Source organism: Euleptes europaea, chromosome 7 (genome assembly GCF_029931775.1).
Source record: "Euleptes europaea isolate rEulEur1 chromosome 7, rEulEur1.hap1, whole genome shotgun sequence".
NCBI lineage: Eukaryota > Metazoa > Chordata > Lepidosauria > Squamata > Sphaerodactylidae > Euleptes > Euleptes europaea.
This window is the reverse complement of record NC_079318.1, coordinates 79,809,114-79,912,883: the sequence shown is the minus strand read 5'-3', so window position 1 is coordinate 79,912,883 and position 103,770 is coordinate 79,809,114. Positions and strand designations below refer to the sequence as shown.

The window sequence follows — 103,770 nt, the reverse complement described above, 5'->3', positions numbered from 1 at the left end:
AAGGCAGACAATAGGGAAGCAAATCCTACATTGTTCGGCTCCAGTGACTGGTGTGAGTTCTTTTTGTTGGATGTATCTCTCTCTCTCTCTCTCTCTTTCAAAAAGCTGGGGAACCAGCAGGACCCATTTTCCCTTCCCACTAATTTCCTTCCTGCTTTCCCTGCACAAGAAGCACAAAGCCCTTTCTGCCTACGCAGCCACTTCCTTCAGGCTGGGGCTGGAGTGGAGAGGGATGGAAATTTGAAATCCTGGGTTCTCTTGGAGGGTCACAGTAGGGGAAAGGGGTTGGGTTAGTCAAGATCTCAAACAGCGGTTAATTTCTGGGAGGGAGAGGTGCAGCAGCTCAAGCTTGCTTAGATGTCATCTTCCAGTTTTGGACATCTTTTCCCCATCTAGTTAATTAAATATCTTTGTGTTGCCTTACCCACCAACTACAGCAGGGGAGGGGTGTATGATTCAAATCTCGGGAAAAGCACTCTGCCTGTTTGCAAATCATTTTGTTTAATTTTCAGCTCACATGTTTCAGGGTTGAGCTCTGACTTTGCAAATAGGTTCTGTGATGCCCAGCTTATCATTCCCATTTTACAGACTGGAGGAGAGCAACTAAGGCCAAGAGAGGGACACGCTTGAGGGCCTGGCATGTCTGTGGGGAAAATGGGCATGAAAACTTACCCTCTCAGATACAGAAGAGATTAGGATAGAGCCTGTGGCTAATTTGAGGCAAGGCTTAGCCCCAGAACCCGTTTTGAAGCCCTGTGCTCCAGGGAGAGCGACTAAGGCCAAGAGAGGGACATGCTTGAGTGCCTGGCATGTCTGTGGGGAAAATGGGCATGAAAACGTACCCCCTCAGATACAGAAGAGATTAGGATAGAGCCTGAGGCTAATTTGAGCCAAGGCATTAGCCCCAGAACCTGTTTTGAAGCCCTGTGCTCCAGAATAGGATGTCTTTTATTGACTCTTTCTCTTTCCTTGTAGTAATCAAGTGCTTGAAACTAAAGGGCAAGAATTCCAGGTCAGGGAAAGTAACTTCCAAGGAACCTTAAGCCCCAGCACCTCTTCCCTTGTCTTTTTTTTTTTTTTTTTTAAAGAACGAACCTCTGGATAGATCCCAGAAACTGCAGACCCCATCCCCATCTGAAGAGAGAATCCAGGTGTTCCAGCACTCTGTTGCCATTGCTCTTACCCATTAGACATTACTCTCTTTCCTGGAGCTGGACCTGGAACCCAGGCATCCTGAGCCCTATTCAGCAATAGCCTTGGCTAACCCCCAATGCTGAGATTTGCTTGTTTCAGACTGTTGCACAGTGTGTGTGTGTGTGTGCGTGTATTTGTTTGTGGGCAGGCTGCCCAGCCCTCCCTCTCCCATGCGTAGTTGGGCTAAGGGCATTGCTGCGCGCGCACTCTCTTACCTTTCAGAGCAGCCCAACCTGTTTTTATGTAAATTGCCCAGGCCCTCCCTCCTTCCCTCCCTTGCCTGGGAGGGGGCAGTAAACTCCCTTGAAACACTCACGCCAAGGTGCTGAAGATTTCCTTCCTGCTACCTGGGCCCAGCTGTAGCTGGGGGAGGGGGGAGCCTGCAGTGGTCACCCAGTGGAGGGGTGCCCTAAGCCCCAAGGATGTACCAGTCTGAACCAGAACTGATGGAGGACAGCCAGAGCCCTCCTTCAACGCCTCAAGAGCTGTCCCCAGCAGCCTTCATCAACGCAATACAATACGCCAATGTGTTGGAGGGCAGGTTCAAGCAGCTTCAAGGTAGGAGGTGATAAAGGGGGGTGAGGCTGGGTGGAGACATGGGGGCAAGTTGGCAGTGAGGTATGCTCCCCTTGCCCATCGTCCTGGTCACTATGAGCCCGTGGGGGACGGGAACTCTTAATCCGCAAGGTGCTGCCAGGAATTAGCTAAACGCACGCTGAGTTCGCGAGGGGTAAAAACAGCGGCATGGCTGAGATTCTTTGGGGCCATGCCCGGGTGCCCCTTGCCTGGAGTGGAGGGAGGAGGAGGGACAGGGAACACAGGATTCCAGGCTAGAAAGCGGGAGCAGCAAAGGCAACTTCATGTTCTGGAGGATAGAGTCAGGCCTGGGTGAGATGGGAGACTTTTGACAAGAGACGGAGGAAGGGCAGAAGCATGAAGGGCAATCCACTGTGGCATACGGAAGAGTGACACAGGCACGCACATCTGAACGGTCCTACATGCACATGCTCCTGACCAGTTAGAAGCCCTGCTTCTCTCCCCGGTCATGCGTGTCCCACAACCTGTATCTTCCTCCCTGTACATCTGCTCACCCTAGCAAACTCTTGAGGTGGCAGATACAAGATCCTCGTACTCCTTCACGGTAATTCACAGGGAAGAAGGACCTTCTGCTCCCCTGCAAGTCATGGATATGGACCACCCTGAAAGCAAAGAAATAGCCACTGGCATTTTCTCCAGATTACTTCACCCAGAGTGTTGCCCTAAACCTATTTCAGGAAAGGGACCCTACAGCATTTCTCCAAGTCTGTATGCCCAATGCAGTCACCCCAGTGTCCCACCCGCTTTCTTAAATACATAGCAAAAGACCCATTTCTTTCCAAAGCAGCAGCTGTCCTAGGTGGTCTTCAAATCCAGCCTCTCTTGGATTTAGATTGAAAGTGGGGTGGGAGGAGAAGGTGTTGACAATGAACTTGAAAGTGGAAGATTCTTGTGAATTTGCAATACTGGCTATTTTTTCAACAAAGAAATCAGGATCAGGGTATAACCAACACCCAGCTTCCAGTCTGTCGCCAGGTATCCCTGCATTTGTGTGTGTGTGTGTGGGGGGGGGAGATGTAAATGTGAGGAGGGTCCTAGTGGAATATTTAAACTGCTTTGCAGGTTGGGTTGTGTGACATTCAGAGGAGGCAGAACTCCTGGGTTCTGTCCATATCTCTAGAATTGGAAATTATTTTATTTGTTTTAGCCCTGGAGCCTGTGTTGTTTGTTTGTTTATTTGGGCGTTTTTTACTTGCCTTTCTTCCAAAGGGGCGGAAAGTGCATTAAGGTGTTACACAAAACACACTATCACCTAAACAACAATATTAAAACCAATAAACAGCTCGCTTTCAAACACATAGTCAGCGATTGTCTAATGTATCCCTCTAAACCATTACTGACTTAAAAGGGCTCTCCTAAATAATTCCGCCTTACACTGGCGCCGGAATGTTAACAACATGAATGCCATTCTTCAGTACTAGTGCCACAGCCGTTCAAAACTCTAGTCTGAACGAGGCAATGTTCAAATCTGCTTACAGGTTGGAGTCTGGGACAGATTTTGGCCCTAGGAACAAAGTTGCCATGCAGGAGTGTATTAGGAGAAGCAGTCTTGAAGATATGAGGGTCTCTGGCTTGTCAGTCCTGTGACATATGAACCAAGTACTGACAAAAGGGTGGCTTCTGAGTCTGTACAAACAGCTTTTTACCAACAAATTTCTAAGCACAGACTGGCGTAGTTTGTGCCCAGTGCTTCCATAGCATCGGCTCATGGTGGTGGGCTTTGAGCTTCAGTAAATTTCATTGACTAAACTGATCAAGTGTGGTTTAAAAGTCTGGGTTTCAGGACAACTCAGTTCTATTCTGACATCTGGGGGAAACAGGAGAAAAGGATCTTCTGTGTTACAACAGGAGGTGGCAGCACTGAGCCAGGACTCCTGGGTTCAGTTCTCTGCTCTGGGGATTGGGGGAAGAGAGGGTGGTATAGTGGCTAGGGCAGAAGACACTGGAATCAGCGTTTTTAGGGAGGGGTTCTGCCTGTGCCGGATTAGGTCAGTGGGACTGGTTATAGACATTCCTTTGAAAAATAATAATGAAGAAGAACAAAGAGGCCTCTGGCATATTAAGGGCTATCAGATCTACAGTGTCAGAAGCTTTTGTGATTTGGAGCCTGCTTGCTCATATGCATGATACTGTTTTATTCTTTGTTGGCAGACATGGATACAGAGAAAAATTACTGATTTGACAATAATGGGGCCAAAACAGCATGGAATGCCACAGTGGTTGCTGGTTTAGGACATTTTAATGCAGATTCCAAATGCATACAGAATAAGAAAGTTATGCTAACTTCAGTCACAGTTTTGGTTTCTTTCCCACTAAAGGTGATAACCTTTGGTGGGAAATAAATCAAAATTGTGATTTAAGTTCATAAGAAGAGCCATGCTGGATCAGAACAAAGGCCCATCAAGTCCAGCATTCTGTTCATACAGTGGCCATAGAATTTGCTGATAATTTTAAATTAGGAACTCCATGCTAAAGTTTCCCCTCGAACTTACTTAAAAGAAGAAGATTGGGGGCTTCTGGGTCAGCACCAGAATTGTTCCGGCGCTGAGTTTCTGAACGCTGACCACTTTTGATATCACACTAAGATGCATTTATTCTCTTGTATAGAAACTAACTTCTTTGTCCCAGCAGAAGGGACATTGTTGGAAGTGAAGCATATATATTGTGTTAGGGGATGAGCTGGTGAATGAGCCCCAGATGGTATGGCTGGTATGATTAGGTCCTGTCATAGTGTTGCCTGTGGGTGTAAAAATATTACAATAGGAAGTCGAAGACAGCAGGAAAAGAGAAAGACCAACATGAGAGGGATTGACTCAGTCCAGGAAGCCATGGCCCTCAGTTTGCAAGACCTGAGCAAGGCTGTTAATGATAGGTTGCCTTGGAGGACGTTAGTTCATAGGGTCGCCATAAGTCAGAAGCGACTTGATGGCACTTAACACACACAGGAAGTATCATTCAGCAGTAGCTGACCGCACTAGGGTTGCCATCCACCCGGTGGTGGCTGGAAATCTCCTGGTGTTACAACTGATCTGCAGCTGATAGAGATCAGTTCCCCTGGAGAAAATGGCTGCTTTGGCAATTGGACTCTATGGCATTGAAGTCCCTTTCCTCCCCAAACCCCACCCTCCTCAGGGTCCACCCCAAAAACCTCCTACTGGTGGCGAAGAGGGACCTGGCAACCCTATACCACACCCTTGGGTAGGTGGTCATGTGTTTATACCTTGAATTGGGTATCAGGACAGACAGAGTTGGCATCTGAGTATGTTGCTGGGCCTAGTCCCTAAGTTTATGTGTGTTTTAAGTAGTCTGTAGTTGCTGCTCAGTGGTAGCCGCTTTAAAGATAAGAGTGGCCTGTAAGCAAGAACAGACCTACCCTCTCCGTCCACCAGGCCTGTGAGAGACAGAAACTATCATTGTGATTTTTTCCCCCTAGAGACTGTGGGGTGGGGTTATTGTATGTTATAGAGCAAGTGGGACTCATCTCAGACAGCCACCATAAATGGCTGTACAGGAACAACAACTGCTGATCTAAAAGAAGCACAAACACAGACACTAGGCCTTACTGTTGAACCTTGGTCCAGTGTACTAATCTAATGCCTGGGTTGTGGGGGGGTTCAGTCTAGGGTTGTATGGCAACAACCGCAGGGGAAATTCCTGGAGATTTGGGGCTGAAGCCCCAGGGAGGGCAGAGTTTGGGAAGGGGACTAGGGTTGCCAGGCCTCTCTTTGCCATTGGTGGGAGTTTTTGGGGGTGGAGCCCAAGGAGGGTGGGGTTTGGGGGAGGGGAGGGACTTCAATGCCATAGACTCCAATTGCCAAAGTGGCCATTTTCTCCAGGTGAACTGATCTCTATTGGCTGGAGATCAGTTGTAATAGCCGGGGAAGGGGCGTAGCTCAGTGGTAGAGCATCTGCTTGGCATACAGAAGGTGCCAGGTTCAACCCCTGGCAACTTCAGTTAAAGGAACTAGGCGAGTAGGTGATGTGAAAGACCTCTGCCTAAGACCCTGGAGAGCCGCTGCCGATCTGAGTAGACAATACTGACTTTCATGGACCCAGGGTCTGATTCAGTAGAAGGCAGCTTCCATGTGTTCATGTGAGATCTCCAGCTAGAACCTGGAGACTGGAACCCTAGATGGGATGGAACTCAGCAGGGATGTGATGCCATCAAGTCCACTTTCCGAAGTGGCCATTTTCTCCAGGAGAATTGATCTCTGTGGTCGGGGGCATCAGTTGTAATTCAGAGAGAACGCCAGGCCCCACCTGTAGGTTGGTAACCCTGGCTTCAGTCATGGCCTCCAGCAGGGGGGTTAAAGTCCAAGGGTGACAGTGGAGTGTGTAGCTTGCATGCACCCAAGACTCGTTCTCTGAAACCCTCCGTGTCTCAAAAGCACTCCCGATCAGTTCTGCCTCTTCCATCCAGGCTTGGGGTTGGCACAAGAGCCCTGCTCCAGCATGTCTCGGTGACTCAGGGAAGGGGCAGGCTGAGCTCGTGCCTCCCCCCCCCCCCATAGCTGTCTCTACATGCACCGCATGTGTAATAGGCTGGGGCAGAGGAGAAGCAGCTGCCTGAGCTGCAGGGCAAATGCCAGCTGTGCAGACGGCCATGAATAAGTACAAATCCAGAGTGGGGCAGGCACGCTGCCTTAATCTAAGACAGACTCCCCCTTCCCCCCAAAAAACCTCTTTTCTAACTGCAGAGAGGATTCAGCTCTAGAAAATGTCAAGTGGTGAACATAAAGCAGAGAGCGCTGCTGAGCATATACAGAGTGTATTTTTCCCTTGCCAGCATTTCCAGCATTCTGTCCCTCTCCTAGAACAATGGTATAAGAGATTCCATGCTATGCTTTTTAAAATTCCCTTCCTCCACCCTGGAGCCAAACACCTGGTAATTTAGCACATTATGCAAAGCCTAGGTGGGGGTCAAAGAGACAGGGGTCCTCTAAGTCCTCTGCTCAAGGAATTTTGGAGGTGTGTTCTGGGCGGTGGGACAAAACTACTATTGTTGTTGCTTTCTGGAACGAAGCTTTAAACCTCAAGCACTTTTTATCCCCACCCCAACCAACAGTCTCCATTCTTGTTTCCTGTCTCTGGAGAGAACCCAGGTGTTCTGGCACCCAATTACTGCTCTTAAGTGCTAGATTCTCTCCTCTGGAAGCAGGGGGAGAGGACCCAGGTGTCCTATGGCTTGGGTTTCCAGCTGCGTGGAGAAAAAAATGTCCTGTCCTTTTAACAGGATGTTAGATACCAAATGGTGTTATTTAGCTTCAAGCCACGAAAAGCTTCTGCTGTGCATATCCACACATGAAACCTCTGTTAAAAGGAAAGGCTGTTTTTTTCCAGGCCTGTTGGCAACTCTACCTATAGCCCAGGCTTAAAAGAGGAAAGGGTTGCCCATTTTTCCCCCTGGCATGGCTTCTGCCTGTAGTAGGTGTGTGACAGGAAAATATTCAACAGGTGAGGTCTCCCCTGCATTGGAGATGCAGTACTGAGAAAATCTTCACCAGCTTAAATTTTTTTTGTTCCCTAGGAGTTCTTAAAGATCGGGGGTGGGGGAGGGAGTTGGTTACAATGGTTGGGACCTTTGGAGACAGGAATCCAAGTATTTCTGTACTAAGAACTAAATGCAGGTTCTGGATTGTTGACTGAGATGAATTGCTTTGACCATATCTCAAGGCCCATAGCAAGAAAGCTTTTGGTGAGACGGGGCGTGAGTACACTGGGGGGAGGGTTGCCAATTTTGGGTTGGGAAATTCCTGGAGATTTGGGGTAGAGCTTGGGGAGGATGGGGTTTAGGGAGGAATCTCATCAGGGTATAATGTCATAGAGTCCCCCTTCCTCCAAAGTAGCCATTTTCTCCAGGGGAACTGAACTTGGTAGTTTAATTGGAGATGAGTTGTAATTCCAGGAGATTGCCATGCTTCACCTGGAGGTTGGCAACCCTAACTGGGGAAGGACTAAGTTGTCAGTCTCTATCATCCTAAACCCTGAAATTCATTGGACACGGCCTGATGATATCAAGGCTGGGGGTCTAATAGAGTTTCCAGGTTCCCCCTTGCCACGAGGGGATGGGGGGTAGGGTTGCCAGATCCAGGCTGGAAAACTCCTGGACGTTTGGGGTTGGAGCCTGGGGAGGACAGGAACCTCAGTGGAGTGCAGTGCCATAGAGCCCCCCCCCCAAGCATCCATTTTCTCCAGTGGAACTGATCTCCGTAGTGTGGCAATGAAGTGTAATTCCAGGGAATCCACAGGTCCCACCTGGAGTCTGGCATCCCTAGGGTCTAGTGATGTCATGGGATGGGGTCTGGGGGTGTCACACTGAAAAGTTGTATTAATTGTACTACTTGCATATCCCACTAGGTATCTGCCACATGTTTTCTGTGCACATGTTATCTGTGCAATCTCAATCGTGGCTTTTTTGAAGACATGTGCTACTTACCAAACTAAAAAAATTAAATTAACCTGGAAATCAACGATGTGCTAAATATAAAATGTACTTGGGAGGCAACAACTGGTACTAAAAACTCACCTCCAAATTACATGTGAAGTAGTTATCATAAGCCGGCATGCATAGAAGTCTTCGAAGACGCCGTATCTCTGCAATATGGCATGTCATTAGCTATCCAGGGGAAAGTGACTTGCTTATGATTATATTATGAGACCTCTTCTGATTTAATTTATGTACCTGCATTCTTGTTGCAGGGCGTAAGACTGTGGGGACAAGCGGATTCAAAACCATGTTGGGAAAGATGGGGTGGGAAGGTGTGAGAGATAGCAGTTAATTGATGCTTTAAATACTAAAATGGGAGAATCCTAAATTATACCTTCCTTCAAATCACTTCCTCCAACCTAGAAATTCATCCCTATTATCAGGCGGATAGATGTGTGCGGTTACTGCATTGTAAGGGGAAAGCACTCTGCACATGTGCAGGTTGTTCATATTCCCAGCCTTCTGAAAATTGATTATCCTTGGTGCAGATTGTTTGATGTTTCAGAAGTAGGATTGCCATCTTTTTAAAATTGTCCCTCTGGTGATGTTATTTAGCTCCATGCCATGAAAAAATTAACTGCAGATTTCTGCATATTTAACCTGTATTGATCACGATATCCCCCCCCCGGCCAATTGGCAACTTTATCCCAACGACCATATTTTTCTGTAGTGAGAGGTGATGGGTCTTAAGACTGGCCTTCTGTAATAAAATACTTCTTCTGTTGGGAAAGGCTTTAGAGTTAAACCTGCCTATTATGCCTCTTCAATCCTTTAGCCGAAATCCCAGAATTGGGGTGGGGTGAGGATGAGAGCTTGACATCGGTGGGCAAAAGGTGCTCTGCACATGCTCAGAGGCATGCATTCCTTTTCACAGGCAAGTTACAGCAAGGCGGTTTGCAATTAATTTTTAAAAACAAACACCAGTCTGTCACTCTCCACATTCTGTTCCCTGCTCCCCTTCCCCTGGTACCACCTACTCCAGAGACAAATGCCCCACTGCAAACAGAGAGACAACCCCCCCAAATGGCATAAATCTCACTCCAGTTTTATGTCTAGTATTCTCCCTTATCACAATGGACATTAAAAAGGAGAGAAATAAATGAAAAGGGAGCAAAGGACTCAAGGTATTCCCCCCCCCCCAAAGGACGTGAAGATCGTCCGATGAGAACTTGCTGGTGGTCCCTGGCCCTAAGAGTTCAGGACCTAAGGATGTTCTGCAGGGCCTATAAGACAGAGCTTTTCCACCAGGCCTACAATTGAGGGCAGCCGCGAATACCATCAATACTGGCCTTCCCTCCTGTATCTGAAATGGTCTGATTGAGGGGCAGCCGCCTGCATGGGCTCTTACAGAAGTGTGGGATTTATGCACCATTCATGATCAGTGTTTTAATGTTTGGTTTTAATGCTTGATTTTATCGATAATGTTATTATTATTATTATATGGTTGTGAAGTTATAAAATGATGTTATCAGCCCGGAGCCGGCTTGCTGGGGAGGGGAAGGACTACAAATACGGAAAAATAAATAAATAAATAGGAGAAAAGGTGATGGGATTGAACAGATGTGAATGAATTTGGTCAGGAAGGAGTTAGCCCCAGCCTTCTGGCAGCTCTCTCTCCATTCCACAAAAACCTTCAACTGCCCATTTCCACACAGGACACTTTTATCCGGACTGTTGGCAACCCTAGCCCCCTAGGAAGTGCCGGATTCACATATAAGCTAAACAAGCTATAGCTTAGGGGCCCCACTCTCTTGGACCCCCCAAAAAAATTTAAAGAAAAAAAAACTGGATGTACATTTCCAAAATATAAGATAAAAAACAAATAAAATAAAACCAACATACAGCAACAGTGTTTTGTGTTGTGTAGGCTCCTATGATGTAAGTAATGGGCCCCGCCTGCTAGCCTGCTCCCTAAAATATCACTGGTTATCTTAATTGTAGTAGAAAAGGGCAAGAGTCCAGTAGCACCTTAAAGACTAACAAAAATATTTTCTGGTAGGGTATGAGCTTTCGTGAGCCTGTGGCTCACGAAAGCTCATACCCTACCAGAAAATATTTTTGTTAGTCTTTAAGGTGCTCCTGGACTTGCCCTTTTCTACTACTGCAGACAGACTAACACGGCTACCCACTGGGAATTATCTTAATTGTATTTCAGTTCAACACTTACTTTGATAAAATACATATTTTGTTATGTGCAACTGGCTTTAGATACCTATTAGGTCCATAAATTACCATATAGTATATATTCAACACAAAAAACGGCGACAATTTGTTGTTGACAAAGGACAGCTGGACATATAAAGGGCCCCATTACCTTCAATAGCTTAGGGCCTCATCAAACCTAAATCCGGCCCTGCCCCTAGGCAACATAGTACATGGGGCAACATATGACAGGAAAGCAATTAGCAGGAAAACATATGACAGGAAAACAGTTTTCCTTGTGGGAAATTGTTTATTGTGTACATCATTTCTGCCCCTTTTCTCTCCCCAGTGTGGAACCAAAGTGGCTTACAACATTCTCCCCTTCTCAGTTTTATCCTCACAGTGACAACCCTGTGAGGTAGGCTAGGCTGAGTGTGTGTGACTTGCCCAAGGTCACCCAGCAAGTCTCTGTAGCAGAGTGGGGACTCAAACTCAGTTCAGGTTGCCAACTCCAGGTTGAGAAATTTCTGGAGATTTGAGGGGTGGAGCCTGAGGGAGGGTTTGGGGAGGGGAGGGATTTTAGCAGGGTATAATGCCATAGAGCAGTGATGGCGAACCTTTTAGAGACCGAGTGCCCAAACTGCAACCAAAAACCCACTTATTTATCGCTGAGTGCCGATGCGGCAATTTAACCTGAATACCACCCCCAGAGGGGGCCCAGAGGGAGAGGCTAGGGTTGCCAAGTTCCTCTTTGCCATGAGTGGAAGGTTTTTGGGGTGGCGCCTGAGGAGAGCGGGGTTTGGGGAAGGACTTCAGTGCCATAGAGTCCAATTGCCAAAGTGGCAATTTTTTCCAGGGGAACTGATCTTTATTGGTTGGAGATCACTTGTAATAGCAGATCTCCAGCTAGTACCTGGAGATTGGCAACTAGTTCCTTAGTGTTTTCTCTCTACATATCAAGACAAATGGAAAGGTGTTTGGAGGATGGCTTGTGGGCACTTAAAAAGTGGAATAGGACTGCACGCCCCTCCGCCTACACAGACCCAGAGGGCGCCGGAGAAGCCGCTGGAGGGAAAGAAGGAAGGAAGGAAGGAAAGAAGGGAAGGGAGGGGGAAAGGGAAGGAAGGGAGGGAGAGAAAGAAAGAAAAAGAGAGAGAAAGGGAGAAAGAAATGGAATAAGGGAGAGAAAGAAAAGTAGGGAAAGAAAAGGACGGAGGGAGACAGAAAAAGAGAGGCCATTTATGCATGGGAGATTTTGCCTTGGATTTGCCACTCGGTGGGGCGTGGCGGCGGCGGCAGGCTTGTGAGAGGCGAGCAGGGTGGGGCAGAGGGCGCCTCCTTCGCACCCACCGGCCAGCCACGCCCCTCCACCCGCACAGGCCCAGAGGGCGCCGGAGAAGCCGCCGGCCATGCCAAGAGTGGGCACTTGGCTTCTGTTCCCCGCTCTCCAACCCGCCTGGCCGGCCGCGCACGCTCCAGCGGCGGCAATGGCGGCAGCTTCTGTGGGAGAGTCCAGGGGCCACCGCCAATGATGTCGGAGGTTCCCCACCCCTGGGCTACAGTCTCCCCCATCCGGGGCGGGGCAGAGCCGGAAAGGCCAGCGGCTTGGAGGAACCGCGCGTGCCGGCAGAGAGGGCTACGCGTGCCGGAAGTGGCACCCGTGCCATAGGTTCGCCAACACGGCCATAGAGTGCTCTATCCATAGAGTGCACCCATTTCTTCCAGGGGATCTAATTTCTGTGGTCTGGAGAACAGTTGTAATGCCATGAGATCTCCAGGCCCCACCTGGACGTTGGCAACCCTAGGTTTTCTAGGCTGTCTCTCAACTACTATGCCAAACGGACATATTGGGCTGTTTATTGCAGATGCTCATTTGGTATAGAGTCATTCCTTTTGCCCATTAGAAAGATGGTAAAAACCCTTTGTCAGTCCTTTGATTTCAGTTCATATTAGTTAGATATTTCTGCTCTCTGCACCGTGGTTGCTGAGGCAACATGTATGAGATTTAGGGTTGCCAGGTCCCTCTTCACCACCGGTGGGAGGTTTTTGAGGCAAAGCCTGAGGAAGGCGGGTTTTGGGGAGGGACTTCAGTGCCATAGAGTCCAATTGCCAAAGTGGCCATTTTCTGCAGGTGAACTGATCTCTATCAGCTGGAGATCGCCAGCTATTGCCTGGTGTTTGGCAGCCCTAATAAGATTGCTGGGGATTTTTGATACTTTTGCAGTTTTTATTATTCATGTTCTGTGGGTCCCGTCCCCCCCCACAGTTTCCTAATCTTTTTAACTCCATGCTGTCATTCAGGTTCTTTAGGAAGGTTTGATTTTAATGTAACTGAAAAGGCAGGGTAAGATTTAGTCACTGACTGTCCTGGGGGTGGGGAAATGTTGTGTCCTTTTTAATAGAGGCTTAACTTTTGGAAATGGGCAGCTGAAGCTTTTCCTGGCATGGAAGTAACTAACAGCACCTGGCAAATTAGCCCATTAAGCCTCTATTATAGGAACACAACATTTTTCTCTAGGGCAGATGTAAACCTTGGCAAAAACATTTTAATAAATAAACCTTAGGGCTGTCAACCAACACATAGTTTGAGCTGATTGATCATCTCCTTTTAATGGATTAACTGGTTTAAATAAATTTGGGTATTGCTAAAACCCCTATCATTGTGTGAGTGTGTGTAGATGCTTGAGTGAAGTATGGTGTAATAGACAAATGCTAAATGACTCACTGTTAGAAGAAAAGGATCCCTGTAATACTCTGTGTGTTTTTTCCAATTCCCTATAACAGTGATGCATCAGAACCAGAATAGCTCCCGGAAATAAACCCACCAGGCTTTAATTCTTTACCAAACTGATTAAAGTTGCTCCCCACCAATTAATCAACACTGTCACTGATTAGACCAATTGATGCCTGCGTTTCAACTAACAGTGGCTTTTTATTTTTAATTACTTTTTTGGGGGAAAGTGCCATATATTTTGAAAGATTTTAATCAAGAGGAAGAAATATGGCTATTTATGTGTAAAGTGCTATCAAGCCGCAGCTGACTTATGGCAACCCCATAGGATTTTCAAGGCAAGAGACTAACAAAGATGGTTTGCCATTGCCTTCCTCTGCATAGCGACCCTGGACTTCCCATCCGAATAATAACCAGGCCTATCCCTGCTTAGCTTCTGAGATCTGCCTGGGCCATCCAGGTCAGGGCATTTATAGGTGTGCATACTCTTGTTCCCACTGTACCTAACCTTAAGGTTAACTGCTCCATTTCTTGTTGTCATAAATGTGGAGGTCCTCCTCCAAAAACATGGCCTCTATTGTAATAAAAATCGTGCATGTAGTGCTTCTGCATTTTCATAATACAAATTTTGTTGACACTCTGGTGGTAGAAAGTGCCGTCAAGTCGCAGCTGACTTATGGCAACCCCATAGGGTTACCAAGGAAAGAGGCACGAACAGGGGTGGTTTGCCATTGCCTCCATCTGTGTAGCAACACTGGACTTCCCTGGTGGTCTTCCATCCAGTACCAGGGCTTAGCTTCTGAGATCTGGTGATTCTGGACCATCCAGGTCTGGGCTGTTGACACTGCAGGAAATTAAAAACACACACCAACCACTGCATACAGATATAAACCTGTGGTCTCTTTGAATGCTTAGTGTCCTGTGATGAAGTGTGGAGGAGGGTAGATCAGGACAGTGAGCAAGGAAACAGGTGGATAAGACCTCTTTAAAATAGAGTGCACACTGCCACACTTGAACTCTGTGTATATATCATTCTACCGGTTTAGGGCTCATTCTATTCCTTCTTTGTGTACATTGTCAGAAAAGTTACAGCAGCAGAGTCACATGGACATAAGCAAACAATATTAGGTACCTCTGATGGAAGTTATTCCAAAAGGAGCACTTTCCTTAGTAAACGATGCACACTTTAAGAATGCTGTGCCACCCTCAATCCCCGTGTCAATGTGAATTTCTCAGATTGAGACTGCCTTTTCAGTTCCAACAAAAAAGCTGCATATTTTCCAGCATTCTCTTGTTTATGAATATTATGTGATTTCACTGCAGCTCGACCAATGGCGTTTGGGAGCTTGCAGGTGAAAGAAAATGTTTGGGCACTTACAAAGGTTGGTTTGTGCTGCAGGAGTGATAAGGGCTTATCCTGGTTTACTAGGATGTGGGTTATCTATTGTGGGGAAGAAGAGACATGCCTAAGATAAAAACAAAAAAAGATGGATGTTTGTTATCTATTTTTTCTGAAAATGATAATAAAATATGTTATATAAAAAAGATGGCGTTTCCTTCACTGGTGTAGCACTTCAGTGATAAAGATATGAAATTGTCAGTAATATTTTTATACTAATTCTACTCTTACTAGCAACAGCTCCAAGAGCGTTGGACAGAACAAGGCCTTTCTGAGGGCCATGGCTTAGTGATAGAGCATCTACTTGGCATGCAGAAGGTCCCAGGTTCAATCCTTGGGATCTCCAGTTCAAAGGACCAGGTAGTAGGTGATGTGAAAGATGTCAGCTTGAGACCCTGGAGAGCCATTGCCTGTCTGAGTAGACAAAATGGACCTTGATGGACCAAAGCTCTGATTTAGTACAAGGTAGCGTCCGTGTTCATGTGTACCTGAGATCCTTTCATGGAAGGTCTCGGGATTGAACCCGAGACCTTCAGCAAGTAAAGTGCGTGTTCTGCCACTGAGTCATGGCACTCTTGAACATGCTAGACTAATGTCCTTCTTTCATCCCTCACTGAGCAATGGGTTCTGTCTTGCAGATGAGCGAGAGGCCGTGCAGAAGAAAACCTTCACCAAATGGGTCAACTCTCACCTGGCCCGAGTTACCTGCCGTATCAGTGACCTTTACAGTGACTTGCGGGATGGACGGATGCTGCTGCGCCTGCTGGAAGTGCTCTCGGGGGAGCAGCTGGTAAGCGGCTGAAAGGGGGCCCATCACCAGCAGGGTGGGGAGAAGAAATTGCAGATTTGGTGAATGTATAAGGGGAGAAATCCAAAGTTTTTCTTTTTCAAGCTGCTGTAAAAATATGCTGAAATGCTTAGATAATCACGTGAAGTATTAATTTGCCACATTCAGTTTACACCATCTCCCCCCCCACTTTTGTTTGTAACCTCTGACGTCCAGTAATGGAAATGTAAAAACAAAAAAAAAGGTGAAGAGGAAGAAGAGAAACGTTTTTGCAAGTAAATTAGAGTTAGGAAAGCTTGCTTGAAAACGGATTCTTCACACATCTCTTTACACTCTGCAGCCAACCCCAGGGCTGAGGTAAAGGGAAAAGTAGTGATAGGATCAGACATCTGATGGCACTGAGTGAGATAAGAATTGCATTGAATAACCCATAGGTAGGACTGCCAACAGGCTTGGAGAAAAATGCCCCTTTAATAGAGGCTTAATGAGCTGTTATTTGTCTCTCTGCCATGAAAAGCTTCAACTGGCCCATTTCCACATGTGAATCCTCTGTTAAAGGGACAGGACATTTTTCTCCAGACCTGCTGGCAACCCTGCCCACAGGGCTTTGTCAGTAGAACAACTTTTTGCATTAAAAGTTGGTGGGTATTTCAGTTCCACACTGGGCCCATAGAAGCCCCTGTTCTCTAATCCTGAAGACCACATCTCCCTATGCAAAAGCCACCTGCACACCTCTTCTACCAAAGCCCTCAGATGCATTGCAGTTACTTGAAAATAAAAGATACAGTTGAAAGACTTGCATCACTCCTTAAAGGTAATTAAAAAAATTAATTCGTGCTTAGAGCGTGCATCTCAATGGCATGTATCCTACCACTCCGTTGAGCAACATTTCAAGTCTTCCTCCAGCCTGAGGAGTTTTCCTCCAATTTAAGTGGCTCTTCCTCCAACAGAAGAGCTACTTACCTTGGAGGATGGCTCCTTCGGCTGGAGGTGCTTCCTTCAGCCTAAGGGAGAATGCATACCAATGTTTTTTGGAAAGCAAGCAGGCCTGTTCTGTCCGGCTTATTCCTAGGAAAGTGTTTGCGCTGTGTCTGGGATTGCACTGTGTGTAGTCTAACGAAGAATGCAAGGGTGTGAGTTATTAAGTATAATTGGGAAATGCTGTAAATAAGTAACAGCCCACTATTTCTAAGGGAGAGGGGATTGCAGCACCTCACACAAATGCCTGTGGTTCAGTGCAGTTCTGTGGTTCAGTGCAGTTCTTCCTCAGGCCTCATCCTGTTCTAGGGAGGCCAGCCTTCAGGTGGGATCTGGGGATTCCTGGGAATTATAGCTCATCTCCAGACTACAGCAATCAGTTCCCCTGGAGAAAATGGATGCCTTGGAGGGGGGACTCAGTGGCATTGTACCCCACTGAGGTCCCTGTCCTCGCCAGGCTCCACTCCCAAATCTCCAGGAGTTTCCCAACCTGGATCTGGCAACCCTACCCCCCATCCCCCGCCGGTGGCCAGGGGGGACCTGGCAACCCTATTTTGTTCCTCTCCAAGTCATCATGAGTATATTTGCCCGTTGATCTAACTGTATGTATTTTTCTGGCAAGGCCATAATAAAGTTGTTTGCTTGCTCTCCAAGTTATCAACCACATACATTCAGGATCCTGCTGATTCCTCTCCAGTACATCCCTCATTCTTGCTGTGTTGTGGACCCTGTTCAGAATCCTCTTGTAGCTCTAGGGAATTAAGGAGTAATCCCCCCCCAACTAACATGCCAAGTTTCAGCATTTTAAGTCATGTTGCAATATACAAACAGCTTCGATGCCCTCTGTGGATGACTCAGTAAGTGGAACCTCATTATCTAATATCTATAGCTATTTAATTATGCAATTAATGGTAACGGTATGATGTCAGGGATGAGAGAGACGGAAATTATTTCCCCCTTTCGTGTAATAATAAAACCGTAGACGTGCAGCAGATCGAGAATAAGCAAAAGAAAATACTTCTTCACACAACACATAATTAACATGTGGAATGCACTACCACAGGCGGAGGCAATGGCTGTTATCTCTTGCCTGCACACACATGCAGTGAATCTGGATTACAGGGTGCAGTGTACTTCAGGTGGCAGACTCTGTTTTCAAATACGCCCCCCCCCCCTGCAATGGAAAAAGGAAGAAAAAACACACCCAGAAAGTAAACAATTAGAGCATCAGCAAACAGAAGGTCCCTAATATGTTAGCTTACAAAGAACCTTTGTAAGGAGGTTCTTAAACCCATGCTTGCACTCTGAGTGGCAAAGTCCACTCAACTGCTTCAATGTATTGCACATCTGGATCAGGCCCAAGATGGCTTTGAAAAGGTTGCTGTAGTGGATAGCCATGATAGTTGAATGGAACCTCCATGTTCAGGGGTTGCATACCTCAGATTACTAAGTGACGAGGGCCTACAAACAAGGGATAGCTATCCCCCTTCATGTTGGGGGCTTCCCAGAATCACTGGATCGATGGCCACTGGAAACAGTGTATTGATGGGGGGGGGTTGGTCTTGATACAGCAAGGCAATTCCGATGTTATTACACTGGGTTGGGTATTGAATAGAAGCCTTTTCATAGCATAGATGTCTCTTTTGTGCTCCCAGCCCACATCCGTTTGCTTTGAGGCTGCGCGTGAGAGCTTTTATTCAGAGATGCCATTGCATTGCAGGCTGGGGATAAATCCACGCTGAATAACAGTGAAACAACATCATATACAACAGGCAGTTTGAGAGCTCTCTATTAACTACCCATTCTGGCTGCTGAACAACCAGAGTGTGACGAAGTGTTTATAACTGGATTGTATATGTATATACAATCCAGTCCCTTATGTCAGTGCTGTAGAGCATGAGTAGGTAAAAAGGTAAAGGTTCCCTGCCCTGACCTGGATGGCCCAGGCTAGCCTGATCTCGTCAGATCTCAGAAGCTAAGCAGGGTCAGCCCTGGTTAGTATTTGGATGGGAGACCACCAAGGAATACCAGAATTGCTGCGCAGAGGAAGGCACTGGCAAACCACCTCTGTTAGTCTCTTGCCATGAAAACCCCAAAAGGGGTCACCATAAGTCGGCTGCGACTTGGGCACTTTACACACACACAGAGGTTCCCTGTGAAAGCACCGGGTCATTCCTGACCCATGGGGGGTTTGTCACATCCCGACGATTACTAGGCAGACTTTGTTTACAGGGTGGTTTGCCAGTTCCTTCCCCAGTCATCTTCCCTTTACCCCCAGCAAGCTGGGTACTCATTTTACCGACCTCGGAAGGATGGAAGGCTGAGTCAACCTTGAGCCGGCTACCTGAAACTGACTTCCGTCGGGATTGAACTCAGGTTGTGAGCAGAGCTTGGACTGCAGTACTGCAGCTTTACCACTCTGCGCCATGGGGCTCTTCACAGCAGGAGTAGGCAATCCTTTTTGATCCATCCCCCCCCATGCTGTGTCTGTGTGTGAAGATGTTGGTGACCTGGCAAGCAAAATGGGCACAGGAATGAGGGTGTTACTTGGTGACAGGCTTGGTAAAGCCAAGTCCAAGCTGGGCTGCCAGCATCTCAGAGATTCGCCCTGGCTGCTGGCTGGGCACGTCAGGGAGGCAATGACAAGCATAACCCGTGCCTGTTGCCTTTTTCTGCAGTGCCTAACTTTCTTGGACAGAGATCTGGCCCCAGATGCTAACCAAAATGGTCCAGTTTACTGCTGTTGGCATATGCGCTGTGGGGTTGCCTATTCTAGAGTGACCAGCTGACAGAATCTAGGATGGGGCTACGCAGGCAGGAGTCAGCGGAGGTCATCAGTTGGTTGGCTGGGAGCACCCCTTAATTTTTGCATGCATGCATTTACGTAAATTTATTTATTTATATCCCACTTTTCTCACCAGTTGGGACTCAAAGCGACTTTTAGAACATTGTTCTCCCCTCCTCCATTTTCTCACAACAACATCCCTATGAAGTAGGCCAGGCTGAAAGTTTATGAAGGACCCCAGGTCACCCAGCATGCTTCCATGGTAGAAATGGGGATTCAAACCCAGGTCACCCAGAGTCCTAATCTGCCACTCTGTCTACTTCACCACGAGTGGTATTGCTTTTTCTTGTTGGGCTCATGGAGGCATTATGGTCCCAATGGACATCTCTTGTCCCTACCCCCCACCCCCCAGGAATTCCAAAACCAATTTCTGACCAGGTTGTCTTTTCGTCTTCATTCAGGGCTTGGAGGTTATACTTAGCTTGGGATAATAGGATGTAGGGTCAGGTTTAGCACTTGACTTGGTCCCGTCCCTTGTTATGTGTGGAGCAGTGATGGATGGGAGGTTGATGACGGCTGCCCCCAGCACCTTAACATTCTCGTGGATTACAGAGAAGAAGAAGCAGAGTTGGTTTTTATACCCCGCTTTTCTCTACTTTTAAGGGGTCTCAAAGCAGCTTACAATCGCCTTCCCTTTCCATCTCCACAACAGACACCTTATGAGGTAGGTAGGGCTGAGAGAGTTCTGAGAGAACAGTGACTAGCCCAAGGTCACCCAGCAGGCTTCATGTGGAGGAGTGGGGAAACCAACCTGGTTCACCAAATTAGACTCCACTGCTCATGTGGAGGAGTCAAACCCAGTTCTCCAGATTAGAGACCACTGCTTTTAACCACTACACCACGCTTTTAACCACTACATCCATTGCCTTTGGAGCAGCCAAAGCAAGAAGTTGAAACAGGCCATGTTCTTTGCTGCAAAAGTGGACATGTGGGGTGGGTTTCAGTGAAAGGATTAGAACCCTCCATCCATTCTCCCTTTCCCTTCCTGTTACATGACGGGCATTGAGCTAATCCATAATATCCATCTATCTATCTGTCTCTCTATCCATTTGTATTCCACCCTTCCTCCAGAGAGCTCAGAGCAGTATACATAGTTCCTTCCTCCTCTCCTTTTTATCCTCACAACTCTGTGCTGAAAGTTAGACTGAGAGACAGTGACTCACGAAAGCTCATACCCTACCAGAAATGTTGTTAGTCTTTAAGGTGCTACTGGACTCTTGTTCTTATAATTGTACCGGGTATTTCTAATATTGTTCACATGCAAAGAAATAGTTCCATGGATTGTCTTATTAGCTGTACATCACGGGTGATTACTTTAAATGTGCAATCAATAATCAGATGAAAACTTGGTTGGAATATATATGCAGATCGGTTAACCTGAGCTCTTATAAACTGGCTAATTAGGATGAGAGCTTTCAGTCGTGAGCATATAATGCATTCCAAAACTGTAATTATCTCAATCATTTGATTTAACTGCACGGGTTCACCGATGTAGGAATTTACCACATGTTATCTAAGAAGAATGCATTTGTGGAATTGACAGAGACCCTTGGAATGGTATATTTCATCTATACCAGTCAGGGACAATTGGAACGCAGCACGGTGGTGCTTGCCCATCCGGCAGCCCTGGTTTCCGTGTTTGTGCCACGTCTATCTTGGCTGATCCAGGCTAGGCCACGCTCAGCCACCCCCATAATAGAGAGCCAAACACCTGTTCCCAGAATTCTACACTTTGCCTCCCTCGCAACCGAGAGGGGAACAGCCCATTCCCAGCCTGAGCCAGGTGGTTTTTCCGGTTTCCAAGCAGGCTGGCAGTAAGATCCACCCTGCCTGGCAGCTTGGCAGGTGCTGCTGCTGAGTTTTCTAGTTTAGCACAGAGAGATGCTGAAATGTGTTCGGTGATGCTTACAGGCCCCGAGGGACGGTGAAACCTAGGCAGGGCTAAGCAAGCAAAGCGTTTTGATCTTTTGAGGCCTCTTGTAACAAAGAGGGTGACGTGAAGATGATGACCTAAGAAGACCTTGCTTGGCTTAAGGTGCCGTTTGCATCCTTGCAAGAAAGGAAAAGAGAAAAGAAAAGAATGAGACAGTCGATTCTAGCATTTTGAAATGAAAGACAGCAATGAAAACTTTGAAATGAGGGTGGTTCTTTTTTTCTGCCAGCAATGAAAATGTGTTCCTGATGCAGCATTCTCTTTGTAATGCTAAGAGGGGGAGATGTGTTTTACTAGTATATCATGTACATCTGCTCTGAGAGAAAAAGAGTAATTTTTCTGAGGCCACCCAATGAGTTCCATGGCTGAACAGGGGTTTAACCCCAGCTCTGGTGTAACTCTGTGTATAGAATCATAGTTGGAAGGGACCACCAGGGTCATCTAGTCCAACCCCCTGCACAATGCAGGAAATTCACAACTACCTTCCACCCACCCCCCAGTGACCCCTACTCCATGCCCAGAAGATGGCCAAGATGCCCTCCCTCTCATGAATTGCCTAAGGTCATAGAATCAGCATTGCTGACAGATGGCCATCTAGCCTCTGCTTAAAAACCTCCAGGGAAGGAGAGCTTACCACCTCCCGAGGAAGCCTGTTCCACTGAGGGACCGCTCTGTTAGAAAATTCTTCGTAATGTCTAGAAGGAAACTCTTTTGATTTAATTTCAACCCGTTGGTTCTGGTCCGACCTTCTGGGGCAACAGAAAACAACTCAACACCATCCTCTATATGATAACCCTTCAAGTACTTGAAGATGGTTATCATATCACCTCTCAGGTCATTTATGCATGGTCGCTTTACCCTCCTTTATTCCCTGTTTCAGCCAGGATCAAATTTTTCAGTATGCACGTTACCTCATTCCTTGAAAGCTCAACGCGGTTTCAACGCAAAACGAACCCAGCTTTTCTCATTCCTCTTCTGGCCCGAATTAAACTGTTCATCCTGGCTCATTCCGGAGTCACAGAGCATGCATACTCTGTTCTCGGGTTGAGCTTTGCCCCACCCTTTTCCAAACCCCTCTTCAAGGCAGCATGCAGATAGCCAAACAGGGGAAGCACAGAAAATTGGCTTCTCTCACAGCCAATCATGAAGCAATGTGTAAAGAGGCAGGGATTCAAGTGCTTCCTGCTACCTCGGAGCTCTTTCTGAGCAAAAGAAAGGCTTTTTTAAAACGAGGGTTGGATTTCTCCTCCCCCCCTTCTTTCAGATTGCTCCGTTTTTTGTTCTTAAAATGCTTTTTTATGCAGCAGCTGGGTCTGGGGGGAAGGAAATCTTCTCTCAGGGTGAGTACTGCAAGTCAGCCAATTACAGAGCAGCATTTAAAGGAGTGGGACTTGATTTGAACTTGGGAGACTGCTTTTCTGTATTCATGCCTCCATTAGAACACAGTTTCGTCCCTGATCATTGCAGCCAATGCATACAATTTCCCCCAACCCGGGTTACTTTGATCCTGGAAGTTAAAGCTACCATGCATAAATGACCTCTGTCTTCTCTTCAGGCTAAACATACCCAGCTCCTTCAACCTTTCCTCATAGGATTTGGTCTCCAGACCCCTCACCATCTTTGTTGCCCTCCTCTGGACACATTCTAGCTTTCCTTGGGGAGTTGGGAGCCTTGGTGTGACATGAGGATCATCTTGACAGATGATTGTTTTATATGATTGTTAATACCTGTCCTGAGAACCTGAAAGGTGACACTTAAATGACTAAATTTGATGACTAATAATCTTACAACATTTCCAGACTTGCAACGGCAAGATTGTTCAGCAAATGGGACACTGTTATTCCAAAGGAGAGCAAGGTAGTGGGCGGGTGGGCTGTGTGGTTGCCAACCTCCCGGTGAGACCTGGAAATCTCCTGGAATTACAGCTGATCTCCAGATGACAGAGTTCAGTTCCCCTGGAGGAAATTCTGATTCAGAGGGTGAATTCTATGGCATTATGCCCCAATGAGGTCCCTCCCCTCCCCAAAACCTACCTTTCCCAGGCTCCACCCCTTAATATCTAGGCTTTCCCAACCCTGAGTGGGCAACCATAGCTGGGCCAGCCTGCCTGTTGTCTGAAGGTGCTGAATTTGGCCCCTGGCTGCTATACTGCTGACCAGTGCCTTAGATCAGGGCTTCATAAACTTTTTCCACTCGCAACCCCTTTTCACCCGAGAAATTTTTACGCGACTCCGGGTATGTAAGTGTATAAAATAGGTATACAAATCAAACATGATAATAAACCATAAAGAAATGTATTTTAAAACAATTCTTTGGTATACATATAAGTTTACCATTTACTGTAGCCAAATTTTTCGCGACCCCCACATTCAGTTATGCAGCCCCATATGGGGTCGCGACCCACAGTTTAAGAAGCTTTGCCTTAGATCACCAAGCTTTGCTTCCAGAGTGCAAAGCTGCTATTTAGGAAACATTTATTTTAAAAAAAGTATCTGCCACTTCTGCAGAGACCTGCAGTTCGCAGTTCCTTCCCCAGATGTTTTTGTGCAAGCTGAGATGTTGCAAGGGTGATGGATTGTTCCTCATGCGGTCCCCAATGTCCAGCCCACACGCCTTTTCCCAGCTCCTGACTCCCCATTCTGGCCCCCAGGGTTGTCAGCTCCAAAGTCTATGCTGCTTTTTTCTCTCTCCAGTTGCCTCACTAGATCCCCTCCTGGGGTGACTCCACCCTTCCGCCCATGGGATGTGTTGTTTGCAGGTAGAGTGGAAATTCTTCTCATGGGCTGAGCTCTCTGTGTCTTGACAGCCCCTCCCTCCAGGTTTTTTTTTAACCTCAATGACATGCAGACAAGCCCTTCCGGCAGTCTGTCGGGGAATGTGCTGTAGGAAGGGAGTTCCGTTACAAGTCCGACCAGCTTCTTGGCTGGCATGGGTCTGGCATGCATATTAATCCTCAGCATGCCAAGTGCATCCTGCGAGATAGGACTGTGTGTGTGAGTGTGAAACGGGAGGTGTTGGAAGGCACTTGCCCAAGAATGCCATTAGTAGGCCGAGGAGGTGTGGTTCATAATGTAGAGAGGCCTGCCTGTGAGACTTTGCCGCACTGACTCACTGGATAACCTGCAGCAAGTGATTTTTCTTTCGGCCTAAATGCCCCACATGTTAAATAGGAACAGGGGTCATCTTAATGGCACCTATTAACAGGCTTGCCAACGAGGGTTGCCAACCTCCAGGCAGTGGCTGGAGATCTCCCGCTATTACATCTGATCTCCACCTGATAGAGATCAGTTTCCCTGGAGAAAATGGCCGCTTTGGCAATCGGACTCTATGATGTTGAAGTCCCTCCCCTCCCCAAACCCTGCCCTCTTTAGGCTGTGCTCCAAAACCCTCCCACCACTGGCAAAGAGGGACCTGGCAACCCTGTTGCCAACTGCCCGGTGGGGGTGGCCAAAAGCCTGCCAATCCACCAGGCTGCCTGCTGATCGTGGAGGGGGGCCACGATCAACGCGTGCAATGCAGATGGTCTAGTAATTGCCCCTGAAACTCTATGGAAACTATAGGGTTTTGGGGTGATTGCTAGAGTGCCCGTGTCGCTTCCAGGAGCGCTGATCACAGCCACCAGCCACACACCCCGCAAAGTTCCCACCAGTGGCAAGAAGCAACCTGGCAACCCTACCTATTAAGATTGTCCTGGGAGTGGGAGGCATTTTGAGAGCACTGCTCAAATAGAGATTCTACCAAAATAGTTGATGGAAAGCTCCATCAAATCGCAGTCTATGAGTTACGGCAACTGCATAGGGTTTTCAAGGCATGAGATGCACAGAGGTGGTTTGCTATTGCCTCCCTCTGTGTAACAACCCTGGACTTTCTTGGTGGTCTCCCGTCCAAGTACAAACCAAGGCCAACCCTTCGGAACTTCCGAGATCTGATGTGATGATTAATTTCTATAAAAGATGAGTGGTGAGGTTCCCACTCTGACTGAATGATTTTGCATTCTGGGTATCCTGGGAAATGCATTCTGCACATGCTCTGCAGTATTTCACCCTGTCCAGGTTATCGTTCTGAGGCCGAACCCTGGTCCAAATTAAGCCTTGTCTGTTCTCTTTCACTAGCCCAAACCAACCAAAGGCCGTATGCGCATCCACTGCCTGGAGAACGTGGATAAGGCCCTGCAGTTTTTGAAGGAGCAGCGCGTCCATCTGGAGAACATGGGCTCCCATGACATCGTCGATGGCAACCACCGCCTGACTCTGGGCCTCATCTGGACCATCATTCTCCGCTTCCAGGTACAACCATGCCCTGCTTCTCTCCCCTCCTTCCCTTCTTGTCTTTCGCAAACAAATCCAGATGGCCTACAGCCCACGCTCAGGTCTGTGTGCGTGCACAGAAGCAGCACAGATTGTGAGAGCACATGTAGAATCCAGATTATTCAGAGAGTCAGCTTTCATTTTAAAAAGAAAAAGAGCAAGTTTCCGGACCTTCCTCCTGCACAGATGTGCCTGAAAAGGGATGAATAAGACTTCTACCCACTGTGTTAAAATGGAACAGGAAGCCAGTAATACCTTAAATGTGTAACAAAATTTATTCCAGTATAAGCTTTGTGAATCAAGAGTTTATTTCATCGGATGCATTTGATGCAACAAAATAAAACATCAGTGGCATTTTAAAAACTAACAAAATTTAGTCCAGCATAAACTTTCATGAGTCAGAGCTCACTTCATCAGATGCGTTGGAGTTTTTATGCATCTGATGAAATGAGTTCTGGAACTCTATGGAAACCACAGAGTTTCGGGAACTCTCGGGAAACCATAGAGTTTCCAGTATAAGCTTTGTGAATCAGAGTTTATTTCATCAGATGCATTTGATGCAGCAAAATAAAACATCAGTGGCATCTTAAAAACTAACAAAATTTAGTCCAGCATAAACTTTCATGAGTCAGAGATCACTTCATCAGATGTGTTGGAGTTTTTATGCATCTGATGAAGTGAGTTCTGATTCATGAACGTTTATGCCAGAATAAATTTTTGTTTCTTTTAAGGTTGTCGAAGGACTCCTGCTTTATGTTACTGCTGCAGACTACTACAGCTGCTTTTCTGGAATTATAACCATTGTGTTGTTGCCTTTCCCTTGACTAAGGAGGCCGAATTATGCAAAACGAGAGATGATGCAAATGAGCATGAGTTATGCAGGCCTTAGTATTCCACTTTTATCAGCAGAGACTTTATTCGTTTGTTTATTAGAATATTTATATCCACCCTTCTCTTGCGAATCAAGGTGGCTAACAATTCCAGAAATTAAAAACAATAAAAAGCCATAAATAAATAAATAAATACCCTGAGTATCACAGATCCTTTATGCTTCTACGATACAATGCCCTGCCTTCTATGATCTATGTTCTTATATGGGAAATATAACAAACTCCCACTGGAAGCACATAAATGCATTTGTGAACAAGATGCACTTGAAACCTCGGAACATGTGTCATTGGAATGCAAACTGTACGATCAAATACATACGAGATCACTGATCCCGTTACTTGTAGATTGCCCTAGAGTTCTGAGGAAACAACGACTTAAGCTTTTATTATCGGACACAATAGATAATTTAACTAATAAGAGTTGCCAGATTGGCTAGCAATTAAAATAAGGCAGAGCTGGACGAAATCTATGCAATAGCCAAGGAAACATGGGATCTTTATTGTCCGGAACCTTTCACACTAGTTTTATATTAGGAATATTTATGACTAGATTATTTTTGTAATGTTTTGTCATTTTAAGTATTGTAATTTTAGCCATATTTTGTCTATGTGTGCTACTATTTATCAGCCAATTTTGCAATTCTGTTTTATTTGATTGTCTATGACTGAATAAGAATAAATTGAATGGAATAAAATGTCATTTAACCTCGCACCAAGAAACTCAGAGCTGCCTGTGGGATTCTAGCTGTCTGTTTTGGAGGACCTGCTGTCCTCCCCACACTCAGCTGTACTCTCCTCCCCCGTAGATCCAGGACATCAGTGTGGAAACGGAGGACAACAAAGAGAAGAAATCGGCCAAGGATGCCTTGCTGCTTTGGTGTCAGATGAAAACAGCTGGGTAAGAGAAGCCCTGGAGGAATGCGACCGTGTGGGTTGAAGGGCAGAAAGTGATGCCCTGGGGGCCGAATCCCCACTCTAAATCCCCACTCAGGTTCTTTTTGTCCTGCTCTTCACACTGCTAGAAACCGAAAAGAGAAAAGGAAGCCAGGAGTGATGCTCCGCATGTGCTCGAAAGCTCAGGAGTTTTCAGGGAGCACTGTTGAAACTTGGAGTCTGGGCTGCCTTTTCAAAAGAGATTGTGGCTAAGCCTTTTTGAGTGTTAATATCTCTATGTATAAAATATGGGTTAGTATTGAATTTGCTGGGGTTAATTTTATTTTTAATTGTTGTCAACCTGGGATGAGCCCTTGTGACGTGGCAGGTTAAAAATCTGGAACATGTAAAACGAATAAGCAGAGGGCCTCTTTTCTGATCCCATGTTACAGGTACCCAAATGTGAATGTCCACAATTTCACCACCAGCTGGAGGGACGGACTGGCTTTCAATGCAATCGTCCACAAACACAGGTCAGTCAAGGAGGGGGGCAGGGTTCAGATGAAGGAAATAACCCAGCTGAAAACCCCCTTAGCAGTGAAAAGGTTGGAGCCCTGGTTGGCTACTCATTTTTAAACAGGGGCCGTATTTTGATCTGAGTAAAGGCTACAGTGCTGGCAAAGGATCCTTTAACCCTTTTCATGCCCAGTATGAACGGCAAGAGAGGCTAGGACAGATGCCTTCCTTTCGACACTTCTAGCCGTTCACTGCCATTCCCTGCCATTTTAGCTTGCTTCTCCCTCTGTCCCCATGCAAGCTTTTGACTTACCCTTTTTTCTCTGGGACACACGCACATCCCTGCCTTGTCTTTCTCATGTCCCCTTTTCTGGGGAGGGATCAGCACCTAGCACTCTTTTGACACTAAATAAATATTAAGTAATATTGCAGTACTCTGACCTGGATGGTCCAGGCTGGCCCGATCTCATCAGATCTCAGAAGCTAAGCAGGGTCAGCCCTGATTCATAGTTGGATGGGAGTCCACCAAGGAAGTCCAGGGTTGCTTCACAGTGGCAGGCAATGGCAAACCACTTCTGTTCATCTCTTGCCTCTGTTCATCTCTTGCCATAAGTTGGCTGCAACCTGACGGCACTTTCCACCACCACCAATATTGCATCCCCTACTCAACATCTAGAGACATGTTCTTTCTTTGGGGCGAGGGGACACAAGCATGATGGGTCATCAAGTAACGTTGATTAGTGGTGGCAAACCACAGGACAGACCAAAGAAGTAGTTTCATGCAATAGTGCACAACTGACCTGTGGAATTTGTTTCTGCAAAAAGCTGTGATGAGTGTTGGTAGTATCTTGTGAAAAGAATTAGATCTATTCCTGGAAACTCAGTTCATCATTGGCTGTGGGTCATGATAGCTGCAAGTAGAGCTTCCATGTTCAGAGGCAGGCTAGCATTGTGTGTTAGCAGATCCTGGGAACAAACAAGAGGGGCGGTGCTCTGCATGTGAGCTTCCAGGCTGCTCTGGTTGGCTGCTATCAGGGGCAGACTGCTTGGCTAGATGGCCATTTGGTTTGATCAAGGAGGGCGATTCTCACATCCTTTAAAAAAATTTTTTTGCTGCCCTCTGCAGGCCAGACCTAATAGACATTGATACCCTGAAGAAATGCAACGCTCACTATAACCTCCAGAATGCCTTCAACATTGCTGAAAAGGAGTTGGGTCTGACCAAACTCTTGGATCCTGAAGGTGGGTTCAACCGTGTGGGTCTAAGAGACCATCTAAGAGACAGGGGTATTACCAAAATAACAACTGCATGGCAACTTAAGAGGTGTCCCTTTGGTTTAATTTTAGCAATATGCAGACTACTAAGTTATAGTACCGTGAACTACTACTAAGTAGTGAACTACTACTACTAGACTACTAAGTTATAGTGCTCTCCTCAGGCTTTCACCACTTATAGGACTCTGGCTTCTGAGTTAAATGGAAAATTAGAAGTTTATTTACAGGTCCAATGTGAAGACCTTGCTTTACCAGCCAATAATCAATCTGTTGTAATTAAAAACTCTATTTAAAAATAATCCAACTAAACATGAGAGTAGGAGAACCAGGAATATTAAAGAAACACAAATCAGACTAGGGGCCCCATGCGTAGGCTTGATTGGGTACTGCCCAGTTACAGGTTAGGAGAACTAGACTGGTGTAAGTGCCCTTTTACGCTGTGATAAGGGGCACTTATGACGGCACAGGGGCATTTACGCCAGCTCTGGAGATTGACACAGCAGCGCAGCACAGTGACGATGGCACGGCCTTGCTGGTGTTGTCCCACTGTCTCTCCCTGTGTCGGCGTCCTGGGAGGCGTTCCTGGGGTGTTCCCGGGGGCAGAGCTGCCTTTAAGCAGCTTCCTAACCCCTTTCGGCCCTTTTGGCCCGGAACTCCCCCTTACGCCGCGGCATTGCTACGCCAGCTATTTTGCTGGTGTAGCCTCACTACAGTGAATGGGGCTTTTTTGGATTTTAAGTTTTAAATCGATTTTCCTTCCCTGTTTTCCGGCCATGAAACCTCACAGGGACAGTGAATATGTAAAAAACAAAACAAAAAAAACCCACCCTCACTGGAGAGGGGCTGTGGCTCAGTGGTAGAGCCTCTGCTTGGCATGCAGAAGGTCCCAGGTTCAATCCCCGGCATCGCCAGTTAAAGGAACTAGGCAGGTAGGTGATGTGAAAGACCTCTGCCTGAGACCCTGGAGAGCTGCTGCCAGTCTGAGTAGACAATACTGTATTTGATGGACCAAGGGTCTGATTCAGTATAAGGCAGGTTCATGTGTTCATATGTTCATGTGAATCTAGATCTGAGAAATCCGTACGTCACAAGGCACTGAGTGCGTCTATGGAGTGTTTGTGTAAAAAAAAATGTTTCCATCTGAATTGTTTTATTTCATGATGTATCTCTGAATGAACTAGTGATAGTTTTAAGTGATTGCTTCTTTCAGTGTTAGTGTTCTGTTTCCTAGGATTTATGCTGGCAGGCAAACAGCTGTCCGTGAGAAGTTATCAGGGCTGTTTCAAGCTTGCTATAGAAACTTCTCAAGGACACGAAGAGTGCATTTGAACAATGGGAATGAAAAATTCCTGTTCGGGAGTTGTTACAGGAAGTCATAAGTAGATTCAGTGAGCCATTACTAATTCAGGCCAACGTATGCTAACTAATGAAGCAAAGCCTATAAATGTATGTATGTGTGTGTATATATTCTACATACCATGCATGATTTACATTAAATTTCACAACATCAGAAAGAACAGCCCTCCCTTTCCTTGCAGAAAAGGGTGGGAAGCCATACAGTATAAGGCAAAGCCCTTTTCCAAGTGAACAGAAGACGATCAAAACAACCATCCTGTGGGGATTGTTAGGCCTAGAGAGCGGTCAGAATGACATGTGCTGAGCGAGTCTTTAAACTGTTGTCCCATCCAGACTCAATGAGGGCCTTGAGGCTTGTATGGAAGTCAGATGTCCATCTAGTAAAGTAGGAGTAACTTTCCATCCCTTTCTCTTAGACCTTTCACAAGAACATAATATAAGCATCATAATAGATCAGATCAGCGATTCATTTTATTGCACTCTTTATTACCTAATGGTGTAACCCAGTTTTATCACATTATTTATTGAACATATTTATTACATTTTAAAAATTCTGTAATTTGCATTGAATTTTAGTGAGAAAAGCAGATGATAAATGAAGTCAATAATTCTAGTTTGGCATCCCGTTTCACATAGTAGCCAACCAGTTTCCCCAAAGGCCCAATGAACAAGCCATAGATGCCCTGATGTTACCTCCTAGCACTGCAATTTGTAGGTTTACTGCCTTTTGGTGTGAAGGTTCTCTTTGGTCATGACTAGTAGCCGTTGATGGACCTATCCTCCATGAAAATGTCTTAATTCCCTTTTTAAAGCCATCTGTGTGTGTGGCCATCGCTGTGTGTGTGGCCATCCACTGTCAGAGAATTCCCCAACTGAATTACTTGTTGAGTGAAAAAGTACTTCCTTCTGTCCTCTGATGCTCGTAATCTCGTGCTCCTTCCTAGATGTGAACGTGGACCAGCCTGACGAAAAGTCCATCATTACTTACGTGGCTACCTACTACCACTACTTCTCTAAGATGAAAGCCCTTGCCGTGGAAGGGAAACGGATTGGGAAGGTACCACAAGGGCTGCAGCAGAACCATGGATGGGGGGAAGGAGACTAGGGTTGCCAAGCCCCTCCTGGCCACTGGTGGGAAGCAGAGGGTGGGGTTGCCAGCTCCAGGATGGGAAATTCCTGGAGATTTGGAGGTGGAGTCTGGGGAAGATAGGGACCTCAGTGGGGTACAATGCCACCCTCCAAAATATCCATTTTCTCCAGGGGAACTGATCTCTGTAGTCTTGAGATGAGCTGTAATTCTGGGAGATCCTCAGGCCCCACCTAGAGGCTGGCATCCCTAAAGAAGACAGTAGGGCTGTATGAGAGAGGCAAAATCTCATGGATTCAAAAAAATCCTGGGTATGTTGTGGTGACAGGAAGTGAAGCAGGAGGGTGTGGAGATGATATAACTTACTGGAACAACTGATCATTTAAAAGTGTGCAAACATTTACAGGTTCAGTAAGCTTTCTTCAGGCAAAATGAATATTTAGGGCCTAGATCAGTGGCATGGGCTCTGGTACAACTTGCCCTGTTTCGCCTTCTCCTGTTCTTTTTTCCATCAACTCCCCCAGATCAACAGATTTTAAAGTGTCTTTAACCACAGCAACATATTTGGGCCTTTTCTCCTGTGTTTTCATCCTTGCTGTTGCTGTCTCAAACCCCACTGTGCTGTCCAGAGTTGGGCAGCTCAGAACTACTCAGACGTAAGGGGAAAGGGTTTGTGTGAGTGTCTAGAAACATCTCAGCCAGTAGTTCTTTCCCCAGGACCCCAAATGTTCTGAATGACATAGGCTTCTCCTCCAGGTGCTAGACTATGCCATTGAAGCAGACAAGCTGATCGAGAAGTACGAGACGCTGGCCTCCGACCTTCTGCAGTGGATTGAACAGACCATCCTGACACTGAATGACAGAAAGCTGGCCAATTGCTTGAGCGGAGTGCAGAATCAGTTGCAGGCCTTTAACACTTACCGTACTGTTGAGAAGCCGCCCAAGTAAGCCTGTCCTTCCTGGCTGCAGTTTAAGGGCAGTCTGCGGTCTGGAATGTTACAAGTCAGGGATTCTGGGATGTGGGTGGGTAAAGACAACCGGGCTCATGTCTCGAAATTCTTGACTGACTGCCCTTTATCCTCATACCCACCTCACCACCCGCCAACTCATAGGTTCACAGAGAAGGGGAATCTGGAAGTTTTGCTTTTCACCATCCAGAGTAAGATGAGAGCCAACAACCAGAAGGTTTATACGCCTCGAGAGGGGAGGCTCATCTCTGACATTAACAAGGTGAGACAACGGCATGTGTCCTAACATTCCACTGAGCAAAGTTCGAGGTCTTCCTCCAGCCTTAAGGAGCTATACTCCAACATAAGTGGCTCTTTCTCCAACGGAAGAGCCACTTAAGCTGGAGGGAAGGGTCCTTAGGCTATAGGAACTTCCTCTTGCCTACGGTTGGATACCTGCTACTTTGTGATATGTATTTGTGACTACAGAGGATGGGAACATTTCCTCTGCAGAGCTGGGGGAGCTCTTAAGACCAGCTGTACAAGCAAGGCAAGCAGTTGCCTGGTATGACACTATCTCCAGGGACATCAAATGAATATAGATTGCTGGGGGTCTTACACAGGGAGGCTCGGGTGTGTTTTTTTAATATAGCCACTTTGATTTTAATTGCAAACAAAAGCAGGATAGAAACTCACTGAAATAACCTCCCCCCAACTTAAATTAGGGCTTAAATGTTGTATCCAAGTCCAATCGATATTTGTAAATTCCAAGTAGAATCTGTTTGCTAACAGTGATTAATGATCGATTGAGGCAGGTTCCTGGAATCATGTCGATCTAACCCAGTGTCAGCCCAAATATTCATTTCCAAAAATCAAGGCTGAGCTGTGTAATAATAAACAGGCAGTGCCTTTGAGCACGTACAGTGCCTCTGAATATGTACAGAGTGCTTTCCACCACTGTCCTTTCACTATTGGAAGCTATCATATATATGTCAGCATGTAGCTTCCAAGCAGCCTTGAACACCCCCAAGCACCTCTCCTTTTAGAATCTCAAGCACTGATTTCTCTTATGGAAATGGTTGGTTCCCTCTTATCCACAGGCCTGGGAGCGTCTGGAGAAAGCCGAGCATGAGCGAGAGCTGGCCTTGCGCAACGAACTGATTCGGCAGGAGAAGTTGGAGCAGCTGGCAGCACGATTTGACCGGAAAGCAGCCATGCGTGAGACCTGGCTGAGCGAGAACCAGCGCCTGGTCTCCCAGGTTAGTTTGTGTCTAGACCTGGTGATGTAACGGCAAAGTCCCTCAGATTACCAAGGAGAACTTGCATCAGGATATGAACAAGAGTCACTTTGAGTGTTGCATGGGATTGGGTGGAAATGACCCTTAATTAACCGCCAGGAAATGACACATTCCTTTGCAGTTTGACTGCAACCCCAGGCCAGATAGGATAGTAGCCCAGGAAAAAGAACAGGATACACCCACCTTGGCTACTGGTCTGGAGAAAAATATCCTGTCCCTTGAAGACAGTAGGAAAAGAGGACAATCCAACATCAGATGGATTGACTCAACAAAGGAAGCCACGGCCTTCTGTTTGCAAGACCTGAGCAAAGATGTTAATGATAGGGTGTTTGGGAGGTCATTAATTCATAGGGTTGCCATAAGTTGGAAATGGCTTGACTGCACATAATAGGAAGATATTGGCCAGGTGACGATGTTTACCTCCATGCCACGAAAAGCTTTAGCTGCCCATTTCCACACATTAAGCCTCTATTAACTGGGCAGGACATTTTGCTCAAGACCTGCTGGGAGCCCTAACACCCCAGTATCAGTGGCGCATTCCTGCTGAAGTGGACACCTGGTTTTAGAAGGAACGAATAGCACCTAAAGGCAGTCTTGGTGTGTGGGAGGGTGGAGGTGATGCTTGCCCCATTTTGTCTTTTTTCTGGGAGGAGGAGGGACAGATATTACTCTTTGCCCCTCTCCCCTCCTTCCTCCCACCCCCAGTTCAAATGTTCCGTGTTGCTCTTTACATGTGTGCAAGTTTACAACTGCCAAGCCAACAGAAGAAAAATAATTTTGAGTTGTAACCTCAGCTGGCCATGCAAAGCTTGGTGATAAAGTAATTCTCCATTTAGTGAGGAATAACCAATGAACCCTCCCACCCCTGCCCGAGGATGTAGTCTGAGCTGCACTAGCATTCTAGGGACAAACAAGCAGTTAAGACACCCTTTAATAATGGTGGAACACTTCATGTCTCCATTGATAAAGGTGGATGCACCCTTTATTAAAGGTGGAATGCTAGCAGTGTGCAAAAACTCTGCCACTCCTAAGTATCTGTTTCTGGAGGGAGACAGGCCCATCCTGCTGACATTCATTTCCTTGTGATAATATGCAGAGTATTGTGTATTTTCGCAAAGTTCTTCTTCTGTCATTCCTGATACCAGGAAAACACACATACATGGGATTGCCTCTGCATAATTGCATAGTAATTATTCATAATCATAGCATTCATGTAACTTATGCTAAGTGTCAAGGTGCTTGATAAACATTAGCCCAGGCCCAGCTATGCATTATACATACATGCCCTGGGAAAGTACATTTGGTGAAGCAGAGAAGTGATGGAAGAGGAAGAGCTTAATCTTTTTCCCTGCCTGCTGTTGCCCCACTCCAAATTGGCTCCTGAAATTACTTTCTCCCCTTCCCCTCCCACCCAGGGCTTTAAGTACATCCCTCCCTCCCACAAACACATTTAAAAACCATCAAATAGGGAAAACTTTTTGGGGAATATTGCAGAGTGAGGAAAGGGTAAATGTCCCTCCTCTATCACTTTTCTATCCCTGATCAATGTGGTGTAGTAGTAGCCTAGCAAGACACAGGTTAACCCTGGAATCAGTCACTCTCTTCCAGCCTAGCCTCCCTCACAGGGTTGATGTGAAGAGAAAATGCAGAACGGGTGAATCAAATGTGCTGCTCTGAACTCCTTAGACTAGAGGAAAGGGCACAGATTGAAAGTAGATGTGTTTTCCCCCTGAAAACGGCTTTTCCTTATCTAAATGAGCTCCTAAGCTTCTGTCACATACATTTCCATGCGGCGTGTAATATGTTGCCTCAGTCCCTCAAATCAGCCATTCTGCAGGAGAACCCACTCTTAAGGTTCCTGTATTGCAGATGAAGGGGCTGAGAGAATATTGCTTAAGGATGAGCCAAGGAGTTGAAACTGGAACCGACAACCTTTTGGCTCACACTCTTTGCCACTTCTACAACATCCTAGCCTAGTGTATGCTGGAAAGATGCATACTGATGTCACCTTCTAAATCCACTTCTGTATATTTTAAGCATGGCCATGGTTTATATCCAGCTCAAGAAAGCACTCAAAGGAAGCTGCCATATACTGAATCAGACCCTTGGTCCATCAAAGTTAGTATTGTCTACTCAAACTGGCAGTAGCTTTCCAGGGTCTCATATAGATGTTTTTCACATCACCTGCTACCTTATACTTTAAATTGGAGGTGCCAGGGATTGAACCAGGGGCCTTCTGCTTGCCAAGCAGATGCTCTACCTCTGAGCCACAGCCCCTCAACTTGAAAATTTCCCAGTTTCCCAGCCAACATCTCTGTTGTCTGCTGGTGTGGTATCATCTGATGGAACCCTCTTCTGTATCTTTCTGTGCAATCTCCTCCCCCCTAGGATAATTTTGGATCAGACATTTCGGCAGTGGAGGCAGCAGTGCGGAAACATGAGGCTATCGAGACGGACATCGTGGCCTACAGCGAGCGTGTGTCAGCTGTCAATGCCGTGGCGGCTGAGCTGGAGGCAGAGGGCTACCACGACATCAAGCGGGTGCTGGCACGCAAGAACAATGTGGCCAGGCTCTGGGATTACCTGCGGGAGCTTGTGGCTGCCCGCCGGGAGCGCCTGCTGCTCCATTTTGAGCTGCAGAAGATGCTCCAAGACTTGGCCTACCTCATGGATTGGCTGGAAGAGATGAAGGTAAGTGGTCCAGAGTACAGGGCTGCGAATTAAGGAGTGGGGAGGCTTGGGGGTGGAGACGAATTTCATCAGTACCAAATGGGCAGCACAGTTGGGAGCATATTATCCTGGAGTAATCACAGAACGGTGCATGATGAGCACATGAAGTGCTGTGTACTGAGTCAGACCATCGAGGTCAGTATGGTCTCCAGTGGCTGGCAGCAGCTCTCCAGGGCCTCAGGTAGAGGTCTTTCACATCGTTTCTTACTTGATTCCTTTTCACTGGAGTTGCCAGAGATTAAACCTGAACCTCATGTGTGCAAAGCAGATGCTCTGCCACTGACTCACAGCCCCTTTGACTCAAATCAGTGGATATTGTCACTGGTGCCTGCTGCCACTCTAGGCAAAGGTAAATGTTACTCCCCTGTGCAAGCACTGGGTCATTACTGACCCACGGGGTAACATCACACCATGACGTTTCCTAGGCAGACTATGTTTACAGGGTGATTTGCCATTGCATTCCCCGGTCATCTACACTTTACCCCCAGCAAGCTGGGTACTCATTTTACCGACCTCAGAAGGATGGAAGGTTGAGTCAACCTTGAGCCGACTACCTGAAACCTACTCCCGTCGGGATCGAACTCAGGTCGTGAGCAGAGCTTTGACTGCAGTCCTGCAGCTTACCACTCTGCCCCACGGGGCTCTTATGCTACCACTCTAGGGCAGATTATTCCTAAGCGATCATTTATCTCTTCTCACCTGAGGGTGTACCTGCATACATTCTTCAGTGTTGGCTGCTGTGCTGGATAGGACAGCCGACTCTTGAGTTAGCATCCCTGATCTGGAGCTGCTTGTGATTCTTCCCCCAAAACACACACACACACAAACACACTGGCTGATCTGGCTACCTGTGGGTTTTTTCCCCAGGCCTTGCCCTAACATGGGAGGGTTTTGGAGTGCACCAGCAGTCTGAATGGTGTACACTAGAGCCATTCAGTGCGGTCTCCTTATGAGACTGTTTCAGTTCTGTGTTGCAGCAGCTCCTCTGATCAAGTTGGTGGAAGTTTGGTCTTGGTGGTCAGAAGTGTAGTGCGGGTGCATGAGCACTCAGCTAGGAGGCTGTAGAGAGCATCCCCATCACTGGCATGCCAAGCAGACACATGAGCATAGCTGCATTTGCTAGCGGTGGAGCTGCTGAGCAGATCTCAGGTAAAGGTAAAGGCAGTCCCCTGTGCAAGCACTGGGTCATTCCTGACCCATGGGGTGATGTCACATCATGACATTTAATAGGCAGACTATGTTCATGGGGTGGTTGGCCATGGCCTTCCCCAGTCGTCTACACTTTACCCCCAGCAAGCTGGGTACGCATTTTACCCACCTTGGAAGGATGGAAGGCTGAGTCAACCTTGAGCCGGCTACCTGAAACCGACTTCCGTCGGGATCAAACTCAGGTCGTGAGCAGAGCTTGAACTGCAGTACTGCAACTTTACCACTCTCTGCCATGGGGCTCCTTGCACCAATTGGTCACCAGCAGTTGATGGTTGGTGAAGTGCCAGAGGTGCTTGAGGCTTCAAGCTTGGGTTTGTGAGTGATGGACAAGAAAGATTAGGAGCTCTTATATTATCCCTCTGAGACCTCTTTTTGTCCTTTCTGCTGTGTTTGGGTGGGCTTCTCATTCTCTGCTGGGTTTCCTTTTGCAGGGCCGCCTTCAGTCTCAGGACTTCGGAAAACATTTGCTTGGGGTGGAGGACCTGCTGCAGATCCATGCTCTGGTGGAGGCTGACATCGCCGTCCAGGCTGAGAGGGTGAAAGCAATCAGTGCTGCTGCCCAGCGGTTTGCTGCTCCTGGAGAAGGTAATAGCCTAGCCCTGAGAATGGAAAGGGTTTTTACTCCACAAGATGGAGGGCGGAAAGAGAAGAAGAGTTGGTTTTTATATGCCGACTTTCTCTGCCACTTAAGGGAGACTCAAACAGGCTTACAATCACCTTTCCCTTCCCCTCCCCACAACAGACCTCCTGTGAGATAGGTGAGGCTGAGAGAGAATGACTTGCCCAAGGTCACTCAGCTGGCTTCATGTGCAGGAGTGGGGAAACAAATCTAGTTCACCAGATTAGCCTCCGCCACTCATGTGGAGGAGTGGGGAATCAAATCCGGTCCTCCAGATCGGAGTCCACCGCTCCAAACCACCTCTCTTAACCACTACACCAGCACAGTTGGAGACACTGGATTCTAAGAGGGAAGCCCCATTTGTTCCTCCACTGTTTGTGTCAGCCTTTCCTTTCCTTGGACAAAGTCGATAGCAAGTTAGCAGCTCCATGTAACAAATTACTTTGCTAGATCAATCAAAGCTCTTGGCAAGGCTACAGATTTATTAGAATAAGCCTTGCAGGAGCTGAGCTACTAAATGAAATTTGAGCCCTTCAGCGAGTTAACATAAATATTACTAAACCAGGGTTACTAGATTCCCCAGTTCTGAGCAGCTCTTGTTAAACAAAGCTTCTTAGTAAACTTCTTAGATCCTTTTTATATGAGCTGAAAGTTCTCAGATGAGAACTTAGACATGGGATAGAACTGCACAAAACTAATGAAGCAAATCACAGCAGGGTGACGTTTCTAAGTGTTTTTACTTTTAGATGGATAAGGAAGTCATTCCAAACTTAGAAGATCGGACTTAGAAGCTATAGTCTGGTGTGATGTTTGAATTGACAGACCAGATTGTTGCTGTGTCTCCAGAAACCGCTTCACTTCAGAGGTGGGAGTGAATTTATCACGCTAAGTGCTGAGATCGCGAGGGGTAAAAAGCAGATAAGCAGCTCTAAACCTTGATTTGCCTGTTGTATTTTGAGGTTTGGATTCTTAAGTATGGTGACTGTGAACTAAAGTTTGGTCAGATGGTTTTAGCTGAGCCCTTGGAATTAATGCAAAGAGTAAAACAGACAGCATCTTGGCCTTCTTTGCATCACCATGATCACGGGTCAAGAGAGCCAGCATGGTGTAGTGGTTAAGAGCGGTGGTTTGGAGTGGTGGACTCTGATCTGGAGAACAGGGTTTGATTCCCCACTCCTCCACATGAGCGGCGGAGGCTGGTGAACTGGATTTGTTTCCCCACTCCTACACATGAAGCCAGCTGGGTGACCTTGGGCTAGTCACACTCTCTCAGCCCCACCTACCTCGCAGGGTGTCTTGTGGAGAGGGTAGGGAAGGTGATTGTGAGCCGGTTTGAGTCTCCCTTAAGTGGTAGAGAAAGTCAGCATATAAAAACCAACTCTTCTTCTAGTAGAGACAGAGGGTGGGTCACGACCTGGAATGCAGCTTCTATCGCTCTTGTGTATTTTTCAAAAGTTGGCCTACATGGGAGACCATAATGCTGGTTTTGTTGCCTGCAGGATACAAAGCCTGCGAGCCCCACGTAGTTCAGGATCGGGTGGTAACATTGGAACGGTGCTATCGGGAGCTGGTGGCACTGGCGGCTCAGCGGCGTGCCAAACTGGAGGAGTCGCGCCGCCTTTGGAAGTTCTTCTGGGACATGGGCGAGGAGGAGGCCTGGATCCGTGAGCAGAGCCAGATCCTGTCGTCCGATGACTTCGGCAAAGACTTGACGAGCGTGCTGCGCCTCACCAGCAAGCACAACGCCTTCTGTGATGAGATGAGCGGCCGCGCCGGCCCGCTGCAACAGACGGTCTCGGAGGGCCGCCAGCTGGTCGCCGAAGGCCACTTTGGGGCTGCCGAGGTGGCCGAGCGCATCCGGGAGATCGAAGAGCAGTGGGAGCAGCTGGAGGCCCTGTCGAGTGAACGGGAGCGCCGCCTCCAACAGGCCTCCAACCTCTACCAGTTCCAGGCAGATGCCAATGACATGGAGGCCTGGCTCCTGGACGCCCTCCGCTTGGTATCCAGCTCAGAGGTAGGCCACGATGAATACTCGACCCAGAGCCTGGTGAAGAAGCACAAGGAAGTGGAGGAGGAGATTCACAACCATCGCCCTGCCCTGGATGCCCTGCACGAGCAGGCCCGAAGCCTACCACCTGCCTTTGCCCATTCCCCTGAAGTGGACGGCCGTCTGCCTGCACTGGAGCAGCGCTACGAGGAGCTGGTCACCTTGGCTGAGCATCGTAAGCAAGCCCTGCAGGATGCCCTCAATCTCTACAAGATGTTCAGCGAAGCAGATGCTTGTGGGCTCTGGATTGGCGAAAGGGAGTACTGGATCGAGACGATGGATGTCCCGGAGAAGCTGGAAGACCTTGAAGTGGTTCAGCAAAGGTGAGGGGCTTGGCCTAGGAACCATCAAATCCCCCATCTGACCTCAAAGTAGAGAAAGTGGTGGGCCTTCAGATGAAGCATTTTTGCACGGGGCATTGCCCACAGTAAAAGGGGAGCAATGTCATATAGTTAATGTATATTTATTAAGTAAGACTGTCCTTCTGGATGACATTAATGGTCCATCTAGCCCAATGTTTTTTTCTCTGAACATGGTGCTGGTGAACAAGGCAAATTCCAAGCTAGGGATTATTGTGTGTGTTAAGTACCATCAAGTCTCTTCCGACTCATGGCGACCCTATGAATCAATGTCCTCCAAAACATCCTATGGTAAACAGCCTTGATAAGGTCTAACAAACTGAGGGTTGTGCCTTCCTTTATAGAGTCAATCCATCTCATGTTGGGTCTTCCTCTTTTCCTGCTGCCTTCAACTTTTCCTAGCATTATTGTCTTTTCCAGTGATTATTAGGAAAGTAATAGAGAATAAAACTGGCAGCACAGTAATGCCTTTATATAAATCTGTGGCACACTTAGCATCAGGAATAGTGTGTACTGTTTTGATTGCTCCACTTTAAAAAGGAGATCATGGTTCTAGAAAAGGGTAACCCAAATCATCCCCACAAATTTCAAATTTACTTCCTCATTAAAAGGGAATATTGTTTTAATCCTCACAGTAGTAGCCCAGAGAGCAGGCCTTTGCAGTGGTCGGGTTAATTTATTCTTAATTGGTGACGACGCATACCTCTGACCTCTCTTTTGGTCTTCGTTGTCTCAGGTTTGAGACGCTGGAGCCAGAGATGAACAACCTGGCTTCTCGCATTGCGGCTGTGAATGAGATTGCCAGCTGTCTTTTGGGCACTGACCATAGGAACAAGGACAGTATCCAGGGCACTCAGGAGCAGCTCAATACCAGGTAAGTACCTGCAGGAAGGAGGGTTAGGGCCAGGATGGGGGAAGAAGAGTTGGTTTTTATAAGCCAACTTTCGCTACCACTTAAGGAAGAATCAAACTGTCTTGCGATCACCTTCCCCTCCCCACAACAGACACCCTGTGAGGTAGGTGGGGCTGAGAGAGCTTGGAGAGAACTGTGACTAGCCCAAGGTCATCCAGCAGGCTTCATGAATAACAGTGGGAAAACCAACCCAGTTCACCAGATTAGGCTCTGCCGCTCATGTGGAGGAGTGGGGAATCAAACCCAGTTCTCCAGATTAGAGTCCAGTACTCCAAACCATCGCTGTTAACCACTACACCAAGCTGGCTCTCAGCGACCTCCTTTTCTGAAGATCCCAAATGAAGGTGAAAGTTTTCCCTAAGTATGCAAATTTCATATTTTAAAAAACTCCCAAGATTTATATAGAAATGCATATGCCACTTCTCCAGACACCTGCTTAAGATGGCTCACAGAATAAAATAAAATCATAGAACAGTATAAAAACTGTCCATCATGAACAGCTGTAAAAACAAGCCATAAAACCAACCATTGAGAACAAGCCAGTGAATTAAACGGCATATAACAACAAAATATACCAGCAACCCTACACCCCCTGCTGGTGGCTAGTGGGGGACCTGGCAACCCTACCTAAAAGGGATATCTGTAAAACTATACTCAAGCTAGAAGCAGCCCATAAAAACCAGCTAAAAAAAGATGGGGCCACTCAGTTAAAAGCCTGGGCTAAAAAGAAACGTTTGGGCATGGTACCTAAAAGATAGTGAGATAGGCCCTAGGAGGACATTCCATTGGTGAGGTGTCACTACTGAAAAAGCCCTGTCTGTAATGGCTAGGGTTCTCATTGGGGGGCCTGCTTATGGTTAGGCTTACCAGGCCCTGCAGCTCCACCGGCGGGAGCTTCGCAGGGCCGTGGTGTCAATGAGCTCGCGCGCGATGCGCCTACATCACTTCCAGTTTAACCCATAAGTGACGGGGACACTCTAGCGATCCCAGCCAAAACTCTATGGTTTCCATAGAATTTTAGCCACGGGTGCTAGAGCGTCCCCGTCACTTTCAGGTTAAACCGAAAGTAACGTGTGTGCTGTGTCTGCGCACGCGTGCCCATTGGTCTCAGCTGGCCGGCAGGCAGCCCGGTGGATGGGCGGTAGTTTACCTGCCACCACCAGGCAATTGGCAACCCTACTTATGGTGGGAGACCTCCAGGCAATTGCAGCCATTGCTGGTAGGGTTGCCAGGTCCCTCTTCACCACCGGCAAGAGGGTTTTGGGGCAGATTTTGAGGAGGGCAGGGTTTGGGGAAGGGAGGGACTTCAATGCCATAGAGTCCAATTGCCAAAGCGGCCATTTTCTCCAGGTGAACTGATCTGCTGGAGATCAGTTGTAATAGCAGGAGATCTCCAGCTAGTACCTGGAGGTTGGCATCCCTACTTAATGGCTGATGTGCAGTTGGGGCCAAAGGTGGGGCACAATCATCCTGGGGAGAAAAATTAGAAAGAAAAATAAGGCCTCTGCTATGTATAGGAAGTTCTGATCATAGAGTTCCTGACAATTCCTATAGCTACCTGGAAGTGACAAGGTAGCTCTATCAATCGCCAGAAACTCTATGGTCAGAATTTCCTATAAGTAGCCAAGGCCTTATTTTTCTTTTTAATTTTTCTCCCAGGACGCCCCCCCCCCCAATCCTCCTGCTGATTGCCAGGCACTGCCTGGCAACCCTAATGGTGCCTCTCACCCTTTCCTTGGTCATTAGGTGGCAGCAGTTCCAAACCCTGGCCAGCCGCAAGAAGGAAGCTTTAACCTCAGCGCTCAGCATCCAGAACTACTACCTGGAGTGCAATGAGACCAAGGCTTGGATGCGGGAGAAAACCAAGGTGATTGAATCCACCCAGGGCTTGGGCAACGACCTTGCAGGTGTCATGGCACTGCAGCGCAAGCTGGCGGGCATGGAGCGGGACCTGGAGGCCATCCAGGGCAAAGTACAGGACCTGCGCGAAGAGGAAACCCGCCTGGCAGACCAGCACCCGGAACAGGCCACTGCCATTTTGGACCGCTTATCGGAGGTTGATGGGACCTGGGATGAGCTGCGGGAGACCATGCGGCACCGTGAGGAGTCACTGGGAGAGGCCAGCAAGCTGCAGGCTTTCCTGCGCGACCTGGACGACTTCCAAGCGTGGCTCTTGCGCACTCAGACAGCCATTGCCTCGGAAGACGTGCCAGCTACTCTACCGGAGGCAGAGTGCCTGTTGAGCCAGCACGAAACCATCCGCAACGAGGTGGATCACTACAAGGGCGACTACCGGCGTCTGCGCGCCATTGGGGAGGAGGTGACACAAGGCCACACTGATGCGCAGCACATGTTCCTGCAGCAGCGCCTTCAGGCCCTCGACACTGGCTGGAACGAGCTTGGACAGATGTGGGAGAACCGGCACCAGCTGCTCTCACGTGCCTACGGGTTCCAGATCTTCTTGAGGGACACCAAGCAGGTGGAAGGGGTGCTAAGCAACCAGGTAAGAGCCGAGGCCAAGCAAAACCCAAGCAAAACAGGAGCAGAAAGTTTGGAATACAAAAACTTAGCGTTTCCCACCCCGATTGGGACAGGTAAAGGTCATTACTGGGTCATTACTGATCCACGGGGTGATGTCACACCATGACATTTCCTAGGCAGCTAGGAGGCTATAGAGAGCATCCCCTTTGCTAGCATTCCAAGCAGACACGTGAGCATAGGTGCATTTGCTAGAGGTGGGGCTGCTGAGCAGATCTCAGGTAAAGGTAAAGATAGTCACCTGTGCAAGCACTGGGTCATTCCTGACCCATGGGGTGATGTCACATCATGACGTTTACTAGGCAGACTATGTTTATGGGGTGGTTTGCCATTGCCTGTCCCAGCCATCTACACTTTACCCCCCAGCAAGCTGGGTACTCATTTTACTAACCTCGGAAGGATGGAAGACTGAGTTAACCTTGATCCGGCTACCTGAAACCGACTTCCGTTGGGATCGAACTCAGGTCGTGAACAGAGCTTTGACTGCAGTCCTGCAGCTTACCATTCTGCGCCATGGGGATTGTGAGCTTCAGCTCCTGTTCATTTGCTACTTATATATGGGCTGGGGTAGGAAAGCACAAACAAAGCACAGAATTTTTGAGATGGAAGCATTCATTCATTTAAAATATTTCCACCCCATCTTTCCACAGTCTAGTCTTCACAGTGGCTCCCAAAAGCATATAATCCAATTACAATAAATATCTGAGACAAATCCTTTAAATATCACGAAAACTAACATTTGCTTAAAACATAACAGCAGGTTAACAGAAAACTGCAGAAGCAGCAGACAAGTTCAACTACTGAACAAATGTCATTCAAAGGATCTAAAGATGTAATGACGCTGCTGATTAAGATTCCCCCCCCCTCTATAGCCATATGTTTCTATCATTCAGTTGAGGACACACTTCATGCAGCTGGTAAAGTGGGCTCTAGTCCATGAGAAATTCACTCACTCCTTTTGGGTTTTGCTGCAACAAGCTACCACGCGTTCCAGAGGGGTAGCCACGTTAGTTTGCTCCAGCCAAAATGATATCCTGGGGAGCTGGCGCATAGAAATTTGACAGATCTTCCCCTCATTCATTAATTTTAAGTTTGTTAAGTCTCCACTCAGCTAACTGCCTATCAATACAGCTTACAAGAATCGTTATCAGACAGAGAATACTTCCTGGCATGCATAATATAGATCAGCCATGTGCTGGGCCCATGTTCTATGGATCTCATTGCTAGAATGTATTAAAGCAGTCTGACGCAAGTCCCTTCCATGCGTGCTCCGCTTCTTTTCTGGAGGATATCCTGATGCCTTATTGGTATGGATTCTTTGCAGGAATACGTGCTGACTCACACAAGCATGCCTAGCTCCCTACAAGCTGCCGAGGCTGCCATTAAAAAGCACGAGGATTTCATGAGTACCATGGAGGCCAACGGCGAGAGGATCAAGGGGCTGGTGGACTCAGGGCGGAAGCTCATCATGGAGGACAGCCTCCACGCTGACAAGGTCCAGGAGAAGGTCAATTCCATTGACAGCAGGTGAGTGCAGGAGAGCATCTGGCTTGGATAGCAGAGTGGGGTCTAGCCATTTGAAACACACAGTGAGGCTGGAAGCTGGGACTCCCAAGCCTTTGCTAGGAGGGAGGGGGTGGGTCTAGAGCAGGGGTCCCCAATGTGACACCCGTGGGCACCATTGTGCCCACCAGTACCTTTCCAGTTGCCCACCAAGTGTTTTTAGAGTGGGCATGGTCATTTGATTGGCTCTTGCTTTGGCACCAGCTCACACCACAGCGCGAAGATCTTCACTGTGTGACTGAAGGTAAGCTGCGGCAGCCATTTTATGGCTGACGCCGCCTCCTGTGGCAGCCATTTTGCAGCTGCCCCCACCATGCTGTATCAGAATTCCAAAGTTGCCTGCAGGCTCAAAAAAGTCAGGGACCCCTGGTCTAGAGAGTTAGAGTTGCAAGATATCCAGCAGGCCATTAAGGTGGTTCCATGTATTCGCCCACTCATCTACCATGACTTTCTCAGATCGCTTCTCTCAGTTTTTAACTTCAGTTTTTTAAAAAGGTAAGTCTCTAGCCCTATTACTTAAGTAGAGGTAAACCTGCAATTGCTACCCAGTTGCTCAACAAGAATTAAATCTGGCTCGTCCTTCCAGAGGTCTGGCCAGTGATTTCAAAGGCACTGGGATGATGGTCAAGTAAAGAAAGCCCACTGATTTCAGTGGGCTTACACTGGAGTTACTCTGAATAGGAGTGGACTGTTGATTTGCTCCAGCGTCATCTGTAGTGACATAAGTTGGGGAGAACATTGGTCCTGGCACACTCTTTTCCTCTTGAGAATTGTTTCCCTACCCAGGAAAATTCCTGTCAAACTTCTTCTGAATGCATCAGGCCGCCGACTTTTCTGCTTTCAGGCACAGGAAAAATCAGGAAGCAGCCCAAGACCTGCTTGCCAGACTCCGCGACAATCGGGAGTTGCAACACTTTCTGCAAGACTGCCAAGAGGTAGGTGGGGCCAAGTCAGTTGGCAAAATTGGGGGGATCCCATACGGTTGCCAACCTCCAGGTACTAGCTGGAGATCTTCTACTATTACAACTGATCTCCAGGTAGGGTTGCCAGGTCCCTCTTCGCCACCAGCAGGAGATTATTGGGGCGGAGCCTGAGGAGGGCGGGGTTTGGGGAGGGACTTCAATGCCAGAGCTCAATTGCCAAAGCAGCCATTTTCCTCCAGGTGATCTGATCTCTGTCAGCTGGAGATCAGTTGTATTAGCAGGAGATGATCTGCTACTACCTGGCAGTTGGCAACCCTATCTCCTGGCGACAGAGATCAGTTCACCTGGAGAAAATGGCTGCTTTGGCAATTTGGACTCTATGGCATTGAAGTCCCTTCCCTCCCCAAACCCCACCCTCCTCAGGCTCTGATCCAAAAATCTCCAGGTATTTCCCAAGCCAGAGCAGCTAACCCTAGTGTCCCATGGGGCTGAAAGCACTTTGGTGAATGTAACCAAAGAGATAGTATATGGCCCTGCCTCCCAAGACTTTGCAAGGTTCTTCTTGGGTGAAGGGTCTTGCCTGGAGTTAGTACAGACCAGGTTTTAGAGTGTTGGGTTACTACCTGAGACCCAGGTTCAAATCCCTACAGTGTCATGGAAGCCTGCTGGTAGCCTGAACTACTACTACACAGGGTTGGGAGGATAAAATGGAGGAGAGGAAAATACCATAAGCCACTTTTGGTCCCCATTGGGGAGAAAGGCAGGGTAGAGCAAGATAGAAGTCTAAAAGGAAGGAAGGAAGGAAGGACGGACGTTTTAAAATCAAGAAAGCACCTGGCAGCCAGCAGCTTTTTTCCTCATGTAAAAATAGTGAATTCGGAGTGAGCCTGGTTCCCCAGCAAGAGGAACACAACTGATCACATTTCCTCTCATGTGTTTTTAACTTTGCAAGGGATGCATTCTCTAAGTTACGCCCACAGGTGTGATTCATTTGGGGGAATGGTGCCGGCTTTCCTTTTTGACCCTCCCCAAAATGCTCTCCTCTTATCTGTCCTCCAGCTCACCCTGTGGATCAATGAGAAGATGCTCTCTGCTCAGGACATGTCGTACGACGAAGCCCGGAACCTCCACACCAAGTGGCAGAAACATCAGGCCTTCATGGCGGAGCTGGCGTCTAACAAGGGCTGGCTGGAGAAGATCCAGAAGGTGGGACACATCTGGAAGAGGGATCCCTGCGCCTTTTATTTAAAACAGCAACACCTGCTTCAGAGCTTAAGCATTCCTACAGTTACATCTGCTCAGCTGGGAACCCTGTTCACTAATGCCAGATGTGGCTGCCCAGAAAAAGCTCTTCGCACATGCTCACATGAGCTCTCTTTTCATCCCCCCCCAAATTAAAAGTAGTGCTGGGGCTCTAGCCTGCTTTGCAGCTTGAAAGCTCTCTCCAAAATTGCCTGGAGTTTGCTTGCTATAAGTGGGCACCCGGCAAGATGAAGCTTAAGGTATTTTCACTTGCAGCCTCTTCATTTCTCCCTCTTGCATTTCTCTTTGACAGGAAGGTCAGCAGCTGACGGCAGAGAAGCCAGAGCACAAGCCTGTGGTGAAGGCCAAACTGGATGGCTTGCAGCAGCTCTGGGAGGAGCTGGAGGCCAGCACCCAAACCAAGGCCCAGTGCCTATTTGACGCCAACCGTGCCGAACTCTTCACACAGAGCTGCTCTGCTCTGGAAGCCTGGGTGAGCGGATTGCAGGCCCAGCTGCACTCGGACGACTATGGCAAGGATCTGACCAGTGTCAACATTTTGCTCAAGAAACAGCAGGTGAGCCATGTGTGCTGGTTGATGTCAGGATCAGAGGAGCATGCCTATTATATTTGGTGCTGTGGAACACAGGCAGGACAATGCTGCTGCAGTCATCTTGTATGTGGGCTTCCTAGAGGCACCTGGTTGGCCACTGTGTGAACAGACTGCTGGACTTGATGGGCCTTGGTCTGATCCAGCATGGCCTTTCCTGTGTTCTTATGTGTTTCGTACTGTGCCTAGCACACCTCGCAAATTAAAGGTTGAAATTACGTTAGCAATGGAAATAGCTGGTATGGAGCTGCCAGAATGGACCAGTTCTAATGCGGCTGGCGGGTCCTCCACACTTCCTTATATAATCTGTCTGTGCTGGCAGTGGGATGCCAAGAGAGGGGCTAAGTTGTCACTCCCTAGTGCTCTGAGCAAACCCAGTCAATCACAGGAAAAAGGCAGGTCTCTGTTGACCTCATTTTTTGCCATACATTTTCTCTGCCCTATATCCTGTCTGTCACGTGGTCTGTGTTAATGCACAATTCTCCACAGACACACATGTTATGTACTTTGGGGGCCAGACCCCAGGAGTCTTCTGCCTCCACAGTGAATTCCTTCTGGACAGTGAGGTGTTCATGATCCACCCTGCCTTTACCTGCTCCCTGGTCTTTGAATGATCTCATCTGAGCACCAGAATCACCTGTTTGTCTGACAACCAAGATCAAGTAAATTCATAAGAAAAGCCCTGCTGGATCAGACCAAGGCCCATCAAGTCCAGCAGTCTGTTCACACAGTGGCCAACCAGGTGCCTCTAGGAAGCCACAAACAAGACGAGTGCAGCAGTACCATCCTGCCTGTATTCCACCGCACCCAAAATAATAGGCACACTCCTCTGATACTAGAGAGAATAGGTATGCAGCATGACGAGTATTCATTCTAACTAATAGCCATGAATACCCCTGTCCTCCATGAATATGTCCACTCCCCTCTTAAAGCCCTCCAAGCTTTAATTCATACCATAATATTCCCTAATACTATGTATGGGTGTGAAAGCTGGACAATGGAGAAAGCTGACAGGAAGAAAGTAGATTCATTTGAAATGTGGTGTTGGAAGAGAGTGTTATGGATACCATGGGCCACCAAAAAAAAAAAAAAGCAACCAAATAAGTGGGTTCTAGAGCAAATCAAGCCTGAACTGTCTCTATAAGCTAAAATGACTAAACTGAGAATGTCGTACTTTGGTCACATTATGAGAAGACAAGAGTCAGTGGAAAAGGCAATAATGCTAGGAAAAGTTGAAGGCAGCAGGAAAAGAGGAAGACCTAACATGAGATAGATGGACTCTGTAAAGGAAGCCACGGCCCTCAGTTGACTCTGTAAAGGAAGCCACGGCCCTCAGTTTGCAAGACCTGAGCAAGGCTGTTAAGGATAGGACGTTTTGGAGGTCATTGATTCATAAGGTCGCCATGAGTAGGAAGTGACTTGACAGCACTTAACACACACACAGCCATAGGGGAAGAACTGTGAGCTTTGTGTTGTCTCTACAATACATCCAGTGGGGAGTAGCTTTCTTTGGCCACCCAAAACAGAAGCTGGGAGCCTTTGGCCCACAAATGATGGAGATCATTCTTCTGTGGTTTCTTGGGGCTGATGTTTCTAGACCTTACATGCTCATCCCTGCCTCTATGTCCAAGATTTTCCAGTACCGCATTTTGGTTTTAATTAAAAAAACAACAACTAGCTTGCTTTGATTTTTTTTCCAAATCCCCTGTCGTTGCAATACTGCAAGGGAAGGTATTTTGATAGAGAATGTGGAAAGGGTAATGGGGGACCATCGCTGGGGTTTGGAAAGAGGAAGTTAAGCATCCTAATTCATACACATTTGCAGGGCTTTTTCATCTTGTTGGATTGCTACTGGTGGTACGGAGAAGGGTCGGTAAAGGGGGGAAAACACAAAACCCTATTGTTTCCCTGGGCAAGTGATTGGATTACTGGGTGCAGTTTGAGAAGCTGCAAGCCCTGCTGTGCTTCTGCATTCCCACCATCTTCCTTCCCCCCCCCCTTTTGTTCCAGATGCTGGAGAATCAGATGGGCGTTCGTGAGAAGGAGGTGGAAGGCCTCAAAGCCCAGGCATTAGCCCTCAGCCAGGAGGACTCCAATACCGTGGAGGTGGATGGCAAACTGCAGGCAGTGGAGAACAAGTTTGCGGAGCTGAGGGCACCGCTGCGAGAGCGTTGCGAGAAGCTGCTGGACTCCAAGGAAGAGCACCAGTTCAACCGGGACCTGGAGGATGAAATCGTGAGTGGCCGAAAGGGCTGGGCCCCAGAGCAAGGCTGCAGCGACAAGAGGGAGAGGATGCGTTTCACACCCAGCAGTTGATTCAGCCGTGCAGCCCTTTAATATGCATGAACTCTTCTTCACACAGAGGGCTGTTTCTAGCACAGGGATAGGCAACCTTTAGGCCTAAGGGGCAAAAAAAGGTATTAGGCCCAAGGGCTAAAACAGGCAATGTCCACCTCTGGTGTGCCAGCGAACCAAAGGGGCAGGGGGCGAGGCCAGACATGCTCAAAGCCAGCCAAGTCCCAGCCACACTGCCAAAATCTCAGGGGCTCAGCTGGTGTCTAGGGGGTGACAGCGGGCATAAGCCATGCCTGTTGCCTTCTCCCACCCCACTGGTTCCAGCAGTGCTGCCAGTACCTTGGTTGCTTGGGCAGAGATAGGGTCGCCAACTGGCCTGGAGAAAAATCTTCCAGAGATGTTGTATGCCTCCATGCCACAAGAAGCTTCAGCTACCCGTTCCCACACATTAAGCTTCTGCTAAGGGGACAGGGCATTTTTCTCCACTGCCCTGGCTGGAGAGCTGGCCCTGAGTGCCAGGCAAAATGGCCTGCTTTGCCACTCTCATTGTGCCTGTCGGGGGTTCCCTACTATTGCTCTGGTGGGTGACCTTTTAAATACAGTTGCGTGAGCAGCACGATTCAGAAATGTCAAGTGGGGATTAGTCATCTGTGCAAGTCTTCCAGAAATGAGTCTGTGCCTGACAAAAGCCTCAGCTCCAGATTCACGTAGAGACTGCCGTGTTCGCCATGTGGAGGCAATCGTGCAGCAGTCTCATGAGCTCAGAAAGCAAGAGGCTGCAGGAGTACCTGCTCTTTTCTCATTTCTTGGTGGAAGCAGGGCAATGCTCAAAGGTCAGCTAGGCCTGCCATTCTTTCATCTTGTGATTTCTCCTTTAGCTACTCTGTTCTGAAAGCTGGGAGCCAGCGTGGCGTAGTAGTCAAGAGTGGTGGTTTGGAGCGGTGGAGTCTGATCTGGAGAACCGGGTTTGATTCCCCACTCCTCCACATGAGCGGCGGAGGCTAATCTGGTTAACCGGGTTTGTTTCCCCACTCCTGCACATGAAGCCAGCTGGGTGACCTTGGGCTAGTCACACTCTCTCAGCCCCACCTACCTCACAGGGTGTCTGTTGTGGGGAGGAGAAGGTGATTGTAAGCCGGTTTGATTTATCCTTAAATGGTAGAGAAAGTCGGCATATAAAAACCAACTTTTTCTTCTACCAGGGTGGGGTGTCAAGGTTTGATCCCCATGGCTCTCACACACGGTGGGGGCAGGGAGAGATGGGGCATGTGGATTTCATTAATGGACCCTTTTCCTTTCCTCTGTAATTAGAGCAATAGATTAGGGCCCTCTCTCCTCCTTTCCAGAGGTGTTGGTGCGTCTTCTACTACATAAAGCAGATTAGAGAACTCCAGGGTAGATTTGCTTGACTTTTCTGTCAGCGATCTGTCTGGTGGGGAACATTCTCCTTGTTGGGGGGGGGGGGAAATGTGAATAGTGCAGAACTGAGTTACTAAATGGAAAGAAACTCCTGGTCTTTCTCAATCATCTTATTCCCTCCTCTCCGCAGTTGTGGGTGAAAGAAAGGATGCCCATGGCAGTTTCCACCGACCACGGCAAAGATCTTCCCACTGTGCAGCTGCTGATTAAGAAGAATCAGGTAGGACCTGTCAGGTGGGATGCGTAGGGGCCTGGGGAAGGGGAAAGGGTGGAATGGACAGCAGCCAGCTCTTGAAGTTATTTAGGTTCACAAGAACACAACCTTGCGTAATCAGGCTGTTCAACTATAATGCAAGAAGGCTACAGCCTAACCTGCAGTGCTTTGCAAATAAGCTCGCTAAGTTACTAGCAATACAGACTGGGTTGGGATGCACCGGTTATGGCAGTGCCTTCCTCCAGGGGAAGAGCCTCACATATCTGGGGGAGGCTCTGATTCCCAAGTATCATTAGTGGAACGAATCTGTGGGATCTAACCCACCTACCCAGCACAGTAATCAAAAACAGAAAGAAAGAAATCTCCAGAACCAATTGTTTTCTAGTTTGCAAAACATCCTTGAGAGCCAGCATAGTGTAGTGGTTAAGAGCGGTGGTTTGTAGAGGTGAAGTCTAATCTGGTGAACCAGGTTGGTTTGCAAAACTTCCTTGAGAGCCAGCATGGTGTAATGGTTAAGAGCGGTGGTTTGGAGAGGTGAAGTCTAATCTGGTGAACCAGGTTGGTTTCCCCACTCCTGCACATGAAGCCAGCTGGGTGACCTTGGGCTAGTCACCGTTCTCTCTGAACTCTCTCAGCCCCACCTACCTCACAGGGTGTCTGTTGTGGGGAGGGGGAAGGGAAGGTGATTTGATTCTTACTTAAGTAGTAGAAAAAGTCGGCATATAAAAAACCAACTCTTCTTCTGGTGACTTGGAAGTCATTTTTATTCGCCATAGGTAAGTCCCCTCACCGGCCAGCTGATTGGCTGTGGGGGCGGGGACCAGGGGTGGGGCAGTCCCTCACACCCAGCAGGGCCATGGCATTGCTACCATGGGTGACCAAGCAAGTAGCTATGTACAGGTCTAAATGACCCTGATGCTTTTGCAAGACCACCACATGTCTCTAGACCTTCAGAGTTTTCTGTAGTTGCAACTGTGGAAGAGTGGCTCTTGAATAGTTTTCAGAACTAAAGACCCTTTTGAATGTAAAGAGCAGTTACTTTTTTCTCACCCCTAGTTAATAACATCTTATTCATGAACAATAGGAAGATTTTCTTATGTCAGCCACATACAGGATGTATTGTTTCAGTTCCGTATGTAAAATCTGCCCCCTGCTGGCCAGTTCCTTTTCTTTGCCATTTCTTCACCTCCTGGCCCATTTTCTCAATGACGCAGAGTTCCTCTTTTACCAACTGTACATAATCCTTCTTAGTATATGGAGCCTTTGTGAGTTGTTTCCCCTAAACCCTCACTCCTTTCCCCCTTCGACCTCCTGTCCTTTCAGTATCTTCTGTCTGGTTTTTCCACCTGACTCATCTATCCAGTTCCCTTTCCTGTTGCCGAATTGACATTGTACTTTTCTCTCATGAGCTGCAGTGTTTGCTGAAATTCCATGACTGGTATCTTCTCCTTTACCATGAACATTCCATGACACCTCAGCTCAGCCAAAAAGTGGCGAGGGGTGTGTGTGCGGTCTCTCTCTCACAAGCAATAATGTTTAACTAGGCAGTGTGTGTATGAAGATACTGAGATAAAGAGATCTAGCAGGGAGTTGTGGGAGTCTGCCCAATGCAAGTGGCGCATTTATTCCTTTTGTCCCTCCTTTCTGACACTCTCAGACCCTGCAGAAGGAGATCCAGGGTCACCAGCCACGTATAAACGACATCGTGGGGCGGTGGCAGGGGCTGGCGTGCAGTGGCCTGGAAGCAGAGCTGCAGGGCCGTGTGGAGGCATTGCAGGAAATGTGGCAAGAGCTGCAGAAACAGGTGGAGCTGCGGCACGCGCGCCTGGAACAAGCACAGATGGCCCAGCAGTTCTACTTCGATGCCGCAGAGGCAGAGGCCTGGATGGGCGAACAGGAGCTGCACATGATATCAGAGGATAAAGCAAAGGTAGGAATGCATACATTTAAAAAAAAATAAGAGGTACTGGGGCTTATACCTTTCTGCAAGTCACGCCCAGAAGCCATTCCTCCTCCTGATCCTTGGAAGCACAGAAGCCGATGGGACAGTGAAGGAAAGGCCCCTCTGTACATGCTCAAATACCCCTTCTTTCTTATTGCTTCATATGTTCCAGTCCTAAGCACTGAGAACAGGATGCAAGAGAAGGGTGTGCTTCTTTCCCCCTCCCCAACCTTACTGATCACTTTTGGCAATGTCTTCAGTGATCACTTCTCTGTTGGAGGGGGTTACTTGCCTAGAAGTCAGAGGTCTTTCCAACATTCTCCGTTTCCTCACTTCTAACTTCCTGTTTTTGTGTGTGTGTGTGTGGGGGGGTGTTCAGTTCTGCACTTGTTTGGCTCCTTCTAGTGGCTAATTCGACATAAAGCAGTTTTAAGTGTAGTGTATCTAACTGCAGATTTAAACTGCAAATTTATATGCTGCATTTAAAGCTGCTTTATGTCAAATTGACCACTAGTAGGAGCAAAACACATGCAGAACAGGAAACTCCTCCCCCATAGAAACAGGAATTTAGAAGTGAGGAAATTGAGAATGCAGAAAAGTCCACACTCTGCAATCAGACTTGCCTCATAGTTTCAGATCTGTTGGGGGAGCCAGGGAGACTACCTGTAATTCTGCAACAATGAGCAGGGAAAGGCACTCTGCACATGCTCACCTGAACCCTTCTTTGCATGTATGGACCAAATCCTGATGTGGCATAATTGATTCTGGGATTAAGCCCGGGCTCAGATTTGCCTGTTGCATACACCACCCTTCTTACCCCCTTCCCGTGATTGTGATTTTGTTACCCTTGCTTTCCGAATTGAGGGGGGAAACCCTGCTGCCACTGTGTCTCCCCTCCAATAGGATGAGCTGATTGCCCAGGCCATGGTGAAGAAGCATCTGGTGATGGAGCAGGCCTTGGAAGACTATGCCCAGACCATCCACCAGCTCTCCATCCAGAGTCGTGAAATGGTAAACAACGGGCACCCTGAGAGGTAAGGCAGCCCCTGCATTTACTTACTTCATATCACCAGATGCAATGCTGCCAGAGCCCCACAGTCCTCTACCAGTGGGTTTAGCTCTGGTGGATGTCCAAGGCAAACTCCTGAGCCCTGCCTAATCCCAGTACATTTTTATCCCCCTCTTCCTCCAAGGAGCTCCAGATGGCATATCTGAGTCTCCCTTCCCCCATTTTATCCTCACAACAACCCTGTGAAGTAGTTTAGTCTGAGACTTTGGGACTGGCCCATAGGCACCCTAGGCACCCTGGTAGAAGGTCCCAGGTTCAATCTCCAGTTAAAGGATCTCGGGTAGCAAGTGCTGGGAAAGACCTTTCTCAACCTGAGACCCTGCAGAGCAACTGCCAGGTAGCATAGCCGTGGCCTGTGGTTCACCTGAGCAGGATCCGGGCTTCAAAAGCCTAAGGTGCTTGTCTGGTGGAGAGCCAGTGTAGTGTAGTGATTAAGAGCGGTGGTTTGGAGTGGTGGACTCTAATCTGGAGAACCGGGTTTGATTCCCCACTCATCCACATGAAGCCAGCTGGGTGACCTTGGACTAGTCACAGCTCTCTTAGAGCTCTCTCAGCCTCGCCTACCTCACAGGGTATCTGTTGTGGGAAGGTGAAGGGAAAGTGATTGTAAGCCGGTTTGATTCTTCCTTCAGTGGTAGAGAAAGTCATCATATAAAAACCAACTCCTACTCCTCCTGTTGTGGGAATTCTCTTTCCCACCTCCTGGTCCTTTGTGATTGGATTTCTCTGCCTGCTCACTTACCAAAAGCAGAGCCCAGGAAATTTGACAGGAAAGATAGACCTTGCACACAAGATTCTCTTAAACAGCACACCAAATGTATAACAGTAAACCATGCAGTTTTATTGGACTTACAAGAGAATATAAGGCAAAGAAAGAAGCAATACTTGGCTAAATATATATATAGCAGAATTTAACAAACCCACACATAAGTTGACATACAAACAAACAGCTAACAGAGTACTCTGGGTCATTCCAAGGAAGAGATGGCAACTACAAAGTATGGAGCCTTGGTCTCTTCCTTAGAAGGACAAAGGACTGGGCAGCTTGACTAGCCTTTTATAGGCTAAACCATGAGAAGGGGGTCCCAACTGGACACCTCCTTTCAAATTCTTCAGGAGATGGGTTTTCACAAATCATGGCTAATCTTGTTTGGAAAATATCCTGTTCCAAAATAAGTTTCCCAGATCCAGGGTCTCTGACAACTATTTGTTCGACCGTCAGCCCGTGTACAAAAACAATTCCCCCCATGCGTAAGCAGACAACAGCCTGGATAACCTACAAGAACCAACAGACAATTTGCTGCCTGTCTAAATGACCTTTCTATCCCTAAACATAATTTGGGGCACCTAATGTGTTTTGGTTGACTAACTTCTAGCAATGCAATTGCATGTATCCTTTAAGGTCAGGAGCCTAGTTGAAGCTGGGGTCAGCTAGAGGCCTGCCCCCTTGAAAGCCATAGTCAGGCCTTCATGTGGCTTCTAAGCTACAAGTTATAATATTAAGGTATAAAGATGGTTCTTCTTAAGCCAAACTAATTTTTAATATGAAAATTCTCACCACACTCCTTCTTCTCATCAAGAAGAAAAAGTTGGTTTTTATACCCCACTTTTCTCTACCTTAAGGAGCCTCAAAGCAGCTTACAATCTCCTTCCCTTCCCCTCCCCACAACAGACATCTTGTGAGGTAGGTGGGGCTGAGAGAGTTCTGAGAGAACTGTGACTGGCCCAAGGTCACCCAGCAGGCTGCATGGGGAGGAGGACTGGGGAATCGAACCCCGTTCTCTAGATTAGAGTCTGCCGCTCTTAACCACCACACCTCGCCGGCTCTTACTGGAGCAGTAAGGAAGTGTGCGAGGTAGGACATTGCCAGAAGACAACACAAGCACAGCGCAGTGGAGAGCAGTCGTAGCACACCAACAGACGGTAGTGGTTGTGTAAATGATATCTGTCCTTTTCCAACAGTGAGCGGATCACCCTCCGGCAGGGCCAAGTGGACAAGCTTTACGCCAGCTTGAAGGACCTGGCTGAGGAGCGCCGTGCCAAGCTTCAGGAACATCTCCGCCTGTGCCAGCTGAAGCGGGAGGTGGATGACCTGGAACAGTGGATCTCGGAGCGGGAGGTCGTGGCAGCCTCCCATGAGCTCGGGCAGGACTACGAGCACGTCACAGTGGGTCCCGCAGATCATCTCCTGCATTGGGGCTGGGGGAACTGAGCAGACCACTCTTTTAGTTATCCTGGTTTGGTTCTGGTCTTTATGACACTTGACACGCTGAGAGCCAGCATGGTGTAGTGGTTAAGAGCGGTGGTTTGGAGCGGTGGACTCTGATCTGGAGAACCGGGTTTGATCCCCCACTCCTCCACATGAGCGGCAGAGGCTGGTGAACTGGATTTGTTTCCCCACTCCTAGACATGAAGCCAGCTGAGTGGCCTTGGGCTAGTCACACTCTCTCAGCCTCACCTACCTCACAGGGTGCCTGTTGTGGAGAGGGGAAGGGAAGTTGATTGTAAGCTTGTTTGATGCTTCCTTAAGTGGTAGAGAAAGTCGGCATATAAAAAACAACTCTTCTTCTTCCTCTTCCCCCTCCTTGCTGTATCCTGCCTTCAGATGCTGCGGGACAAGTTTCGGGAATTCTCACGTGACACCAGCACCATTGGCCAGGAGCGGGTGGATGGTGTTAACCGGCTGGCGGATGACATGATCTCCTCTGGTCACTCTGAAAACGCCACCATTGCCGAGTGGAAGGACAGCCTCAACGAGGCCTGGGCAGACCTCCTGGAACTCATCGACACCCGGAGCCAGATGCTGGCCGCATCTTATGAGCTACACCGGTTCTACCATGATGCTCGTGAGACCCTGAGCCAGGTCCAGAACAAACAGAAGCAGCTTCCTGACGAGGTGGGGCGTGACCTCAACACCGCTGAAGCCATGCAGCGGATGCACAGCGCTTACGAGCATGACATCCAGGCGCTCAGCACCCAGGTATACCTTGTGATGGGGAGGAGAGGCATTTAGTCTGGTAGGGGTTTGAAGGCAGGTTAGATGAGCTCCAGAACAGGGAACCAGAGACTTAGGATTTGCAGATAAATCCACCAGGGATTGACAAGGCCCTTCCTTTTGCAAAGATTCCCAATGTGGTCATCTAGAAGTGGTTATTACCCACCATAGGTGACCATGCTAATGCTTTTTCACAAACTTGATATGGGATACATATGTATTACAAACACAAAAACCAGTGTTAAAGCTCACATGGTCACCACACCTAAAAAAGGATATTGTAGAGAAGGTGCTGAGAAGAGCAACCAAAATGATTAGGTGGCTAGGGCAACTACCCTATGTGCAGTGGTTAAAACGCTTAGGGCTGTTTAGCTTGGAAAGATGGCAGTTAAGGGGAAACATGATAGTCTATAAAATTATGCATGGTATGGAGTGGACAGGGAGAAGCTTTTCTCCCTCTCTCATAATACTAGAACGCTGGGTCATCTACTGAAGCTGGAGGGTGAGAGATTCAGAACAGATAAAAGGAAGAATTCTTCACACAGTGCATAGTTAAATTGTGGATCTGCCCCAGGACTTGGTGATGGCTGCCAACTTGGAAGGCTTTAAGAAAGGGGTGGGCATGTTCATGGAGAAGAGGGTATTCATGGCTACTAGTCAAAATGGATGCTAGTCATGATGCATACCTATTCTCACCAGGATCAGAGGAACATGCCTATTATATTAGGTGCTGTGGAACACAGGCAGAATAATGCTGCTGCAGTTGTCTTGTTTGTGGGCTTCCTAGAGGCACTTGGTTGGCCACTGTGTGAACAGACTGCTGGACTTGATGGATGTTGGTGTGATCCAGCATGGCCTTTCTATGTTCTTCTGAAGATAACTTGTTCAATGTAGTAAAGATAAGCTACTACTCATTATTGCCCTGACCTGGATGGCCCAGGCTAGCCTGATCTCGTCAGATCTCAGAAGCTAAGCAGGGTCAGCCCTGGTTAGTATTTGGATGGGGGACCACCAAAGAATACCAGGGTTGCTATGCAGAGGAAGGCACTGGCAAACCACCTCTGTTAGTCTCTTGCCATGAAACCTCAAAAGGGGTCACCATAAGTTGGCTGCACCTTGACAGCACTTTACACACACACACACACACACTACTCATTATTAGAACAAATTATCCATCTCAGTTAACCTTTTTGGGTTCATCCAGTTACAGTATTTTAAAAATATATATTTTTTATTTGATCATACCCTGCTTTTCTATTCATTGGGGCCCCACGCAGCTTACAACCTCGTTCTGTCCTATTCTGTTTTTATCCTGAACAATCACAAACATAGCTTGAGGCTGGAAGCTTCCAGAACGGCTCTTGATGTTGAAAGACCTTGACCTTTGTGGTTTGTTTGGCTGGCAGGTAAAGCAGGTGCAGGACGATGCGGCACGGCTGCAGAAGGCCTACGCGGGTGAGAAAGCGGACGACATCCGGAGGCACGAGCAATCCGTAAGCGAGGCTTGGGCTGACCTGCTCAGTAGCAGCAATGGCCGCCGGCAGCTGCTTCTTGACACGGTTGACAAGTTCCGTTTTTTCCGCATGGTGCGTGACCTGCTGCTTTGGATGGATGGAGTCAACCTCCAGATAGATGCTCAGGAGAAGCCCAGGTAAGAGGACACGTGAGCAGGGCTTTGGTAAACTGCTCAAGCCCCCCACACCCACCTTGAGAGCCAGCGTGGTGTAGTGGTTAAGAGCAGTGGTTTGGAGCTGTGGAGTCTGATCTGGAGAACTTGGTTTGTTTCCCCACTCCTACACAGCTGAGTGACCTTGGACTAGTCATTAGGGTTGCCAACCTCCAGATACTAGCTGGAGATCTCCTGCTATTACAACTGATCTCCAGCCGATAGAGATCAGTTCACCTGGAGAAAATGGCCACTTTGGCAATTGAACTCTGGCATTGAAGTCCCTCCCCTTGCCAAACCCCGCCCTCCTCAGGCTCTGCCCCAAAAACCTCCTGCCAGTGGCAAAGAGGGACCTGGCAATCCTACTAGTCACAGAGTTCTCTCAGCCCCACCTACCTCACAGGGTGTCTGTTGTGGGGACGGGAAGGGAAGGGAAGGTGATTGTAAGCTGTTTTGATTCTTCCTTAAGGGGGATTGAGAAAGTCGGCATATCAAAACCAACTGTTCTTCTCCTCCTCCTTGGATGTCAGTGTGTTGTGAGGCCTGACTGGGCCCTCAAGCATCTAAATCTCCTGAAGCATGCTTGAGAGGGTGGCCTCCTCCTTTTCCCTGACCTCTGCTTAAAAGGGGCTCGGCTGCCAATTTCCCAGTATTCCTTTGCTTCACACAGGGATGTGTCAGCTGCTGACTTGGTCATCAAGAACCACCAAGGAATCAAGGCTGAAGTTGAAGCCCGGACTGACAGCTTCAACGCTTGCATTTCCATGGGCAATGAGTTGCTAGCCAAGGGCCACTATGCCTCTGACAAGGTGGGAAGGCCTCTCCTAGTTAACAGCGCTGTTACTCTTTTGCATGGAGAACTGATTTTAAAATTATGCACCTTTATAGTTTAGTTTTTTAGGTAACCTATTCCCACTCCCCAGAGAGAATAAAATAACAGATTGGCTTAAAATAGAGAGATAAGAAACTTGCCCTTGAGGCTTTAAATTACAGGAAAGAAACCCTCTGAATAACCTGAATAGTAATAGAACAACAAAAAGGGGACAAACTCAACCAATTGAGTAGGCAGAGTTTGTGTGACCACAGCACAAGCAAGAGAGAAGCCACACAATGCCCAAAATTCTCTCTGGCCACTAAACAATATAACAGTATAATTACATTTATTCCTAAGTGTACACAGTAAAATTGGAGTGCACTCCAGGCCCTGTGTTTTTAACAATTTTACCGTGTACACCTATAAATAAATGTGGTATAGTTGTTAAGAGCGGTGGTTTGGAGCGGTGGACTTTGATCTGGAGGACCGAGTTTGATTCCCCACTCCTCCACATGAGTGGCGGAGGCTAATTGATGATCTGGATTTGTTTCCCCACTCCTCCACATGAAGCCAGCTGGGTGACCTTGGGCTAGTCACACTCTTTCAACCCCACCTACCTCACAGGCTGCCTGTTGTGGGGAGGGGAAGGGAAGGTGATTGTAAGCCGGTTTGAGTCTGCCTTAAGTGGTAGAGAAAGTTGGCATATAAAAAGCAACTCTTCTTCTTCTTCCCCCATCAACCTGGATTTGAAAGTCTTCCTAATAATTTGGTACCCTTGACAGATAAGCTCTTAAAGTCTTCCCTTTGCCATTTGAACTGTGTGTAGACCCACCATAAGAGGGGCTTTACACTGTCTGGGTGCTCTCTCCCCACTGCTAACAAGCTATTATGACCATATTTTGTTGTTTCCCCGCACCCCCGGTTCCTTCCTCTTTGTTGCTCAGATTACAGAGAAGTTGACCCAACTTCAGGACCGGCGCAGGGAGATCAATGACAAATGGCGGGAGAAGATGGACTGGTTACAAATAGGTACGGTGGAAGCAGGGAAAGGAGGTGTTGTTTGGCAAGCAGCACAGGGGAAAGGGCTAGGTTGGCTCTGGGATGGGTGGTGGAAATCCATGATTAATCAGTAGGTGGGTATATGTCAGACTCAGGGTTTTGTCCTTAGTGTCCCTTCAAGCAAAACTCGCTCAGGCAAGACTCTGAAACAGGTTGGGCTTTATTTGGGGTCAAGATTGGACAAAGTCAGAAGTCGACTGCCACCTTAGCAGAAGAAGGTTACTAATGGAGAATAGGGTTAGAATACAGGGTTAAAATACATTGCATAGTGTCACGCAGACCAGTAGAATCTATGATAAGCGTTCTCAGGGTAGACAGTCATAACATAGTATTGCAAGGCATAACAAGAGTGCAGCTGTGGTAAACAGGACGGGCACATACCACACCAGTAGGCAGAGAAATAAATTGTACAAAGCATGAGAACCAAATGACATATGACCAGGGCCTAGTCAGACAGGCCTGAAGCAAAGTCAGGCCAAGAAGCAAAATCAGGCCAAGATGAAGGGACGGACCTGACACAGGCCAAGATGGAGGGACGGACCTGACAGTATAACTGAGCAGCTCTTATTTGTATTCCCACTTTCCTCCACAGAGCTTGAGTTGATGCCCTTAGGGATTATCCCATTTTACCCTCGCAACAGCCCCATAAAGGAAGTTAGCCAAAAAGATTGTCATTTAGCCAAGGCTATGGAAGACCCAACATGAGATGGATTGACTCTATAAAGGAAGCCATGGCCCTCAGTCTGCAAGACCTGAGCAAGACTGTTAACAATAGGACTTTTTGGAGGTCATTGATTCATAGGGTCACCATAAGTCTGAAGCAGCTTGACGGCACGTAACACATACACATCACAGCTGAGCAGGGATTTGAAGGGAGGTCTCTCAAGTCAGAGCACAACACTCTTTCTGAGTGGCACTTGAAGTACTATTCTGGTTTGCTCGCTCGTTCTAAAGTTGTGGCTCACCGCTGTAAACCAGGAAGTCCACGAACTTGCTGGGTGGACTTTGACAAGCTGCAGTCTCTTGGTGTCTCCATTTGTTCAATATGGAAATAATCATACAGCCTACCTGACGAAGATTTTGTAATGATTACTGAGATAGTGCTTTGAATTCTCGCTCTCTCTTCTCTCCTTTGCTTATTCCATGATGGAGGGCCAGATCAGTGTGCATTGGGAGTTCCGTGTCCAACAGTCCCAGCCATTTAAAAAACTGAATTGCCAGGTATGCGGGGGCCTGATTCAAATCAGGACTGTGTCAAGAGGGTCAAGAGGGTTTAACCCTCCCCTCTCACCTGCAGTTTTCCTGACCTGAAATGGTCCTAGGATTTGGGTTTTGGCCCTTTGTCATGGTTGTCCAGTGTGGACAGTCAGGCATTGTGCAAGGGAAAACTGAGAAGTTGTACTGGGGTGGGAAACAGTGCCATACATAGAAGCCCAGAACTTCTGGTTGCAAGTACCTTTCAAGATGCATTGAAAACCCAAATAGTGGAAAGGCTGTAAATGTTTGGAATGTGTGTGTGTGTTAAGTGTTGTCAAGTTGCCTCCAACTCATGGCAACCCTATGAATCAATGTCCTCCGAAATGTCCTATCCTTAACAGCCTTGCTCAGGTCTTGTCAACTGAGGGCTGTGGCTTCCTTTATTGAATTAATCTATCTCATGTTGGGTCTTCCTCTTTTCCTACTACTTTCAACTTTTCCTTGCATTGTCTTTTCTAGTGATGCTTGTCATCTCATAATGTGACCAAAATACGATAGCCTCAACTTAGTCATTTTAGCTTCTAGGGTAAACTTGCTTGATTTGATCCAGAACCCACTTACTTGTCTTTTTAGCAGTCCACAGTATCCGTAAAACTCTCCTCCAACACCACATTTCAAAGGAATCAACTTTCTTCCGGTCAGTAAAGAAAATAAAAACATGGTCTTCCTCACAGCCTTCTCTTGCTCTCTCTTTCTCACACACGCATATGTTGCGCAGTCATGGAAGTGCTGATGTTTGGACGGGACGCCAGCATGGCCGAGGCATGGCTCGCCAGCCAGGAGCCGATTGTACGCTCTTCCGAGTTGGGCGGCAACGTGGATGAGGTGGAGAATCTCATCAAGCGCCATGAGGGCTTCCAGAAATCGGTTGCCGCCTGGGAGGAGCGCTTCCTCGCGCTGGAGAAGCTAACCACGGTTAGTAGGCGAGGGAGGTGGAACGGGGTGGGCGAGGAAGTGCTGGAGGGACTGGAGAAGTGCCCGAGTTAGGTCTTGCCTGTCTAACTCAGGCACACAGTTTATGTCTTCTGTTATGCGGTTTACTTGTCTGTTTGTTAGAATTTTTATCCCAAAGAGTTAGATTCTTAGCTGATCAGCTGAAGTTCAGTCAAAGGTAACTGTTGACTGGCTTCTTCATAAAGTTATTTTAATCCTTTTAAAAAAGTTATCTAAGCTGATGGTCATCGTTATATCTGGCGACAGTGCCTTCTGTAATTCCGTTGACTGCATCGCTTGACATATTACGACTAACGCTTTTTTTGCACTATTTCTCATTTGTGTAATCCTAGTCCTGTTTGCATTTCTTATTAAATCTCTCATGCTATTTGATTGCATTGTTTTATAGTGTTTAACGCACCTTTATTTACTTTATTTATAGGTGGGCTATAAATACAGTAAATCTGTTTTTTAATAGTGATGTTATGTGTGAAAAGTACTTCCCTTTATTGGTCATGAATAAATTAACTGAATTTGGGTGAATTCTGGTACTATGGGAGAGAAAGAGAAATATCCACTCTAGCCGTCATTTGACTATCCATAATTTGACTATCCATAATTTGACTAACCATAATTTTACTGCCTTTACTACTGCCTTTATCTAAACAAAGGTCTCATTCACTAATGCATAAGAAGGAGTTAGAATGCTGAGGTGTTGGAACAGCTGGAGGATCACATTTTGAAAAAGATTCTTGATGTGGTTTTTTTAATCCCTACAAATGGAAAACCAATACAGCAAGAAGAGAGAGGGGCTAGAACCCTTTCTCCCTGCTGTGCCAGTTTCCCGCTTGCAGGGAGTTTTTCACACTAAGGAACCTACAAAGCTGAAATTAACTCCTTGAAGCCAGATGTGGTGCAGTCTATTCTACCACTTCATCCTCACCCCGTTCTCCTGCGTAGGTGAATCAGATCCCACCCCACTCCATCCTTCCTTTTGGCAGCAAGCTCTGTAAGCGAGTATTTAACGTTGGCACTTACATCTCCCCTGCCAGCTGGAAGAGAATGAGCGTCGCCAGCGGGAGCAGGAAGAAGAGAGGAAAAGGAGGTCCGTGACACCACCCCTGCCAGAACCTGTAGCCACAGTGCCACAGAGCCAGCCTCTGGACAGACAGCATGCCCCAAGCAACAGCCACGACAACAGGTGAGAGCAAGGAGCTCTGTATGCTTATCCACAGTGACGCACGTACAAGCAGTATTAGTGGCAGGATCTGGGAGGGCAGCGGAGGCAATATATTGTATGGATTTCATTTGGAAAAGGTCTGAAAATGAAATGACCGCTTTTTCAAAGTTAAAGCCAGGAAGTTAATTTTCTTGAAACCTGAAATCGTTATTTTAAATACACGTAGAAGCTTTGTGTGTGCACGCTTCATGCTCTGACAACCAGGCAACAGGCAGACCTCTAGAAATGAGGGATGAAATTTCTGACGAAGCTGAAGAATGACAAGTTAGGGTCACAATCTGAAACTTTAAAACCTTCTAGTCTAAAATTTGCCTGGTTGATTACAGGATATATAAGAATGATCCTAAACTTGTATAATGAATTGATTAAAAGTTTGAAGACGATTTTTATCAGTGTATTAAGTTGTCAACTTAAAACTGTTATTCCTTCACCCCACCCTGAATTTAAAATTCAACAGACCCTATAATTAGGATATTGTACCCACAAATCAATTTGTAATATTTTCTATAGAGGGGGAAAAACCTAATTAGCTTATGCCACCTCAGTCAGGGCTACCAAGGTGGCTAACAGTTAAAACAAAATGTTATAAAAACATATGATAAAAACAATTCAAAAAACAAAAACTAAACTAAAATACATCTTTAAAACACATAAAGCAGTAAAAATGTATGGCGGAAAGGAGGGATCGTTGAGGGTATGTCAAATGAAACAAAAAGTCTTCACCAGCTGATGGAAGGCAGTGACAGAAAGGGACAGATTAATATACCTGGCCAATAAGGCCTTCTTTTGGATTGCCACCTGCTAATCTCATAAGGCAGGAGCAGCTGAAGCAAGGCCTTAGAAGTAGGGTTGCCAGGTCCCTCTTTGCCACCAGTGGGAGGTTTTTGGAGCGGAGCCTGGGGAGGGGGGGGACGACTTCAATGCCATAGAGTCCAATAGCCAAAGCGGCCATTTTCTCCAGGTGAACTGATCTCTATCGGCTGGAGATCAGTTGTAATAGCAGGAGTTCTCCAGCTAGTACCTGGAGGCTGGCAACCCTACTTAGACGGTGACATCAGTGGTTGGGTAGATTTTTATGGGAGTAAGTGGTCCTTCAGGTATTCTGCTCCCAAACTGTGTAGGGATTTAAGGAGTCAACACCGGCCCCTTGAATTGAACCCCGGAAGGAAATTGGGAGCCGGAGTAGATGGACCAAGATTGGAATCAATATTCCAGCTGCAGCCTTCAGTACCAATTGAAGTTTCAGAGCACGTTTCAAGGACAGCCCCATGCAGACCCCACGGCAGTGTTCCAATCTAGCTTTGCGAAACTGGAGACCATGGTATTGTACTTTTGAGGAGCGCAAAAAAGAAGGGAAGGGGATACCTTACTTTGGGAGGGGGTAGTCTCTCCATAGAACCACTATGATGTGGAATTACAGCACTGATGCATTCCCCACCCCCAATATATATCCTTCTGCAGGAGTCCAGGAGAGCGAGGTCTGTCATTGGAGTTGCCATCTCTGAATGGGATTGACCCTGATTCTGAGTCTCCCCAGGTGAGGCATGGATGTGTGGAGTGCTGGGGGAGGTCTGGGGAGTGACACAGAGGGAAGAAGAGAAAACACAGAGCTGATTGGCTGGGCCGCATGTTCCTGGGATGGGACTTTACTACAGTCGCAAGAGATGCATTGTCACACCCTGCTGTTTAAGCAAAACTCAATCGCCCCAAGAGAAATTTTATTCAGGCAAAGCTTATCATAACCCAACATCCCATATCTTGATGTGGAAGTCCCCTCTGACTCAGAAAGAGAATCCAAGACATTTTAATGGACTCCACCCTTGCTGTTCCTTAACACCTGGAGCCCCCTTTACCACATACATAGTGTCTCCTTCCTCTCCCCTTCAGAGCACTTCTTGAAACTCATGGTTTCCATGAAGCCCACTAGAAAACCCCTTAACCCCCATCCCCAACTAGAATCAAGTCTAAGGAAGTGTAACTACATTGGCTGTTGTCCATCTCTTGTTCCTCTTGCCTCATCCTTTCTTGTCTTCCCCCACTGTAGGAAATAAGACTGTGAGCTCCTATGGGGCAGGGACCTTTCATTTTGTGGTACCTGTTACTCTATAAAGCAACAGGAACACTGATGTTGATGTAAAAATAATAATTGGCAAGGGGGAAAAAGGACATCCTTCCTGATCCTTCCTGATCCTTTCCTGCAGGGAGAGAGCTGAGGCCTGTATTAATTTGTTGTGTTTTGTATTCTGCCTTACTTCCATTGTGATTCTCAGCACTGTATACATGGGTCAGTGGGTGAGGGATTGGGTCCTAGGAGGTCTCCCATCCATGCACTGAGCAGACCCATTTAGCTCAGCAAAGTGGCATCATGATCCAACCCTATCCTGGGGGGAATCATTGAATATGATGAAGAAGAGTTGGTTTTTATATGCCGACTTTCTCTACCACTTAAGGAAGAATCAAACCGGCTTACAATCTCTTTCCCTCCCCCTCCCCTCAACAGACACCCTGTGAGGTAGCTTGGGGTGAGAGAGCTGTGACTAGCCCAAGGTCACCCAGCTGGCTTCATATGTAGAAGTGGGGAAACAAATCCAGTTCACCAGATTAGAGTCTGCCGCTTATGTGGAGGAGTGGGGAATCACACCCGGTTCTCCAGATCAGACTCCATCACTCCAAACTACCACTCTTAACCACTACACCATGCTGATAGAGACTGAGGGTTGTGTGCAAACACAGTATCTGTGATATCACAAGTGAAAAGGTATCTGATATGTTCCCATCTTTTCCAGATGTCTGAGACGTCAGGGACTGTGAATGGGTCACGGCTGGACTCCGTGTCCAAGGGAAAGGAGCCCAGCCCAGTTCCATCACCCAAACTCCGCCCCAAGCTGACTGCCCTTGGCACTGATCCTGCTCAGTCAGCCACACTGCCCTTGCGAATGCCGGATTCCTCAGCCTCGGAACAGATGGAGGGGATGCTGTGTCGAAAGCAGGAAATGGAGTCACATAGCAAAAAAGCAGCCAACAGGTGAGACAGGCATGGCTCCAGAAGGGTGTTTTGGAATGGCAGATAGCAAAATATATTTCATAAGCTTTCGTAGATTTTGAAATTGCTGGTTTTTTTAAAAAAATATTTGTTCTGCGGTAAGCATTCCAAAAGATTTCAGGGTCTCAGAAAGACAATGGTCGTTTCCAGCATTGCTGAGATCCTTTAAGTAAAGATGCTGGAAATCTAGCCTGCCATCTTCTGCACAATACACGTGCTCTACCATTGAAGTATAGTAGCTTATAGGAAAGTGCTGACAATAGAATATTGACAAAAAGGACAACCTCAATGAGGGAAATGAAAGGTCAGTTTCATGGGAGAAAACTACACCAATGCCTGGGGGGAAAGGGGAGAGGCTGTGAGCTTTCGGCAGGTTGTGATGGGGAGAGGATGCTGAGGCAAGGAGGCTGAAAAGGGTAACAGCTTGGATGGAGGGTAGCTGAATGAAGTAGCATGAGTTGAAGAGCAAGAGGAAGGATGGGTGGAAGAGACAGAGGAGTTACAAAGGCTAAGTAGCCTGAAGAAAAAAGAGAAGCTCATATTGAGGAAAAGGAGCTAGGGAAAGGTTTCACACAGGGACCAGAAAACACATTTGTATGTGAATGAATTTCATATGTGGAACTGAATTCAGCCTGCCACCTCTTTTAGCTGCTTGTTAGGCTCAGAGAGAAGTCGGACCAGAACTAACGGGTTGAAATTAAATCAAAAGAGTTTCCAGCTAAACATTAGGAAGAACTTTTTGACAGAGCAGTTCCTCAGTGGAACAGGCTTCCTCGAGAGGTGGTGGGCTCTCCTTCCCTGGAGGTTTTTAAGCACAAGGCTAGGTGGCCATCTGTCAGCAATGCTGATTCTGTGAACTTAGGCAGATCATGAGAGGGAGGGCAGGAAGGGTTGCATGAATGTTTGGCTTTCGTGGCCCTTTCTTGCATGCCAAGGGTACTGCCGATTGCCACTTTGGTGTCAGGAAGCAATTTCCCTCCAGGCCAGAAATCCTGGAGGGTTTGTGGTTTTTTTTGGCTATCTTCTGGGCATGAAGTAGGGGGTCACTGGGGGTGTGGTGGTGGTGGTAGCTGTGAATTTTCTGTATTGTGCAGGGGGTTGGACCAGATGACCCTGGTGGTCCCTTCCAACTCTATGATTTTATGGTTCTATGAAGTGTGGGCTGCTGCCTGGGGCTACTGAGGAGGTGTCCAGATCCTTTGGACATACAGATAACCCCTTATTAACCTGTCTCTCCAGATCCTGGCAGAACATCTTTTGCATTGTGCGGAGGGGTAGCCTGGGCTTCTACAAGGACAGCAAGTATGCTAGCAACGGCATCCCTTACCATGGCGAGGTGCCCGTCAGTTTGCAGGGGGCACAGTGTAACGTTGCCTTGGACTACAAGAAGCGCAAGCATGTCTTCAAGCTTGGGTAGGGAGTGCCCTTTTGGCCACACAGTATTAGCCTTTTTTTCTGTTAAGTTTCCCCACTTTTAAGACTAAACACTGTAGGATGTGCCTACCCTAGTAATGCTAGGGAAGTTCCATGTGGGTTGTACTGTCATGGCTCCCAGGCTGGGAATTTTGGGAGCTATTGTCCCATGAAGGGGGTTGAGGAATCTCTATCAGGGAATTGTCAGCATCCCCACAAAGGTCCAGTTCTATAGGTACGATCGTATCCTTGAGGTTACACCTGCCAGACAAGGACAGGATCAGGGCTAAACTAATTTTGACTTGGGAACACTCAAGTTAACAGCACTGCAGAGCTGTTACAGCATTGGAACTTGCAGTTACAATGCCGATAGCTTATGCCAAAATGTTATGTCCAAACCGGCTATGTTGCCATAAGGGGCAGAAGTGGAACGCATTGGGAGTGTGCTAAAGGGAGGACCAGAGGAATGGCCAAGATAGTTCTGATCCTATGGTCTCCCAGGGCAAAGGCCTACCTCCCCCGCTGACAGCCATGGTGGCAAAAGAGCTGTTGGAAGTAATTGTTCTCTGCTAGACACCCATGCAGCTCCCATAGGGTCTCAAAACATTGCACCAGCATCAGTTCAGGCTTCACAGCAGCCATTTTAGGCCAGGCTATATGACCTCTCTGCACATTTGTCTTTTACAGAAGAAGATAACATTTTCTTTGCTTTCTTTCTGCAAACTACGCTACCCAGTGTCCTGTCCATAGTGGGATTTGGGCTTGTAGGTGATCCCTGGGCACGCCTCAGGAATGATTACTGCATTTTTCTCCTCCCTGCAGGTTAAATGATGGCAAAGAATATTTATTCCAGGCTAAGGATGAGGTGAGTGGATCCCTGACTTTGCCATTTCTGTTATTCGAGTGCTGCCATGAGAGGCGCCAAACCTCTACTTTTAGCCCAAGACCAAGACCACGGTTACACAACCCGGATAACCTACAAGAAACAACATGCTTGAATATTCCCTAGAACAGGGGTTTCCAACCTTTTTGAGCCTGCGGACACTTTGGAATTCAGATCAAATGCGGTTGGCACAACCACAAAATGGTTGCCAGTGGAGGCAGGGCCAGCCACAGAATGGTTGCCGCAGCTTTACCTTTATCTTCACACAGTGAAGATCTTTATACTGTAGTAGCAGCTCCTGGTGTAACAATGTTTTTTTTTTAATCTGCACATCTAATCAAATCTCCAATGGCCAGTGAGAAAACTTGCTGGGTGCCTGTCCCATCCCACTTTCTAAAAACGGCGTGCACCTGGAAAAGTGTCGGTGCCATGGTGCCCATGGGCACGACATAGGGGATCCTTGCTCCAGAATGCATGGAAAATAATTTCAAAAATAATAAGATGCAGGGCTTTTTCCTGTCTGTACTCCAGTATTTGGCTCTTAAAATCTATCTGTTCGGCACATATTTATCACATGAACACATGAAGCTGCCTTATACTGAATCAGACCTTGGTCCATCAGAGTCAGTATTGTCTACTCAGACCGACAGTGGCTTTCCAAGGTCTCAGGCAGGGGTCTTTCACATCACCTACTTGCCTCGTCCTTTCAACTGGTGATGCTGGGGATTGAAGCTGGGACCTTCTGCATGCCAAGCAGATGCTCTACCACTGAGCCACATCTCCTTCCTGCAAAGAATTCAGGGCAGCAACCAGCATTCTTCCTTACCCTTTTATCCCCACAATAGCCCTGTGAGGTATGACAGCCTGAGAGTGTGTGACTTGCCGAAGAGTACTCACTGAGCTTCTTGGCAGAGTCCTAACTAAAAAGAAAAAGAAAAAACTCTTAGCCCCATCCTACTTCCTCCTTTCAGTAATGCGTGGTGAGGGGGAATGCCGTCTGTGCATGCTCCTGGGGAGATAGTCTCTCACAGAAGAAGGGTTGCCAGGTCCCTCTTCGCAACCAGCGGGAGGTTTTTGGGGTGGAGCCTGATGAAGGCAGGGTTTGGGAATGGGAGGGATTTCAGTGCCATAGAGCCCAATTGCTAAAGCAGCCATTTTCTCCAGGGGAACTGATCTATATCGGCTGGAAATCAGTTATAAGAGCCGGAGATCTCCTGCTAGTACCTGGAGGTTGGCAACCCTACACAGAAGGCAAGGGTGCTCAACATAGCCATTCTCCTCTCTCTTTTCTAGGCTGAGATGAGCAGCTGGATGCGAGTCATCAATGCCGCAGCCACCTCCGCCCCAACGCCGCAAGGGCTTGCAGAGGAACAGCCGCCACTCATCAGTAAAGGAATGACACGCACCCTGAGCATGCCCCCCGTGTCCCCCAACAGCGGCCCCGAAGGGACCGTCACGCTGCGTAGCAAAGAGACCAAGGAAAAGGACCGTGAGAAGCGCTTCAGCTTTTTCAAGAAGAACAAATAGGAGTCCCATGTGGGGAACGGGTGGGCGGGGGACTGCAGCTGCCGAATCTGTGCGAAACTGATGGTCCGGGTGGGTGTGGCGAGGGACTTCGGACCTGGGGAAGACTGGGGAAGCAACACAGCTGACAGAGACCATGATTATTTTTCTTAGTACTGCAGATTGCATGAAGCATCTCCAAACTTTACACGGAATGCCTCTCCTCCCTCCCCCACACCAGAAAAATACAAACAAAAAAAAACAGGCCACAATGCCTCAGTCGGAGCACGTTTGCAAGGTGAAGCCATGTCAGGGATTGGGTCTGAGGTACTGCACTTGGAAGAGGCTCTTGCAGGGGAGGGGAAATAGGAATCACCAAAGTGTGGGTGTCACCGGAGTGCGGGCCAGGGGGCATGAGCAATGCACATCACCTGTCATTCTATATGCACAGGGACTCAGGGCTTTGGGGTTGCTGGAGCACGGGCTCTGCCAAGGCTTTTCCGTTACCAAGCTGGTATCAACAGTCTGTTGGGTACAGGAAGAAATGGGTTCTTTGGTCTTCTGGTGTCAAGAATTTCTCCTTTCCCCCACCACAGACCCCATCCTCTTAGTCAGGAAATGCTTCTGCCATCGAATCCCACCCACCCCCCATTTCACCCTCCTGCTGCAGGATTGCTCTAGAGACACCCCTCTCCCCTTTGTTGCCTAACCTGAGGTGGGTGCTGCTGAGTCAGAATGGTGAAGGGAAGGACTGCGGCCTGTTTGGAGGCGGAAGGAAAATCAGGTTTGGAGGAGAGGCCTTTTTCCTGAGGCACCGCTAGCCCTATATAAGGCCCTAACAGGGCAGGGCTGTGGCCTAACCCGTGCCATAGGACAGAGCTCATGCCACGCAGCTACAAATCAGGGTGAGAATTTAAAGAGAAGGAGCAAGGGGTGCTGTGAAGCTCTTTTGCCCCTAAAACTGTCAGCTACTCAAGCTGGCTTTTCTGTCATCTCTGCTTCCTTACCGTCGTGAAAACCAACCAGGAGAAATGTGAGTTTGGAGTGTCGAATGCAGCAGACTGGAGAAGGGGTTCAGTGCCTCTCTCTGTTCTCTGTTTAAAATTGTACCCAGACTCCTCCCTTCCATCGCGTCATGAAGTTACCTTATACTGTCGTGGCACAGTATGGTCTGACTGGCAACGGCACTCCAGGCCTCATGGAGCGAAAGGCCTTCTCCCCAGGACCTGCTCCCTTTAATTGGGAATGTCAAGAATGCCTCTTTTCAGTTGTATGGCAGGCTGCCTTCTTGCCCACAGCTCCACCACACTCACTTCTAGTGGGGGCCTTTTAGCATCCCACCCAAGAACCTTCTCTGTCATCATGGCCACTTCTGCCAGGCCTTGATTTCCTGAGGCCCCACTTGGGCCTCCAGTAGCCCACTCCTGAGGCCCATCTAGTACAACACTCTATTTCTATCAGGGCCAGCCAGACTACCCATGAGGTAAACTAATTAGCAGAGCCTGACAGAAACAGATATCCTGTCATCTGGTGCTCAGAAATATCCAGCCTCTGAAGATGGAGGTTCCATTCTCAGTGATCGTGGCTGATCCATGAATGCTCTGAGCTTTTGTTTTTTTGAAAGCCTTGGGTTCTAAAGACCGTTTCAGTATCCTGTGGCAATGAGTCCCAGACCTCTGTCCCAAAAGGGGTGGAGAATTGAAGGGAGCAGACCCTCTTAAGTTTTACGAAGCCTGTCCTTCAAACGACACTACTCAGGGTCCTTCTAAAAAGATGAGGCAGGAAATTTTTATTTCTGAAAACTATATTAGGAGGAACTGGCATTTCCAGGGGAGGAATATGTGTCTTAGCTATTGCCAATGTCTTATAGCTTTGCCTGATAGTGGGGACTGAAGTTTCTCCACCGGTCTTTCGGAGCTTGCTGCCTGACAGCTACTCTTTACCTGCTGAGCCCCTGTAGGAGTGGGAATCTCTCCACTTCTGAGTTTTGCATCCCATACCTCGGTGTTCCTGCTTCATCCCTTTTCTAGTCTGGTTTTCTGACCTGTGCCTTCCTTTTTCATAATCGTATGCTGCCCTGATGGCCTGCCATATCCTTTTCCTCTTCCCTCCTCCCCCCCGCATCAAGATAGCAACCCCACCCCCCCCAGCCACCCCTTACAAAGGATGCAGAGGGTGCCTGGGTGCAAGGCTCCTAGCTGGGTCCGTAAAGGCCCAGCTCACTGTGGCCCAACACTGCTTGGATTGCGGGAAGTAATTGGGATGAGGATTTCGAGGCAGGACTCCTGGCTTGAACCAAGGCCCTTTCCAGCACACGCCTATGAGGGCCCTGTTCCCAGTGGCGTCCTGGTGGCATTTCTGTGCTTGTGGGAGACGTTATTCACGTATTTGCAGTGGCATCTGTTCTGATTTTTTTTGGACAGAAATAATAAAAAAAGAAGAATCTGTGTAGAGAGTAGCCAGCCTGCTTTATTCCTGGCCACCTATTGCAGTGGAAACAAGTCGGAATTACTACTGACCCCTTTTCGGATCTTTGCAATGGAAGACTCATTGGTCAGGCAGAGCTCTTACCTGGATGAAGAAAGGTGTTCGACATAGAAAAGCCCTGCTATGACCGCAAAGCTAACTGGAACGCTTTAAGTGAAACTTGGGTTTACTTGTATATTGCAAAGGAAAGCAGAGTAGGATTGAGTCTGCATGTGCAAACCCAAAAAAAGAGGGGGACCCCCCCAATCTAACAGAGGAGAAAAAACTCCCTTTATGCCACATGGCTGCTTCCGTTTGCCCCCTTCATTACAGGACTGCTACCTTTTGACCTGGCTTGGCTTCTGTGTCTTTAACACCTTCATTGCAGGCAGTTTAGTACAGGGGTCGGCAAACTCATTAGTCAAAAGAGCCAAATATCAACAGTACAACGATTGAGATTTCTTTTGAGAGCCAAATTTCTTAAACTTAAACTATATAGATAGGTACACTGTTAATTAACTTAATAAACTTTAATTAAAGTTTTAAGTCTTAATTAAACTATAGGTACACTGAATGATATCATACTTAATAGTGATCTTATTTATTGATAAAAATTAAATTGTAAGTCCCTGCCATTTCCCCCTCCCCATCTGGAGTCCTCGTCTGGAGGCCTGGCCTACTGCCATAAAAGCCTATTGGTAGACCTGGCCTCCGGCTGAGTCCCATTGGGAGGCCAGGTCTACCCATTGGCTTTTTTGGCAGTAGACCTGGCCTCTGGAGGCCTATAGAAGCCAATTGGTAGACCTGGCCTCTGAAGGGGGACTTTTCCCCCCTCCTTGGAGTCCAGGTCTACTGCCAAGAAAGCCAGTGGGTAGACATGGCCTCCCAATGGGACTCAGCCGGAGGCCAGGTCTACCAAAGGAAGCCCACCCCGCCCAACAGCTGATAGGCGGGGGGGGGCCAGGAACCGCCGATCTGCCTGCCCAGCAATCGCGCGGCTAGAGGGGAGGCTTTAGCCTCCCAACCCTTGAGGGAAAGGGAAAGGGGGACCCGGCCATTCTCCATGGTGTGGGGGGGAAGACAGCACGCTCTCTCTCTCTCTCTCAGGCGTGCCGGCTCCGCAACCCGGCTGCCGGCGCGAGCGGGCGCAAGAGCAGGGGCTCCGAACCAAGTTCGGAGAGGCGCACTCAACGGGCCAAAGAGCCGCATGCGGCTCTGGAGCCGCAGTTTTGAGACCCCTGGTTTAGTATAAAGAGAATCCCACAATAATGTCTGTCAAGCTCAGCATCCTGCTTCCAGCAACATCCTGCCAGATGCCTCTGGGTAGTCTGCAAGCAGGGCATGAAAAAAATAGTCCCTCCCCTGATGTTTGTTCCCTACCTTTTGTCAGAGGTAGATTGCCTCTGCACATGGAGGTTCACTGAGCTCCTATCGGTACCCATCCTCTGTAATTTTGTCTCTGATCCTTCCATATGACCTAATCATTTTAAAAGGGGTTTTCTTTCAAGTTCTCCAGAACTCTTCATCAAACTAGTACGTTAGAGTAGGATGGTGGGATGGGGGCTCAGATTCAAACCTCCAATCACTAAGCTTGCCAGGTGACCACATGCCTGTCACTCTCTGTCAGCATAACCTACTTCACAGGCTTGTTGTGAAGATAAAGGGGAGGAGAGGAGAACCAAGTGTGCCCTGTTGAGCTCCCAGAAGGAACAGCAAGATAAAAGTTTAGACAGATGTTGTCTTAAGGCCTCCCCACCTTTTTAAAAATCCCCCTCCCCTTTTTAACAGCCACTCTGAAGAAAAGTTCTGGAGAACTTGAAAACTTGCACAATCTTTGTGTTATTTTGGTTGGCTTAACTTCGAAATAAATCATGAGATTTTACTAAAAGTTTATCTAACAAGTTGTACAAATCAACAAAATTAGAACAACCACCCAGAGAATATGATACATGAATCTGCATTATACTGAATCAGACTGTCGATCCAGCGATGTCAGCGTTGTCACTCAGACTGGCAGCAGTGTTACAGTGTCTCAGGTAATGGTCTTTCACTTCACCCTACACCTGATCCTTTTAGCTGCAGATGCTGGGAATTGAACCTGGGACTTTCTGCACACCAAGCAGATGCTCTACCAAGGAGCCACTCTGCACTTCCCCAGACCCCAATAAAACATGAAGCCATTTAAAACAAGCACAGAAGGGAAATAATGATATGAAAAGAATAGGGAGGTGCTCCTCTCAACCCACTCCACAAACAAACCCATACGACAAATTCCTTTATTGTCACCAAGAGAAATATATTCTTACTTACGTTTGCAATTCCACTTATTCTAACATAGTCTTCCATTGTGCAAAATTGCGTTGGAATTCTATACTTACTCAAGTCTTGCTCAATATGGAATAAGAATGGAACCCATGTCGCAGCAAAGCTATCTGCATTTGTCTAGCCCAGGGGTCGGCAAACTCATTAGTCAAAAGAGCCAAATATCAACAGTACAACGATTGAGATTTCTTTTGAGAGCCAAATTTCTTAAACTTAAACTATATAGGTTGGTACACTGTTTATTAACTTAATAAACTTTAATTAAAGTTTTAAGTCTTAATTAAACTATAGGTACACTGAATAAAACTTGATATACTTAATAGTGATCTTATTTATTGATAAAAATTAAATTGTAAGTCCCTGCCATTTCCCCTTCCCCGTCCGGAGTCCTCGTCTGGAGGCCTGGTCTACCGCCATAAAAGCCTATTGGTGGACCTGGCCTCCGGCTGAGTCCCATTGGGAGGCCAGGTCTACCCATCGGCTTTCTTGGCAGTAGACCTGGCCTCCGGAGGCCCATAGAAGCCAATTGGTAGACCTGGCCTCTGAAGGGGGACTTTTTCCCCTCCTCAGAGTCCAGGTCTACCACCAAGAAAGCCAGTGGGTAGACATGGCCTCCCAATGGGACTCAGCCGGAGGCCAGGTCTACCAAAGGAAGCCCACCCCGCCCAACAGCTGATAGGCGGCAGGGAGGGGGCAGGAACTGCCGAGCCGCCTGCCCAGCAATTGGCAGCTAGAGGGAAGGGGAGGCTTTAGCCTCCCAACCATTGAGGGCAAGGGAAAGGGGGACCCAGCCATTCTCCACGGCGGGGGGGGGGAGAGACAGCGCACCCGCTCTCCCGCGCTCTCTCTCAGGTGCGCCGGCTCTGCAGCCTGGCTGCCAGCGCGAGCGGGCGCAAGAGGAGGGGCTCCGAACCAAGTTCGGAGAGCCGCACTCAACGGGCCAAAGAACCGCATGTGGCTCTGGAGCCGCAGTTTTGAGACCCCTGGTCTAGCCTCTTAAGTAGTCAACTTTTCCATGGATAAAGTGTTCCATATGTAATTGAACCAAGCATTTTTATCAATGTAAATCAATACATGCATCCGTGTGTCGTCTTATCAATGTATCTGTGCCTTTTCCACAGAGCAGCAATAGTTATCTTTAGCTGCTGGGAGTAGATAGTAAGATATTGAGGTGGTGAACTGTTAATTTTGAGCTACTATGCTGGGGTCCAGACTATAAGAATACTTAGTTGATTTGCTGATCTCAGTTAACAGGAATTTCCACTATAGAATGACAACTGTACCAATTTCTTGACACCTCTCAGTCTATACTGCCAAAATAAAGTAGGAGTCCAGTGGCACCTTAAAGACTAACAAAATGTAGCACATGCTTTTTATAAGTCAGACCTCACTGCATCAGATGCATGAAGTATGTGAGGCTCCACTGATCAGTTCTCCTCCACCCAGCCCGTTCTTCCATCTAAACTTTCACTTCTCCGTGAACAAAAGCCATGTAATTCCTTCTTTATTAAGACCAACCAAAATGACATAAAGTAGTGTGCAAACTTTGCCTTCATCAGGCTGGATAGTATAGTATTTAGGGTGCTGGATTGAGAGTGGAGAGACCCAGGTTCAAATCTCCACTCGTCCATTAAGTTTGGTAGGTGACCTGGCAGTCTTTCTGTCAGCCAATCCTACTTTGCAGGGCTGTTGTGGAGATAAAAGGAGAGGAGAACCATGTGTGCCATGCTGTTCTTGCTGGAAGAAGGATGGGATGAAATGTAACAGATGTTTATTATTTATTCTTCACAGTCTGCCTTTCTCTGAGACTCAAGGCAGATTACAACTAAAAAGGGTAAGAACAGTGCAGTACATAAAACCAACAAGATTGTAGAATACAGTGTCACAAACAATAAAACACCAATACAAGATTGGAGAACAGTACAGAGAAATGTTATCTTACATACAGCAGTATGGTTTAAATGAACACATGAACACATGAAGCAGCCCTGTACTGAATCAGACCCTGGGTCCATCAAAGTATTGTCGACTCAGACCAGCAGCGGCTATCCAGGGTCTCAGGCAGAGGTCTTTCACATCACCTACCCGCCTAGTCCCTTTAACTGGAGATGCCGGGGATTAAACCTGGGACCTTCTGCATGCCAAGCAGAGGCTTTACCTCTGAGCCACAGAAGGTCACCCTCTGGACTACACAACTAGAGGACAAGCAGGGACCTTGAAGACTTACAGGAGGGATTGCCACCTTTTTTTGTATGCCCCACGCTCACCAGGCCACTCACTCACTGGTCAGACCTGCCTGCAGAGCCCCTGCCAATGGATGCCAGATTCACAGGGCAAAGAGCAACTCCAACTCACCCCTCATCCTCTCCTCTGCCCACCCACAGTGCCATCACCACCTCTCCCTGCCTAGCTAATGTGGAGGCTCCCATTCTCCTCTCTGCCTCTCCCCTGCCTCAGCACTCTTGCCAGCCAGGCTTATGTGGCAGCTCCAGTTCTTCCATCCACCCCACAACCATCCTGAAAGGGACACTCCCATTATGTTTCTCTTGGAGGGGGGATTTAACCCTTCATCTATTGTGGTTCCTCCCCATGCACATTTTTCTGCAAACCTGGAGGTCCCCCTATTTGAACCTGGGCCCATTCTCTGGGTCTGTCTATCCACATGGGGCCCAGGTTCATCATTAGATATAGAATGCTAATAAAACCCAGCATAATACAAATGTTCTCCTGAACATTTCTGTCTTACATTCTGCAGAATGATAGGAGCAGGAGACCCTTCCTGACCTTGTGATGCAGGCCACTCCACCAGGTGGGAGCCACAGCAGAGAATGCTTGGATATGGCAGCCATTCACATTCAGAGGGCTTTGCTCTGACGAATGGAAGTGATTTGGCAGAGCATATCAGAATACACACTCCCACAAATATGCAGGTTGTAGGCTATGAAGGACTTTGTAGGTGATAACCATTAACTTGAACTGTATCCAGAAACTAATTGATAACCAATATAGTTATAGCAGCAGCACCTGATAGTAATTGAGCTGTGGTATTCTATACCAGGTTGTTACACAAATCACTAGTACACATGCAGCCCTTGTAGCTAGCAAAAGCATCCTTCTGCTAACAAGGAGGAAACGTGTTATGGGGTATTAATTACCAAGATCTTTTTTTTTTTTTTTTTGCTGTCAGGCCACAGCTGACTTATGGTGACCCGGTAGAGTTTCCAAGGCAAGAGATGTTCAGAGGTGGTTTGCCATTGCCTCCCTCCACCTCACGACCTTGGAATACTAGGACCCTGCTTAGCTTCTGAGATCTGAGAAATCAGTCTAGCCTGGGACTATCCAGGTTAGGGCACAGAGATCTTAGCCCTATGTCGAGATAGAGACCAACACCCACAAAAGATGAAGGAGAATACGCTTCTTAAACAAGAAAATTAATTTACTGAATTAACAGAAAGAGAACCAAGTTAAATCAGGTAAATAAAAATAGAGGTGCTATAGAAAGGAAGTTTTCTTCTTTTGCATTAAAGGTAAAAGTATCAAGAAGTGTTTCTTGATGGCTGGGTATTTTACATGATAGAAAGGTGGGGGGAGATCTTCCTGTCAAGTCCTTAAGCTAAAGAGAAAATAGTTGGGGCTGGCTGGTTGCTCATTGTCTTGATTATTTGGGTCCTTCATGAAGTCCAAATTATCAGGAAGGGGACATCTTAGGTCCTTGGGAGAAATGGCCCCTCAGTTGACTCCCATCTGAGATAGGTTTTTGCATGATTAATGGAGGAGCTGTCTTCACATTCCTTGCACACCCTCAGCGTGACTCGCTGTCATTTTGATACCAGTTTGAGCCAGACTCCATTTTTTATTGCTAGGCCCATGCTAAAATGTGTATGTGTGCAGGGATTGAAATGGGGGTCCCAGAGCATCAAGGCGGAGTTTCTGAGTAGTCTTCAAGGGCAGACTCATGTAGAGTGCATTACAATAGTCTGGACAAGAGGTTGCCCTGGCATGGATCAGATTGGTCTGATCAAGGTAGGATGCTATCCTCCAGATTCTTAACTGAGTCAGCGAGGGTCAGTTGTACCCTCTTTTCTTTAAGGTCTGAAACAGTCTTCTATCATGGTTTTTTTAACATCCACCCTGCTGAAAATTTCTGGAGAAATTAGAAGCACACTCTTTTGTGTTACTTGGGTAAGTCTTATGTTTAAATTATGCATTTATTTACTTACTAACCCCACCTTTGCAAACTCAAGACAGCTAACAAAACAACAAAAGCTGCAGGACACAGATATAGGTATCCAACAAGTTATAAACACAAACATAGTAAAAAGTCAGTACAAAACAGGTAAACATTTATGTTTTCTGCAGAGGGAGAGACTTGTGCTGTTTCCCCATTGCTGCCACGGCTGCAGACTCAGTACAGCAGCAATTGTTTTCCTTGTCCCCATCAATTGTAATTCCAGGAGCTCTCCAGGCCTTACTTGAACGTTGGCAACCATAGTGTTAAGTAGGGTCGCCAACTGTGGGTTCAAAAACACCTGGAGATTTGGGGGCAGATCCTGGAAGGGCAGGGTTTAGGGAAGGGAGGGACCTCGGTTGGGTATAATGCCATGCAGGGTTGCCAGCTTCAGGGTGGGAAATACCTGGAGATGTTGGGGGTGGGGCCTGCAGAGGGCAGGGTTTGGAGAGGGGAGGGACTTCAATGCCATAGAGTCCAATTGTCAAAGCGGCCATTTTCTCCAAGTGAACTGATCTTTGCCGTCTGGCCATCAGCTGTAATGGCAGATCTCCAGCCACCACCTGGAGGCTGGCAACGCTAGCCATGCGGTCCACCTTCCAAAGCAGCCATTTTCTACAGCAGCAGCAGGCGTGTTTTAAATAAATAAATAATAAAGGAGCGATCTCTGTGGTGTGGACGTTGTAATTCCAGGAGATCTCCTGCCCTCACCTTGGAGGATGGCAACCAGAGCCCTTAAGACAGTGTCCCAGGATCTTCCCCACTGTTTCTGGAGACTCAGGTGTACTGTTTTATTTATAAGGATTTTAAAAATGTACCCCCCACCCCTGCACGTGGAACGGCCTATTGTGCTTCAAACATCATCTTCGCCCGCTCAAACAGTCTATTTTCCGAACCTCACTATGGAGGGGTCGTTGACAAAACAGAAAGAGGCGGGGTTAGTCTAAATCGGCGGAGACCAGAGGGCAAGAGCTTCAACCCCATTGGCGAGAATCCCACCCCTCCCTTCGCTCCTCTCTTAACTACGCTAGACCGACCTTCCTCTTACTGTAAAGCGCGTTCCGATTGGCTATACGTACCTATTCAACGGGCGGCGCGGCCTCTTTAGAGCCAATTAGGAGGCAGCGGTCTGACGTTGGGGCGGGTCGAGAGTCTCGGGGGAGGCGGAGAACCTTTTCAGTTGCTCGTGCCGCCATTTTGTGTCGTTGGCTGCTACGGAGAGGGGGCTGGGCGGTGAGTGACTGATTTAGGGTGCCATTTTCTAACTTTGGGATGTTCGGGGTGTGAGTTAAGCTGTGCTTGATGCCCGCTTTTCGGGGCCTCTTAAAAGGGCAGGGGCCGACGAAGAAAGGCTGGGTGGGCGAGCTCAGCCCTTCAAACGGGAGCGGGGCCTAGTGGTGTGCCTGCCTGGGGCCTCCTCATAGGGTCCCATGTTGCCAGTGGTAATGTTTCTACGGCGTCGTCAGCTCTAGCAGAGGCCTCTGTCTGCCAGGCGCTTGGAAACTCCGTTCCACCGCGAGAGAGAAACGAGAATTCGTGATGGGCTGCCGATGCCGCTTAATCCGCCGGCTGCAGTTGGCGGGGCGGAGAGGAAGCACGCCTGCCTTTAATTGGTCCTCGTTTCTCCGAGGCCCCATTAAAGAGTCTTCTGCGAGATGCTTTTGTAGTCTTGGGGCTGACTCTGCGTAGAGACTCCACTGTAGATGATCTGTGGCGTTGAAATGCTGCAGATTACGTTTTTCCCGTTATAGACATGGGGTGTATATGTGGGGGGATTGGGTTGCCAGGTCCCTCTTCGCCATCGGCGGGAGGTTTTTGGGGCGGAGCCTGAGGAGGGCGGGGTTGGGGAGGGGCTTCAATGCCATAGAGTCCAATTGCCAAAACGGCCGTTTCCTCCAATTGAACTGATCTCTATTGGCTGGAGATCAGTTGTAATAGCAGGAGATCTCCAGCTAGTACCTGGAGGTTGGCAATCCTAGTGTGTGTGTGTGTGTGTGGGGGGTAATTTGTTAAATTTCTCAGTTTCAGATCAAGAGGCTGAGAGTTGGGCCAGTAAAGAATAAAATGCCAATCCTTATGATTAGGGTGCGATTTGTGTGTGTGTATGTTTAGAAGGGGGAGCGAGTAAAGCATTGAGGTTATGGTTATAGGAAGGGAGTGGAGTTATGTACTTCTGGCATTTTCCTTTAGAATTGTAGAGGGGTAGACATGTTAGTCTGTTGTGTGTGTGTGTGTGTGTGTGTAAAGTGCCGTCAAGTCGCAGCCGACTTATGGTGACCCCTTTTGGGGTTTTCATGGCAAGAGACTAACAGGTGGTTTGCCAGTGCGTTCCTCTGCGCAGCAACCCTGGTATTCCTTGGTGCTCTCCCATCCAAATACTAACCAGGGCTGACCCTGTTTAGCTTCTGAGATCTGACGAGATGGTACGTGAAAGGCTAAAAAAAAAATTTCAGTATGTGTTTTCATGAGTCAGACCTCACTTCTTTAAATATGTGGAAAGGAAATCGTTTTGGAACTATTTATAGGGGAAACAAGAAGTTGAGGCAGAGGGAGAGATTTGATGTAAATCCTATCATTAATCTTTCAGGTGTAATTCTCTGTGTAAGGACCTAAAATGGAATCATTACAGGTAATGGATAATGAGAGAGGTCAGATTCCAGTCTCCCTTGGAGTATGGCTAAACAAAGTAATGAGGTGGAAGTACAAATAGTTGGGAAAAAGGATTCTGGAGTTTAAGGAAATTAACTGATATCAGTTCAAGGTTATAACAGGCCTCAAAAAAACTTTTGCTCTAAAGCCAAACTTATTTTTTAGCCTTCAGGGTTACCATAGAACCCTATCCTGATCTGTTTACAGTTTCTCAGTTTTATTAAAGGTATGACAAAAGTGTTGGTTTATATCAGGGGTGGGGAACCTTTTTTCCACCAAGGGCCATTTGGATATTTATAACATCATTCGTGGGCCACACAAAATTATGAACTTAAAAGTTAGCCGACCAAGCCCCAAGCAGGCAGCTGCCCCAGATGACACCCCCACCTCACGTGGGCAAGCAGGCAGGCATCCAACCAGTGGCACACTCGCCCACCTGGTGGCATGGGATGGTCTGTTGCATCAGCTGGGCATAGCCATCCAGCCATACACCGGAGTTGCTCCTGTTCCACGTGGTTGGGGCCGGATTCTACAGCTGGCTCCTACCTCCGCCTGCAGGGATGAAATGAGGGCACAATGTCTAAGAACTCTTGCGCATTCTGCCCCTGCCCCCTTTAACTCCTTAATTGTCGCCATTTCCGCCCCCAGCCCTCTTGTAGTACAGAGGGAATACATTTCTCCACGGCCTGGGTGAGAAAGGGTTGGCACGGTTTCTTGGGCGGTCCTAGCAGCTCTATAACTAATGACTCTTCTGCAAGGGGGGGAAAGGTTCCTTTTCTCGGCAAAACAAACTCACATCCGCCTTGAATAGAGGCTTTTCCTGTCCGCAGGAGAGGGTGGACCGCCAGTCTTAGATCCCTCTGAGCTAAAGATCTTCCAGGACCCACAAAGGGCCAGACCAAATGATTTTGTGGGCCTTTTACGCCCCCTGGGCTTGATGTTCCCCACCCCTGGTTTATATAAATCAATATGATATAATCCTGGTTTTCCTCACAACAACAAAATGCTAACCTTTCTTGGTAACCTAACTTCTTCCTAATTGCAAAAAAGTTTCATTATTGCTTTAAAAGGTCAGTTTGGTTGAGTACTAGAGCCAGTGTAGAAAGCAGTTTTTTAATAAATGAAATTATCTACCACCACTGAATACTGTAGAGTGGCCAAAGCTTCTGGCACAACTAAACATTCTGAAGTGAAATTATACAGTAAGTTTTGTATTTCTACAGAAGGTTATTGAGAGGCCTGAATTCTTCCTTTCCACATATCTGAAGAAGTGAGCACTGATAAAAGAAAGCTGGTATGGAAACAAATGTTAGTCTTTAAGGTGCCATTGGACTTTTGTTTTATCTTCATGGAGAGCCAATGAGGAGGTTTGGGCTGCTTCTTTTAACTGAAGCACTAATATGAAAACATTTATTTATTTATTTGTAGAAGTGTGCTGCTTGTGTTACTTCATAATGTGTTTTTTGTTCTTCATAAAAATGTAGTTTAACTCTTCTCTCTCTCCCCCCTCCCCCAAGCTCTGACCGCCATCATGGTGAAACTCTTTATAGGCAACCTTCCCCGGGAGGCCACAGAGCAAGAGATTCGTTCCCTTTTTGAGCAGTACGGACGGGTCCTGGAGTGCGACATTATCAAGAACTACGGCTTTGTGCATATTGAGGACAAGACAGCTGCTGAGGATGCCATCCGCAACCTGCACCACTTCAAGTTGCATGGGGTCTGCATCAATGTGGAGGCCAGTAAGAACAAGAGCAAAGCCTCCACTAAGCTTCATGTAGGCAACATTAGTACCTCTTGCACCAATCTGGAGCTGCGTACCAAGTTTGAGGAGTATGGCCCCGTGCTTGAGTGCGACATTGTCAAGGATTATGCCTTTGTGCACATGGAGCGAGCAGAGGATGCTGTTGAGGCCATCAGGGGTCTTGACAACACAGAGTTTCAAGGTGGGATAGGGGTCTGGCTAACAGTCGGATGCATAAGGCTGTGTCGTTTGCTACTTGCTTCAGTGAGGCAGCCAGATATGTCAGTCTTTTCAGCAGGAATCTTAGAGGGTTATCCCACTTGCTATATTTTAATATTTGATTAGGCTAGCTTCTAACCAGTTATTTGATTGATTATGCTTATAACTTCAAAAAAGAAATTTTAGAATTTTGGAAAGGGCAGTTTTCCCCACAACGAGAACTTAGACTTCGATAAAGGAAAGCTCCTACTGTGATAAAGTCTGCTTTAATACAATTTGTCAGAAATTCAGGACTATAGACTTACAGCCATGATAGTTTGGAACATACCGGTAATTGTGAAGTACAACAACTTTAAGAGCTGCCAAGACTTAAAAGATGTCATCAGAGATAAATTGTCAGCTGAGCACTACTGTAAAGATAACCTAAGCAGTTTTTTTTAAGAGACCACAAAAAAAAATACAAGCTGTTCGGAAAAGCCATTAAGTTTTCTTTGCACCCAGTTTGGCACAGCAGTGAGGAAGGAAATGCTTAGGTTCAGGAGTCTCCATCTACTTGTTCTCAGTTGTTGCTGCTTTCCTTTTTGCCTGTAACTCAGGCAAACATCTTAGCAACAAGCCCTTTCTCCCAAAATACCTTTGCTGGTCCTTTCCCAGAAACAGGAAGTTCCTTTTTATTCCTCTGCCACTGCTTCCTAACCTTCACTCAGGTATGTGTTTCTTGACCTGTGGGTCAAGACTTACCTTTCCCTCATCCCATCAGCCACCCGGATTCTGGGCTCAGTATATGTACCTTTTCCCAATTGGCTTTTCAGCCTTCATTTGCTGTGATTGACTCTCCTCCCGCATACATTTACTACCAGAATTTCACCCACCCTAAGGCCCTATGAGAGGTTTTTTAGTGAATGTGACCTTTTACTTTTCTTGCAAAATTTGCATGGTTAAAATTCTCTCTGCTGACAGTTTATCATTAAGTGTTTCGAATGTCTTGTACATCCATGTCCGCCAGTGGCTAGAGGCAACTTAGGCAGGGAGGAGCTAATTTTTAACTTATTGGCAAAATGTTCTAAGAAAATGAACCTTTCCTCCGTTCAGTTTTGACCACAATTGATAACCTCAGTGTGAAATTTTGTGGCAGTCTCTTGAAGGAGGCTCAGCACCAAAAATTTAAGAGTCATTTCTAACAAGCTGCACAATAGCTTGTGTTGATGGTTAGAATGCAATGTATGCCAAGATAGTGGGTAAGAAACAGCATTTTACATGGGCAGGTATTTTTAAAGATGATCATGTAGGGGAATTAGATACTGTCTGAACTGTAAATCATACGAACTGGAGGGTGGATGGAGTGTTGGCTAATGGAGAGGGAGGGGCCTGAGTTTGTTGTGATGGATTGAAAACTAAAGTGGATCATAATCTCTTCTGCCAATAACTCAAGCCAACCCTTTTCCTGTTTCTCCATTGGTGAGCATCTTAGAACAGGTAAGTTTAGGCTGAGTGCATACTCGCTAGTTTCGGTCTCTCAAGCAAATTGCTTTTGGTAAGTGCGCTAGGCAGCACTGATGTGTGTTTGTGGGGGTGTCATTTCTGGGATACAGAGAGTTGAATGCTCTTGAGATATGGGATAACGATGCTTCATAGCCAATATCTGGCTGCTGTTACTTCATACTCTGGGTATATTTCTCTATTCCAGCAGTATGTTTCTCAGAGAGCCAGCTCGGTGTAGGGGTTAAGAGCGGTGAACTCTGATCAGGAGAAACGGGTTTGATTCCCCATTCCTCCCCATGAGCGGCGGAGTCTAATCTGGTGAACTGGATTTGTTTCCCTACTCCTACACATGAAGCCAGCTGGGTGACATTGGGCTAGTCACACTCTCTCAGCCCCACCTACCTCACAGGGTGTCTGTTGTGGGGAGGAGAAGGGAAGGTGATTGTAAGCTTGTTTGATTCTTCCTTAAGTGGTAGAGAAAATCAGTATATAAAAACCAACTCTTCTTGCTGGACCAATAACAGTTAGTGCTGGGTTCCTAGAGAGTAGGTTTGTTGAGCTGTATCAGCAAGAAAACAAAACTCTCCTTCAGGACTTAACGGTCTCTGTGTGTTTGAGCTTTTGTAGAGAACTGTATTAAGTGGATAAAGAAAGTGATGGCTGTACATCTAAGTCAGTGATGGCGAGCCTTTTAGAGACCGAGTGCCCAAACTGCAACCCAAAACCCACTTATTTATCGCATAGTGCCAACACGGCAATTTAACCTGAATACTAGATGCCATCACCCCTTCCTGTGGCAAGGAGTTCCACAGGTTAATTACATGCTGGGGAAGTGGGTGTCCCTCTTTTAGTAGGGGATTTCACTGAAAGGTGGGAGGCGCCACAAAGCCCTCTTTTAGTAGGGGATTTCACTGAAAGGTGGGAGGCGCCACTGTGGCCCGAGCGCTCTGCTCCCCTCCAGCTATGCCACGCTGTGAGCTATGCTCCCCTCTAACCCCACCACAGGAATCACCTTCACCACAGACTCAACAGGCTGCCATCCGCGCCGCACCCTCACGCCACATGTGAGCCGCCCTGCCGCATGTGACGGGAGGGAGGAAGTGCTCCCATTGGGCTGCTGGGCAGAGGGGTGGGTGATGTAAGAAATGCCCTCAGGCGCGTGTGGAGAGGGGGAGGGGAGCAGCCTGGCCCCATGTCCCTCTGGCTTTCTAGTAATGAACTCATGGGCAATGGCCCGCGTGCCCACAGAGAGGGCTCTGAGTGCCCCTGCTGGCACGCGTGCCATAGGTTCGCCACCACTGATCTAAGTGATGGGCCACTGAGGACTGCTGCCTTAAGCATCCATCTGCCAGCAATCTCCCTCTCCTAAAGAAAAACAAAGTATTTTTTTCAGGCAAGCATAGGTTAGGAAACTTCCTTGCAGGCTATTTTATGGAGCATTTGATCCACCATTTGCTACCTACCAGGTGATCAGACGTAAAGGTGGACTGTATAGAAGATGGAATTTTGGCAGGTACAGCTTTTCCTGTAAGAATTAGAAAAGCAGCACTTGCTGACATACCTTCTATGTACTTCTTAAAGGCATAGCAACTGGTCTTCCTGTGTGGGTTAAAGTATGGCGGAGGATAAACTTTGTTAGCAAAATGAGAAGTAAGAATAACAGGAATGTAGGAACTACAGCCCAGTAGCCATGGTGCAAAACAAGAACCCATCATGCAGCTTAATTCCTGGAGTACCAAATGGGGGAGTTCCAGAAGTCATCTGAACAGTACCAGCTTCTATTCTAGGTTACAGAATCTTCAGTGCATCCTGAGCCACTGGATGAAAGCATGTGGGTGGGGAGGAAAAAATGGGAGGCTGAACCAGATACTGTCTGCTGAAAGCCTGCTTCCCCTTTGAGTTCTCAAGGATTGGTCCCCAAGAGCAAGGATAGCTTCTGAGCCATGCCTAGATAACCTAGTGTTCAAGAAGGTTGTCTTCCTGTCTGTCATCTGGTCAAAGCAGTGGGGTTTGTTGAGCTTACCCTGCTTCTGGACAGGATCAGCAAAGGGTGAGTAAAAGGGGTGGAAGGGTGCAAGCTTGAGGCTAAAAATGCAGGGGGTTTCAAGCATGTGGCATATCTGCTGGATGTAAAACTACTTGCTGAAATAAAAAGTTTTTAGCTGCTGAGTCCCTAGACTGAGGATACTAAGAGGGACTGGAGATAGGTCAGTCTGCTTGCCCTGATGGGTCACCCCAAAAAGCATGACATGTTAATCCTTGCAAGCAACAGAATGAAGTGCAAAGTCTATAGTGGACAAAAGATGCAGAAGCTTGGAAAAACTCGGGCATTCTTGTGTTTGGAATTCACATGTGGAGCATATTATTTTGGCTGCTGTCTCCGAGGCTGGGTGGGTTTTTCAGATTTCACTGCATGTGACCTTTGGAGATGCATTTGCAGTCTTCTCTTCACCCATCCGTATGTCTTTCTGTACAGCCCCTGCCTTGGTGGTTTTCCATTTAGTTGTTGGGCTCATACAGTGTTGAAAGGTTTCCGTCAGTTAGGCGTGAAATCTGTTTGTCTCTGTGGTAGGATGAAGCTGGGCCAATAAGTAAGGAATGACTGCATCTCCACAGCTTAGGAAGCCAAATCCTGTGAGATCTCTTTCAGCAGAAGAGGTATTTGAGTCACTGCATTAGGCTTCATCTGTGAGAGAACTGGAGAGCGAAAAGAGAAGTAGGTCAAGAGTATTGAGGTCTGGGAGAGGGATGAGATTGAAAGACGTTCCTCTGTGCTAATTTGAGAACCGTCAACATAGGTTGTCTTAATCTCTGTAAAGTTTAAAAGGTTAAGCTAAAAACAGCAAAAATAGAAAATAAAATTAATACATTTTTTTCAGTGTGCACTGATTGATGATTAAAAAACAACAGCAGGCCTGAGAAATAGGCTTCATTAAAATAACTGCAGGCCTAAGTCTTGTGGAGATAGAAAAAGGCATATCATACAAAGTTGATGAAACATGAACTACACAATAAACCACAAAAGACCAGACACGTTTTGGCCACGTGGACTTTATTCAGTGGTTACTAATATACAAGCTCAAAACTCACATCCCAATAGTAAGCATTGTAACGTATTTTAGGAACCCTAACCAAGTTGTTCATTTCATATTGTGTTTGGCTTAAAACGGATTTCAAAAGGAAGCCATGGGACTTGTATTTCAATATTGACTCACAAATAGTGCAGTGTTTTATATAGCCTGGTGCAAGTTTTACAGTTCTTGTAGGATGTGGTGTTATCAACCAGAAATCTTTCAAGGTTTACAAAATAGTTTCAGTTGTAATTTTTTTGGAATGTTGTGGGTGCTTTGAGTACCACACTGGGATAAAAAAAACCCACCCCATGCAGCAAATCAGCCTCCGTGACTAGTTTTGGCAGGATAATAAACTTCCCATGTAAATAGTTAGCATCAGAGCTTTAGGGGCTGAATGAAATCTTTAACCACCTTAAGCATGCAGGAACGTGGCTATGTCCCACTCCTAGTAATCTGCTACTGGAATCACCTGCTGTTGACCATTTTGCTTCCCGAGCAACTTAATGACCACTCAAATACAGAAGAGATAGGAGACCACCCTTACTACTACTGGGAACAACAGGGCCCAGAAATGGTTTGCTTTGCTCTTACGGTGTTAGCTTTGGTGGGGCGGGCTGGTTAGTTGTTCCCTTTTTCTTTTTTAATTCTTGACCTGCTGTGCTTTTGCTTTGAACTGTTTTTTAACCAATCTTTATAGCTGCCCTTCTTGCGTCTGTTTCTTCAAGGCAAACGAATGCGCGTGCAGTTGTCCACCAGCCGGCTCAGGACTGCGCCCGGGATGGGAGACAAGAGTGGCTGCTACCGGTGTGGGAAGGAGGGTCACTGGTCTAAAGAGTGCCCGGTAGATCGCACGGGGCAAGTGCCCGAGTTGACCGAAACTTATAGCGAGCAATACGGAGCAGTGCGCACCCCCTACCCCACGGGCTATGGGGAGGCCATGTATTACGATGACCCCTATGGAATGGTGGACTACTATAAACGGTACCGCGCGAGGTCCGCCGCGTACGGGGCTTCTGCATACGACACATATGCGGAGCACACCATGGTCCAGTATTCCCAGTACGCCCAGTACTCGCAAGCACAAGCCACAGCGGCCGCAGCCATGGCCAATCGCCTTTCTACCACCTTAGACCCTTACGACAGGGCCTTGCTGCCTGCCTCGGGAACTGCAGCAGCGGTAGCTGCCGCTGCTGCAGCCGCGTCTTCCTCCTTTTATACCCGGGATAGAAGTCCCCTGCGTCGCTCGGCAGCTGCGGCTTCCACCGTTGGAGACGTGTATGGATACGAGCGTGTTCAACTGTCTCCCGTCCCGCGATCCTCCCTCTACGATGTCCAGCGGTTCGGGCGGGATGCGTACGCGGAAAGGTTGCGGTACACTGCGTTTTGATTCTGGAGGTGAGAGCGTTTTTCCTCGTGTAGCTTGGAAGTGGGGGATGGAGTATTAGTGTGGCTGGTGAGAGATGGGGAGGTGGACTGCTTTGTGTGCTTGAAGGCCTTCTGGTATCTGCAGGGCACTGGATGTTGGAGCTGTGAACAGCAGCCGAGATACAGGGTATAGGACATCTTGAGTCAGCTTTGCTGCTTAGTGAGAGGTGTGGTCTCAACCAGTGTTAGTCAAGCAAGAAAGAAGGCTTGAACAACCTGTGTTCCTAGGTAGCAGATACTCCAGAGATTTTACCCATTGGGAAACTAGGCTCTTTCCAGATACTTAAAGTCCTATTCCTAAGCTAATCTTGGTAACCATCCCCTCTCCAAGTGCTTTTGCTTCCCCTTTAGTTGCTCTTCCCATTATTGTTTGTTTATAAGGCTGCCAGTTCTCCTGTGCCAGCCTCTCTTCATACAGACATAAGCATGTACAATGGAGTCTGGGATTGAGATGCTAGCAGCTACCCTGATTATCAAGACTCAATCCTTGAGTAATATCACTGTGAAATTAGAAGCAAGGTCTTTAGCATAGAGGAGGGGGCCTCAGACTCTGAGCCCTTAGACTGTTGGGTTGTTTATTCACAAAACACCCCTGCATTTCCAAAGGGAGCAGTCTGTTTAAGGTGTAGTTTTCTGTTCATTACATAAGCATTGCTATCCTGCATGAAGTTGAGATCCGTCCTGTCAGTTGCAGAGTGGTGGACATCAGCTGTCTGTTCCTGGGAAGCTGTTAAGTAGGATAGTAAGGCAACAGCTATTCCTGGCTGGTGTCTATACACTCAGTGATACTGTGCCTTGTTTCACTAAGATTTTCAGTTAGCCGTCTTGGCTTACGGGCTGGAACTCCAAGAATTTCTCCCATCTCCTTTTAAAGTCGGTGGCTACAACCACGTCTTGTGGCAACAATTCCACATCAGTGGTTCCTGTGCAAAGAAGTGCTTTCCTTTGTCTTAACCCGAAGTCACTGCCAATTAATTCCAGAGGGCGATTTAAACATCAAGTATGATGAGAGATGGTGAAAAATAATCACACTGTTCATAAGTTCAGAAACTTCTCTCATGTACCCCATTGGTCCTTTAATTTATTTATTTGATTTATATTCCACCCTTTCCCGGCCAGGGCCAGGCTCAGGGCAGCTCACAACATCAACAATACAATAAATATAAGATAGAAATTAATTAGAATTGAATAAAACCTCCTACCCAAAACATTTTATTTGTTGTAGTGAAGATGCTCCAACCCTGCAGTCAACTTAGCTGCTCTCTTCTGTGTTCTTTATTTGGATATTTATACTCCACTTTTCTCTTCACTGAGGTCCAAATGTTACTTTACAGCATCATTCTTCCCTGCTCCATTTCTCTTCACAACAGCAATCCTTAGGGTCTAAGAGAGAGTGACTGAGCCACCCAGTGACCTTCCATGGCAGAATGGAGATTCAATCATGGATCTCCCTGATTATTCCAGATTTTCTGTCCTAAAAATGATCTTGGCTGAGCTTCCTACCATAGCTCCTGTCAGTATATATGTGAACTTGGTATTCATCTGGTAACAAGCAGGCAGCATTGTATATAGTTCAAAGGGCTTTGTAGGCTCTTCGATTCACATTGGATTGTCTTCTGAAGTCCCATCAGGTGTTCTTTTGCCTGCAACTTACTGAAATGACAGCAAGCGCTGCCCTTTCTTGGCTGTGGGGCTTGTACTGTCCCTGATGAGTAGTGGAATTGCCTGAGGCTCCTCAGGGGCTTGCGGGAATGGATCCAGGTAGGTCCCTGGACAGTCAACTAGGAGGGTGGCAATGAGAGGGCTACTGCTGCTGACAAGGGCCATAGCTCAGCACCAAAGCTCATGGTTTTCATGTAGAAGATTTCAGGTTCAGTACCTGGGCATCTTCAGTTACGGATGTTTTGGAAAAGAGGGCTGGGAAACACCATCTGTCCAGGGTGCTAGGGAGGCAGTGCCAGTCACTGGCCTCTTGTTGCACTTCAGAGACTGGTTGTGAATATGAACGTAAGTAGTGTGGCCAAATCTGAAGTGGCTGCCACAAACTTTCCCTCTGTCAGTTGCAATGTGTGGGAAACCTCTTAACCATTTGCTTACTTTTCAGGATATGTAGAAATAATCTAATGGAAATAATTTCCTGAGGACTTCCTATAAATGGGCAGGTTGTGGCCTCAAAATGCTCACTGTGTTTAATAACCAATATTCCAATTTTTAACTGGAAAAGAATACCTTTGAGCTGCTCCTATTTTCTTGTGGCGTGAAGCTAAGAAACAGGATACTTCTTGAATTATGTGGCAGTGGCTCAAATGGTTCTGTAACTGTGATGTGGAGCAGTGGTCTTAAACTGTTCCAGACCCAACTGAATTGCAAACGTGACAGGAAATCACATGACAAGAAGAGCGGGAGCCAGAGTTATGACCTCACTAGTACTGAGGCCAGGACTAGGAAACACCCAAAAAACCTGGATGTGGGAAACAAGAGCCAAGCACCAGGAGTAGGGAGAGTTTAGAGTGCAGGGACAGTCTTCTTGATGTTGCATGGACAGACTCACAGCGTCATGCTATCTTGTGCTGGTGTGATACTGTAGGTAAAAGGTAAAGGTCACCTGTGCAAGCACCGGGTCATTCCTGACCCATGGGATGATGTCACATCCCGACGTTTATTAGGCAGACTTTGTTTACTGGGTGGTTTGCCAGTGCCTTCCCCTGACCTCGGAAGGATGGAAGGCTTATTCAACCTTGAGCCGGCTACCTGAAACCGACTTCTGTCAGGATTGAACTCAGGTCGTGAGCAGAGCTTGGACTGCAGTACTGCAGCTTACCACTCTGCGCCAGGGGGCTCTTGTGCTGCTCTAGGAATCACCTGAAATTGAAGTAGAGATTATAGTGCAAAGTAACATTTGCTTCTCTCACCAGCTGTATACACATAATGCACCCCCTCTCAGCTTTCACAAGTGTGGATGGACGTGCACCATACTTAGAAGTTAAGATCTTTGTGCTGACATCTCCTATGCAGTGGCTTGGGGGCTTTCTCAAAGGTCTTTCTCAGATGTATCTGAGCCTTCAAATGAATTCTGTCTTTTATTTTTCAGGTAGGCTATTTGAGGGCTGGATGTCGGGTTCCTGTGGTACATCCGCGGCAAAACAGTACCAGGCTTCACGATGTGATGATTTGTGTTTAGCATGATGTCATTAATGGACATTTTGTCTCTCTTTGAAGCTTAGTGACAAATAACCTTTTTTTGTTTCTGCTTTTCCGGGGAGTTGCTTGGAGTGGGGGAGGTGTTACTTTGGCTATAACTGCACCTTCCTGTCTGGAGAGGTGACTGTCTTCGCTGGTCCTTGACTCGTGCCTGGACCTGCTCTCCAAGCTCAGGCAGGGTGGTGCTGGTAGAATGGGAGATCTTTTTCTTTCCAGAGCCTGGCTCGAGCCACTGTCCTCTCCCCCAGCTCATTTTGTAGCTGTCCCCCTCGTCTCAGAATAGGCTTATTTTTGAAAACCAATAATCAGCTCTTTTTTACTATGAGAAGTCATTGTCATGCTTTGTGTTATCCTACGTTTGGCCCCTCCTGTGGAATCCTCCTCTTATATTGATATTAACCTGTGACTTTTGTCCTTTGATATTTGACACTCTTTTTTTTCCCTGCAGTAAAATAAAACACTTGTAACAGTTATCTGTGTGTTTAATTTATGTACCCAAGAGGAGAACTTAAGCATTTTGCAGACTCTTATTCAGTGTTTTATCAGCACCCTGTGTGTGTGAGAAAGAGAAATAGGTTCAACTATGTATGTCAAAGTTCCGCTGCTAGCTTTTAAGTTCAGTCCCATTTGGAGTTGGCCGTTAAATTTCGCTTCCTTTCACCTGAAAGGCTGAGCAGTTTAATTTCACCTTGAACTTCGCCTTCTTCGTAAATGGGATATCAGGTGAAGTACCAACACATTCAGCTGCCTCTTTTCAGTAGGCCTCAGAGAGACATTTGTTTCCCTTGAGATAATAGAAGTCTTTAGGATTATTTGTTCAGGTTGGAGGCTCAGGCCTGCTACTGTTCTTGCATAGAAATTAACTGAAATGAATTGTAAGAGATCTAGGTAGTGTCAGATTGAAACACCTACACTGAGTAGTTGTGTCCCTGTTTTTGCTTTCCTTTCTGCCTTAATGTGCTTAGATTGCAGGCAAATGGCATTTGGCCTACGAAATATCACCAGAGTGCCTTTATAGTTAATGGGGGAAAGTATGTCCCTTTTGAGTTGTTAAAGGAGTAAAAATGTCCATTGATGCTTGAACCAGACACGATTAAGACTAAGTTTACAAATACTGGGGGGGGGGGGAGGTTGTTGGCATTCCTTTTCTGTGTGGGACTCCTCCCCTTAGACATGGGTGATCGCAGTTGAGAAGAATCATTCTGCTCTAGCTTCCCCTTTCATGTTGAAACTAAGTACTAGAATTATTTGGCAGTCATAATTTTCCTGGGCTTCTGGACCCCAAGAGGAGCAAAAGTTGTTAGGCTCCTGGCATGACAAATCCATGTGCATGTCTAGGTCTCATGGGTAGTAGTGGCCCCCAAGAAGGGGGATAAGGCTGATTACATGGTGAGCAGCTTGTACAGGCTGGACTTTCCCCTCACTAGCATCCCTGTTTGGTTGTACAGCACCTGCTCCATGAGTAACTTCCACTGTGTAATTATTCAGTTAGCTATCCCCTTGGGAGTGGTTCCTGTTTGTTCCTGGTGGACTCCCATGTTGACAATTGGGGCTGCTTCAGTGGCCAGGTTGTTCTCTAGTTCCTAACTCAGCTCACAGCTGTGTGAGCAGCCTGGTTAAGGGACTGAAGCTTAAAAACCTTTTCACTCTAAGCAGGGTTGGCCCTGCTTAGTACTTGGATAGGAGACCCACCAAGGAAGTCCAGGGTCACTGCAGAAGCAGGCGATGGCAAACCACCTGTACTTGTCTTGTGCCTTGAAAACCCTGTCGTCCTGGGGTCGCCATGAGTCAGTTGCAACTTGATGGCACATTATCATTTTCACTATCATTGACATTATTACTTAAGACTGAGGGTGAACCCCGTTTGGGTTCTTTTTGGGAGATTACCAGAGGACCACAAGGGCAACTGTTCTCTCAGTCTTCAAGAAAGGGGGAAGGGATGACCCAGGAAACTACAGGCCAGTCAGTCTGACCTCTGTCCCAGGAGTAGATTTTAAAGAGGTCCATCTGTGAGCATCTTAAGGACAACCTGGTGATTCACGGAAGCCAGCATGGATTTGTTCCTAACAGGTCCTGTCCGACCAACCTTGTTTTTTTCTTTGATCGTGGGAATGCCGATGATGTTGTCTACCTCAATTTCAGTATGACAGGATGTTCAAATAGGTAAGTGGGAGCACTGCAGGCTAGACTCTAGGATAGGTCAATACAGAACTGGTTGGAGAACTGCACACAAAGAGTAGTTGTCAATGGCATTTCATCCGGTTGGTGGGAGGTGTGAAGTGGGGTGTCACAGAGCTCAGTTCTGGGTCTGGTACTTGTCAGTATTTTTATAAATGATCTGGTGGAGGGGGTGCATTAAATTTGCAGATTACACCAAATTTGGAGGAGTAGTGAATACCCTGGAAGATAAACAGAATCCAATGAGATCTGAACACACTGGAAAAGGGGATGTAAAGATGCAATTCAACAAGGGCAAGTGCAGAGTTCTACATCTGAGTTAAAAATTAGAAGCATGCATACTGGATGGGGAAATACACTTCTTGGTAACACTATGTGAACAAGATCTAGAGGTATGGGTAGACTAAGCTGATTATGAGCAGTCAGTGTGATGCAGGGGCAAAAAAGGCTAAAGTAGTCTTGGGCTTTATCAAACGAACATAAACATCCAAATCACAAGATGCCATAGTCCTGTTGTACACTGCTTCGTTCAGTTCTGGAGTACTGTGCAGTTCTGGAGGCCTCCCTTTTAAAAGGATGTGGACAGAATAGAGGGTGCAGAGGAGAGTGACGAGGATGATCAGGGGCCTGGAGACCAAGCCCTAGGGGGAACGGCTGAGGGAGCCGCTCTGAGCCTGGCTTTGGCTGGGAAGAGCAGGGTAACAAACAGAAATAATGTTTGGACTGGAAAAGAAGGTTGAGGGGGAACATGATTGCTCTAAGTATTTAAAAGGCTGTCACTTAGAGGAGGGCAGGGAGCTGTTCCTCTTGGCAGCAGAAGATAAGACTTGCAATAATGGGTATAAAAGGTGGAAAGGTACTGGCTGGACATTAGGAATATATTTTTTTTTACAGTAAGTTCAGTAGTGGAATTGGCTGCCTAAGGTGAGCTCCCCTTCGCTGCCAGTCTTCAAACAGCTGCTGGACAAACACTTGTCAGATGCTCTAGGCTAGTGGTTCCCAAAGTGGGCAGTACCACCCCCTGGGGGGTGGGATTACCTAGGGGGCATTGTAGTTGAATTTGTGGAACCAAGGAGGTGATGGCCCAAAAGGTTTGGGAACCATGGGTTAGAATAGATGGCCTCTATGGACCCTTCCAACTTTTATAAATCCTACACCCTATGGATGGGGCATCCATCCCTGTGAGATCACTCACTTTGGCCTGAAACTCAGATGCCATATATGTTTTGCGAACACTAAAGGATAAACCAAAAGGATGTGGAGGGAGTTGGAGCTGTAATAACGGCAATAACTGGGAATTATTTTGTAGCTGGAGGGTGCAGCCTGAGCTCTGCCCTGAACTGTCCTGTCAAAGTTGCTGACCTGTGGTCTAGAAACTTGTTTTATAAAGACAGATGTAATGCCGCAATTTACACATGCTAGTGTATTCCCGCGTTAGCCTTCCCACATAGCTCCTCTCTCCAAATTTATAGGGACTATTTTCCTGCAGTAGTATGCAAGGCATTGCCAGTGTGTGATTATGCAAATACAATAGCAGCCTAGAGTGGTAGAGATTCAGCTGGCCTGGTACGGACTGTGGACCATTACAGCCATAGAAACTTTAGAAGATAATGCCATTACTTTAAACATTAACTGATATAAATTTGTTTAAAGTTAAATGCGTCGGGAATCTAACATTTGTATGATCCCACTAATTGTTGCACATAGCTCCTAGAATTCCTTTGAAAAGTGGAGTGAGCCAGGCAAAGGCAAGCTATGCTCTTGCATTACACACTGAGATGGACAATTTCCATGTTTGTTGTGATTGGTTGTCCGTCCTCTGCCTCCTACACAGCTTGTCCTCTGAATCTCACTAGAAGCTGCCTTGAGTTCCCTCCCTGTGACAATAAAGATTATGGATTAATTGCTGGTATTTGATTAAAAATAATTTTATTACATTAACATTGCTTGGGGCTGCCTCCAGGTTCTGCTACTGGTAAAGCCTTTCACCCAGCTGAAGAACTTGGTAGAAAATCTATGGATGAATTTGGCATATGTGCAGAAAAGTCCTGAAACAGTCTCTTGGTGGACCACTGAGGGACAACAAACTGGGCAATGATGGCAGTCTAAGTAAGAGGCGGGAGCTTCCACTGCAGCCTACCTCTCTGAACTGCTTTCTTCAGGCTGCCAGCACGCCGCTCCTGTTGCAGCCAGTACAGCATCTCTACTGTGTCCCACTCCATCTTCTCCAAGTATGGGCGTCCCTTGAAGGTCACAGTGTCGTTGAATGTCTCTTTGATGTGATTCAAGATGACATAGAGCTTAGACTCATACTTGGACAGCTCAGAGTATAGGCGGCTCCTGGTTCTGGATTCTTTCATTCGCAACGCAGAGGATCTGGTACCCCTGTTGAAGAAGCGGTTTGGATCTGAGGCAGTTTGCTCAAAGCTTTCCAGTTCAGTCAGCAAGATCTCCCGGTCCTGGATACACTGTGCTGCCATCTCCCAAGACTTGAGCATGTCTGGAAGCAGCAAGTAATATCTTTTGGAACTGTATTTAATTGCCATATCGAGCCTCCCCCGTTCAGTGAAATGTAGAACTGTCCACAGCCTTTCTAGCCGCCTCTGTAAGGCCTTGAGATCCTCGGGCTTGTGATCATAGCCAATGAAAGTTCCTAAACCCCCCATCAAGATGGTGTTAAAGTTCCATTCACCAGACTGGTATTCTTCCTTCTCAGACTGCAGCTTCTCAGCTTTCTTTCTCTCTTCTCTTTTTACCTCCTCCTGTATTTTTTTTTCACGCTCATCTAATATGGGTTGCCCCTCTTCCTCCTCCTCCTCTTCTCTGTCGTCGTTATACAAATGAAATATCACTTGTAAATAGTCCGAGTCCTTTGTACTGATATATTTCAGGTAATCATCAGTGTTGAAGGTTGCCTTCCACCATTGGAGCCAAGATACGCGCTGTTTTTTGGAAAAGGTCTTTTTGAAAGGTACGTTTGGGGATGCGATTGTGTCTATTACTTCCTCAAGGATGAATGGTCCAGCCGGCAGGATTTTACTCAGCTCTTCATTGATGACCTGCTCACTTCTTTTCCCAGTCAGGGTGGAAGAAGCAAAGCAGGTAGATAGTTCTACGGCAGCTGCAGAGGGTTCTATCAAGGGCCCTACATCAAACTTCTGGTGGTCTTTGGGGATGGTATCCATCAGTTCCATGTATATCTTCTTGACATCTTCCCCAGCATAAAGATTTGCATCTAAAGCTTTGATGGCAGCAATGTCTATCTCCCCCAGAAGGTGATTGTACATTGCTATGTGCTTGTCCATGGCCACAGTTTCAAGATAAGTTCTTTCAGATACTTGTAAATCTGCTGCCTTTACCACCATCTTGTTGTGAACTGCGAGATCCACTGTAGCAGCTTGAGGATGACTGGCTGGAGCAGAAATTATAGTCTCTCTCTGCTGCTTCTCGCTAATTTGTTCCTGCTGCAGGGAACAAAGTATCCTCTGGAGCTGCTCGCAGCGGACTTCATTAGACTTGCGCAACGTCAAGGCTTTAATGAGGGGAGGAAGCTCTGAATCCTCATCCATTTCAGTTCTCTGTTGGCTGCTTTTCAGGATGGAACCTTGCACCAATCTCCGGAGGTCCTCAGCTAGGTTTGTCGACACCTTAAGTTCGCTGTCTTCTTCTGTTGGCTCTGCATAGTGCATAGGCAGATCAGGGGTGAGGGGACGAATAAATAAACGGATTCCAAGTTCATCTGCTAGGAGCTGCCCGACTCGCATGTTGGGCAGTGACTTGCTCCTCTTGATAAGGGAAGCAGGCTGACGAGCACGTGCTCGCTTTGCCTTAGCTCCTGGGCCAGGGATAGGTGGACAAGGTGTTGTAACTGCGGCACATGTCATTTGTCCCATGGGAATGGCAAGCCTTGCCACTGGCAGTAAATGCTTTAATTTTCTTAAATCCAATGAAGGTAAATCCTCCAATTCCTTTATATCTTTTGCTATCTTCTGTCTCAGGGATGGCACATGAGGTCTAATGAGCTTGATGAAGTAGCTAATAGTGAAGCCCAAGCGGCACCCCAAGGGGTGAAGTGAGGTGCATCTGAACGCGCTCCTCTTGGGCTGCTCCTGCTGGCGATTTTGCGGGGTCTTCATTTCCATCACCAAGCGATGCCGGACCGCAGACACTTTGAGGAAGGTGGAGCAGTCCAAGGAGAGTTGGGCAGAAAAGCGGGTGAGGTTGGCACAGTCAGTGAAGACACCCAGGGTTTGGCCATTTTCCATGAGCCACAGATAGTGAAGGAAGAGATGATGGCATACCAAGCCAATGTAGGTCACTAGGTTCTGGTAGATCTCCCGGTTCATCTGCGGACTGAAGGCTGGGTCGTACAATGAATGCTGGACATCCTTCCAGATGCGCTTCACTTCAGCCAGTATGATCTCCTGGAAGACTCTCTGTGCTCGGGTGCAGACGTTCTCCCAGTGTGGCCCCAACTCCATACGCCCTTTAACCAGCTGCGTGAGGGCTGCCAGAGAGAGGGGCACAACGGTCTTCTGTGCAGAAGGAGTACACGAGGAAGTCTCTTTCAGAACTGGGACCCTCAGCCGCTGATGGGTAGCAGGGAAGAGGGACAATGGAGCCAGGACACGCTGGTATTGGCCGTGCAGCTTCTGGATAGCCTGTTCCGTGTCCTCCAGGGCGTACAGCCCACGGTCTGTAGGGGGACGCGAAGCCGCCATAGCAGGGGAGGGAAGCAGCGTTTACCAACGTATCTAGCAGTAGCCGTAGCAACGGTGCACGGCACGGGTCTGAGCCGGCTTGCTTCCGGGCGGAACGCTCGGCGCGTGACGCTGTTTCCGTCCCGTGCAATGGACCGAAGGGAGCGATTTCCCCGGCCCCGCCTGGGAAGCGAGGGTGGGGCGAAACATAACCGGCTCGCCTTCCGGAGGAATAAAAGCCCTAGAGAGAAGCCGAGCAAAAGTATTACTCAGACCGGATTTCCGGTAATGTTGTGTGTGACGTTCAAATGCGTCCGGGCGGGTAACATTGCCCATTAGCAAAAGGAAGGTGTTGCGAAATGGAGGCCGCTTCTGGAGGGGGTGGCGGTATCAGCTGTCGGGTGAGAAAAGACGCTCTCTCCCCCCCACCACCCACTACCACTATAGAGGGCACTACAGTTGTACATTCATCCCCTGGGCATTGGGCTTTCTGGCCGGCGCACAGCAGGCAGAAATCCAGAAGGGGAAGCTCCCTTTGGCCTTATCGGTTGGGGGCTTACTGTTGTTGAATTTGTGTCTGCTGAGCAGCTGTTAAGAGCACGGGGATAATAATTTTCTTTAAATAAACGAACGCGCAAGAGCCTTCTCAAAAAAAGTTGCCCTTTCTGTTGGTGAGGAAACGGGGAGAGACGTCTAATGACGGTGCGATCGAGGGAAAAGCCTGTAGGCGGACGAGGGACTTGATCAAGCAGGTCCTGTGCTTTTCAGTTCTGTAGCAAACAACAACGATGCCATTTACCACTCTAGATAATTCCCAGTGGGTCGCCGTGTTAGTCTGTCTGCAGTAGTAGAAAAGGGCAAGAGTCCAGTAGCACCTTAAAGACTAACAAAAATATTTTCTGGTAAGGTATGAGCTTTCGTGAGCCACAGCTCACTTCTTCAGTATCTGAAGAAGTGAGCTGTGGCTCACGAAAGCTCATACCCTACCAGAAAATATTTACCACTCTAGTTTACGGCCCATGGGGTAGAAGAGGAGGGATACGGGAGTGGTTGTAGGGCAGGAGTGCTGTGGCTGGAGGCGGACTGAGAGGTGGAGAAAGGCGAATATGTGAGTGTGTTGGAATCAAAGGAGGCAGAAGGGAGCTGTGGTGGCCGTAGAGTTTATTTATCGGTGATGAATGTTTGTAGCTAGCTAGTGGGGATAAAGTTGCCAGCCTCCAGGTAGGGCCTGGAGATCTGGTATTACAATTGATCTCCAGATGACAGAGATCATTTCCCCTGGAGAACATGGCTGTTTTGGAGGGTGGAGTCTATGGCACTGTACCCTGCTGAGGCCCCTCCTCAAACCCCACCCCCCCAGACTCCACCCCCAAAATCTCCAGGTATTTCCCAGCCCCAGAGATGGCAACCCTGACCTGGGAGGCCAAAAAGGCTCTAGGGAAGAGCTATGCCCCCCCACCCCAATGGAGAGCAAAGAGCAGGCTGGGAAGAAAGAAGGGGCTGTGCTCCACCTTGCCAGCCTCCTGAAGCTGGGGCCCCCAGCTCTTCTTTCTTACTCGGGCTGACTGGGCGCTGCTGTGCCCCAGACAGTAGGTTTTACGGTCCTTGCTGGATGTGGAAGAAAGTAGCACTGCTAAAGCAGAGCTGACCAGCAAAATCCCCTGTGTGTGTGTGAGAGAGAGAAAGAAATTAAACAAAGGGCTAGCATAACAGTGGGCAGAAGAGAAACAACAATCCCGACCACTGGACAGTCTGGTGTGGTGATTCTTTTAAAGAATGCTCAGCTGGGTGGACCTTGATCTAATTGTGCAAGACTCTCCTTAAGCAAAAGGCTCTCTAAGTTTTGGTTATGTGTTAGATGTTGAGAGAGCTGGATGATGTCTTCTGCATCGTAAATGGATCATGGGAACTCTAAGGGCTATGCAAGTCTGAAGTCAGCTCACCC

The 103,770-nt window shown here is 47.5% G+C and overlaps 4 protein-coding genes across 5 annotated transcripts in view; 3 read left to right on the top strand and 1 right to left on the bottom strand.

Annotated features, from left to right (window-relative positions):
* Window positions 1-1,616: 1,616 nt before the first annotated feature.
* SPTBN2 (spectrin beta, non-erythrocytic 2) lies at window positions 1,617-72,189 on the top strand. Its single transcript, XM_056852463.1, has 35 exons — window positions 1,617-1,752; window positions 15,189-15,340; window positions 25,206-25,379; window positions 27,097-27,188; window positions 27,616-27,696; window positions 28,806-28,921; window positions 31,255-31,367; window positions 32,154-32,341; window positions 32,510-32,627; window positions 33,445-33,603; window positions 36,031-36,333; window positions 38,013-38,166; window positions 39,700-40,570; window positions 41,343-41,480; window positions 43,266-44,022; window positions 45,382-45,584; window positions 46,465-46,555; window positions 47,603-47,749; window positions 48,099-48,362; window positions 50,406-50,630; window positions 52,240-52,329; window positions 53,981-54,253; window positions 55,169-55,299; window positions 57,297-57,501; window positions 57,940-58,314; window positions 59,736-59,980; window positions 60,666-60,804; window positions 61,754-61,838; window positions 63,844-64,040; window positions 65,111-65,259; window positions 66,760-66,835; window positions 68,085-68,323; window positions 69,581-69,754; window positions 70,577-70,619; window positions 71,931-72,189. Exons 1-35 carry the CDS (start codon window positions 1,617-1,619, stop codon window positions 72,162-72,164), a joined length of 7,137 nt encoding a protein of 2,378 aa, XP_056708441.1. The 3' UTR covers window positions 72,165-72,189.
* A 13,137-nt stretch (window positions 72,190-85,326) lies between these two features.
* LOC130480438 (RNA-binding protein 4B-like) lies at window positions 85,327-95,420 on the top strand. 2 transcript variants are annotated; one of them, XM_056852964.1, is made up of 3 exons: window positions 85,327-85,748; window positions 91,047-91,716; window positions 94,838-94,973. In XM_056852964.1, exons 1-2 carry the CDS (start codon window positions 85,337-85,339, stop codon window positions 91,706-91,708), a joined length of 1,074 nt encoding a protein of 357 aa, XP_056708942.1. In that variant the 5' UTR covers window positions 85,327-85,336; the 3' UTR covers window positions 91,709-91,716; window positions 94,838-94,973. The 2 variants fall into 2 exon arrangements, with proteins under 2 accessions (XP_056708942.1, XP_056708943.1); XM_056852965.1 differs by lacking the exon at window positions 91,047-91,716 and having other exon boundaries at window positions 94,838-95,420.
* A 3,770-nt stretch (window positions 95,421-99,190) lies between these two features.
* Window positions 99,191-101,846, bottom strand: CCDC87 (coiled-coil domain containing 87). The gene has a single exon (XM_056853426.1). The coding sequence runs from the start codon at window positions 101,844-101,846 to the stop codon at window positions 99,231-99,233; it is 2,616 nt and encodes an 871-aa protein (XP_056709404.1). The 3' UTR covers window positions 99,191-99,230.
* A 318-nt stretch (window positions 101,847-102,164) lies between these two features.
* The window catches only part of CCS (copper chaperone for superoxide dismutase), a 16,451-nt gene continuing 14,845 nt past the window's right edge, over window positions 102,165-103,770 (top strand). Inside the window, exon 1 of the mRNA XM_056852789.1 lies at window positions 102,165-102,226. Within this exon, the coding sequence (XP_056708767.1) occupies window positions 102,185-102,226 (42 nt within the window). The 5' untranslated portion in view covers window positions 102,165-102,184. The remainder of the gene's footprint in view (window positions 102,227-103,770) is intronic.

Excerpts from the sequence above, each read along its gene's own strand:
- CCDC87 (XM_056853426.1), bottom strand. The coding sequence starts at position 101,846 with ATGGCGGCTTCGCGTCCCCCTACAGACCGTGGGCTGTACGCCCTGGAG.
- SPTBN2 (XM_056852463.1), top strand. The coding sequence starts at position 1,617 with ATGTACCAGTCTGAACCAGAACTGATGGAGGACAGCCAGAGCCCTCCT. Across the intron at positions 25,380-27,096 it reads CCATCATTCTCCGCTTCCAG|ATCCAGGACATCAGTGTGGA; the intron begins GTACAACCATGC and ends CCTCCCCCGTAG. Across the intron at positions 27,189-27,615 it reads TGTCAGATGAAAACAGCTGG|GTACCCAAATGTGAATGTCC; the intron begins GTAAGAGAAGCC and ends CCCATGTTACAG.
- LOC130480438 (XM_056852964.1), top strand. The coding sequence starts at position 85,337 with ATGGTGAAACTCTTTATAGGCAACCTTCCCCGGGAGGCCACAGAGCAA. Across the intron at positions 85,749-91,046 it reads TGACAACACAGAGTTTCAAG|GCAAACGAATGCGCGTGCAG; the intron begins GTGGGATAGGGG and ends TGTTTCTTCAAG.